At 48.7% G+C, this 131,247-nt stretch overlaps 7 protein-coding genes and 1 long non-coding RNA gene across 13 annotated transcripts; 5 read left to right on the forward strand and 3 right to left on the reverse strand.

The window, feature by feature from the left end:
- The first annotated feature begins 3,422 nt into the window (after nucleotides 1–3,422).
- On the forward strand, nucleotides 3,423–14,583 carry TAL1 (TAL bHLH transcription factor 1, erythroid differentiation factor). 3 transcript variants are annotated; one of them, XM_064665301.1, is made up of 6 exons: nucleotides 3,425–3,674; nucleotides 5,022–5,171; nucleotides 5,295–6,208; nucleotides 6,347–6,775; nucleotides 7,532–7,623; nucleotides 12,031–14,583. In XM_064665301.1, exons 3-6 carry the CDS (start codon nucleotides 6,198–6,200, stop codon nucleotides 12,447–12,449), a joined length of 951 nt encoding a protein of 316 aa, XP_064521371.1. In that variant the 5' UTR covers nucleotides 3,425–3,674; nucleotides 5,022–5,171; nucleotides 5,295–6,197; the 3' UTR covers nucleotides 12,450–14,583. The 3 variants fall into 3 exon arrangements, with proteins under 3 accessions (XP_064521370.1, XP_064521371.1, XP_064521372.1); XM_064665302.1 differs by lacking the exon at nucleotides 5,295–6,208 and having other exon boundaries at nucleotides 3,433–3,674; XM_064665300.1 differs by lacking the exons at nucleotides 5,022–5,171; nucleotides 5,295–6,208 and having other exon boundaries at nucleotides 3,423–3,674.
- Nucleotides 14,584–29,225: 14,642 nt separating this feature from the next.
- Nucleotides 29,226–36,477, forward strand: PDZK1IP1 (PDZK1 interacting protein 1). The gene is made up of 4 exons (XM_064665303.1): nucleotides 29,226–29,437; nucleotides 33,223–33,331; nucleotides 35,243–35,341; nucleotides 35,895–36,477. The coding sequence occupies exons 1-4, from the start codon at nucleotides 29,365–29,367 to the stop codon at nucleotides 35,965–35,967; spliced, it is 354 nt and encodes a 117-aa protein (XP_064521373.1). The 5' UTR covers nucleotides 29,226–29,364; the 3' UTR covers nucleotides 35,968–36,477.
- Nucleotides 35,892–39,479, reverse strand: LOC135419150 (uncharacterized). Of its 2 annotated transcripts, XR_010432850.1 has the most exons (3): nucleotides 38,628–39,479; nucleotides 38,403–38,520; nucleotides 35,892–38,256 (listed from the first exon to the last, which is right to left on the reverse strand). It is a non-coding gene; the product is annotated as an uncharacterized LOC135419150 (long non-coding RNA). The 2 variants fall into 2 exon arrangements; XR_010432849.1 differs by having other exon boundaries at nucleotides 38,403–39,479.
- Nucleotides 39,480–42,350: 2,871 nt separating this feature from the next.
- LOC135419152 (cytochrome P450 4B1-like) lies at nucleotides 42,351–50,109 on the reverse strand. Its single transcript, XM_064665305.1, has 12 exons — nucleotides 49,796–50,109; nucleotides 48,784–48,925; nucleotides 48,058–48,102; nucleotides 47,845–47,972; nucleotides 47,287–47,411; nucleotides 47,042–47,193; nucleotides 46,722–46,828; nucleotides 45,772–45,962; nucleotides 45,337–45,470; nucleotides 44,795–44,859; nucleotides 44,024–44,106; nucleotides 42,351–43,281 (listed from the first exon to the last, which is right to left on the reverse strand). Exons 1-12 carry the CDS (start codon nucleotides 49,979–49,981, stop codon nucleotides 43,113–43,115), a joined length of 1,527 nt encoding a protein of 508 aa, XP_064521375.1. The 5' UTR covers nucleotides 49,982–50,109; the 3' UTR covers nucleotides 42,351–43,112.
- A 7,641-nt stretch (nucleotides 50,110–57,750) lies between these two features.
- On the reverse strand, nucleotides 57,751–69,866 carry LOC135419151 (cytochrome P450 4B1-like). Its single transcript, XM_064665304.1, has 12 exons — nucleotides 69,444–69,866; nucleotides 65,354–65,498; nucleotides 64,639–64,683; nucleotides 64,019–64,146; nucleotides 62,409–62,533; nucleotides 62,140–62,291; nucleotides 61,465–61,571; nucleotides 60,734–60,924; nucleotides 60,110–60,243; nucleotides 59,415–59,479; nucleotides 59,141–59,223; nucleotides 57,751–58,498 (listed from the first exon to the last, which is right to left on the reverse strand). The coding sequence occupies exons 1-12, from the start codon at nucleotides 69,780–69,782 to the stop codon at nucleotides 58,330–58,332; spliced, it is 1,683 nt and encodes a 560-aa protein (XP_064521374.1). The 5' UTR covers nucleotides 69,783–69,866; the 3' UTR covers nucleotides 57,751–58,329.
- A 751-nt stretch (nucleotides 69,867–70,617) lies between these two features.
- Nucleotides 70,618–86,070, forward strand: EFCAB14 (EF-hand calcium binding domain 14). Of its 3 annotated transcripts, none has more exons than XM_064665307.1 (11): nucleotides 70,621–70,889; nucleotides 71,810–71,958; nucleotides 75,204–75,349; nucleotides 77,204–77,302; nucleotides 78,818–78,928; nucleotides 79,767–79,844; nucleotides 80,744–80,935; nucleotides 81,619–81,699; nucleotides 82,358–82,469; nucleotides 83,272–83,403; nucleotides 84,218–86,070. In XM_064665307.1, the coding sequence occupies exons 1-11, from the start codon at nucleotides 70,714–70,716 to the stop codon at nucleotides 84,391–84,393; spliced, it is 1,452 nt and encodes a 483-aa protein (XP_064521377.1). In that variant the 5' UTR covers nucleotides 70,621–70,713; the 3' UTR covers nucleotides 84,394–86,070. The 3 variants fall into 3 exon arrangements, with proteins under 3 accessions (XP_064521378.1, XP_064521377.1, XP_064521376.1); XM_064665306.1 differs by having other exon boundaries at nucleotides 70,623–70,889; nucleotides 79,764–79,844; XM_064665308.1 differs by lacking the exon at nucleotides 83,272–83,403 and having other exon boundaries at nucleotides 70,618–70,889; nucleotides 79,764–79,844.
- Nucleotides 86,071–87,817: 1,747 nt separating this feature from the next.
- Nucleotides 87,818–97,361, forward strand: ATPAF1 (ATP synthase mitochondrial F1 complex assembly factor 1). The gene is made up of 9 exons (XM_064665309.1): nucleotides 87,818–88,043; nucleotides 89,458–89,566; nucleotides 90,124–90,174; nucleotides 90,913–90,975; nucleotides 92,042–92,092; nucleotides 93,924–93,971; nucleotides 94,906–95,001; nucleotides 95,589–95,696; nucleotides 96,587–97,361. Exons 1-9 carry the CDS (start codon nucleotides 87,847–87,849, stop codon nucleotides 96,779–96,781), a joined length of 918 nt encoding a protein of 305 aa, XP_064521379.1. The 5' UTR covers nucleotides 87,818–87,846; the 3' UTR covers nucleotides 96,782–97,361.
- Nucleotides 97,362–102,111: 4,750 nt separating this feature from the next.
- On the forward strand, nucleotides 102,112–125,241 carry MOB3C (MOB kinase activator 3C). Its single transcript, XM_064665311.1, has 6 exons — nucleotides 102,112–102,276; nucleotides 102,896–102,954; nucleotides 103,428–103,598; nucleotides 109,955–110,454; nucleotides 119,578–119,780; nucleotides 122,894–125,241. Exons 4-6 carry the CDS (start codon nucleotides 110,037–110,039, stop codon nucleotides 122,921–122,923), a joined length of 651 nt encoding a protein of 216 aa, XP_064521381.1. The 5' UTR covers nucleotides 102,112–102,276; nucleotides 102,896–102,954; nucleotides 103,428–103,598; nucleotides 109,955–110,036; the 3' UTR covers nucleotides 122,924–125,241.
- The last annotated feature ends 6,006 nt before the right edge of the window (nucleotides 125,242–131,247 follow it).

Raw genomic sequence — 131,247 nt, forward strand, 5'->3', positions numbered from 1 at the left:
TTTTCCATAGCCTTCTGCTGATAATATTCTACAAGGTGAAAAAGTTGGTTATTTATTGTTTAACAGGTCCATTTCTGTTAAGACTCTGACTCTTGTTCAGTTTTCAGGTCTCATAGGCCTCTCTGGGGTCAGGATGTGTTGTCCCTGGTGCTGGAGCCCCGCCGGGTGCCCAGCGCTGGCTGTGACAGCTCTGCCCACCTTTGGCCAGTGCCTCTGAGGACGTGGCTTAGGATGCATGGCTGTGGTGTAACACAGCCCTGTGCTGACCTCCTGGTCCTGGGAATGAGACACCGGTGCTGGAAGTGGTGATTCACTCCCATTCCCACCGTTCCTGATGGGAGGGCAGTTCAGGATGGCGGTCGAGCCATGTGTTTTCTCCCTGCCTGTAGCACATCGATGTGCTCTAATGGGCGCTGGAACAAACTTTGTTTCAGTGATGACATTGTCTCAACAGCAGTTCAGGCTGTGGTGCTGACCTTGGCTTTCCTGCTCTGATTGTTAAACTAACGGTTAAAACAACCTCCTATAAAATCCTGGGCCTTTCCCAGTCAAATCTGAAGGACTGCAGTGTTAGTTCATGGTATGTTTGACTGGGCACTAATTGCTAATTAATTTATTACAGAATTGGGGTGAGATAAGCCATGTGCCATTTCAAAGCCAGTACAGAGAGAGGAAGGCAGCAGCTCCCTTTAAGCCATGTCAGAATTTCTCCTCTCACGCAGCCTCTTCCATCAACAAGAATATTTGCTTCCTTTCAGGAAAGGTGCTACTTTTGCTGTGCTGAAAAATAAAACCTTTCTCAGTCCCTGAATCTTCCCTGGATCAGGCATAAGCTTATTATCTGCCAGCACATTTTCTGCTGAATCAGTCAAAAAATAGTTAATGTTTTTGAACATTCCAGTGAGATGAATGAGGCAATTCATACCTCTGAGCTATTGTTGCAGGGTTTTGTTCTTTGTTTCCTATTGTAAAATGTCTGGAAACACAGGAAGATGACAGTTGTATTGCTTAATATTTTAAAGACTTTCTTCAAATGCTCGAGGGCTAGAAACAATTTGAAAACAAAAGCCAAACTACTTGCACACAGCTCAGGACAAGGGTGTGGTGTTATATTAAGTTACACAAATCATATAATCTTGGACAGCAACCTCTGAGCGAGCGAAACATTAATTTACTTGACCAAAGCAACAAAAAACCACCCTTCCCTAAAGCGGCATTTTTCTTTCATAGTGTGGTGCTGAGTAATTTCAAGATGTCTGAGTGTTTCTTTTTTTTTTTTTCCTGAAGCATCTACTGCAGTTTGAAGTAAAAAAACACATGGAAAGCCAGGTCTGGCTTTGTTAACTGGGCAATGGGGCCCAAATTCAAGCACTGGCTCACAAGGGAATGACATGGGGGTGGGGCAGCACAGTTTAAGATTTTATTGTTTTGGGTTTGGGGTGTTTTTTTATTTTTCTTCTGTGATTTCTAGCTATAATAAAAGATTTTTATAGTGCTTGATTAAAAGGTGTTTGTCCTCCTCGGAGCATCACTGACTGCTTTACTCTGTATCTTTTTGGTTCTCCCCACTCTGTTTGCAGGACTTGCTACCTCTTGTCTAGTGAAAGCGTGGTGAGGGGCCGGGAAGCCCACCCGAGGCAGGGCAGGGGCAGGGGCAGGGAAAGGTGCCACACGTGGGTCCCCTCAGGCTCGGGGTGGGACTGCCGTGCGGGCGGAGGTGGGTTGAGCTCGGCCACGGCTCCCATCGCAGCGGGGACCGGCACGGCTGGGAATGGCCCCGCAGCGGCCCTCGGTGCTCAGAAGATGCTCGGCTTCCTAATCTCCCCCGCCCAGCCCCGGCTGTTCTATCTTTAACGCTTCCTGTTGGTGAGAGGAGCCGGCTTGAAAATGGTCGTGTTTCCTGGCGGGAGGCACGGCGGGCTCTCCGGCGCGTCGTGACCGCCCCTGCCCCGCCGCCCCACTCACGCTGCCGGCATCGTGCGGGCTCCTGCCGGCCGGGACACGGCCCCGGCCCCGGCCGTGCCGCGGGGGGAGCTTGGGGAAACCTCTCCCACGGCCGCGTCCAGAGCGGGAGGCTGAGGGGAAGGAGTGAAAGGAAGAATAACAGCTCCGGCATTTCCCCCCTGCGGGAGGGTGTGCAGGTGGCGGGGAGACAATAGCGACCCCCGCACCCCAGCCCCGCCGCCGCCCCCGCCACGCACGGGCAGGTGCGGCCGGTCCGCACCGCCGCTTCTCCCCCGAGCCCCGCGCTCCGCTCAGGGCCGGGGGCCGCCACCTCGCCAAAACCCCGCAGCAGGGACCGGGGGGAGTCCCGGGAGGTGCTCAGCCCGGGCCCCCTCCTTCCCACCCCGCGCCGGGGGAGATTTCGTTGATTTTTTGTTCCCGCGCAGGCCGATCCCCGAGCTGTCGAAAAACCTCTCCCTTTAGGAGCCTTTAGGACCACTTTACCCGTGGGCGTCCGGAGGAAGGGGTCTGCAACCCTACAGTGGCCCCCCTCCTCCCCTCTTTCCATGCCGGGAACCTCTGGCATTTCGGGAAGGGTTTCACTCTTCCCACTGCCTTGCGACCCCCGCGCAGGGCACTGCGACCCCCGCACCTCCCGCCTCCCGTCCCTGGCAGCCGCTCCGGCTGCACGGCGGCTTTGGGAAGGCCCGGGAGTCCTCGTCCACCCGGGCTCGGAGACCCCCGCGGCCGGGCCGAGCCCCTTCCCCGACGGGGCGCGCAGACGGACCCGAGCCCCTCTGGCTGCCCCGCATTGCTACAGGGAGACCCAGGGCCCTGCCTCCCCTTCCCCAGATCCCTCTCCTCCAGGCTGCTCCGCTTACATCCCAAATTTCTCGAGGGCGAGAGGTGCCGGCTGGGTACCTGCTCTGCTCCCAGTCGCCAGCATCCCCCAGCCTCGCAAGGATACTGGGACTCCCCCCGCCCTAGCACGGGAGAGAATACGGGGAGCTCGTTCCAGTTCAGCCCTTTAGCAAAAACACACAGGACGGGGGGAGGAAGGCTGGGGATGGGGACACTTCTCTCCAAAACATCTCCTCTAGATGTGCTTTATTTACCTCCTCTCGTCCCAAAGCAGCACACACCCCTTCCCCCTCTCTCAGCATCTCCAACAATTTATTTTGGCTCATTAAATTTAATTAAGAACGGAGTAGGTGTTCCATATTTAATAATAATAAAAAAAAAGGGAGGGGGGGAAACAGGGGCATAATAACCTCCAAGAGGACTAAAATAAAGAATCACTATTCAGATGCGGGCAGCCACAGTGCAATTTTTTATTACTTTTTTTTTTTTTTTTTTTTTTTTGCAGTGTCTTTTTAAGAGCATCTAAGCACACACACATAAAAAGCTAGAAGGCATGCATTCCGGAGTTATTCCTATGCATATCCCTGCAATAATTTTCCGCTTTCCTTCGATAAAATTGCCAAATAATAATGAATCATTTCATAAATAATGGGTTTAGAAGCTTATCAGGGCAGGCGGGCCACTGCTGGGGTTTTATCTCTCTCGGCCACATTGCAGTAGTGTTCCGCTCTCCATACTAAATAGGAAACTGGACGTGATGTGGAATTAGAGCCTACCCAGCTGAAGCCACCCAACACTTACTACAAATATAGCCACGATGCGTAGGCCACAAAATGGCTCCACTCACTTTTCCCAATGAAAAGCAAATGGTGAGTAAAGAGGAATCGGCCCTGCAGCGAGCTGGGCGGTGCGGGCGGCGGGATGGGGTTTTGGGGGGCTCCGGCGGGCAGCGAGGGGGCTTTGGGGGGGGCTTCTACCCCATGTGAGAGGCAGGCGAGCAGGGAAAAAAAACACAAAACCTTTTTCCGCCGCTGGGTTTTAATCTTTTTTTTATTCTTTGATGCGGGATGGGTGAGGAGGAGAACGCGCTTTCCCCTTTGAAATTGTGGGGTGCGATACCCCCACCGCCCCGGGACCCCCGGGGACCGGCCGCGGGTGTGAAGCACCCACTGGGCCCAGGTCCCCCAGCTTCTCCCAAGGGAAAAACACCAGGACACGGCATGGCCGACGGCCAGAGTCTGACCGCTTCTACCCGGGAGGGGGGTCCCCCCATATCCCGCTCCCTCTCACCCCTTCGTTTTGGGGCGATTTCCCTACAAACGACCGGCGGGAGAGGTGCGCTTTCGGGCTGGAAATTTCCTGCCGATCGGCTGCTGGAAAACAAAAGGATTTTGCGGAGCAGAAACGAGCAGGCGGGGAATTATTACCCCCCCCCTCCGTTTCTCCAAACGAAACCACCCCAATTTAGGGCAAAATACCGCATATATCTGTGCGTGTTTATGTATTTCGTTTTTAACGAAAGCGGAGGGAGACGCCATCGGGATTTTTTTTTGTTGTTGTTGTTTGTTTGTTTTTTTTACAAAGAGATAAACCTTATTTTTCGTGATTTCGTTGGCGGGGGGGGAACCGGCCTCGCCTTCCTGTTGCTCGGCGGCGGAGAGCGGGCTCACCCCGCTGCCGGCCCGGTCCCGGCTGTCGCGGCTCCTCGGCCGGGAGCGCGCCTGGTAACCGGCCCCTTGAGGAATTTAATTTGCCCCTTTAGGAATTAAATTTTCCAGCCGGACGCGGGAGAAACGCCGTCGCCGCGGCCGCTTCGTGCGAGCCCACTGGGAGAAAAACAACCCCGTGTCCGGGCCCGTCTGGGATTTCCTCCCGGAGAGATCGGGCTTGCAATGTATCCAAAAAACCGCCCAATTCGCCCCAAACCTAGGGCCTTTTTTTTTTTCACGCCTTTTTTTTTTTTCTTGTTTATTTTTTTTTCCACGCCAGGCCGTGCCCGTCGCTAGTTGTGGCCCCTTGTGCGAGGCGGTGGCTCCCGGCGGCGGCGGGGGGGGACCCGGGGGTGGCCGCTGTCCCCTGTCACAGGGGCCGCCCCGGGGTGCTGTTCCCTCCTTCCCTCTCCCCTGCACCCTTCTCTCTGCACTGATCTTTGGCAATCCGGACCCACGAGATCCACCCTCTCCTCTTTTTCTCCCCCCCCCTTCTCTTCCTCCCAGGATTTAGCAGTTTTATCCCGATGCGGGTGTCCTTCCTCTCTGTAAAGTCGTAAGTACCTTGAGGTGGGAGGAGTAAATTCAGCCTGACACTGAGAGCGCTTTTGTTGAAACAGGAGAGACTTGCGGTGTCCCTACTTAAATATGACACATGTGAGTAATCTCTTCCTATACAATATCGGAATAGGCAATTAGATTTTTCTTTCTAAAGGGTTGGAGGGAAGGCAGGGAGCTTGTGCTTTATGTGGGGTGGCTGGGTTTTTTTTTATTTTTCAGAGAGATGGTGAGATATGGCAAAAAAAATGGGATTTCTCTCGCAATTCAGCCCATCAAAAACGGGAAAAAAATTACCCAAGGCAAAGGAGCGAGAAGGATGGGCGGCAGCTCCCTGCTCCGTGAAGCTCCCTATTTATATGGGGAAAAAATAAACCAACCAAACAAACAAACGAACAAAACATCTGAAAGCGAACGAGGGGATATGTGGGAGAAAAAACATGGCAATAATCTCCATATCGCTGCCTGCCCTCGGCGCGAGGTGCCCTGTCGCGACAGCATTCGTTCTATGGGAGAAGGGGGACAATGCCGTGTGCGTCCGCGGCCGGGCCCCTTCCTCCTTCCTGCTGTAGTGAATGCGCGGGGGGATTGGCTCCGTTAGGGGCTGGTTTAACCCCCTCTCCCCCAAAAAGTGGTTTCGGGTATATTTCGCTGTTTTACGAATAATAATAATAGTAAAAACTAGACATGGGAGGAAAAGGGGCCACTCTTGAGGCTGAGGCCGCTGCCGGCAGGCCGGGTCGCGGTCGGGCTGACTCCGCAGGTCGGCAAACACCGCAGGGGCCCCCGATGTGGAGAGAAGTACCCCGCAAAAAAGCGGGGGCGCGCACTGTACTTCCTCCGTTATTTGGCCGCATAATTTAACTCGGTGCGCCGGGCGCTGGCCGAGCCCTTCTCGCTGCACCGGGCGCCCCGACGGTGCCACCGCTCCGCGGGTACCGGGGGATGGGGGGTCGGGTCCGGTGGTGCGTCCTGCGGGACCGGGGCGCTGCGGGACGTCAAAAGTGCCGCACCGCTCCGCCAGGCTCCGTGACGTCACGGCAGGGCCGCTCCGTGACGTCACGGCCCCGCACGGCTCGGGCGGGGTGGACCCGCAGACCCCCCGGTGCCGCCAGCAAACTCTAAATGATTTTAGGGTGATTAGTAACTCCCCCCGTTCCTCACCGGCCAAGTCCGAGCCCCGAAGCGGCCACCCCCGTCGGGGCGGTACCTGCGGAGGGGTAAACCCCCCTCCCCAAAGCGGGGCCGCCCCTCACCGCTGCCTCTCTCCGCAGGACGATGGACAGGCCGCCCGCCCCGCCGCCCCCCAGTGACCCCCGCGATGCCCGCCCCCCCCGGCGGCACGACTCGGAAGCGGAGACCACGAGCGAGCCGGAGAGCAGCCGCGGGGGCATGGAGGCGCCGGCGGACCCCCAGCTGCTGCTCAACGGGGCGTCCAAGGAGGCGGGCCGGCCCTCCCCCGGGCCCCCCGCCGCCCCTGTGCCCGTCATCGAGCTGGTGCGCCGGGGGGGCTCCCTGGACATAAAAGACCGGGAGGCGGCGGGAGAGGCGATGCAGAGAGCGCCGGGTGCCGAGCCGTGCCGCGCCGCCGAGGCCGCCTGCGAGGCCCGCATGGTGCAGCTGAGCCCCCCCGCGCTCCCGCTGCAGCCCCACGGCAGGGCCATGCTCTACAACCTGGGCCAGCCGCTGGCCACCATCAACAGGTCCGTGTCTCCCCGAGGGGTGCCCCGCTCGAATGCGGTGCCGGGGAGGGAGGGAGGGAGGTGCGGGGAAGAGAGGGGAGCTGCAGCATCTCTTCTTCCGAGCGGGGCTCGGGGCTTAGTCATCGCGGGTTTGCATGCAACTTTGCAAAGGAAGAAAGGGAAAAGGGCAGAGAGGGGGGGAAAAAAAAAAAAAAAGAGGAAACGAAAAACTGTCATTCCTAGAAAAAAAAAAAAACCACAGTAGAAATGTCCCGGGCAGAGCAAGGGAGTCCGTCAGTAAACGGGCCAGAGCTGGTTTAGCTCCTCGGACTCTCTGTCCTCAGACGAGTCCCTCAAATAAGCGCAAGGGACAGCAAAGGCTCTGGCAGGGGCTGGGCAAGCCCGGGGGGGTGCGGGGACGGACCCGGTGCGGACCCGGCCCGGCTGGACGTTCGCGCCCGCCTGCGGGAGGGCACAAAGCCGCGGGGATGCGGGTGGGTTTTGCCTGGAGCCTCCAGCCCGGATATTCCAAGCTGCCCACATCCCCCTGCTCACGGGGGGCTGGCGTCCCTCGCTGCGTGTCCCCAGGCGGCCGCGTGTCGTGTCGCCTCACGACCCAGGGCTCGGCTTCGTGAGCCGTGAGCTCGCTCCGAGGTCACGGAGCAGCTCTGCTTCCCGCCGACCCCGAGCTGCCCCCGGACGCTGCCTCCCCCCACCGGGAGCCGGGGCGGGGGGATGCCGGAGTGTCCTCACGGCCTCTCTGCCTTTCGTTTGCAGCGGGTTTTTCGGCGAACCGGATTCCTTCTCCATGTACGGCAGCAACCGGGTGAAGCGGAGACCGTCTCCGTACGAGATGGAGATCACCGACGGTGAGAGCATTTCGCCCCTGCGCCAGGTCTTTAGGGGGGTCCCCTTCTGCTGAGGGGGACAAGTTGCTGGACGGTGCCATACTCTGGGATTAAACCCCCAAATAACAAATAACAAAAGGACTAAAGCCCCAAACCGTGAAATGCGAATAGGACGTCTAGGGAGTCAGGGTGGCTCTGCAGTAAGGTTCGGGATAGTGGAGCCCACACCCGTCCCCACTAACACCCAGCAGCGTGCTCGGTGGGTTTGACTTCACCCAGCGAAGCAGTTCAGTGTAATGGCTAATTACACCCCTCAGAGATCAAATCCGAAGGAGGACCCTAAATGTAAGTCTTTGTTGAAGTTCAGATCAGGGCCACTGCAGTGAGATGCTGTGTCTGTAAACCCTTTCAGCCAGGAGACATTCGCAATGCAGACCACAGCCTTGGGCGGAAAGGAAAAACTGCCTTTAAACTGCCTGGAAGCAAAGAGCTAACCCTGTGCTGAGGTCTGCAAGGGCGCAATGGGATTGCCTTTTGCATTTTAATTCAGTGTACATCCACACCTTGCTGCTGCCTGCCGTGGAGAAATATCCCGTGGCAGAGCGCGGGAGCAAATACGGCGGGTGACAGCCTGGTGTCTGAGCAGAGATCCCAGGCACGGGCATTCGTGTCGGAGCCGCGGGATAGTTTCAGAGAATGGAAAGGAGGGAGAAGGCAGTGCAGGATCCATTGCCTGCTCCCCGGCAGCCGGCGTGGGGTGCGGGATGCTGCGTGCAGGCGGCAGCGCTGCCCACGCAAAGGGGTGTTCGCAAGAACAATTTACACGTGGAAGGCCAACCCGTTCATCTGCGGAGTTAACAGCCCGTACACACGAGATCCATTGAAACGTGTTTTCTCTTTAGCAATTGTAAACACTGTGTTTCAATTGCTGGACAATTATTTTCCTTCTTTTTAGCTAGCTGTGCCTTCCACTCGGCTAATCTAAGATCAAATCCTAATCCACATCACTCTAAAACAATACAGCCCGAAATGACGGGCTCAGGGTATTATCTGCATTAATCAGTCTCTCTCTCCCCACTCTGTGCTCTCCTGGTCCTTTCAGACCGGAGTCCCGTGGGACAGGGGGATGTCACAGCCCTGGCACAAGAAGGGCTTTTTGTCTGGCTTTCAGTTCTGGGGCTTAATGGTTACGGTGAAAAGTCCATCAAATCACATTGTCCGACTAAAGCTTTTGACTTGCTATTTAATTAGGTGTTAAGGATTACAGACATACTTGGTTGCAGCCAAGTTTTTGGATATGTTCTTTGATTCAGGTGTACAGATTGGGCCCAATCCTGAAAGTTCTGGCTCATGTGAATTTCCAAGACGGGGCTCAACATTTTTTGGGGGGAGAAAAATATGTATCAGACGACGCCGTCTAAACAGGAGCAATTTGCAGGAATGTACATCCCATGCTGAGGCGTTTGTGTGGTCTGATGGGCTTTGCTTATTGCTCTGGTGGTCACCTGCCAGGTGACATCTGTGGCACACAGGAGCATCAGTCCTCAGAGTCCCCAGCCCTTGGGAGCTGCAGAAGGGCAGAAAAGTCTTGCCGGGCACTTGGTGTTTGGTTTGCTCTGTAAGGAAATGAGCGGAATTTTTTTGCAACTATTCATTTATCTATTTTGTGGAAAGTTTGTTGCATTTAATATCTTCTTTAAAAATAGCTATAAATGGAGATAAAAACGTGAAAAAGTATCAGTAAAAAAGTATATCCTGGAACTTTGGAAGCTCATCTTTTTATTAGTTTTCCTTAGATCTCTAATTACAATTTTAAAAGCATCAGTCAATCAACTGGAACAAAATCCAGGCAAAAATTCTCATCTGACTGCTTGAATTAATTATGAGGCAAATTTCTTTATAAGAAATAGATCTTCTATTATAACACAGCTATGGGGCATTTTAATTTTCTCCATTGCTTGACATGTTTTGGCCCAAACCTGACCTCTTTCCAAAAGATATTGTTAATTCAGTTCATGCAGGAATCAAGAATATGAGTGGTGTCAGAATTTCTGTTATATACTGGAGCTTGGTTTGGGTGCCCCTGGATGAAAATGGACAAGTCTTTTTTTTCTGATTTCTGACCTGTATATGAATAGATGCCTTTTAGTTGTCAACTTTCAGTGAACACAGACATATGTTTGAAGCCTGTGAAGACTGGAAGTCTCTCGAAGTGGTTTTGGGGTCTTTTTTTGTTTTGGTTTGGTTTTTAATAAACAATATCCAATGTGGGTTTTTTTCTTATAACCTAATGGGAGTATATGGGTTTTAAGCTGCTGCTTCTTCTGGATTCAAGGCTGGTTTCTTTATCTTTTCTGGAAAGAGCATTGAAGTGTTAAAATTGTTGTATTATTGTAGTGGGTTATAGCACATTCTTCAATGCCTTCTTAATAGTGCTTTTGAGGTCCCCTTGGTCCCCACCACAATCCTGTAGCACAGCAGACTGTGCACATCAGGGACAAGAGGCCTTCCCTTTCCATGAGCTCTTGCAAATTAATTCATACAAAGGGCATTATGTGCTGTTTAGGGGTCAATATTACCTTTATTAAAGCATCAGACTGGAATCTTAGAGGTCAGAGAAGATGTGTTTCTCATTTCTGTATCCCCCAGCTTATTCCAGAGGCTCTTTGTGATTTTGGAGGCCTCCCTGCTCCTGAGCATGCTGTAAGGAGAAGTGGCTGCTCACACTCTGGAGAAGGTGGCACCTTTAACCTGGCTGTTTGGGAATGTGTCTGCACACAAACCCTGCAGTGCAGGGTGTTCTGTGTGATGTGCTGGACTGAAGGGACTCAGTTTCCCCTGAAAGGAGTGAAGTGTGATGGTGTTTAATCAGCTGGAATGTGGGATTCCTCTTCTTGTGTTGTGGAGGGTGGAATCTGTCGAGGTGCAGCCTAGTAGCATGCTTCCAAAGTCACATTTGTTCAGCTGCTCTGTCACAGTCAGGGCAGCCAAGAGTTTTGCTAGGTAAGAATAATGATGTTTAAATGTCCCACAGGGTGCTGGTTTCGCTGGGTGATGGCAGACCTGTAGCTTAAACTGCTTCCCACAGCCAGGGACTTGCTCCCTCCAGAAGGGAGTAATTAGGCAAGTGTCTCAATGTGGGGAATACAAGGGAGAGACCGTGGGGATGGGGATTCCACAGTCCTTTGGGGTACAACTCACTGATGTGTTACCTGCAAGTCTTTGCTTCACATTCTGTGATGATTTTCATTTTATGTGATGCTTCCCACCCTTTGGGAGTTTCTGCCATGGTCAATCTCCCAGATTTCTATGAGATTGATGTGACCTTCCACTGTTGATGTCTCCTGGAGATGAGGATGGAAAGGCTGTAATAATAAAAGCATCTTATGGTAGTTTCCCCTTATGTGAACTGGTTTCCATGGACCCAAGGACCTGCAATCCTGATTTACAGAATTGTTGCTCCTGTAGCACAGTATATTTTGAGTAGATGTGCTTTTGGGTCCCTTCTAGCACAGAAGGAATGTTTTTCTCAAGGCAAGAGGAGTTACCCTGGTGATCTGAAAGGAGAATTGGTGTGTTTTGTGTGTCCATCCTGTGTAACATGCTCTGTCAGAAATACGGCTGTAAAATGTCAGGGGTTTAATTGGAATTCACACGTAATTAAACAATGTTTTCACTTCTCCAGTTAGTGTCAGAGGGAGTTTTTGCCCTGTGGCAGTGATACGTAGAGAGAGCAGGAGGCGCTCGGTTCAGCTGTGAAACTGTTTCATCCTCCCTCATGATCACCCTTCCAGCAAGGACGCTGCCTTCACTCTGTGGGTCACATTGCTACCTGTCCTCATTGCTATGGGGCGAATCCCACCATCCTGTTTCATACAAAACACCCAGAGGGCTGGTGGCAATCCTATGGTCTCTATCAGCACTGGATCCTGCCTGCAGCAGGGTGGGTCTCTGGATCTTAGAGTTGTCAAAGCCTCTGCTCGAGCCAATTTCCTCCTGTCTCGATGATGTGTCCTTTAGACACTTTTGCGATACAAAATAAAACTATCTAGTGAGATCAGCTTTCAATAGGACCGTTGTTGCTGAGTGACCCTTGTTGATGAGCTGAGATACCCTAAAAGCATAGCAGCCTTCTGTACACGTGTCATGGCTTAAGCCTTCCTCCTTGGAGAGGTAAATTTACACATCTGAGGAGACACCCAAAGAGATGCGATTCCATTTTTCCCTTCCACTGGATTCAACAGAAGTTATGGCTATCTCAGCTCATCATATCAGCTTCCAGTTAGCTGGAAACCCTTGTTTCACCGCCTTGCCGATGTCAGTCACCAGAATAAGTCAGTTAGTCAATTTGGGAAACAGTGACCTATTCAGCAAAGTAAACCTGACCTGTTATTCCCTGCTCCTAATTCTGTCTGGTTGGAATTCCAGGTCCTCACACGAAGGTGGTTCGCCGCATTTTTACCAACAGCCGGGAGAGGTGGAGACAGCAGAACGTCAACGGAGCCTTTGCAGAGCTCCGCAAGCTCATCCCCACCCACCCGCCCGACAAAAAACTGAGCAAGAACGAGATCTTGCGCCTGGCTATGAAGTACATCAACTTCCTGGCCAAGCTGCTCAACGACCAGGAGGAAGAAGGAAACCAAAGGGGCAAAGTGAACAAAGACTCTGGGATAGTCCAGGAAGACCTCCTGCAGGACATGTTGTCTCCTAACTCTAGCTGTGGAAGCTCTTTAGACGGAGCGGCGAGCCCGGACAGCTTCACGGAAGAGCACGAAACGCTGGACTCGAAGCACACGCGGAGCCTGCACCACGCCATCCTCCCCGTAGAAGGCAACGCGCAGCGGTGATGACCTTGGCACTGCTCCCGAAGCGCCGAGGGGGAGAGGCAAGGCCCGAGCGTGAGGATGCTGGAACTTGTGCTCGCGGGATCTGTGACTCTGCCTTTCCCCGAGAGCTCGGGCTCGGGCTCTCCCCAGCCCGGGGCGGAGCGGCCGGAACGTTGGCTGAGGAGAGACCAACCCAGATGGACGTTCAGTATTTAGGTACGTGATCGTACAAAGAAGAAAAGCATTGAAGTCATCTTCATTGTACATACTGCTCATGTCGTGACCCTGAGGAGGGGGAGGAGACGTGGCCAGCGCCTCTCCAGCATTTAGAGGGCTTTCAGACCGTTTGATGACCATTGCTTTTTAAACAGTCGCCTGGTTGAGGCATGAAACTCCTCTTTCACTGCTGGCAGAGGCCACTGATGCTTTCCTGCTCCACGTGGTGCTGGAGACTGCTGCATCATGCCAGTGCAGCACTTCTCCAGCCTGTGGCACACACAGCTGGTCTGAACAGGAGCTGGGGCCACGTGTTCCTGTTGTCCGAGAGCTTTTGTCTGTATCTTTTTAAAGAGGTGAAAAAATACCCTCAGCAAAAGAACTATTAAAAGGATTAAGACTATTTCTTTCTCTCTTCTTTTTTTCTTTTTTTTTTCTCTTTTTTTCTTCCCCTTTTCCTCCTTTCCCTTCTACCTAACTTTGAATTGTTTGGGGTTGTAGTATTTATGACGTGGGATTACTTCTGTTTAACACTGTCATGCAGTATCCATTGAATGAAAAGGTACATAGGTGTTTTCTGCCACCCTCCCAGTCCCTAATTCTTCTGCTGGTAACACTCAGCAGGTGAGCTCCAAGCCTGTTGTGGTCTACTAGAGCTTTCCCAGTGGTTTCTTAGGGCCAGAATTTCTCTCAAGAAAGATGAATTTTGGAATTGGTAAGGGAAAAAAATACTTGCTAGTGGAGTATCTCCTTGGACTGGAGGATTTTTATGATCAAAAAGCAACAAAAAGGCAAAAGGAGTCAGTGATGTATCAACAGTGTGCGTGTACATAGGAATATAAAAGGGTTTTAATGGTATGCTTTGAAGTTTTTGATTTTATTGTGTGAAAATGGTGGTGGTTCAGCTGTGCCAATGCCCACAGTATGGACCATAGTGCTGGATTTATTCTGACCTTAGGGAGGTCCTTACTGATGAGACTGAACTTTGCAGGGGAAGCACTAACAACAGTGGTGGGATTAGCCTCCATTCCCAAGTGCTCAGGTTGCTGCAAAGTTGATATTTGTGACTGAGATGGTCCTCTGATCCCTGCTGCCCCCCCGGGAGGGTGTTTGGGAAACAGAAGGACTGAGGACCAGGAAGCTGCTGCTGTGGGGGCTGGGAGCTGAGGACCATCCTGTGCTATCACCACATCAATCCCATCATTTCCCACCCACCCACCCATTGCCTGATGGGGCAATTGCCCCAAGTCCATCCTCTCCTTCTGCAGAGAAGGCACAGAAATCTCTACAATGCTACAGTAAAAAAAACTCCCAAAACCAACAAACCACACACAAACATCCTTTGGAAGGGGATAAATCTGTTTAAGTGGGGACACCTTCCACCTCACTTGTTTCTTCCCAAGGATGCTGAGGTACAAAGGAACACAGAGAATTTAAGTGGGTGTCTGCAAGCCCATCCAGGCTTATTTCAGAGCTCTGTCATTTCCATCCCTGCCGGGTTCTGATGCCTCTTTGTAAATAATAGTTAAGAGTCTGGCGTGTGGCTTGGCTTATTAGGTGGAATTAGTTGCCTGAGAAGGGATCCTGGCCCGTGTAAAGATTTCCAAGACCCCAAATCTTGGAAAGCACCAATCTCCCCCATCTTAAATTGGGGAAAAGGAGGAAAACTTCCTGGGTCTGTATTGTCCATGCATGGGTTTTTTTACTAGAAGGGGTTACCTGCAGGGCTGTGCCAGGGAAGAGGTGCTGGCAGGTGACAAAGTGACACTGAGGAAGAGGTTTGGGCTGGTACTGGTGCCAGGGGTAGGAAAGGCAAGCACTGGGGGCTGCCAGGGGACCCTCTGGGGAGAGAGGGAGAGAGCCATTCTTGGTCTCAAAATAACCCTTTACAACCTTTTTATTAAACTATTGCAAAACAAAAAAAACCAAACAAACAAAACCACCAACATCTAGAAATTCCTCATTCCGCACAAATTTATTATTTTTTGTTTAAATCTTTTTTGGTAGCTGAATAGTTGGGAAAATGGTACAACTTTGGCAGCACCCTCAAACACCCACACACACACACACACACGTGCCTGCTCGTAGCCCTTGGCAGAGCACACTGTAAGGTCTCCTGGGGTATGTACAGTTGTACTTAATTGTGATTTGAATGGTACATTTCCTCTGCCCACCTCTCCTCCTCTCTGCTTCGTCTCCCGCTGTGCGGACCATCATCCCCTGTTTCTGTCGGAAGCGGCGCTCTGGGGCAATGTTGTACCGTGTGAGTGAATTCCTGCCTTACGATTTTGGGTTTTTTTCAGCCCCCTCCCTTTCTCTGCCACGCTCCCTTTGGATTTCTGCATTTTTTCTGCAGAAATGAAGTAACCAGACCTGGTACCCTGAGTCTAAACCCTCTGTGGACGTGCTATTTAGAAAACACATTTGTTGTAATGTGTGTGTATATATAAATATATATATATAATGAATATATCAAGAATATTTCTAAATAAAGTTTTACAAAGCAGCCTCCATTTGCTGTCTGCCTCTGTCCCACCTCATCGCTTGAACCCATCATTACTTTAGTATTTCATTGCGGGATGAAGATGCCAGAGTGGCCCATTCCCAGCCACCAAAACTCATAATCAGGCAGTAAAAACCTTGCAAAAGGACGTATTATTTTTTTTTTCTTTGCTTGACTCGCACCGTCCAGCCTGGGCTGGGCTTCTTCGGAGAGAGCAGGCGGGAGGAAGAGCGCACGGGGCCGGCAGGAAGGAAGGCGGGCGATGAAGCAATGCCCCCGCCGCAGGCGAGCGTTACCAGCCCCCTTACCCCCAGCGCGCTATTTGCAGGTCCCCCAAAGGCTCCAGTGGCCTTTTCCCTCCTTTTGGCGAGGGCGAGTGTGCAAGGAAGGGGCTGCTGGGGGACCGTGCTACTTCCTTTGACAATTCGGCCATGATTTAATAGGCAGTGACTGCAATTCCTCTTTTTTTTTTTTTTTTTTTTTAAAAGTTATCACAGCCATGTGCACAAATACTTTTTAAAAAAATATAGCAGTAATTAGGGAGTGTTTACAGGCTAAGTAGTCCATTGAACATGTGTATGTTAATATATATATTATATATATAATATTAATTTTTATATATTATATATTATATACATTATATATATTATATATTTTATATATTTTATTTATATATATATATATATATATACACATAAAATGCCATGCTGCTGCTAGTGGTCAACACCATACCAATAGCACAGAGCAGATGACCAGGAATGGTAACTCAAGTATTTTTTTTGTCTTTAATTTCTATGAATTTCAGGCTCATTGCTTATTTAAACAGAGCCTTTTAGAGCACCCTCGGCTTTTTAGAAGCATCGCCCCAAGAAGTTTAGCTGCTAAAGCCTCCACCACAGCAGACAAGCAGACAACTATTTCTTTTAAAGTTTCTGGGTGTCGTTTCCCCCTGTGTGAAAGAGGGGACCCCGTTTCAACCTCCAGCCTGGGTGTGCAGGGAGCCCTGCCCAGGCACAGTCCCAGACTAGGGACATGGGGCACCCCTTGACAACCAGGCTGAGCAAAGCCCCTGCAGCCAGGACCGGGCTGGTTTCATCCCAGGCACTGGGACCAGGCACGGGGCAGGTGTGGAGCAGTGTGTGGCTGTTGGGTGTTTATCTGGAGCTGGGAGATCAGGGCTGCACAGCTGGTTTAACCCGTCTCGCCCTGCTGCCAGCCCAGCACGAGCTGATAGCTCAGCCACTGGTTATCTCTGCCTCCCACCTCCTGGTTCTCTCCCTCCCTCCTTCCATCACCAGGGCAATTCTGCTTCCACCTCCCCCTTCTGCTTTTTTTCTTCCTTCAGTTAAAACGTCCTTCATGGACACATGGCTTTTGCCACCAGCAAAAGGAAAAAACATCCTCCAGGTGAAGGTTTCAAACCACTCTGGGCACATATATAAGCTCCATAACCGACGGAAAGGGATGAGAGTTTGCCAGTGCCACCTGCTCCCTGGTGGGATGGCCAGTGTGCATCACTCCTGATTGACTCTGGTGGTGGGGAGACCGTGAGTGCTGCTGTGCTGGGACATTCTCCAGGTTCTGTCCCCATCTGGGTGTCTGGTGGCTTTATGTTGGCCATGCTGAGAAGAGTATCCTTCTTCCTGTATCTTCTTCTCCAGAGCATCTGGACCTTGCTGCTGCTCTGCCACCAAGATGCATATTTCACAGAAGGTAGCAGATATTCACCTGCCTTTGCATTTATTTTTAAAAGTAATTTTCAAAAGACCTTCTCATTCTCATCTTCTGGTGGAAAATTTAATTCATTTCTCATCAAATGGTAATTTCTTTCACAATCGTGTTGTGTTACAAATGGTGATGTGCGCTGCTCTGTGGATTCAAACACATGGGGGAAAACCCCCAACCCAACCTCTTTTTTTTCCTCTGTTCATGCAAAACAGAAAGGAAAGATGGGAAAAGCACCTTAGAGCCCTGTTTTCCATGGCACAGAGGGGATCAGCGCAGCAGGAGGGTGTTGTGGGTGGCATTGCCCTTGGCATTGCCACCATTTCTCACTGGTGGCACCACAAGGTGATGGGGGTTCTGGTCTGTAGTGCAGGAAACCTTTTGGCAAATAGTGATTTCTTTACAAGCTTGAAACAGGTGTGTTTAAGGGTATTTTTTGTTCACCCGTGTTTCTAATGTGTTGCAGGAACCCGGTGGCAGGTTCTCCGTGGCAGAAAATTTCCCTTGCCATTGTATGGATGACACCGGGGAATGAGAACAGAGAGGAAGTGGCTTTAGGATAAAATTGAAATAAATAAAAGAGAAGGTGCAAGGGATGTGCAAGAAACAAACAAAGAAACCCCCATAACCAACCAAAATTTGGGTAGATTTTATTTTCAAGCTTCTTTGTCCGGTTTTAGTTACAGCCTTTCTGGCAAAACCATGTTGAGGGCAGCCTGCACTGACTGCCCCGCCTGGGAACACTGCTGAAGCCAGGAGCAAGGACCTGCTTCATTAAGGGCATTCCCACATAATTGAATTAAATATGCTCACAGGAACGACAGGACCCAAACATTCCCACCCTGGCAACCGATGAGAAAGCTTCTCCTCTTCGCTACGACAGGCCAGTGACAACAGGAGGGAGTAATTTATGGCTCTCTGGGACTGCTCGATATGCTCTTCATCCCGGGGCTCATCCCTGACATTCCCACTGCCGCACAAAGGCTGCAGCCGGCCAGTGATGCCCAGGGGACACCACACTGTCACACGCAGCAAGGAGATGAGCAGCAAGCAGGATCCCCTTTCTCCTCCCACCTCTGCTCTTTCTCTCTGGTCCTCCTGCCTCTCCATTCACTTTTATTCTCACTCTTTTTTTTTCTTTTTTTTTTTTTTTTTCAGTTTCCATCCCAAAATTGGTCCCGGGTGGTGCGGGGAGAGCCCCACAGCTCATCAGGGCTGGGGGTGGGTGGGGAAGGATGAGGGTGCCCTGAGGCTGCAGGGGCTCGGGAGGACGGACCTGCACCACTGACGGGGGGTCCAGCAGGCACCGTCAAACTTGTCCCCCCGGTAGACATTCCTTTTCCCCTGATCTTGAAGCTATTCTCAGCCGCCCCAGTGACCTTTCCGGGGAACAATTTACTATTGTGTTATGGTAAAGCCTAGCCTCTATTTTTGCACTCTGTTTTGCTGATGCGGGCACGGAGCGAGACGGGAATCCAGCAGGAAATGGGAGGGAGTGTCTGGATCACAGTTAAGACTGCCCCGGCACTTTGATGTGCCGGGGCCGAACCCGCCCGGCAGCACGTGGTTGGGCCGGGGACTTTGCTCCCTGCCTATCCCTCCGGTAAATCCTGGATGACACCAGCTTAATCTGACCGTGCCAAGGTGGGAATGGGTCCTGCAGCAAAGGGTTTTTGGCAAAGAGGCCGGCAAAGCCGCGGTGGCACCGTGCTCCTCGGTGCATGCACGGTGCAAAATGACAGGCAGGTTTCTGCTGGCATTGTGTTGCTAAAGGAATGCTGGAAACAAGGGGAGGAGGTGACTGGGTTGGAAGAAGTTTGAGGACTTGCCCAAAGGTGTCCGGGAAAGCCATGACAGAGCATCCTGGATTGCATCATATGAAATGAGCTGGCTGACAGCTGGAGGAGGTGGCAGGTGTGAGGTGTCATCAAGCCGTGGTCCTTCCTGATGTGGGACCCAGAGCCGGGCTTGGGAGGAGTGAATGGCTCCAAAAATGCTGAGCATCACAGCCTAGAGTGGCCAGAGGAGCATGGCTGCCTGGATGACCTGTTCACCCTTTGAGGATGGGAACAACCTCAGAGGGGCCAAAACCCAGGGAAGGGAAGGGAGCAGGACCAGCCCTATCCTACAGCTGTCCTGCTTCCGCCATCATCACCATCCACATCACAGTCTCCGGGGCAGGAATAGCACTCTGCTACCCCAAGGCTTGCCCAGACCCCACAGAAACCAAAGACAGGGCCCTCTTTCATGTCTAAAGGGTCCAGCCACCACCTCATCTGCTTCCCATCCAAGGATCCCTGGGAGGGGGTGGGAGCAAGGGAATGCTTTACAGCAGCTGTCACATCTCCAGAGCACTTTGCTTGCTGTGATATATCCCTTCACACACTACTGGAGCTGAAGTAAAACATATCAACACTGTCCCAGTCGTGCGTCTTGCAACTATCCAGCATCACAGCATTGCTCCTCTGAGCATCCAGTCTGCTCCATCCCAAGGAATGGCATTAAAATGGGAGCAGGGGGCTGGTGGGGGTGGCCTGGAAGGTAGATGGAGACTGTTAGCAGTGTGCCATTATGGATGCTGTGTGTGGGAAGCTGCTGCTTGGGGTGGGGAAGGCTCTGTGTTTGTTGGTGAACTGGTGCCCTGTGAATACTGGGCTAGGGGGAAGGCAAGGAACAGGCCTGGATGAGGCTCCAATGTGGAACATCACTGAGGTGTGTTAGCAGTGACACATCAGTACTTGTATGACAAGGAGTCACAAACACACTCACATTCCACAAACACCTGACAGGGGAGTGTGCACACTAATTGCTCACAGATGCACGGCCCATGTGCTATTTATTACAGGTGTGATGGGGCACAAACACACTCACGAATGCACACACTCATTTTTGCAGGTCCCACACCTGTGGCCATGTCCATGGATGCACCAGTCCTAAACACACGTTTGGATGGATGTGGACATGCAGTCCTGCATGTGTCTTCAAGTCACCCAAGCCCATGACATGCTCACACACATGTTCTCTGTCCCTTACACGCTGCCCTGCTGGTTGTCCCCACCAGACAAAACACCAGGGTGGTTTTGCTTTTGGCTGCATCAGCAGAAATCACTCCCAAGCTGCTCTCTTGCCTCATCCAAGCAAACCCTGAGCTGCTTTATCCTTTCTTCTGGGTCAAATAGCACCAAACCATCCACAGCAGGTACCATGGGTGTTCTTAGGGTTACGGGAAGGCTGAACCAGCCCAGCAGTGGCAGCCGTTGCTCCTATCTCAGCTGTCTGCCCGTTCCTAGGGCCACCCACCCTCCAGCTGTCTCCGTCCTGCTCTGAGCTGCCCCCTCTATCGCTGCGTGCAGGCGCCGGGGACTGGGGACGCGGTCCTACATCCACACCCCGCAACGGGACAGGCAGAGGGGCGGCGTGAGCGGGAGCCTGTCTGTCCCCTCCAGAGGGGACACTGTCCCCACGCTGACAATGCCAACACCACCGCTCTGCCCGCCCGTCCGCCCTGCAGCGGGAGCTCGCACTCGACGCCTCCACAGTGCCGGGGGTGCCAGAGGGGCTGTCCCAGCGGGGCTGTTCCCGGTGGGGTCCCACCAGAGCCCCTCACCCCGCCCGGGTGGCGCCTTCTGCGAACAGGTCTGGGGGAACCCCCGCTCGCAGACAGACGGCACATCGGACAGACCGCAGCAACTGCGCCTCCCGCCCAGCGGCGGGGCCGACACGGGGCCGGAGCTGCCCTGCTCCCGCCGCTCCGCCCGCGGCCGCCAGAGGGACCGCAGCGCCGGCAGTGAGGGCTTGGGGGATCTTGGTGTCTTCCAAATAAAGTGTGTAAAGGCTGTCCTTTCCCCTCTTCCTTTCCCTTTTCCTTTCCCTTTTCCCCTTTTCTTTCTTTTTCTCTTCCTCTCCTCTCCTCTCCACTCCGCTCCGCTCCTTCCCTCCCCTCCCTCTCCTTCTTCTCTCCTCTCCCTCTCCTTCCCTTTCCCCACTCTTCCACCCTCTACAGGTCTTCCTGGAGTTACCACAGACTGACAACCATTATGTTAAACCCACTATATTTGAACACTGCAGTTATTTTCCTGTAGAATTCTGTACTTTGGGGTGGAAAGGTAAAGAGAAAGTTTAGAAGAGCTGGTGTTCCCCACAGCTCAGCCGGGCTCTGGAGGTCTTAGTCCTCTGGTCCCCACTCCCTGGAATGTGGGGGCACTGGGTTCTGTGCCTGTGGTCACCGGCTCCTTGTTGGCTCTGCCAGCAAAGCACAGGCTGCTGAGTCTCCTGGGATTTCAGTAGAGATGAGGTGACCCTGGGAAGACTCACACTTCCCAGTGGGGGCTCCAGTGGCTGTGCCAATGCCCTGCTATTTATTGAGTTCTAATTAATGTCCCTCCCAGTCCTGGAAACAGCCTCTCCTCCTCAGTCCCAGGCAAAGGCATCTCTCAGGAGTGTTCACCTTTTGTCCTCAAAACCTGTTCAGGGCTGGATCCAAGTGCAGCCTGTTCTCAGCTGCTGCGGCACAACAGCACAGTTTGGCATTGTTCAGCCTTTTCCTATCAATCCCATCCCTCCCACAGGAGCCCTGGATCCCTGCCCCCATCTCATAGTACTCAACTTGGTCACAGTAGCATCCTGGTGGGGCTGGCAGACTCCAAGGCTTCAGAAATGGATTAAGGTTCCCGAAAAGCTCCCCTAACATCAATATACTCCCAGAAATGCCTCTTTCAGCCCTTGGACTCACACGAAATCCCTCTGGCCTTTCCATGTCCCTCCCATTCCTTTTCCCAGCAACAGAAGCCGCTGCTCAGAGGAGAAGGTGACGTGACTTTTCCCATCTCCTCCGTTACCTGCATCTGTTTGCTTGGGTAGCAGCCAGAAAAGTGACTTCATGCATTCAATCTTTTCTTCCTGCCCTTTATTTTTCATTTTATTTTTCTACCAGACCAACATTCTCGCCTGTTGCAGAATCGAGGAGGAAGCATCCAGGCCAAAATCGCGCCCCTCTGTTATGGTAATCGCGGCTGCCGCCCGGCAGATGCAGCTCGCTGAAATAATAAGGCTTTTTAACAGGCTCAGAGAAGGAGAGGGGAGCTTTTGTTTGGCACTTGCCGGGGTTGGAGTACACTTGTAAAGCAACAACTGGAGCTTGTTGAAAAGAAGTGGAGGTTATTAGACTCATTTCACTCGCTGCCGATGGCCCTGTTATTTTTTTTCCCCCTGCATATTCCAGGCAAAACCTCTGGCGCTGAGAAGGAAGAGGAGAGAGATGACACCTGAAAATGTGCTGCTCTTGCTGATGAGCATGGAAATAGATAGGGCTGGTGCCTGTTGGCGGAGCTCTATAGGTTGAACCACAGGGTTCAAGGATGCTGAGGCTGATCTCCTGTATTGGGAATACTCCTCACTCTGCCCAGGGCCCCTCCTCTGCCCCAGTAAGGCTGTGAGGCTGGAGAAGGAAAACACCTTCCTCAGATGGTGCTGAGCAGGGGTGCCCTATTGAAATCAGGCTCTTATCTACCCATTGGGGGCCTAGATGGCCATGCAGGGCTGTCTTCCTCATGGGACATGGCATTTCCTGATGCTCCTCTGCCTTCTAGGAGTCTGAGTGCGGCCTGATGCAAGACAGCAAAGCTAAGAAAACTCAAGGGCACATTTCACTGTGCTTGGAGCTATCAAAACACAGAGCTTGTCACAGCAAAGGTGGTCCAGGATTTGTCAGGGCTTGAACAGCAATGGGTTGCTGATGAGGATGAACAAAAATTCAAGTAAGTGCAGAAACTGGGGTGACACAAAACCTCATCCTTGGGGGTTATAATCCCATTTTGAAGTTTTGTAGTTTTGGGTGGGAGAATAACAGAATTTAGATCTGGGGTTTTTATTTTCCCCCCAGGTAAGTGGGGACAAGAAAATGATTAGATGGGTTGTAATTCTGTTTGTGCAACCCTCTACCTACCTATCTAGCCCTCTGTCTCAATGCATCTCTCACCAGCCCTATCTTTGCTCTGAAAAACAACAGCTATCCCCTTCAGAAGCCAGGAATAAAATCAATACATTCCCTCTCCAATTCAGGTAGCTGTCCATAAATCTTCCCAGCTTCAGATTGGTCTCCTAGGACTCCCAGCTCAGTTGGGAACCTATTTAATCAGCTGAGATGATCAGCGCTGTTTGTTGCCGAAGGGCCCTTTGAACTCTTTGTCTCCTCGTTGAATGATGCTCTCATCCCCTGAGGATTTAGCCAGACTGTCCCACTCTGTGTGACAAGTCTCAGGTTAATAATGCCAGACACTGGCAGTGCCCACAGAAGCCTGACTTCAAGCCCAGGCTGCTGGGAAGAGTCACAGCCCCTCTGCCAAGCCCTTATCGCCCCATCTTCCTGTGGCCCCTCACTTGGCTTGCTGCAAAGCTCCATAAACACACACTGGCATGAAGAACATCCAGCCTGGTGCCAGGGGAAGAGAATTATAGCTCCTTTTGGGGAGGCTTGGCAAGGGCTGGAGAGGGTATGTGAAATCACAGCCCCCCTATCCTGGGGCTGCTGACTTGGTTTGTAGCATATTTTAGTGCATTTCATGTTTTAGCTGGTTGGGAATCAGTCCCATGCAGTACCTTTCCTGAGGGACTTCTGGAAGAGGTTTTCCAAACTGGTCCGGCCCTTGGGAAAACGGGACTCAGCATCACTCAGGGTCTGGGCTTCGGGAAACAAATCCAGAGCTGCTCCAAAGCAGCAGGAGTCTTGGATCAGTTTTCAACCAGGGAAATACTGAAGTGTCACCTTCAACAGCCAGGATTCTCTTCTAGGCTGTTTTGAAGTTGTGCTGGAGGTGGCTGCCACCCCAACAGCCTCCAAGCAACCCAACCTGGTGAGATCCAGCCAGGTCCTCACCTTGTCTCCATCCAGCTCTGGCCCAAGGGGTCAGTGTTTCTTCTTCCAAAGGCTTCTACACTCCATAAATCACAACTTAGCGTGGACCACCATCAAGACAGGCAAAGTAACCTAATCTGTCAGCACATTAGGGTGTTGGAAAACAGTAATCCAAGAAGGAAACACATTATCTGGCCTTGTTACTTTACAAAGTAATTTAAATTAATTTTTCCCTAGAGTGGTTAGGGAGCACTGCAACTTGCCCTTGTCTATTCTCTCCGGCTAATGAAGCTTTACCAGCGACTGCTCGTGAATTCCTATTAAGACCTCATCTTAGAGGTTACAGGGCAAAGCAATTTCTGCTCCTGGGAAAAATGCCTATGAATTTGTAATTGTAAGTCCATGTTTGATAGGGATTAGCATCTGAAAGGGGTAGAGTGGTGGGTAGCAGAGAAAACATTATTTCAATTAGCAGAAGAAAAGCAACTTAACATCTGATTATAGTTTACACTTTTAATTTTCTCCTATTCTGGCATCTGAGGTAATTATTTCCTGAAACTATCTGCCCCCACTAAGCCAGCCACCTTTTCCTTCTCCTCCTCTTGGCCATCTTGGTTGAGATTCACATGGAAATGGTTGATGAGTTGGGTTTTTTCCTTTCGCTTCTTCTCTCCCAATTCACTGAATTTGGGAACAGTGACAAGGATGGTGTATCAAACCATGCTGAAATGGGACATGATATTTCTCTTCATGCCAAGGAGGTGAAAGATGAGGAGGATGAGGCTTTACTCCACAGCCAGGCTCATGGCCAGCAGCTTGACATGGTGCTGGTGCCTGACTCTCCCAGGCAGAGCCCCAACGCCTAAAGATTCTCTCTGTGTTCAGAAATTACTTCCAATTCCCTGTTTTCCTCCCACCCCTTGGCTTTGGCCCTTGCTCTAAGCTGTGCTCCATCTATTTTTTTCTTGCTTCTTGGCTTGCTGTTTCCTAGTGACAATGCAATCAGTTTTTGGGTGGGAGATTCCTCATGAGGAGGCTTGTTGTTATTTAAGGAAGATCATGAAATCCATCCTTAATGAAAGGACAGGAGAAAACCCTTCCACCAAGTTACACTGAAGCCTGAGATTATCATTTTTATGGGCTTCCAATCTTTCCTGCCTCATGTCTTATCAGCAAATGCAGCTGGAGGCTTCAAAAACCCTCCCAGCTTGCTGCTGATTTTATGGGATGAAGATTAGAGATGATCGGATAGCAAATTATTCATTCCATTCGGTATCTCTGGGCAGGAGGGAATATCCAGAGCGAAGTCAGCTCCGTTTTCCCTTTCTGAGCATCATATTGGGATCCTGCCTATCTGCAGTGGTACTTTCCCCCACACTCAGAGATGACTAGGGGTGCAATATGCCCTCTGGACAGACGGGAAAGCCGAGGGGGAATCACGGATGCAGGCTCACCCCCCGACAATAAGGCACAGCAGAGGCAGGAGGATTTTCTTCTCATTTCCGTGATTTTTAGTTTGAGTCCTCCCAGCCCAGGGCAAGGTGGGAAAGATCAGGGAGGTGTTTTTTCAGCCTAATTTTCCAGGGCTGTGGGTCCTGAAGCTGACGTGAATGTGCTGTCAGAGCTCCTGTCAGGGACAGAGGACTAGGGAGCTCAGACAGGACAAGGGACAGAGGAGAGAGGCCATTGCTGCCCTTGGATGTATGGAGCTGCAGCATCAGGCACAGACAGTGCAGGGTGTGAGTGTTGCCCAGAGATCCATGCCAAAATCAACTGACGTAAAAAATATCATCCAGAAGGTCCCATGAAATACTCATGGGCCACAGTGAAGCTACTGAGCAGATCTTTAGGGAAAAAGAAGGGCACACCTGGAGCCCAATTCTGGTGACACGTCTGTGTCCCATCACACACAGGTTCTGGGTACCAGCTCCCAGAGAGTGCCCTGACAGGTGAGGTCCTGGCTGACCCCACTGGAGCATCCAGGCTGCCTGGGAGGAGAAGGGGAAAATACACATTCTCCTGAAAGGAGGGACCAAGAGGGATCATGGCCACCACTACGTCTCCCTGCTGTTTATTCAAGGCTTGTGATCAGCATCAGCCCTCGGGGACACACAAATGGAGTAACAAAATGTCTAATAAAATGCCAAGAGGTGTTTTTTTCTTGACCCTGTGCATGTGTTCAGAAGAGGAGCAAACAGTCCAGCTGAACCCTGTGTAGTGTGGGGAGGATGAGGCTGGCATGGGGTGATTCCCTTTTGCCCTATCATTGAAACCTGGAGTTTTCAACAGCACATAAATAAGAAAATATGTCGCAGCTTAAAGGCATTTTTAAAGACAAGTTGGGTACAGAGCGGTGATGGAAGAAGACAAGCTGAGCAGGATCTGCCTTTTTCTGCTGCCTTTTATCCACACTGGCACACCAGGCCAAGAAAATGCCCTTTTCACAGTGGTTGTAGCTCCTAGTTCTCTCCTGGCAGCATCCATACTGGGCAGGATTTGAAAGACAAGTGTCAACGGGAAATGAGAGAATTCTGGCAGGAGCAAGGAATGTTTGTTTTTGATGGCAAATGTCAAAAGAAACAAGCAATTAAAAATTGGGTCTGTGAGGTTTTTTTATTTGCTTGTGTCGAGGGTTTTTTGTTTGGGGTTTTTTGATGTTTTTTAGCAGCTATTGAAATGTAACAAATTTATAATTACTTTTTTTTTCCCTAGGAAAAATACAATCTCTTCTTTAGGGGATGTTCAGAGTTGCTCTCATAGATTTTTTTTTTTATTTTTGTGGCTCTGTCTGAGAGAGGGGGAGGAAATGGAGAAGATGAAGGAGGGAAGGAAGGAGGGAGGAAGGAAGGAAGTGAAGGAGAAAGACAAACAATTTCCATTAAAACACAGTCTCACAACATTTTTCAAAGAGGAACTGGCATCTGTGCTTTGAAATGTATCACCCAGGAATATTGCTCTGATCAAATGTTACTTTCTCCTAAAAATTATGTATCTTTTAGAGGAAATAACCCCCAATATTTGGAGGATATCCTGAAATTCCAATCCCTGCTTTTAGCAAGATCTGTTGTACAGGCAACTGCTCATATGGGTCCCCGAGAGAGAACTGTTCTGGCTCTGGCTGTGGCTCCACTTGGGTTTGACTGAATGCTGCCAAGGTGATTTGCCCCTCTGTGCCTCAGTTTCCCTCGCCTGTAAAATGGACCTGTAGGGCTTTGACTCACCATGGCTGGGTGATGCTGAAGGCTTAAATGAGAGACACAGCAAGATTTCCAGCACGCTGCTGCAGAAACACAGAGCTACTTGCCGCTGCAGGTCCCAGGCCAGGGCCAGAATGACAAAAGGAGGAGCTGGTTGGCAAATTATTTGTCGAAATTTCAGACTTTGCCCTTGCAACAAGGCTGCTGCTGTTACAGTGACTTGCTCCTTCTCATTCCCCCAGGCCAGACCCAGGGATATGCAACCAAGCAGGTGCCCTGGGAGCTTTCTCCACAAAGGCACATACCTTTCTAATAGCTGCCCTGGGCTAAACATGCATTGGAGCACAGAGGGGCTTTGAGATAAGCACAGGAGTGATTCCCTGGCCTCATCAGCAAGCCCCAAACGATTAAATAATTGAATATTCTTGAATTTCATATAGATGTGGGAATGTGCAATTGATAATGTGTTGCTTGCTCCTCAGGAAGGAGCCGAGAGCAAGATCCCTGCCTGGAAGTCACAGCAGCCCTGCCTTCAGCTCAGGGTCTGGTCTGTCACGTCCTGTCACCCCAACACACTGTAGCATACAGGCAGATCCTTGAGGCATCCTTGTCTTTGAAATGTCAGCCCAGGGTCCCTGGAGCTAAACTGGGCAGAGCCCTGGTATGATAAGACTGGAGTACACACGGAGGAGAAGGAACCTCATGAGCCACCTGCCACAGCTCCAGGCATGACTGAGGGGGGGATGGCAACAGCAGAATGTCTCAGACCTTGAATTTCCCAAGGGCAGCAGCAGGACTGGCTTCTCGAGGACTTCTGATCTGCTGATAAAGCCTTCTGCTCTGAACAGCTCGGGTGGTTTTGCTGGGAGTTTGCTGAGAGACAAGCCACAGGCAGGCAGCAAAGATGGCAAACTCTGCATGCTTTCCCAGATAATGTGGAAGCAAGTAATGGGGAACCCAAAGTTCACTCTCACTTTTACTTCTTCAGAAGACGTTCCTTTTCCTCTGTAACATGATCAGATTGCTTTTACTGGGCCTTATTATGGGTCAGCCCCTGTTGTGACACTTCCTTGCCCAGTGTAGCAGGAAAGTCCCTGACCCACAGGGTTCACAAGCAAGAATTAGTGGGGTTGGGAATGGGATTATCCAGCATTGCAGGTGGGCACCTATCTGGTCATGGAAAGGAATTTGGGAAAGAATTGGGAACTGTCCTTCAATCTTGGACAGCTCTAGTCAGCTCTGGTTTGTTTTCAGGATAAATGACATTATTCTAAATACAGGGGAAAGAGGAGGGATGAAGGAGGGCAGTCCTGCACTGGTATTGTATTCCTGAGGTATGTATTCCTGAGAATGCTGCACATTCCCGAGCATGGGTCACATGTGGGCTCCCATGGCAGGATCCAGCACCCAGGTAGGGTCCCTGGAGGGGAGATCACCAGACTCAGAGGCCAGGAGTTCATATGCTGCGAGGGGGATGCTCAGTCTGGGCTTGCAGAGATGCTGACACACCACAAGAAGAACGATGACTAAACCCCCGGCTCACAGTTTTATAATTTCTGTCAGGAGTAAGGGAAGTTTCTCAGCCCTGAATCCAAATAGCTTTTATTCTTCCATGGGCTGGGTTTGCCAGCCATCCAAACCTGGCATGGGCTGGGAAACTGCTTAACTCAGGACCTGCAATGTTCCCCATCCTGTAGCATCTGCACAGCTGATGTGAAGGGTGAGCCTTGCTGTCTGCTGCAGGTCTTTGGGTGTTTCTGCCTCTTCTGGTGTCAAGAAATTTTGGAGACAGCCCTGAAGACTCAATAAAGTGAAGGCTGTGTTTCTTCCTTTTAATAGTCTCACAACTAAACAAGATGTAAGAAGTGGGAGGCAGTAGCAGGGACTGAGTCTGGTTTATTAAGTTGATGTTTTAAAGTCACAAATACGTTTTGCCGGGTTGTTAGTGACACTTGCTGAAAAGAAAAGAGCAAGGAAATGAGTGGGAGTGCCACAGGGTGGGAAGGGTTGTCAAAGCTGGGGCATCACTGGACTTCCCCCTACTCTCCTCCTGTGGGGACGGGGACCTCGGGGACACCACACTCCCCAAACACCGCAGCTTCACTGGGGAAGAATTTTACCCATCTGGATGTCGCTTTTTGCTCCTGGGCTCATGCAAATATTTTGTGCCTGAGTTCCTTTCCACGCCCTGCCTAAGGGGACTGTCAGGTTCAAGTCACCGTGCCCCAAATTCCCCGCCAGCTCCCGCGGGAGAAAGCAAGAGGCACCTCCTTCCGCCCCTTCCCGCAGCAGGATTTGAATAAGCAGGTGAGAGCATCGGCCTCCCTCGTTAATGCGTTTGATAATTGACCTAGCGCTCATTCCTGTGGGAGGGCGGTGTGTCCAAGTGCAGCACCCGGCTGCTCCTCCGCACCCCGGGAGCCCCCGGCCCTGCCAGCCACCATGCCTGCTCGCTGCCTCCTCCTCCTCCTCCTGGGACTGCTCCTGGAGCTGGAGCCTGCCTTCTGCCAGGAAGGTAAGTGCAGGCAGCTGTCTGATATCCCGGGGAAACTGAGGCAGGGGAAAGGCAGGAGGGTGCACCGAGCCCCAGGCAAGTGGGAACTGCTTGGTGGGGGACAAGGGACAACTGTGGAAGAGCCTCTTGGGAACAGAAAATACATCCCAGCTCCTGCCTAAGCTTTAGCTCTGGCTGCACATCGGGATGGGTGGGTGTCCCGGGGGTTGGAAGGTCTTACCGGGGCTGGAGCATGAAAACTTTCTGCCTGTTTTGCCGAAGGCTGAAACTGCCACCTGAGGCTTATCTTACCTGCTTATGTGGAGATAAAGCAGCTCTGATTTACCTCTCGCAGGACTGTGCACCGAGATGAGTAATCTGTTTTCTTAAAGGCTTTTTTTTTCTTCTCTCTCACTCTCGTCCTTGGGCAAGTGCTGTGCTGGGTCGCTCCCTGAGCTCGCAGATTCTCCTGTTAATCTGTAATTTTGATCATTGCTGAGGAGAGAGAGCAAATATTTTCCTCTGCAAATTACCCTCCTGTTCTCTTCCAAAAAACTTCATAGAGAAACTTACTATGGCGAGGGCATTATTTTTAGGAGATTTGTTGAAGGGCTTGTCTAATCCTAGAAATAATGAGGAGTAATTAAAACTCATCTGGTGTTGGCAAAGTCCTGGAAAATTCCCTCCTCCCTTCTCCTTCTGAAGCCCCAGCCCTGACCACTCTTCCTGTGCTTGTTTACCAACTTGCTGAGGATTTAACAGCCTGGGGTCTCCGCTGTCAGCAGGATTGAAAGTTTTGCTGTTGCTTAGAAGGAGTGCAGAAAAAGAAACCCTTTAATGAGGATTCAGAGCCTGGCACAGCTTCCTCAGAGGGTGGAAAAGATAGGGGCCAGCCAATGTCTTCCAAGCACTCAGGAAAGATGTATCAAAAATCTTTTTCAATTTTGCTGTTGAGCACGGAAATGAAGTTACAAAAAGTGTACAGGCTTATTTTAGCATTGGCACTTCCCTTGGTCTGGTTTGTAGCTGCAGATGTGTGGATACAGGACCTTGGCTTACAGGATCTCGTTGGTGAGGGAAAACCCCATCATTGACGTGGGGTGAAACCGAGAGGAGGTGGCAGAGCCTGAGGGACAGGCTGTCCCAGGAGGGGCATCCCTCATAAAGCATTTTTCCAGGAACACAATTCTGTTTCCACAGGTGAGACTCATCCCTTCAGCCATCCCTCCTGGTGTGCTTGATGGGGCTCCAGCCAGGCAGTGCCCCCCCAGGGCTGGGACGCCCATAGTCACACCTGGAGTAGATCCTATCAAGCTCTTGCCTCTACATGGTTCCCATTCCTCCTTTCTTATGCACATGTAAGTTCCCCAAGTGGGATTTCAGCCCAATGTGGAGGCATTTGCCATTCCCCTACCACCCTCCTGTCCCCTTGCAGCCAGGACCTACATGGTCTCTCAAAGCCAGAACGCCTTGATTTTGGTTTGGTGTTTTTCCTTTTGGCTTTGGATGCTCTGAAATCTGCTGGAAACAGCTGTCTGAGCGAGGTTTCGCCTGCAAAAACATCCAGTACCTCCTGAGCACAGTCGCTCCAAGGAAATTTCCTACCACTCATCTTCTCCCCCCCCCTTGCTGGAAGATCACGAGAACCAAATTTGGCACTTTCAGTCACCACTGACTTCATTCCCCGGTTGACCTTGAACTCCCTTAACCCCAGCAGAAACATCACGGAGGGCTGGACGTGACCACCCCCTCCTAGGCTTAGGCTGGAAACCCTGACTCCGACAGGAAAAATAAACTACAACTAATAAATAAATGTGGCCAACAGCCAAGGGCAGAGTGAGGGAGGACACAGAGTGAGACAAAGCTCAGGCGGGAGGCAATAGGTGTGTTCGGGGCTACACTCCCAGGGCTGGTGGGCAGCAGGGGCAGGAGCATCCTTGCCCACCAGGCAGGGCAGGAGGGGACCAAACCCTGTTCTTCCCAACACCACCACCCCCTGGTGCCATCCCCCCCTCCCCGGTTAACACCACCGCAGCCTGCTGATACAAACACGCTGATACAAGAGGGAATTTCCGTCTGAATTCCTCCTGCTTCAGTTTTGGCCCTGGGACCTTGCAGTAAACATGTCTCTGCGGGGAGAGGGGGCTGAGAGATGCTGTTTGGGGCTGCTCTCACAGCCCCTTGCCCAGAAGTGCCAGTGCTTTCCAGGCTGGTACTGCTGGCGAGTCAAGCGGCCAGGCTGATTTCACTTCCAAGAGGAAAAAAGAGCCTTGTTTTGTGTTGTTGGTTTGGTTTTTCTGGTTTGGTGGCGGGTTTTTTTTATTAAAAGTCTCTTGCAGTAAACACTGGAGGCCTCACCAAAGGACAGCCCTCTTCCCGAAAATCAGAGGAAGGAGAGGAGAGCTGTTAGCAGCAGAGCCAGTGTGAAGCTGGTTACAGATGAGGAGTTCGCACGTGTGGAGCACACAGTCCACTTTTATTGCTGCTAGTAAAGATCATTTTTCTGTTTATAGCAGAGATTTGTCTCCTGTGAGGCAGATGAAGTGTTCAGCTAGTGTAAAGTTCCTGAGTGAGACTGAAGAACCAATTGCTCGTCCAGGGGCAGCTCAGCCTTGCAGGCGTCAGTGGCCAGGTCTGGGTCTGAGTGTTGTGGGGCTGATGCCAGAGCTGGCAGGTGTAGCATCCTCCACCTACCCCATGTGCCCATGCAGAGAGACCTCTCTAATGTGCAAGGGTTGGCATTTTGATCAGCAGATGAGGAAAAGCTGTACCTGAATAAATAGTAATTAAATCCCGAAGGGATGTGTCTGCATGGACAAGGTGTTATTTGGTGCTGATATGACAGTGCTTAAGGATGGGTTTGACTACAGGATGGGTTTGACTAAAGGATGGGTTTGACTACACCTGAATGTTCCAAAAGCCAGTGGGAGGCAAGGAGCAGTCATCCCAGCAAGGACTGGGAAAAGGTTTCCTCTTCTCGCTACCCTGCCCTCACATTCTTCCCACATCCAGGAATGCATGTCACAGCCTTCTCACTCATGGCTGGATCCCTGTGTAGGTCTGGATAGAGGAAAACGAACCTGTGAGTCCACCCCATCTGTGAGGGGAGAGGGGACATCCTGGTCAGCTCCCAGCTCCCCCCCCTCCCAACCCCCATGCTGCTTGGCCCCCACCAGCCCTGCCTGGCCTCTGCACTGAGGTTGTTGCTCTGAATGCATCAGCCTTCAGTTTCCTGTCATAAATCAGTTTGCTGCTCTGGAAACTTTTGGATGGTGCATTTTACTGAAATCCACAGTGACAACTGTTTGCTGTGAGAGTGGTAACCAAATTTTACCTTGTCCCTGGTACAGGGTCCTTATTTTACCAGTCAGTATTTGGAAAATATCCTGGGAATTATGTCTGTGGTATCTAGGGATGGAGAACAAATAGTTTGCTGAAAGTCCTCTGCCTTCTCCTTGGCAAACATTCTCCTTTCCTCCCTTCTTCTATGTCCCCTGGCCCTTTTTTCCCCCATCACAGAGTCACCAGCACCCCACAGCACATGTATATGTGTATGTATTTGTATATGGGGCCCCAAAGCTGCAAGGCACCACACTCCACATGCAAAGGCCAGTGAAACCACTGTTATTTGTGCTTTATTTTATTGCTATCACCCAGGTAAACTTGCCTGAATTGACAGCAACATGTTCTGCTTGGCTTTGTAGGACCAAGCTCTTGCCTGGATGCTGCTGAAGCTGAATGGGAGAAACTCAGCAGATAAATTCTGAGGATGAATTTCTAACTTGTGTCCTCTTCTTTTCCTGTAGCCCGGGGCAGCCTCCAGCCGTGGTCACAGGGTGTCATCGCAGTGGTCGTGTTTCTAGTGCTGGTGGCCATCGCCTTCGTGGTCAACAGGTTCTGGTGTAAGAAGAAAGCGTAAGTGTGGGAGGTTGCCAGTGCTGGGCTTAGCTGCCTGGGCACGTGTCACTTCCAGCAGCCTCCATCCTTGTGCCAGGGCTGGGAACACTGTGATCGCTGTGCTGGGAGCTGGGCAGGGAGAGCAAAGACTCCCTGTCCTCATCTCTCCGTCCTCTTCTCCCTGTCCTGGTCTCTGCGCCTTGTTACTTATTGCCAGGTGTGAGCTTGCACTGTACAAATGCTACCATGAGAAAGTGCTGTGCTGGGAACGAGAAGGCAGCAGCATTGTGGCTGGTTTACGGAGGCACATGTTCAGGGAACTGGCCTGAGCCTGGTTTTCTATGGTTTTGTGGGTGCAGTTCCCATGTGCCTTATATCTGTGGGATAATAAGCTCAAAGCAGCTTTGTTTGCAAAGCAGACAGATCCAAGTTGTCAGAATGCACTGAGAGGAGCTGGGAGAAGGGGGAGGTATCCAAGCCATAGCAGAGCTCTCAACCTGGAGCCCATGGCACAGACAAATGAGGTGACCTTACCCATCAGAAGGCGGCTCTGTGGGACAGGTTACCTCTTGTCCACTGCTGGCCAAGCAAAGCCACAGGCTGCTGCTCCTGCTCAGCCAAGCAAGGCCAACTGGCGAAGTTGCAGTAACCTGATCTTGAATCTGAGCCCAAAGCCGACAGGGAATGAAGCCTGTTTCCCAGTTCCTCTGCACTGGCACTGTCTCTTTGGGCTTTCCACCCGAAGGTGCTGGAGTCTTCTTGTACTTGTGCATTCCTGCAGCCTCTCCAGGCTGAGGAGGGGGAGAGCTGGGGTGTATCCTGATGCACAGCAGGTCAGCTTCATCCCCAGATGTATTTAAGGGGGGTCCCTTTAGGATGCATTCAGGGCCAATGCATAATGCAATGAGTGTATACCTATATCTAAACGGTCTGATTTGCCAGAACTAGAGGTCTTTGTTTCCCAAAGAGGAACCTTTGTCCTCCAACTGAAGGAACTCCCAGCTCATGGAGCGGGAGGCAGGGATGGTGTTTCCCACCGCTGCCCGTGCCTGGCTGCCTCTTCCCAGCCCAGAGACAGAGGATGCTGTGAAGGGCTTGAGGGGGGATGGCACCCTGATTTAATTAATCTGGCCTCTCTTCAGCAGAGCGGGCAGTGAGGCTCGGCTGCCTGGCACCCTGCCAGCTCTGCGCTGTCACTGTGACAGCAGCTATCAGCTCAAGCTGCTGCTTGTTTATGCCAGTCTGTTCCTTGGAGAAGCCTCTGAAATCGCCCTGGAGGAGTCAGGGATGTGCTTGCAGGGCGGACCTGCACCCACCCTCCGCAGATAACCCCCCTGGCACCATCTGGGCTACGGGCTTGCTCCAGAGCTGAGCTTCTAGATTCTGGCTGAGGTCAAATGCTCCATCCCTGCCCAATGGTTCGTTCTGCAAGTGATCCAGACTCACACCTGAGAGAAAGCAGCTCTGCTTTGCTCACACAGACGTGCACACCTACAGCCCAGCCAGGGCTGCAGCACCAGCAGGGCCTTGACTGTTCCATCTGTGTCAGTTGGGATCTGTAGGGGACTATTTTGCAATAGACTACATAGAAGTAGACTGGAAAAACCAGTTAGTGGGAGAAAACAATCCCACGTATTGACAATGAGTCTTGCTGAGTGCCAGCCCGGTGCTGGGAGTCCCAGCTCCAGAGGCAGGGGCTGGCGCTTGGCGTCTGGGCGCAGCCTCTGCAAACCAGCAGTGAAGGTGTTTGTCCTCGCCCTTGTCCTGCTGGGATAGGGGCTGAGTTGTGTGTCCAAGGCCAGGATCACATTCTTGTTGTCTCTGTAGTGTCAGATCAGTCCCTTCCTCTTGCCATCACCACTGGGAGGCTGCTCCCCATCACAGGCTCCTTCATTGTCCTATCTCAGATTCTCCCTTCTCTCCCTCCAGGGAAAATGCCGAGACCGTGGTGACTGTAGAGGACAAGCAGGATCCTGTCGTGTCCAATGGCCATGAAGGGAGATACATATCTGCTGCAGCTGACTTCAGGTGAAGGACTTTCTCAGACCTCCTCCCCATGGCTCCCAGCTCTGTTCTGTCCCCCTGGGGACAGCTCAGACATGCAGAGCCACAGTCTCTCCCACTCAGGGCCTTACATGTCCCATGCACCTGGGTCTGGGGACTTTTATCATCCAGAGGTTAAGCAGAAGGCAGGGAAAGGGAGTATCCCAGTATCCCCTCCTCCCTCGTCTCTCCCTGTCCCTGCAGTTGAGCCCTATGATCCATCCACCACCTTGCAACCTGCTACACCACATTTTTCTTATGCTACATCACACCTTTCCTACAGAGGAAGCCACCAAAAGTGGCCACAAGTCACCACGTAGATGTTGACTGTCAAAACAGACCTTGCCAAAAATTAAGAGGGATTCCCACCCTGCTCTTGGCTTCCTTCCTGGCAGGGTGACCCCTCCTGTCCTCCCCACCTCCCCCATCAATCAGTGCACAGCTGGCACCAGCGAGGTCAGGATTCTCAGGGGTGGCTTTGGGGAGGACGGTCTTACTGGGGGTGAGCTCAGCATTGTGCTTCTCCCTCCCTGTGCAGGTGCAAAGAGAACCAGCACGCCTACGAGAACACGGTGGAGCCCGAGGAGAAGGTGATCACCACTGCCATGTAGCAGGCACCCAACCAGCCACCCTCCTTCCTCCTCTCAATTGGCTTCACACGATCGCGATGGGCGTTTTCACAGAGACCCTCTGCGCTGGCACCCCCTGTGTGTGATGGGTCCCCGACCTCCCCATGGCACCACCATCTCCTGATCTTTCCACACCTGTGGGACATGCTCTTCTGCCTCGGGGACTGGTGTCCCTGTGGGCATTGGTCCCCAGGAGAGGTCTGGAGGTGTCAGCTCTCCTGCCTGGTGGTCACCCCACCTCCTTGGCAAGTTTGATGTCCCAAGTCCCAGGAGGGTGTTGACCTGCTTATTACACAGAGGGGCTCCTGCTGGGTGCCTGGGATCTCCCTGCACCCCCAGCTGCCTTACGGGGAGTTGCTGATGGAAAACCTGCTCTTTTCTCCCCAGTTCACCCTCCTTTTTACAACCTGCATGAAACATTTTAATGTCAGAACAAACCTTCTCCTCTGTACATATCTCCCCTGTGAGCAATAAAGAGAATTGTTGCCCCTATGACAGCAGAGAGGGTCGTTTTGCTAATCAGCCAAAGGACTTTCTGGCATGTCACAGCTCTCCCAGCCCTCAGGCAGTTGGGAAAATGAAGGACATCATGGAATGCTCAGCATTTGGACCACGCCAAGGCTGCAAAGGGTGGCTGAGCATCATTCACCATTTGCTGGGTGGGGAAATTGAGGCACGACACCAATCCAGCACTTCCCAGTGCTGCTTAATGGGCGAAAGGCAGCACTCCCTGAATCCCACTGACCACAACATACAGACCTACAGCCAGCTGGGGGCCATTCCCAGGGCTGGAGGCTGTGAATGGCAATCACTTATCCTTGCTGCCAGGAAGTGGCTGGAGTGCTCTGGGCAGTGCTGGCTATCCCAGGGCAACTGGCCATAGTGCAACCTGCTCCTGCCAGGCTGTTCATTAACCAGGGTCCATCTTCTGCTGTGGTGGGAGCAGTGCCAGGGCCGCCATGGGAGCAACAAGCACTTCTAAGCCGTGGCATTTGAAGCTTGAAAAGAGCTCTGATGCCTTGGCCATGCCTGGAACATGAGTTACTCAAGTGGCATTCAGAGTCTTCTTCTTGACAATTTATGAAAGGGCGAAGGGACTCTGAAATCAAGGGCAGCCCAGCTGAAGCAGGACTGGGAGGGATGGGGTGGGAGGTTTATAAGAGGGGTGCTTTTGGCAGCCCCCGGTTTTGAGGGGAGCAGGGTGTTTTTAGGACTGTGCACTTCTTGCAGGGGAAGCTGCCAATGTCCGATCAGGTGGTGACACAAAAATTCAGGCAGGAGCCTTCCAGTAACAGACCCACCTTGAAAGGCCTTTCCCCTAGAGACTCAGGTAGGTGAGTGTTTTGAAAATGCCCTCAAAGACTTAGAGTTGAGAAATCACAGCTCCAGTTGAGAAATTGCATGGGAGTAGAAGAAAACAGGCAGAAGGGTTAGAGGGGTCAGGCCCTCAGATTTGGAGGCACGATGGCTGCACCCCCAGCATCATGTCAGAACTGTTCCCTGCTACTACCTTCCCTTAGACAGCTGGAGTCCGAGCCAGCCCCAGGCTGGGTCTTGCACCTCCCCACTCATGCCCCTGTGGATGCTGCTCCCCCGACTTTTCTCTTGTAGGTGCCAGGTGTCATGTGGTTTTGGAAAAAACAAGCTTCCCAGAGTTCAGGGGTAGTGCTGTGCTCAGCAGGGTTTAAGGATTAGCCAGTACATGTTCCTGTGGCATCAGCACTTGGGCTGGGGGTGTGGTGAGAGGAGGGGAACCCATTAATTTTTTACCTCTCAGTTGCAAAAGGAGTTAGCAATGATATCCTTATAATGAGTAACAGCAGGAGCTTTTTCCATGCCCTGTGCACACCCTCAATATGTGATGGATGCTTGAGCTGCTCACCCTGCAGTGCCTGGATGCGGATTTGGAGTGGAGGTGTGCTCAGGACTCAGTTGGTCTCAGTGTCCCTTTCCCCATGGATCCCTGCCATGGCTGTGGGTCCAAGCAAGGAAAAGGGTGGGGCTTTACTGCTGGACGTTTTGGGCTAGTCCAGGAGCCTCAGTGCTTGGTCTTATCACAGCCAGTACCCATTCAGAGTTCACTTTCCAGGGGAAAACATCTCAAGCAAGAGCCAGGGATGCCTCCTCAGTGGTATACCTCACCTCTGTACTGTCCGTGGTGCTGTCCTGCCTCAGTTTCCCTTGTCCATGAAGCACAAGCCGAGGCTGACTGAGTGAAGCTGCCTTCCCTTGAGCTGTGCAGCCGCCTCGCAGATGCTTCTCGGTGTGATCCTAAAAAGAACAAAAGGGAGCGAGCATCAATGAAATTTATTGTTGGAAAATCTTAATTAGATTTTAAGCCCCAAAGGGAGAAAAGTGAGGTATTATCTGACACAGCTAATGAGTGTTAAGGGTCCATTGTTATATTTCTTGTTTACCTTTCTGTACTGGCTGATACAGCCCGGATCCTCGCCTGTACTGCCATAATTAGGATATCTCATCTCTTGCTGATAGGGTCGGGATGCTCTTTAAAGCACAATGCTGTCTCATCCCTCCCTGGAAGGATGAGCGTGATTGGGATGACAACTTCTGGCATGCCAGTGCTCGTGCCTTCCATGCCAGCCCTGGGAGCTCGGGAATGTCCTCCAGAGTTGGGGCTGTACCTGACAGTCCCCAGGTGATGGGCACCTCCCCCAGCCTCTGTGACCTCTCTGAAGGGGCCTGACACAACTTGCCTGGGGCCAAATCCTCCCCAACACCTCTCTCCATGCAGCATGGGGGAGTGACCATGTCCTTCACAGTGACATCATGGGTGCTCCATCCTACCCCTCACTCCATAATGCCATTATCTCTGAAGCTTGGGCTTCAGGAAAACATCCAGGTTTGGGTTCTGCTGCAGACAGGACCATCTCCTTTTGGGCAGAAGACATTCAGGGTGGGTTTTTTGCCTTACCACCTTGTTACAAGATGTATCACAGCTTTTCTTTGACACCTAGGAGGATGCAGCTCATCTCTTGGACCCGCAAATAATGGGGCATCTTGTTAAAATCCGCCTTTGCTCTGATGCTTTCCTGATCTCTCCTGAGTCCCTTTAACTGTGAGGGTTTAAGATTCTGTTTCTGTTCCAGCTGCAACCACAACCCCGGAGCAGTTTGGGCAGGTGGACAACTGCCGTGTAAATTATTGAAAGGTAGTTTAATTAAAGGCTTGCTGTATTCAGATAAACCACTGCCGGAAGAGCCACCAGCTCCTGCCCTGGACCCAAACAGTGTAGCCTGGGGTTTATGTCCTGGCAGTGGGCACCTTGGCACCCAAGAGATGTGATTTGGACCTCCAGAAACAAAAAGGGAGCCCATCCCACCATTGCTGTCCTTAGGGTGGGGAAGAAGCTCAGCCACCCAGGTGGGAGCTGGGAGCGCAGCAGGGAGGGGTGGCTGTGTGTGGGCAAGGGGGCTGCAAAATTTTTGGTCTCGATTCAAGCCACTGAAAGCCAGAAGTAAAATACCATCCATTGTTGGTTTGTACACCCGTAGTAGCCAAACAAACATCCCCGGAGCCTCTCCTTATCACTTTATTACACCTGCTAGAGTGAATAGATTAAAGAGGATGGGGGAGGGGGGAGAAAGCTGAAGAATCCAGCAGAAAAACTGGGTTTTGGGATTGTTAATTATTCTCTGGGGTCTCTAATCTTTAACTGGCAAACAGCATCACTAACTGTCTTAAAGCCCCTCCTGGAACATCGTGATAATAAGCCATCTGCATGAAGGCACCCCGTTATCTGCCCTCCTCCAGCCGCCTGTGACATGGCTGGAGTGGGAGATAATGAATGTGTGGTGTGTAATAATGACACGTCATTCATGATTATCGGCCTGATACCCAACCTTTTAGCTCCATTGTTTGTGTTTCAAAAAAAAAAAAAAAAGAAGGAAAAAAAAAAGAGAAAATAAAAAGGAGAAGGGAAATAAGAAAAGGGGGAAATTTTGGTGCTATGGGCTATCCCGGGGTCCCTGAAGTGTCTCCCTGCCAAAGAGGTTGGCTCTCGTAGCATCTCCCAGAGGGTTTGTTGGTACCCTGGAAGGACTCGCCCGTGGATTGGCGGCTGCTGTAGCCATGGTGACGGAGGAGAGAGCTGAGACAGCGCAGAAATGTCACTGCCTGGCAGGGAGACATTTGGGGCAAATGTGCAGGCGATTACATCTGTGTCAGTGGCTGCTGCCCGGCTCCTCGCACAACTCCTTTGCTGCTCTCAAAACAGTTTGGCGGTAGCTTGGCAGAGGAGGTTATCTTGTACACGCTGCTGTCCAGAAACTGCCAGCATCTGAAGGTGGGGGGATGCTTGTGTTGATCAGTTTGACCCAGCCAAGCTGAAAAGTGAAAGAATTTTCTCCTGGTTGCTCCTGTATTAGGGCTCCTTGATGCATCAGTGCTGTGAGACCTTCCCCCAAAAGCTTTGGTTCTTCAAACTGCAAACCTGGGTTAAGCACAGTTCTTAGTGGTAAGGGATTTTAAAGTGTTTGGCTCAGGTTACCTCAATTATTGTCATAACTGCCTGGAACAACAATCCATTATTTGCATCAAAAAATGTCGGCAGTTTCTCGTCTCTTTCCCAAGCAAATTTGCAAGAGCAATTTCCCTGGAGAAGGTCTCCACTTGCAGTGATTGTGGTTTAGTCATTTATAACAATCAGGAGGACTCTTGGAAATCAAATGAGCAGCCTTGGTCAAGGCTGGTCACAGGGTGATGGCCTCAAAACACAGGCCCCCTGTACAGACCCAGGGGTGGGCAGCAGCTGGGAGTCCTCTTCAGACCTAATTTACCCTGCTCTGGCCTTATCCCCCCACATCCAAACCAGAAGATGCTGTAGTGACATCTTCAAGTGCCACCCAGTTTCCTTTGCAAATCACCACCAAGGAGACTGGGATGGGTCTTTGTGGCCAAGTGCTCCAAAAGCTCATTTCTTGGACCACCTGCTGGAGAGTAGATGAGCAGAGCTATGAGGTGGCTTGCCTGTTCCCAGGTGGGTGGCTGAAATGCCTGACAAACAGGACTTTTCAGTAATGAAAAGGTGTATCAAACTGCTGCCCTCCAAAGGCCTTGCTGTGCTGGAACAGGAGAGGAAGAGTCTGACCTGTTAGACCAGCCTGAGTCCACCGGAGGTGCAAGTGTGGTGGCACCAGCACCTACACAACCTGCATCCAGTCTCTTCCTGGGAGTAAGGTAAGAAGGGGTGGGCTAGGAGAAGAGGAACTTGGTCTCCGGATGCCTTGCAAAATAAATGCAAGCTGCACCTTGCTGGTTAATCCCAGCATCCCTGTCCCAGACAGCCAAAACAAAGGTCTGAGGAGAGTTTTGTTTCCCAAACTGAGGATTGAGCAGGCAGCAGAGATGGGGAGCAGGGATGCTGCAGGAGTTTAGTCAGATGGGCAGATGCTCAGATTTGGCTGTCCTGAGCTGCCCAGAGAGACAGAGAGATGGACAGACGTGCTTTGGATACATTAGTGCCTGCAGGGATTTGGTGATGCCACTGCTGTGGGTGAAAGCCGAACAGCCTTGTCTGTCCCTGTAGCGTGGCTGTCTGTCACTCTGAGCCTCAGTTTCCCCTGACGACCTCTGGGTTCTGAGGCACTCTCAGTGACAAACCTTCCCTGAGCTGTGCGTGGGTAACACCATCACTCCGGGACTGTGCCGGAGCAGTGCCTGCCCGGCTGCCCTGCACGGCTGAGGGTGGGGATGGGGACGGGGGTATCCCCAGGGATAGGGCACATCAACTGCCTTGCTGGGCCTGGCCATGCTCCCTGCCCAGCCCAGGGGGGTTTTACCAGGGACCAGGGAGGACTTTTTCCGGGTCTCCCACTGCCACCTAGTGATCCATTTCACGCCCGCAGCTCATCCAGATGGTCCACCTTGGCTAGTGCTTGGGGAAAGGCTCCCTGTGCCCTGAAAACATGCCTAATCCCAGGGGCAGTGCTCACCTTCATCCCTTGGACAGGTCACTCATGTACTGAGTGGTCAGCTCTCAGCCTCTGCAGAAAAGGTTTTGAGGCAGACTCATGCTTCATCTTGGGACTTATTTTGTTTTGCAAGCTGATTTTGTTCTTACCACCAGCATTTCTGTGTGTGTGGTGTGTATTTGTGTTTTGCTTTGTCTGACCACAGATTCATTTCAGTTGTTTCCTTACCATGGAAACTCCTAGAGTCAAAGGTGAGGGCTTGTTGATGTATTTTGCAGGAGGTGTGGAAACAGGCTCCTCAGGCTCATTAGGGGGAAAACAGTGCTTGTGGCTTGAAACACTCACAGGGCTGCAACCTTGGGCACAGCCTTGGCTCTGGCCTGCTGGGGATCCCCCTGTACCCTGTAACCCCCAAATGCAAAGGAAGCCAAAGTCATGCTTGGAGAGCACCCTCACAAAGCTTTATTCTTGTTTCATAGATGAGACCAAGGCTGATCACACGTTGTTTTCAGTGGGGTGAGTGCTTTCTCCAGGTTAGCTGGTGTCATGTCTCTGGGCTGGCTTCCTGAGCACCCTCAACTCAAGAAAGTTCAGTGCTGGGGCAGAAAGAAACCACGGGCCTTCATCTCCATAATGGTGGGCACAGAGCCAGCCGCAAAATGGGAATAATTTGGAGGGCAGTGCATGGGGATGCAGCGAGGCTGCCAGGAGGAGCCCTCCTGCCCTGGCACACCCAGGCTGGAGGCAGGGGAAGGATTCTGTGCTGGGGCAGCGCCCAGGCTTTAAACATCCATGCAAACCATGCCAGCATTGTTCACTGCCAAGCCCATCCTGGAGACTGACAATGGAACAAATCCACAGATGAGTGACAGAAGTCCCGCCAGGCAGTGTGTGAGGGCAGGTTGGAGGTCAGAAGATGATCAGGACATGGAGGATGCCCACGGAGGTGAAGGCTGAGCCACAGCCACTCTGTGAAACCCTTTTTGCAGTGCTGCTCCCCCTGTAAGGAGGGAACTTGGATCTGCTGGTTTTGGTGTTTGTTTGAGGGGGCTCGGTGTGCCCCCTGGACAGCAACAGTGGGGGGCTAATGTGGGAGAGATCCAATGTGGCCAGCGTGGATCTCCTTCCCCACTTAAGCCTCTGGGTGGAGTGACATTTGAGAGAGCTCTTGCCCACCTGCCATGGTACCCCGTGGGATCAGGGAATCTTCTTCAAATGCAGGTGTATCCCGTTGCTGGACCTGAGGACAAGCTGTGGTACCATAATGGGAAGCTTGGATGGGTCTGGGCAGAGCTCGAAGCGGAGCAGGGTCAAGGCCAGCGCCACCTTCATCTCATTCATGGCAAACTGCTGCCCAATGCAGTTCCTGGGGAGAGGATGACAAATGCTCTGACTGCTGCCTTTGGCCCTGACTGCCCCCAAACTGGGCTCAGCCCATGTGTGAGCTGGGGCACATCGAGCTGCTGTGAGAATGACACCACAGCTCATCTAGGGGTCCCCTGATGCCACACCAAAATGTACCCAGCTCTGTGGTGGGGTATTCCTAATTTTTATCAATAAGCATTGAAAAAAGATATGAGATTGAGAGAACATGGGCTTATTTCACTAGAAAGTGCAGCCTGGATCCAGGTAAAAGTCCAGACACCTCAGAAAATTATTTTTGGCTCGATGTGGTGATCCTCTTGTGAATTACTGATACCTCAGTATCCTACATCTGCCTACTGATACAGCATGGGAACCACAGAGACTTGGACCCAGCTTCATTTTGAGGTGCACTGGGATTTACACCTAAAAAAGGGAACCTGTGTTCCCAATGCAGGCAGCAGAAAATGTAAACATGTCCACAAAGCCACAAGAAAAGTGTGTGAAAGCCTACAGTGACAACAGAGCTTAGGGTGTTGGAAATGCTCTGGAGCTGATGGAGCAAGGAAATCCTCTTACAGGAGATTCTGTAATGGGAGATCCTGTTATGGAAAGCCTGTTTGAGTTGGCCAAGCCAACTTGGCTCATGGAGACTGAGGGAAGATTAGCTTCAGGAGCTTGGCTCTGAGCTAGGTCTCCCATGCAAGGCAGCCTAATGGGAAGGAGAGGGATGAAGGATCTCCCACCTGGGTCCAGCAGAGAAAGGCATGAAAGCGTGGGAGTGCCTCTGTGCTGAGTTCTCTGGAGAAAACCTCAGGGGATCATAGATCTGTGGGAGCAACAAAGACCACTCAGTCAGTGTTTGGTCTGATATGAGAAGCACCAGGTTCTTCCCTGGCCCCCAGGTTAGGGCTGGATGTTGTCCCTGCCCTTCCTGGGGGAACTGTAGTTAACAGACATCTCTCTACAAAGCCGCTGAGTGGATCTCCCCCTTGGAGATATCCAGGTTACCCACTACAGTGTCCAAGATGCCTGCAGGTGTTTTCCCATCTGGGGCAGCAATGATAAAGACTCCCTTTGTTCCAGAGATGCCTGATCCTTGCTTTCCAGACAGCCACTGGAGGGAGGCAGCTGCACACCCTCCTTCAAGTTTTCCAGTTATTTCTTGAAGCCTCAAAAATATCAGCTTCAAATCACACACTGCCTGGAGGGTTTGACACTTCTCATATCAATCTGAGGTCTAAGACTATCCAGGGTAGCTGAAAGCAGTTTGAGTGTCTCTATGTCCCCATGCATGCAGGGAGACTATTCAACATCTTTCTCCAGCGCTTTGTCATGTTTAAAGCCTTTGGAGAGTTTGGTAACTTGACTGAACTTTGCAGTTGGACATGGACTCTTGGAATGAGAAGGGAAAAAAAAAACACATAGCAGGGAGGCATAGGCTGAACAAGGCACAAGTGGAATGGATATCTGGGCTCAGACATCATCTTCTCTTTCTTGTTACAAAGGTGAAATACCTCAGGGTTCTCCCAGACATCCCGGTTCCTGTGAATAGCAAATATGTTCAGTCCAACCTGGCAGCCTGTAAAAGAAAAATGAGAAAAAGCTCATGACACCTCAAGGTGAAGATGCAGGAAAGGTGGTTTTGGGATGGTCTCTCTCCCTAGGCTCTGCAGGGGCTGTTGCAGGAGATCTGGCAGTGATGATGCCTAACCTGTCCAGGCAGGTCACCTGGTGAAATCCTCACATGGACAAAACAGTGACCTCAGAGCTGGGCTCCATTTTTTGTATCAGTGTATCACTTTTACTTCGCCAGCAACAACACTCTACAAGTCCCCTGTGAGCTCTGTGAACACCCCAGTGCCCTGGAGCATGTCCTTGGACTCTCTCTGGTCATCCTTTCCAGGCTCATGTGGTGGCAAGCTGTGGTAGCCCCACACAGCCCTTTGGAGAGAGAAGAGAGGCTGGAAGACCCACCATCCCCTCCACACAGCAGCATGAACAAGGAAGCCCCACTTGGCACAGACAGGAGCATGAAGGATGAACAAACTCAACAGACCTGCTGGCAGGCTGCGTCCATCAGAAAATGTGATGGGTTTAGAGAGCTGTCGGGACACAGTAGGAACCGGTGGGAACAGGCGCAAGCTCTCTTTGATGCACATCGTGGTGTAGGTCATCTTCCCCAGGTCCTCCCTGAAAGCAAACTTGCTGAGGGTGAACTAGATCCCTTTGTCTACTTCACTGATGAAGATATTAAACAGTACTGCCCCAGTATGGACCCCTAAGTATATCACTTGTCACTGATCTACATCTGGACACTGAACTGTTGACCACCATCCTCTGGATGTCACCTTCCAACCAATTCCTAAACCACTGAACAGTCCACCTATCAAATCCATCTCTCTCCAATTTAGAGAGAAGGATGTTGTGGGGGACCATGTCAAAGGGTAAGAGAAAAGAGTTCAAGGTAAATGAATAAGATGTCCTAGCTCACCACTCAATGGTGTCTCGGTCTCCCAGGATCCCCTGGATCTCCTCCCTGCAGCGTTGCTGGTACTCTGGATGTAATGACATGCAGTAGAAGAGCCAGGAGATCCCACTGGCTGTGGTATCATGACCCTCAAACATGAACGTGTCGACCTCGGCACGCAGGTCCTCATCGGACAGTCCAACTCCATTTGCATCCTAATAAAGAGGAGAGCGTATCATTCCTAAGCACACAGGCCTTTTATTTTCATACCCAAAGGATTTGCATGGTTTGATGTCACTTATGTTTCCCTGTACATCAGGAAGTCATCAGAAAATGTATCCAATATATGTGAGATTGCCAACTCTGTAGTCAACAGGGCGGCAGAGTTGGGCTCTGGTGGGAGACAAGTTCCCAGCCCATCAGAAAGACACCCTTTTGATCCCCTACCAATGGTCCCAGTCACATTTTTCAGTAGTTTGGTTTGGTTGACTTTTTTTCAGACTGAGACATGAAAGAAAGCAGCAGCTCCAGAAAGACAGGGTGAGCAAAGTGTATCTCCCTCCTGAACAACAAATGGCAGCTTCTCTCCAGAGTATCTGAAGACATCTGTGAAAGTAAAACTACCAAAGGTAATAAAGAAAATATCTTGACAGGACTACAGACAAGATGCTCTCCTTGTAACCTTTCCAAAGACCTCATTCCTCTCTGGTTTCTGAGAGGTCTCTTCTTTTAAACTATTAGTGTGCTCGATGGAAATGATCAAGGAAGAGGAAAGTCTGCCCAAGGTATTTATGCTCGCTCACTGCATTTCACACATTTGTGTTTCCTTCCCTTTCCATCCACATTTCCCTGAGCTAGGAAAGCTGGATTAGGAAAGCTGTTGCCAGGAATCTCAGCCAGGGCCTGGGTGCTTCCCTGCTGATGCATCCTCAGTGTGTTCTTTATCATTCGATGCAACCATTTCAAACATTCACCTTGCTACAAAGAAGAATGTCCAGAAAATCCAGGTGCTTCTTCTTCAGGATCTTGTCAAGGTTCTCCTCACTGGAGAGCAACATCTTTCTTTCTTTTATTACCTTATCTGCAGAGAAGAGTGCCTCACTTAGTTGCCACTCGAGAGACCTCATGTACCTGACCCCTTGGTCAGCAGCTTGGACTCTGTTTAATGTGTAACCCTCTGGCCAGTGCCTGTTGCAACCCCCCTCTGAGCCACTCCAGGCACAAGTGGAGGAGTGGTTCAGCTGGGAAGAAAGGGAGAGAAACAGAGAGATTGGGGAGAAAGGGGGAGAAATACCTGTGTGGGCATGGGCCAGCTTGCAGGCGTCCTGAAACTCACGGCCTTTGCGAGTCAAGTTGTAGAAGACATCCTTGAAGGAAAAAGTCAGGATTCTTTGGCTCAGGAGATAGCTCAGGTCAAAAACAGCTTTAATGTAGTAGTGTGAGTTGCTGTAATGAGGCCAAGGTTAAAGCTGGAGTTAGCAATGTGAGGGGGAAACAGGAGTACTTGCTTTCCCAGGATTTGAAAGTTCAGGCACCGACCTCTGAGTCTGACAGTCGGAATTAAAGCTGAAGGCACATTTCATGATGCTGTCTAGTGTCATCAAACTGACGTCTTGAAAGAGCTCCACTGACTTCCTCTCTGTGCTCTTCTTCTCCCATTTATCCTAGAGGTGGAGACAGGGGTAAGGAGGGATAGGATACCATCTATAATCAGGTCATATATTCCTGTCCCTCTTCCCAGATCCACACTGCTAATCACTTTCTTTTCTGCAAGCAGAGGCCCTCATTCACTATGTATTCTATGAATCCAATCAAACTCTTCTGTACATTTCTTTTTCTAGGTTTACCTCTACTGGGCTAGGAAAGGATATTCTAGCTGTGGTTGGTTTCATTGGGGGGGAAAAAAAAAAAAGAAAGAATAAGTGCAATGTCCAAAGGAAGGTAAGAGGAACAATTTCAGAGCTTTATAACTACCCCAAAAGTTCAATGAAACTCTAGGCACTGAGTGCAGTCTCTTTCCCTCACTCATTCCCAGATCTGATTATTTGCACCATTGCACAGCTGAAAGGTAAAAGTAGCAGGAGTGGGAATTCTTACCAGCATCACTTTGACCGAGTCCGACATCAGGGTCACATAAGATTTCAGCACATCGTAATGAAAGGCTGGGGTGAGCATCTTCCGGTGCTGGAACCATTTGGTTCCATCCAAGACCAACAGCCCCTCCCCTGAAGGCACAAACAGAGAAGGTTCAGCCAGCTCCTCCAGGCTCTGATCATGGTTCTGGCAGCCTTACTACTGCTTTTGACTTACCAATCCAGGGAAGCAGGAATTTGTAGGGTACAGTGGCCTTGGGATCTGTAAAACAAAGCAGATACCAAAAATGTATGAATGCCTAATGAATTCAAAAAAGAAAATTCAGGATAAATTGACATTAGATTTTGCTCTCTAAATCACAAGATAGAATTAATCTCATTTCAATATGTAAAATACTCTGCCACTAGAGGTAGAGTTTAAAAGTGACCATCTACCAATATGATCTCAGTGGACTTGAAAAAATAGAGAAAGGAAGAACAATAAATGTGTGTGGAAAGGAACTGACCATGGCAAATCCTACAGTTGAGAGCAATGGATGGGAGTTACTGGAGATGCCCATGTGTGTACCTCTCACAGGAATCATGCTCCAGAGAAGGGAACAGAGGAGAAGACTTGAGGTGTTTTCTCAGATCCATTGCCATGCCAGCTCACCCGTATTACTGGGTTTACTGGGAAGCACAAGCATAGTGGTGGCAGATCCCATAGAAGGCAGTAAGACCAATGACAGTGGAGACAAGGTATGGAAGGAACAGGCACCTGGTCACTGTTCTGCACAAGAATACAAATTGCTCCATGAAACCTGGGTCAGGCTGAGAGTTTGTGAAGAGGAGCTAAAGAGGAATTGCAATAGCTGTGAAGGAAGCCAGCAGAGGGGATGACTCCAGGCAAGTTTCCCATGATTTTTTTTGGTAGGACTTCTCAAAACCAGATGTAGAGACTTACCTGTTCGGCCAAGTATGCTTTTGGCATATTCAGGATGGTGGACAATTAGAGCAGGCAGGACTGGTCCAAACCATCTGGGAAAGGCATAGGGGTATTCTTCTCCCCACGACACTAGTTGATGTAATATTTTTTCAGGATATATCTACAATGAATGAAAATTAAGCAGGGACTGAATAAAGGCAGAAAAAGAGCATGCCAGGGAGAGCAGAGCTTGAATTTGCCCTGTCATGGAAAGCACAGGCAAGACATCCTCTCTTGGGAAATGAAGCAAGAGTGGGCGGACTTGCCACACAGGGGCTTTTACACTGCAGGTGAAGGAGAGGATGGGCATTGCAAAGGGACTGTGCACAAGTGGCAAAGCTGCTTGAGCCGCCACTTCCCTGCAGCACAAGACAACTCCATGGAGAGTTCCTAGCTGGGGCCAGCTGCAGTTGATCCACCTTAGGACAGCCTGGGCTTGGAGCAGCTTGATGTTGCTGGGAGCTGCAGCTGGCATGGGCAATACCAAGACACCTGGTGGACAGGTCAGGAGGACCAAGGGTGTTACACCCCTGTTCTCTGATTTCAGCAGTGCAAGGTGGGCATGCAGTGTGGAAGCAAAATATCTTCACTATAGAGCAATGAAAATGGCTGCATTAAAATGCCCTGCTTTTGTGGCCATGTCTTCTTCAGTGGCTGTAGGGGGAGACACTCTTATTGCTAGAAGGTTTAATGTAGAAGAGAGACATTCAGTGGTTGCTCATATTTATGTAACTTCATGAAAATCCAAGAAATTGCCTAACTCTATGTTTAAGCACATGATCAAATACAGCATGGCTCTGTTTTTTCCCAAATGATGCACATCTCATATCCAGGTAACCTTTCCTCCTGCCCTGCAGAAGTCTTGGCACTCCCTGTGCAGAGGGAGTAGGGGACACCCCCCCCCCCCCCATCCAGTGCTTCTTATCCTGACTGATATCTTGCACAGTCTTTGGGACAAACCCACCCTGACCAAGCCCATCTCACTCCTTACCAGGTGATTGTGGCCATAGAGCCAGTGTTTCGGGGGGCCAGGGAATGCCTCCAGAGCTTTGACGAGTTTCTTCCTCTCCTGGTAGAACTGGACCACCTTCAGCAGCACAAAGATTACCCCAAGCACCACAGACAGCTGCAGGACGACAGCAGAAGGTCTGGCTACGTTGTCCAACAGAGACACCATGCTGGTCTGGGGTGGCTGACACTGCCTTCTCCTGCCTCTTTTCTTCTGCTTCTCTCACGCCTTCACCTGACAGGGAGCTCGGTGCAGGTAAAAACCCTCTCCCTCCTCCTCTGCTGGAGCTGAGCCTGGTGAAGAGGAGCTGACAGCAATTTATAGCAGCAGAAACATCACAGTAAACAATGCGTCAGCTCGGCCGGCAGCCCGATTGCTGCTGCTCCCACTCACCCTTTGACCTGCTTCCTGCAACCTATCTCTGCAACCTGTGGATAACAATCTGTACACATTCCCTACTTTCTTTTAAGTCCCATACACCCCAGCAGCACTGTCACACACTCAGTCCTCCGTGCCCAGGTGGATGAAGGCAGAGGAGGGAGGAGGTGAGGGGCAGCCAGGCTGGGGCTCTAGCTGAGCTCCGTGCTCTCCGCAGGCAGTTCAGGCATGGAAGCCATTCATCCACCCATGTGAAGTGAGGAACACACAGGCCACCTCTTCCCAAAGAGTGGGGTGGGTGGATTCATCCACCTTCTCCTGTAACAGCAGTGCTCTGAGTGACTGCAGCATCACCCAGCTCTGCCAGGCTGTAATCAAGACAACAGATATAACCCCAACAGCACACAAGGGACCTGACCCTGTTCCCCAAGAGCTCCTACCATAGACAAGCCAGGAGACAAAACTGATGTCCAGAAGAATTACCACAGTCAGTAGATGAGACAAGGAGAGGAAGAGCTGCAGAGCAGTAAAATGATTGAAACTAGCTTGAGAGCACATCTAACCTGATGGGAAGGTGTGATGGTAAGAACATGTTTCCTCTGCAGTCCTGGTGATTCCTCATTCCTCTGTCCACATGGCATCTCACCATCCTCCAAAGAAGGCTCTGCATCACCACATTTACCTCTCTAATGCAGTGCTTTTTTGGGCTCAGGTAGGACCCTTCTAGCAACCCCTGAGCAGATCCTGCTGGTTACCTGAGCTCACATTCCATAAGCACAGAAGCCTGGAATGGCAATGCAGAGTTCGTGGAGAACTTGGGCTGGAAGCCTGCTGTGTGAGGGTGACTTCCAGGCATATTGCATTTTTATGTTGGGATATTGCAAGGATCAAGTGAGTTAGTTGCTGAGACTGATAATCTGATAGGCTACTACATAGGGGCTGCTGAATTTTGTGAGTGGTTCTCTTCAATGCAATACATCTCTGAGACAAAGGACTTCTAATGTTTGGGTACTTTCCTTTAGTTTTTAATCTAAAATATGCCATGTCCAACTGAAACCAATGTTTTCTTCTTGGAGAGTAATTTTATTGAAAAAGCTACAGTTTTTCTCATGTTCATTGTTCAGATATATCATTTTTACAGTGGCAGAGACATGGAGATCATTGTCTGAAGCAAACCTGCACAGCCCCACTGAAAATATATAAACCTGTTAGACAGAAGGAATATATGAACAAACGTTGCAAGACCCACTGTCTGGGAATTGCCTGACTCCACAAAAGCATGTCATAGTGGAGTGACTTTTACCTCAGCTGGCTCATGGCCTATTCATGAATTAATGATTGCAAAGACAAAGCTGTAGTTGTAGGCAGTACCATTCATACTTTGGCCTCGGGGAGATTTAAAGTGTCTGGTTGCTGTGAACCCATGTGACCGGTTGTTGTCCACTCCTTCTGCATGCTGGTAGGGTAGTAGAAGACTGCTCTAGAAACATACTTTTCTCTTGAAAGACATCAACTGTAAGATCTACTCTTAGTCTGTTCCTGGGCTGCAAATATCCTTTTGTTAGTCTGCCAGTGTTGTCTGCACAGTAAGATTTTTTGGCACTTTTCTAGAAACAGTAGTTGTGTAAGTTCCTCAGCTGGGATAAGGTGACCCACTCAACACCACAGCTGTCCACATGGCATGGAGTGTGCACTGAAAAGAGTATTACAGCAGCTGAAGACCTCTTGGGTGCTTTGGTTGCTTGAGCCCTGTTCTAACACTGTTCTTCAGCTGCACAATGTGACTTTCCCCTGGACTGGACTCATGTAACATATATTAAGATGGTGTCTCTGGTTCTTCAGACTGGGAAAAGAGGAAAGGGGATATATTCTCTGTCTGCCATTATTCATCCTGCTTTCTCCCCATCACTTACTGACACACTCCTTTTATTGCCTTGGAGAAGGTCTCTGGCAGGCATTACCCTGAGCAGCATTAGCTTTTCACACACTTGGCCATCTTCATGAAAGTCGGTGTATCTCATTATGCTGAGCCAGCTGGATCCGTGCAAAAGTTCAGAGGAGAGTTAAAGGTTGATCTTTAGGAGGCAGAAGCCTGCAATCTTCCAGGTTAGGCATTTCTTAGGGAAGGCTTTGGGTGTAGCCAGAGCATGAGGGACCCAGTTTGCCATTTACAACTTTACACTCCTGAGCAGGAGCATCCGAGTCCAGGGACCTCATGGCCATGGAAGGTGTAGCAGATACATTTAGGACACATCTAGTACATCTAGCTCTTCCTTTTATCCTTCACCTGTCCTGCAGCACAGCGATTAGGGGGTTTCCACCAGAAGAGGAGGCAGCACAGGCTCGTTGGCCAGCCGGCTGCAAAGTGAGTGGGTTGCAGCCCATTGGGAGGCTCCTGCTGATGCTTCTCACCTACCCGAGGAGAAGGATGAACATGCAGCACAAGGAGCCACTCGTGGGCTGTCTGAATCAGATCCATGGCTCTGCAAGCTGCCTTCAAAATGTGGGGCTGACCTAAATAAGCTGGGCAAGTGAAGAGTGTGAGGAGAGCAATGTTACTGAGAGTTTGGACAAGTCTGATGTGCTCTTGGGGTTAACTCTGAAGTCAGGTTGAAGGGCCATGTGCTGAGACAGCTCATTCCCCATCTCCAGTGCATCATGGACTCTGACCTGAAGCTGTCCCCCCTCCAGGCTCTTTTTCCTCTCAACCATCTCTAAAATGGCCCAAACCAGCCATCCTCTTGTCTGGCCTTGCCTGGGTCTATGGAAGGGAGGGAGGAGATGGAGAACTCCGTGGGGCTGAGACCATTGGAAGGTGGAACTGCTGCTGTGGGTCTCTCATGTGAAGATCTGCAGCACACTCATAAATCCAATTATATAGTTGGGTGCCTTACAAGGTCTACATAAGGAAAACAGGAAGGTCTGAGGGTTGAGCCTTTGGTTAGTGTCAGTGAAGCATGACCTGTGACACTTATTCAATTACCAGACTGACTGATCTGAGTCTGGCTGGCACCTTTCAGCAATCAGTTACAAAATAATCCATAAATACCCCAAAACCCACAGGTGGAGGGGCCAGGTCAGTGAATGGATTTGCTGGAGCAGGCACATATTCAAACTTTTATAGCAACACATAAATTCTCAGTGGTGACAAAGTCCCTGTACAGTGGGTTTGACCATGGATTACTGAGCAGGGTCAATTTTTACTGAACTGGCTCCCTCATAGTTATAAAATAACCAGAAACAACTGTTGAGCGTGGAGCCAAGTTATATGGGTTGTCTTGAAGGTCAAGTGAGATGTCAAGCACTGAGATGATATGGAGGGAACACGGATCAGAGTGGCTGAACCCACATTTATGGGAATTTGGAGCAAGAATCTGTGCTTGGGTGAAAGCAAAACTGAGTGCTTAATCCAGCCTCCAGCCTCTGCATTCTATGTTTCATTGGTGGAGGGGATAGAAAAGCCTTTTTCATGTATTTCAGAGGTCTCCTGGGGGAGATAACTCAGAAGTTTTTGCAGAAGAAGAAACCTCTGTGAGAAGTTCAAATGGGAAAGTGAAGTGACTGCAGAGCTGCAAGTGGAGAAAAGCAAAAGGGGACAGCACTGGTTTGGTCATGGTAAGGGCTTGGGACAAGGCCAGAACAATCTGTTAGCACCAGGAGAATCTAGAGCCCTGTTGCTTCCCAGAGTCCAGAAAGTAGAGGACTCCAAAAGAAGATCTCAGCATGAAAAAGCAGGTGCAAGGGTCTTCTAACAGCCAGAGGAGTCTGGGGCTGCTGGCAGGGTGAACAGAGGTGTGGCTTGACCTTCTGGACATTTTAGGCTGGTGAAAATGCTGTTGGGTGTTAAAGGACACTTGGAATGTTGTCAAACATTTGCAAAGAGCCTCTGAGGGGGATGGCTCGATGATGTGGGTGTCCATCTGATGGCAGTGGGGCCATGACAGGCCAGGCCATCAACATAAAAAAAAACCTCATTACACTGTAGAATTTCTATCCCATATCTCAACCATGGACACAGCAGGCTGTGGAAGTTGCTTTCTGAGTCTTGGGAATTTCTCCACCTACTTTAGACACTGAAAGAGAAGAAGGAGAAGATCTTCCTCACAGTTTTAACTCATACTGTTGATATCCATTGCAGAAGACCTGATTTATTGAGAAGGTGAAATTCAGGTGGCAAATGGGTACTGTGCCCCAGAGCATGACCTTCAGCAGCTGCTTTCCCTGTTTGTGCCTGTGTTTATTCGGATAGGAAGAAGAGTCCAGGCCCATCTGTCCCTGTGTGTTCCTGCAGCACTTAGTGCTGACAGATGAAATGTAGCTGTAATGCCAGAAAAAAAAAAAAAAAAACAACATTTCAAGCTTCCAAACACATGATAGATGAGAAAATCATGGCAAGAGCCCAGCAAGTGTTGCAGGGTAATGCAAGCTGCCTGGATCCCATCTGACCACATATGTCTTGAGGATGAATGTATATCTGGAAGCATTTAATACAGCTGTCTAAAAAATATGTTGAAATACTTATTTAATTTACAGGCTGCTTCCAGCGTAAAATCCCAGTGGGGTTTAGATGGAAATTGCTGGTACCATCTGATAATGAACTTGCCTGGAGAGTGGCATGCCTCCTGTGCAGGGACTGAATTCCTGGCGGTGTGAGCCAGCTGCTCTCCCTGATGGCTTTGCTGCTTCCATCATGCCCAGCAGCATCGGGGGAAGTGCCACTGGCAGACTGTGATGGACAGGCACCTTCACGTGACCAGGATGTGGCTGCACAGTGATGATGGCAGTCTGCAGGGGAAAGGAATAACTGCTGGAGTAGGTGGCATCTTTGCTCTGCCACTGTTGAAAGACCAAGCTGCTGCAATGAGAAAAATCCAAGATGTTTTTAACCGAAACAAAGACTTATCCCATTGCACCCCACACAGCCCCTGTCATGAGTTCTCCTTAAATTAGTTATCTGAAGGTCTGAATCAGGCGGTCCAAGATCAGCCATCGTCTCTGTAATTACCCTTTCTGCAGGAAGTAGGGAAGGATTAAAGAATGAGGCAACCTCTCTGCAGCTAGTCCTTGACTGCCTTTATTGCTCTGAGCGATACATCCCATGTGAGCAGGTCTTTTTATTACTACCATGTCTCTAATATCTAGGATGGAAAGGGTAGTTTGTGGGAAGCGCTCTCAGGAATCACATTCTGGGGAGATCTGGCTTGCTCTGGCACTGGGACACAGTAGCTCCAGAATCCCTGTTGCAGTCTCAGCCAGCTCTCCAGCTCAGAAGCAGAGCAGCCATGGCAGATGTGTGATGCAGGATGTGAGATGACACAGGATGCAGAATGCAGGATGCAGGATACGAGATATGGGGTGTGGGATGCAGAGATGTGGGATGATGCAGTATGCAGGATGTGGGATGTGGGATGCAGGATGTAGGATGCAGGGTGTGGGATGCAGGCTAGCTGGCCTACCATGCAGAGCTGGCCTGGCATGCAGTGCTGACCCACGTGGCTTGGGAAAATTGGGAGCTGGGCTGCCATGTGTGTTGTTATTTAGAAGAGTGTGCCTTAGAGGGTGTTAGCACCAAAGAGAGCTCTGTGAGCAGATTTTATGTCGGGTTTGGGTATGTGGTTGCAGAGGGAACCAGGTTCTGCTCCCTTCTCCTGAGAAGAAGCCACAAGCACAACACAGAGAGAGCGACGAGAATGCTGCAGAGCACCTTTGCTTTTCCTCTTCAGACATGAAGAGGCAGATTTTTAGTGAATCCTAAAAGTCACAAGGGGGACAATGACTGAACAGGGTGAAGATGGGAGAAGTCAGGCTTTTCCATCCCACAGCCAGAAACATTCACATGTTGAATGATCCAGCTGGGAAAGCAGCAGTGCAGCTTTTCCTGTATCCCTGATTCAGTCCACTCCCAAAAACCAGACCAGAGGTACCCTGCCTGAGCTCTGCACCTGACCAATTGCCTTCTTTGGGCATTTGGATTATGCAACAAAAACAGTGACCAGCTCTTAAAACCTCTGAAAATGCAAATTCCCCAGGTAACCAATGTCAGGACTTAAGAAGCCTTAGACAGTGCTCTATACTATGTAATCTGTATCTACCTAAATTTAATTTAGCAGCTGCCATTTATCTACATGTGGACTCTTCTGCCAACTTCCCCTAGCTTGACCCCCTTTAACCTACACCCTTTCAGTGGGTATACTATGATTTCAGCCTTTGCTCTTGCTTATTGAATGCTCTTGCTTTAATGTTTCACATTTGAATGCCAAGGTCCACTTCTCTTTAGATGATATTTTTTTCAAATATTACCTTTAAAATAAAATTATATACAATACAGAGATTTATGTAATTTGCTTCCAGGGATTTCAGTTATTTTGATTAAAATTTTTCTCATTTTGCACTTTAGATTATGTAATCTTGAAGTAAATGCTGTTGCCTTTATACTTAAATCTCTAAACATGGTTGAAGGACACTGTCTCATTTCATCTAGTGAAAGAGAAGCAAGTGAAAAATTTTTGAGAAATATTTGTGTTTATGTATCCAAGTACGATGTTTGCTTTGATTGCAACAGTAAGATATTATTGATTCATATTACCTTTTCAGTTTCTATACCTACAGAATACCCTTTGGAGAGATTGCTGCCTTTCAGTCATTTCCTCTCTTGGTTTTGTGCAATGCCTGTGCCTGTTCTTGTCCTTATGGACTCACATCCCATTTACTGCAGCAGTTTTTCAATTTATCAAGATAATTTTGTATCCTGATATGGCCCTCCAAAGAGCTTGTAGTGTCTCGCAGTTTTATAACATTTCACGTTTTAATAAGCATATTCTATCTTTCTCCATTGCAAGGATAATTCTGATTTCAACTCAAGAGCTGCACCTCGTGTCTGAAGAGGGAACAGGCAGCAGGAGCACGCAGCTGTTTTCCTGAGCTGCCCCAGCAGCACATCCCTGCAAATCCAGCATCTGCAGATGAGAGCTGTGTGAACTCAGCTGCTGTCTTACTGCACAGCAGCCTGCTCACAGTGCTGGAACCGCAGCTGACATCTCTGGGATGATAACTGCAACAGCAGCATTTGGGATTTCACAGTTTTTTGTGTGATCATTCATCATGGCTAGGCTTTGTGAATGAAGATTTGGGAAGGCTCTATCCACATTTGTTACAGGTTTTTGTGTGATATTCTACCCCTATCTACAGTAGTGATTCCCGCAGAGGCAGAAGGCTCTCTGGTGTCCTCCAGTCTACCTCAAGCATGCAAGTCTCCTAAATTTATTAGCTTAAAAAAATAAAAAATTACTAAAAAAGGGGGAGGGGGAACCCTTTCTAACTATCTGAACTTTAACTGAAGATTTCTTATTGGACTCCTGTTAAGGAATTGCCCATGGAAGGAGGTGCTGTGTTGGCTGTGACCAGAGACCCACGGGCAGTTGACTGGCCTGGCTGGACACCTCCAGGGTGATCTCTTGCTAGTCATGAGCTTTCTCCCTATCTCCCATTTCTAAAGGCATTTTACATTGGATTTGTGATGAAGCAGGCAAGCATCAGCAATATAAAAAACACAGCTGCTGTTGCAGGAAAAATTATTGGTTTATTAAGACAAAAACTACAGAATATTTTGCAGTTTGGGCAGAATTTCAGAGCCCAAACTGGAATCAGTGCTTTCGGTAAAATAGAGACACATTGAGTGTGAGAAGTGAAACAGAGGTCTGCCATGGGCTGTCCCTGCTGCAGGAGAGGAGGGCTGACCTCTAGGCACTGAGGAAGGTGCTGATGACGGAACAGGGCTGGAAATGGTCACGGATTTGGACAGGACACGAGCGTGAAGGCAGGATTTGTTAAGAAGGAAGCTGGTGGGACCTGCAGACGTTCCCAGGCCAGGTCAGCCCTTATGGTAGGGCAAGGGGACAGACAGCATGACCATGCCTGGCTGCTCTGAGATCAGTGCTCTGGAGCAGATGGCAGTGGGTCTGTGCAGTGTCATCCCAGCTACCTTAACCCAGCCTGGAAAGGGCTTTCAGCTGGTGGAAGAAGCCCAGAAATCAAGAACCCTCATTTCCAAATCCTGCCCTGCACTTTTGCCCCAGAGAAACCTTGTCCTGCCATCTGCTTGGTCCCTCCCTCTGGTAAAGGCAGGATGTTTTCCAGCGTCAGTGGATTTTCTTTAGATACAGGTGAATCCCATTCTTGGAGCGAAGAGTGATCCGAGTTATTTTGACGGGAGGATTGGCAGGGTCAGGCAAGAGCTCGAAGCGGAGCAGGGTCAGAGCCAGCGCCACCTTCATCTCGTTCATGGCGAACTGCTGCCCGATGCAGTTCCTGTGGTAGAACAGCAGCTCAGCCAACTCCACCTCAGTGCTGGGCACACCAAACCCCTGGGGCCAATCCCAGACCCCTCACACAACCTTCTTCCCCTCTGCAGCTCAAGGAGAGCCCAGGCAGTGTTTTGGGTAACGAAAGCAGGGGTATGGGGTGAGTAGGAGGAATCTAGGGAAGCAATGGGAGCTCAGGAATCTGTGTTCAATGAGCATGGAGCAGGAGGGAGATGGGGAAGCCAAACGAGGCCAGCAGGGATGAGGTGGTGGGTCTCCAAGCAGGAAGGGTCTGCAATGTGTTTATCTTGGCAGGCTGAGCACAGGGCAAAGGGAAGGACTGGGAGAAGGGGGAATCAAACTGTGGGAGAGTGGGATGGGGCCTCTGCATCAAGAAGGAGAGCAGATGAGCTCAGAAAGCTGCAAGCTCCCCACACGATACCAGCAGGATGCTCCACAGCTTTGGGATGCAATTCTCTGTCCCCAAAAGGGGCATGGCAGTGTTGCCTTCCCATTTTGCCTGCTGATATCAGAACCCCTCTGCAGCACAAATGCTTGTTGTCTGCTCGTGAACTGTTTAACGCTGCAGGGCCAGGACTTCAGGTGGTGGTCTCTGCCCACTACTCCTTCAGTGCTCAATTCACTTTACCTCATTCCAGCAGAAAAAGGCAGAAAGGCATGGGAATGCCTGCCAGAGACATTCTCTGGGGAAAACCGGGAAGGGTCAAACACCTGAAAATGAAGAATATGCAGCAAGAAAAAGCGATTATTTAAGGAACACAGTACTGACTGGTATCTTCAGAATTGTGACACTTCTTAGTTTCTGAAGAACCTCTTGGAAAGAGAATTCTGCTCTGAAGGGACATGGGAAGACGTACAGCACAAAGGGGAAAAATTATGAGAAGGGTAAAAAAAAGGCTCACCAAAGGATCTTTCCATATTGCAGGGTTCCTGTGAATGAGGTAAATGCTTATTGCAGCAACGGTGCCTGTAAAGCAATCAAGGAGGAGAAAAGGGCTCACCGACAAAGAAACTAAAGGGAAGGTTGCAGCATGCTCGCCCAAAGGTCTGTCTAAATCATTGTGGTCTTATCTGTCAACTGGAAACCTATTTTGTCATTGTATCAGAGAAAACTAAACATTGTACCAGAGAAAACTAAACATTGTATCAGAGAAAACAAAGCAGCCAACCAGTAGAAATGAGGAAGGCACCAGCAGCATAGGCACATTGTTCCCCTAGTTGTGCCAAATCAGAGAAACAAAACAGCAGCACAGGACAATTCCTGCATGCAACTTGGCATGGGACCAGTCCCTCTCCCCCTGCACCATTTGCCAAGAGGTAAACCATGAGCTTGTGCTCGGCCAGGAAGAGAAGGGGCTTGGCACAGACACGGCTGCCCTACAGTGATGGTGGCAGGAAGGACATCACGGGGATGCTGCTGTACAGCCCAGACCTCAGTCTAACAACAGGATGCCAACATCTGCACGGCCCTGTCTGAACATCTGTGCCTGCGAGGCCCACAGAGGCAGGACTGTCACCTTTGCTCTGCCACAGGAAGCGAGGATGCAGCTGATGTCTGAGAATGCAATTTTGTGAAGTGGGAATGGGATTTACGGACCTTCTGGCAAGGTGTTTCCATCAGGGAAGGTGATGGGTTTGCTGAGCTGCCGGGCCACACCGGGCACTGGGGGGTAAATGCGAAGGCTCTCCTTGATGCACATGGTGCTGTAAGTCATCTTGCTCAGGTCCTCCCTGTTGGGGCAGAGGCAGGCTGAGCCCCACACTCCCCCCGCTGCCCCGCCCTGGGAGGCCCCTTGTCCCAACCCTCTGAGCAGATCCCCTGGCAACAGACAGGGTGTACAGGGGGACCCACAACATCCAACCAGAGGCTGCTGCAAGCTGGGGATGCCAGGACACCTCTGAACAACCTTAACAACCTCTGAACAAACTCAAGTGCAAAGTGACAGTGAAAGGTGAAAAGCCGTGACTATGATGCTCTGTGGCGAGAAAACAAGAGAGAGCAAAGAGCAGTGCTGGTTGCCCAGGACTTGGTATGGCATCCAGAATGCCCCTCCTAGTGTGGCAGATTTAGCTGAAAGATGCAGTATCTGCTCCATCCTGTGGAGCCCCTGTGCATGCAGCAACCTTTAGCACCCCAGCTTCTGAGCTTTGAAGATATTGCTCGCTTAGAAATGGCAGTGATAGGAAAAAAGTTACCAGCTGAGGAAATGTGCAACTTTACCACTGAATTGTCTGCCGGTCCCCCAGGATGCCCTGGATCTCCTCCCGACACCGTGCCTGGTGCTCAGGGTGTAATGCCAGGCAGTAGAAGAGCCAGGAGATCCCACTGGCTGTGGTATCATGGCCCTCAAACATGAATGTGTCCACCTCGGCACGCAGGTCCTCGTTGGACAGTCCAGTTCCATTCTCATCCTAACAGAGCAGAGACACTCTCAGTGTCCCATATATATAAGATTTATATATATTACATATATAATACTTAGATTATATATATTATAGTGACACACACATGTATTATATATATATATATATGTAATACATAAATATATAAACATATATATGTATATATATAAAAAAATGTCCCAGAGGGACTATTATATTCTTTCAGCTGTTGCAAAGGGGTATGATGATGCCCATGGGATACATATAAATGAAACCAGTGTCTGTTTGCACTGAGTTCAGGGCCCCTTTCCCTTCGCTTATGAATCTCTTTATCCTCCCACATTAAACTACAAAATCTCTCTGCATGCTGTATTCCTGAAAAGATGCTACCAACATTTCAGTGATGGAAAATTGGATCACCTTGGCCCCTCCTCAACTGGGCAGGACTGGATTAATTTTTTTAATGGTTTGTGCCATCCTGAGGGTCTCTGGTGGTTTGTGGCACTCCTGTAAAGACTGATTGGCTTTTGCACCCTGTGCCATGCCACACACACTCTCCTCATCACTCACTTTGGCACACAGCAGAATGTCCAGGAAGTCCAAATGTCTCTTCTTCTGGATCTTTTCAAATTCCCGTTCATCTTTTAGGGATTCCTTTCTCTCGCGGATCACCTTGTCTGGGGGAGAAAAAGTTAAAGGTTCAGCAGGGAAGGAGATGCCAAGCTGCAAAATCATCCTTCAAATGCAAAGCTCACCCAAGGGGGTGACCACTGCTCAGCTCACGATGCATTTAACATGTGCTTCTGCATCCCAGGCAGTTCAGCATTTTCAGCAGCATGGCAACAAATGCCATGCACATGGCCATCCTTTCCTGCAAACTTCTTTGCCCACCACAGCCTATTTTACACACCCTTCACGCATTAAAGCCACACCTGGCTTGGAAAAGAAAATCATTCCTTGTGTCCGTGTTGCCTGCAGTGCCCATCCCTTGTCTCATCAGTCTCTGCTCATTTAGCAGGAGTGTTCCCAGAGGGGAATTCCTCTGTTACTCCAGTTTAATAACTCAGGAGCTGTGAGACCTCCTTGCTTCATGCCTAGATCAGACCACTGCTCCAACCTGATGGATCCCAGACCTTAACCTCTGGCCAGGATCACTGCATGGGCAAGGAAGTAATTTAATTGCCTCTGGTCAGCCATCACTTACCCAGCTTGAAAGCTTTGGGAGAGGATGAAGGCAGGGAGTACCTGTGTGGTCATGAGCGATCCGGCAGGCCTTCCTGAACCGAAATCCCTGGGGGCTGAGCCAGTAAATGATGTCATTGTGGTAGGGGAAGATGCGGAGGCGTCGATCCACCATGTAGCAGAGGTCGTAAACAGCCTGGATGTAGGTGTTTTCCCTGGGGAGAGGGGAATGGTGGATGCTTGTAAATTTGAGAGCGCTGTGACAAGGAGTTTGCCCATTTCCCTTCTGAGCTGCAAACTTCCTGCCAGGGTTTGGGGCAGCCAGCACTGACCTGTTGGTCTGGCAGTTGCTGTGAAAACTGAAGGCACATTTCATGATGCTATCGAGAGCCATCAGGCTGACATGCTCAAAGAGCTCCACTGATTTTCCATCTGTGATCAGCTTTTCCCATTTATCCTAAGGCACAAAGGAGACAGAAGTGAGAAGGCAAGGGTCAGTTCTGCATGATCTGCAGTCATACTCTAGTTAAATGAGTGCTCAGATAGGGATACATCTCAGAAAAATGGGGAAAAAAAAGAAGTGGATCTCTTAGCTGCCATCAAAATCCTGGAGAAGAGAAGGCAAGAGTGGGATGGTTAATACAATATGTGCCTCAGGCAACTGCTATTGTTGGATCAGGGGAGTGGTGAGTGCTGGTACACCCTACCCTGGGGCAAGGGCACCATGGAGAAACCCAGGCCAGATGCATTTCTGGGTGATGGGGTGTGCTACCAAAGTCTTTCTTAGGATGTAGTGTGTTTTCTGCACAAGAGCAGCATATGTTGGCACTGGGCTTCACTGGGCCTGTTCTCAAGCACACGAGTTTGGTGCTCAAGATGCAAACTTTGGACCAAGGTTTTTTCCTCTATCATACAATCCCTCTGCCACTGTGTTTTTCCAGCATATAACATTGGAGCTCTTGCTCAACTCTTTCCATAGGAGATCCCTAGGGAAACTATAAATAGTGTCTCTCTTGCCCGGCAGACATGAGGTGATGTTGAATCCTCTGTCCTTTCCTGGCTGTAAGGAACCAATGGACTCAAAAGCTGAGAAAGGGAGGAGAGGGAGAAGCACAGTCAGATCTGACCCCCCACAGCATGAAACCAGGCTTATACGGACAGATGCACGTCCGAAGCACATACAACGATTGCCACCTGGTGGCACAGGCTCCCACAACAGGCACTTCCACACTGCAAGGAATTCTGAACTCTCGGGCACTTGTGTGCATTGTGGAAGATCTCCTGGCTCCTGGCCAGGATCCATTTGATGCTGGGGAGGCTGCAGTGAGGGAGGCAAAAAAGAAGGAATAGATGCAGCACCCAGACTCCTGCTAGCTCACGTGTACAAAGACTGGTGCCCTTTGCCTGTAATTCCTACTGGTTTCCATTGTGTCCAGCACCAATGGATGGAAGAACAGTGCAGTTTCACTGTGTATGAGGCAATGCAGGGATTGCAATCCAGTCATGATTACATTGACAAGAAATAATACCCTTTAATTTTGGTGACAGCATACCTCTGCTCCAACTTTCATATTTTCAGGATTTATTATGAACATTCATTTACTTCAATTCCTCATTTACAAAAAACACCTTAAAAGAAGTTGCAGCTGGGACTGAGACCATGCACAGTTTGAGGATGGCAGTAACGTTAATCCTCAAATCTCAGCCACAGATCCCAAGGCAGTACCAGAGACATTGCTACTGTAGAGAGGCTCAACCTGCCCATTCCTTCCAACTCATGGGCAGGGATTTGTGGCAACTCAGAAAGACTGACAGTCAGGGCACAGTGTGTCCTTACAAATACCAGGTAAAGAAAACCCTCCTCCAGCATTTACCTGCTAACCAGTCATGATCAGGGAAAAGAAAACAGGGCAGAGAGAGGAGCATCAGACGTGAGTCCTACCAGCATCACGTTAGTAGACTCTGCCATCAGGGCCACGTACGGTTTCAAGACGTCGTAATGAAACCCTGGAGTCAGGAGTTTTCGATGTTGGTGCCATTTTGGCCCATGTAAGACCAGCAACCCGTTCCCTGGGGAAACACAGGCAAGGCATGTTTTGCTGGGCACAAGCAGGCTGCTTTCACCTGCCTGCAGACACAGCCCTGGCCTGCAAAGAGCACGATTAAATTTGCTGTCTGAGCTGTTGCCATCAGCTCCAGGGTTGCCAGAGCTGAGCAATGCCCTGCTCACCAAAATTATACAGTGCTGCCTCTGAAAAGAAACACCAACACTGCTGGAGCAGAGAAGTTCAGTCCTCTACTGAATCTAAGCTTCTCCCATCACCACCCTTTGCTATCTATGGACATGTAAGTGGTTCTCATTTGTACATATTGGCTATGCCTGAACTTTCCTTCCCTGAAAATAAAGAAATAGCACTACTTAGCACCTTTTCCAATAAATGTAATAATTTCAGGGAGCTTTTGGCTATAACTCCGTTAAGGAACAAGCACAGTGCTATTTATAACATATTTCTGACTAACCTCAAAATCATTCCTGGTAGGCAAAGCCCTGGAAATACATACCAATCCATGGGATAAGGTGTTTATAGCTGATGTTATCCTTGGGATCTGTAAAAAAAAAAAAAATAAAGAGAAAATGGTAAACATTTCAGTAGCATCAACCCACAGATTTCCACCTGAAAGCTCCCTCTGGGCTCTCACTTTTGCTTGGGTATGAAGCAAAATTGGTGGCATCCCTGCAGAACTCATCAGTATTTCACCACAAAACAAGTCTGTCTATGCCAGCTGCAATAAACACATATAAAAGCAGATGCTCACACCAGAAAAAAACCAGAATATTGGTAATCCAAAGTCTGTGCAGGGTGATAAATTATTAACCCTCCCAGAGAGCACTTTTGTGACGTGCACTATTGAGACATGTTGTCTCAATGCACTAAAGATACTTCTCTGCAGTAGGAGCCAGGACTCTGAGGTGAGAAAAAAGCTCCCATGTGTCTTCTTCTTGCTGGGGTCAGGCACCAAATGGATAACTTTTCAAGGAGCACTTGAGGAAGTGTGATTTCCCAGCAGTGGATTTGGAGGGTCCATGATCAGCCCTGCAGCCCTGTGCTGAAGCACCCAGGGCAAGGCATGAAGGAGGAGTATCTCTCCATGCCAGTAGATGATTTCTGCAAGAAAACCTCTTTGTGAAACCCTGCCTTGCTGTGAATTTTGGGGCTGGCATGGGAAATATGCAGGCTGTGGTTGCTGCTCCACAGCTGAATGCATCATCACTCACCTCCTCTGCCCAGCAGAACCTTGGCGTAGTCGGGATTGCTGACAACCAGGAATGCCGAGAAGCTCCCAAACCACACAGGGTGAGCAGGTTGGTACTTCCATGCCCAGATCTCTGCCTTTTCCAGCACCTCTTCCTCCTTGAGAAACTAATTGTGGAGAAGTAAAAACAGAACGAATACATAGATTTAGAGGGAAAAAAAATAAACAATCTTCCAATACACTGTCTTAAAAGTTCAAGGTCTTTCTGATCACAAAACCAGATAAAGGGGAACAAGGTGTTGTTCCTCTGAGTTTGCAGAACATGAGAAGTAGAGATGCTTGTTACTTTTAAAGCTCATATAAAATAATTCTTCTTGACCCTAACACAGAGAACATCCTTAGGCACAGTGGTGGTGCCTATCAGCCCACGTATATTATCTGCTCTTTTTCCATGGTCACCCCAAAGAAGACTCAGATTTGCCCCAGACAGCATCTGCATTTTGTGGTGGGCAAATACATTCTCACTTGCACATGGCTGAGCAATTAGCACCCTGCAGCTGTGATAAAATACAGCAGCACTTCTAAAGCAGCAAACAGCATCACTGCTGTGTCTGCCCAGTGCAGCAATGCCTCCTGACTGGGAAACCCAGGCCACAGCTTCCTCCAGCCATTTAGGTGGAGAAGGCGGCCAATGTCCAAGAAAAATCCAACAGAATGAGTTCAAAGTCACTTACAGAGTATACAGACAAGGGAACGCTGGTTAATAACTTTAGATTAAGCATTATTGATTTCCAGGAGTTGAATTTATAGGTGATGAAGAGCCAGTGCTCCCAGAAAGATTTATCTCCAGTCTTGGAAGCTGCAATCTGAGGAGTGACATGAGCACCAGCATTCATATCAGTAGCACTGGAAAGTTCACTCAAAAGTGATCACCACTTTATTGCTTTTACAGCCTGTGTTGTTGTATATTAAATGAGCGATAGATAAAGAACAAGGGGAAAGATCAGTGGAAAGATCCACAGTCACAGGCAGATTAAAAAAATCACAGAGACAAAGCCATGTAAGAATTCTTTTTGCTTTGAGCAGAAACTACTCTGGGCCAATATGCAGGGGGAAGGATTTTGGAAAGCTGACGCAGCTGCTACTGCTTTGACTTGAAGCCTAAAGATTAATTAAATAAGCGTACTCGTGCAGAAATCAGCCTCAAAGTCACCCTATTGACTGAATCAAGTGAATATTTGCTCAGTCGCTTTGGTGCTGAGTTAGCTCAGCTCAGCTTTTAATCTGGCTGGTGTTTCTCAACCCGGGACATGGACTGTACTCCAGTGATCACCCACATCAAATAATCAGTCACATGTGGCTTGTCTTGGAAAGGATACTCAGGAGTGCCGGGGTCTCTGCCAGGGCACTGCACAGGCTGTGTGGGGGCACATCCAGATTCGTGCTCTAAGGTTAAGCTTCCTCATGAGCTGGGGGGGTCCCTGCAGTACATCCTGTGTGTCTCCCACGTTCAGCAGAATGATGAACCACATCCAGTTATCATTTATGACACGAGGCTCACCTTCAGTTTCTTTAGCTCAAGTTCAAGATTTTGAACTTAATAAAGAGAACCATCAATTTCTCTGGTTGTGGGGATCAAGTCTGGGATAAAAGAAGGCAGCCCTGCCCAGCACCCACCCCTTCAGTAATGCCAGCAGAAGCAAGGCTTGGCAAGGTGCCTTTAGGTGAGCAATGCTTAAACATGTAAAAGTCCCTTTGACAGGGCTGCTTGTGTTTCCTCCCATCATGAATCACAGAAAGCATAAATGGAAGTGACTTGGGAGATGCTGAGCAAGTCTTGCTGGCAGAAGTCCTAGTTCTAGAAGTCTTTCCATCCAACTTTGTGTTTGGAGCAGTGGCCTCAGTGTGTGCTGTAAAGAACCATCCCTGTGCTGGCAGAGAGTGGAGTGGGTTTATCTGAGAGGAGAGGTTACCTCCAAGGTGCGTGACCTGCTGCACCAAGCACTCCTGGAGCAGAGGGTGTAAAGTCCTGGAAGCTGCAGAGGAACAGGAATGGAAAGCTCCTGCTTCCTAATCAGGGCTTCAGATATCAGGCTCTGCATGAAAGACCATCACTTCTTCCTCCCTTTTAAGCTTGAAAAGTATAACCTCCACTTGTGTCCAAGGAAGAGAGATAATTGCCTGATCTCATGCTGAAATGCAAGTTTTGAAATGGATCCAACAATAAAAGCATCTGGGAAGAGGTTTAAAAGCACTTTTAATGGCTATGCACTGATAGCAAGTGAAAGAGAAAACACAGGAGCTGAAATCTGAGCACAAAGCTGCACTGTGCACAGCCAGAACCGGGCTGGCATCTCCCCACAGGGCACAAGTGGGCTACTGAGGGACTGACAACCCCCTGCTCTCCTCTAACTTCCCACTAACCCTGACCAGGGAAAGTCAGTTTGTCCAGCTCACAGCTGGCAGTCTGGGTTTTAGTTAAGTTGTGCTTCTGCAGTGAGACTGAACAGGTCTGCACAACCTCTCCTGATATTTTAATGTCATTTCTATTGTGTGGTTTGGATAAGCAAAGGCTAATACTGTTTCAAAGCAGAAAATGCTTTAAAAAAAAGTCATGCAATCCCAGGAGATCCACCCAATCCATGACTAACATATTTGAGATTCTGAACTGACTTGAATCAAAACTGTCAAATAATCGCTTAAATCAACAGAACAGGAAATGTCAGTGCTCTCCCTGAGTACAGCTCACAGGTCCTCCTCTGAGGTGCATGCAAACTTTGTATTCAGCATGTGCCCAGAGCACTGCCAGTTTCCTTCCTGGCTCATTGAACTGTTGGACTCTGGGGAATTCAGCAGCATTTAATCAACAAATTACTAAATTCACAAAAGAGAAATTCTTCAAAAAATACTGAGGTAAAGGTTGAGCCGTGAACAACCTGGCCATGATGGGAGCAAGCAGGCAGCACAAATGGTTATATCCACTTCTAGGATAAATAGTCACAACTAACAAACATTATTTAATTGCAGTTTTAAAGTCTAACTGGCAGTGTAACAAAGCCCTGAACTGGCCCATCTTCATGTTTACATTGCCAAAAGACTGACTGTTCCGTCCAGCATGGCAAAACTGGGGCTGCCATGGCGTGGGGACAAGCACCAGGAGGTCTCCTCCTGATTTTCCAGATACTTTTCAGTATCTGGGAGTGAGTCACTCACTCAGGTATTTAATGAGCCACAGATTTGGCCAGGGCAGGACATCAGCAGAGTCCAGCAGAAGTCAGGCTGATTTTAAGCCGCCTTTAGCATGTATGGAAAAGCCTTTTGCATCAAGCAAGTTCAGCTACTCCTCATGAAGCTGCCAATGAGTTTTGGCAATCTGTTTGTCAAGGCAGACAGGTGATCTATGTTAGCAAGTCGTCCATGCCACCAGTACCCAGAACAAGGCTCGCCTATGTATGTGGATTTAATTAGTAATGACTTAAATGCAACCTTAACAGGATCGATGGCCCCTCTGCTGGATGCAATACCCAGGATGTGTTTTGGGGCTTAAACGTGACTTACAGCGACCAATGCCCTGTCTGGCTCACCTGGCTGTGAGGCCGATGGAAGCTGCCAAGGGACAGAAGGTGCCTCTGGATGCCGGGAGCAGCGTGCATCTGCTCAGCATCGCAGCAGCTCGGCGCCGCAGGGACAGCTGCAGCGGCCCTGCCCTGGCTTTCAGAGGAGCAGAGAGGTGACAGTGCAGCCTGCCCCGGGACACAGCAATGCAGCTCTGCTGCCTCCAGCACCAACGCCAGGTCACACCCCGGGATGAACTTGCCCTCGCCACACTGTATTACCGCTTTCTTTGCCTACGAGCCAGCCACCACCCCTTTTCACCGTGCAACCTGCAGCAGCCTGTGTGAGCCGCGCTCTCTAAGCATCGCAGGCGGAGAAAGCAGTTTGAATGGCTGATAAAAGGGATGCCCATCTCCCACTCACATCCGGACTGGGAGAAGCAATTCTCCCAGACCGCAGGGACAAGTCCCACCAGCATCCCCCCCACCTAACCCTCGGGGAGACTGCTCCCCGCACTCCTCCTTCCCGCCGGCAGCGCAGCCCCGGCTCTGCCCCACCTCGTGGACGTGGCCGAAGAGCCAGTGTGTCGGGTGCCCGGGGAAAGGGGCCAGCGCCCGGAGCAGCTCCCGCCGCCGGTGGTACAGCTGGATGGCCTTCAGCAGCACGCAGGTCAGGCAGAACACCGCGGCCAGGTGCAGCACCCTGGAGACATCCACGCCCAGCCACAGGAGCTTCATCGCCGCTCTGAGAGCCGCCGCCGCCGCTGCCTCCCGTGTCCCCACGGCCCCGGCGGCGCCAGCCAATGCGGGGCGGAGAGGCAGGTCCAGAGTCCGAGCGGCTGCCAAATCACGGCAGCGCTTGTTGGGAGGGGAGGCAAGGCAAAGCAAAGGGAGCATCCCGCGGGAACGCCGCCACACCGGCTGGGAAGGGCTGCCCTCCCTGATGCCTCGCCGCTGGCACCGGCTCGCTCCTGGCTGGGAATGTGGGCTGAGGAGAGAGGAAAAGACCATACCCTGGGATTTTTCCCCCCGAGGTCTTCATCACATCTTCCTGTCTCAGAAGGTTTCACCTTTACCGCCATCCATTCCCATCCCTCCCTGTCTCTCTCCCCGCTGCCGGCGCTGTGGAGCCGCATCCCAGAGCCGAACGGGACAGCATCTGCCCCGCAGGGAAAGCAGTGAATCGGCCACCGGGCCGGTCTGGCGATGCCTTGTGTAAGCCGGGGCACCGTGGAAGCTTTGGTACGGCTTTGGCACGGCTTTGGCACGGCTGTGTGGCAGGCGGAGGGCAGGCAGCTGCCGGGCAACGCCGCTTCCCCGCCACCGCTAACTCCGGCGGCAACGGCCCCGCCGAGCCTGGGGGGGCGAGGGGACGGACCGGAACCGCTGCGGGCGGCACCAGCCGGGTGTCCATCCCCAGCCCGGTGTCCGTCCCCAGCCCGGTGTCCGCCCCCGCCCCTCCTCGCCGCCCCTTCACCACTCGTCCCACCCGCCGGGGGCGGTACTCGAACCCGCGGCCCTCCGCGCTCCGCGGCGCCGAGCGGGGCGGTCCCGGGGCGGCCAGTGGGAGCGCGCCTTGCTGGCAGGCGGCGGCGGCGGCGGGGCCGGAGCGGCCATGGCGCGGGCGGGGCGGGCGGCGGCCGCGGGGCCGGGCGAGCCGCCGCGGGGCCGGCGGGGGAGCAACAGCCGCGGCCCCGCGGAGCGCCTGTAGCCGCCGCCGGGCCGCAGGCTGGCGAGCCGGGGCGCGCTGGCGGCGGCGGCGGCGGAGGGGGAGAAGGAGGAGGGAGGCGGGAGCCAGCCGCCGGCCGCGCCGCCGCCCCACAAGAGGATGAAGAAGCGGAAGGAGCTGAACGCCCTCATCGGCCTGGCCGCCGACGGCCGCAGGAAGAAGCCCGCCAAGAAGGGCTCGGGACACCGGCTGCTGCGCACCGAGCCGCCCGCCTCCGACTCCGAGTCCAGCTCCGAGGAGGACGAGTTCGCGGGGGCGCGGGGCCGCTGCGGAAAGTGAGTCCCGGGGGGGCGCGGGGTCCCCGGCCCGGCCCGGCCCGGCCCGGTCCTGCTCCGGGCGGAGCTGGAGCAGCTGCGGTGCCCTCAGCGGGTCGGGTTCGCAGCTGGGGGTAGAGGGGGTGGGTGAGAGGCTGCCGGGGAACATCTGGAGCTGCACTGAGTGTGTCCGGCCCGACAGGTCGCCTGGCTGGGGGATAGAAGTATCATCGAATCACAGAATGCCCTGGGTTGGAAGGGAACTTAAAGATCATCCGGTTCCAGCCCCTGCCATGGGCAGGGACACCTTCCACTAAACCATCCTCTGGCTGTTTTCCTCTTTTCTGTCGAGTCCTTAGAGCAGCTCGGTATCAGGCGCTGATGTTGTTGAGCGCAGTTCCCCGTGTGTGTTCGGCACGTGTGGCACAGCCCTGCGAGCTGGCGCAGTGCTGCTTTTCTCAATTTTTGCCAATAAATAAGCTTCTCAGTTAAATGACAGCATTAATAATGGGCCCCTAAGAACACCTGAAAGTAGGCATATCACAGAGCAACTTGGGCTTTCACAATTTGGAACGCTCTAGAAGATATTACTTGCTGTAACATTATGGTAATACCCTGTCTTGAAGCGTGTTTTCCAAGCTGTCAAGCAGATGTGCCTAGCATAAGTTTATGTGAGCAGAGCAGGAAATTTTAGTAAGGGAAACCTGACAGCTGCTTTTAAATATGCTAGATGTGCCTCCTGAGGATAAACTGAACAGAGAGTAACCACCCTGACCTCACTTTATAGCCTTATTTATTCCTGGAAATGCTCTTTTTTAGCTCTTGTCAGCCCGAATGTGTGCTGTTACAACTCTGTCCCTCACTTTGCTAGAACAGCATTTAAAATAAAACTTCTCTAGGTACTGTTGTGTATTCACAGCCTGTTACTTTGTTTCATGCAGGGGAGATTACCTACGATGCTGCAAGTTCTGTTACCCATTATGTGCGTTCGTCATTCTTGCCGCTTGTGTGGTAGCGTGTGTTGGCTTAGTCTGGATGCAGGTGGCTCTCAAGGAGGATCTGGATGCAATAAAGGAGAAGTTTCGAACTAGTAAGTATAAATGTAACCACTCTTTCACATTTTCTTTGGGCAGTATGAAGAGCTTTAATTGCTCCGTCAAAGTCTGAAAGTACTGAGTAGATAAACTGCCTCTGAGCCAAGAACACTTGGAGGTTTGGCAAATCTGAGGTGAATGTTATATATTCTTGCCTGCTCTGTATCTTCTGAGGAACAGGGACCCTGGACTAGGTGGGCCTGTAGTTGCTTGTACATACATTTCTAAAATTCCTGACTTCAGTCTTAGGAGTGCTCTCTGCCAAAGAAAGACCCTATTAAAAAAGTTCTGAGCAGCCCTGTCAAAGCAATCTAGGGAATTATGAAAAAAAAAATTAAAAAAAAATTAAGTCCGGAACGTTTCTAAAATCCTCTGATGCTTGCTATGGTGTTACTGCAGTTTGAATGTTGCTTTGATACTGTGTTTTCTCTCTGTATCCTCTGAATGTTTTTCTTGCTGGCATTGACCTGTTCTTGTACAACTTTTACATCAGGTTGCATTTGCTTTGCAGTTACATCATGTTTAGTACTTTGAAGTATGGAGTTAATGTGAGGTGTTTTTTCTCTTAGGTCTCAGTTTATCCCTGTCCATGTAAGATTTCAATAGAATAACTTCTGTAGTGCTGAGGTGTAAGAAATGGTGAGATTGGCACCTAAAGTGTGCTCTTGGTTCTCTGTACCTCACCTCTGGGCATAAGATATGTTTTGGTGCCTCATTTTAGTGGTGTTTAAAATCCTATATATATCAAAAAACACAAGGATAAGCTAAGGAGCTGTAAGAATGGAGCAGAAGAGAGTGAAGCTTTAAGCATTCAGATAGTCTCTGGCTGCTTCAGGAAAGCCAGATAGCTGTGTTTTACCTGAGAAGCACCACTGTTGCTGTGAGTTTTGTGCCATAGCTTTGGTCTTCATCTCAGAGTTTAAGTGCCCAGGACACGAGAATGATCTTATAAGGCTGGTGAAATCAGTTCCAAAATTAGGAGGCTGCTCAGGCTGGAGGTAATCAAAGGGTTTGTTTTGCTTGTGGTAAAAGAGATGTTGAGGTGTGTGCAGAAATTTTTTGTTGTTGGTATTTAGGTCTTCCTGTTCAGGTGTGTAACTGCTGTGAGGTGGGGAGTTGTCTGCCAAGGTGGAACAGGCTGGCTGGGTGTGAGAGAAAGAACTGATGATAGATATGCTTTTATGTTAACTGATACTGAACTCTGAAAGTTATCTGTAATTCCTGTCCACCAGTTATGGAGGATACCTTCAGCTCCAGGTGCTGCCTTGTGGCTGTGAGTGTACCCTCAGCTCTGCAGTAGCTGTTCTGTGTTCTGGGTCAGCCAGCTCTTCGTGGGCTGCTCTGCTTTGAGGGTGTGCTGGCAGTAAAAGTTTTTCACGAGGACAACGTTTGTTGGCTTTGGTGTAGCTGAGTTTCATCATTCCTGTTTTACACAGACCCCTTTGTTAAAGCAGCTGTTCTCTCTGAGCAGATTGTCTGGCAGTTACAGATGGGCTTGTTTTCTTCTTAATAGCTCTGACAGAAAAGCTGTATATTTAATACTATGTCTGGTGATGAACATGTCAGATTTCCTTGCCACTGTAATAGCATGCCTAGAAGTTGGATGGGAGCCTCATAATGAGGCACAGCATTTAAAAACAACAAAAAAGCAGACAGCAAGAACAACCTGGTTCCAAAAGGCAGCACTGTGCATTGGTAAGATGTGTGGGTGAACAGAAACAAAGGCATGTGATCCATGTGTCCTACAGCAAGTTTGGAAAAGGAACGTTCCTCCTCTGAATCTTCATCCAGGTTTTTTTTCTCCCCGTAAGAGTGGATTCCTGTGGTGATATTTGCTATGTTCTGCCATCCTTTGCACAAACTGAGTGCAGTGTGAGTGCTTTTTAAAAACAAGACATCTTTGCATCCGGTGTGTTTGGAATAGGAGGAAGTCATGTGGTGTCTCCCTTTGCTTGTTAGTAATGATGCTGAGAACATGTGGTACTTCCTAGCACTGCAAAAAACTGTGGAGTCTCACTGTACACAGTGAGAGTGGCAAAACAGAAAATAATTTGTCTACAAGAGCCTCTGAAATATCTGTTCAGTGTGAACTGCTTGTGTCAAGTGCACAATTAGCTCTCAGTCTGTTTTGGCTAAAATACACTTTCCAAGGTCTTATTTAACTGGAAGTGTTATTTCGATCTTTGGTGATCCGATTCCTCTGAACTCAGAAAGTACTTTTAGAACTTGCTTCAAGAGGAGTGAAGTCATTTTTTTGAAGGTGCACAGCTTTCTAGTTGTGTGTGTTTGGGCATGCACTCCACAGGCTTCCCCTTTTGACTGGATGGGTCACACATGGAAATTCGTTCTGGGAGCTGCCAGCCACATACCACGTAGGTCCCACTGCTCCTGGCAGGCTGTTCTGGTGGCAGTTTGCTGTGGAGCCTTCCAGTGCTGCCTTACAGGGTGGAGGTGTGGATTTTGGGGAACTCTCATCTCCTTCTCAAAACCTTTGCTTATTTGTTTCTCGGACAGGGGGATTTAGGGTTGCCTAATAGAGCTTACAGCTAAACAGCTTAGTCACTGCAGATCTGGAAGGGCTGCATTTCTGAGGCTCCCTTGAACTGCTCTAAGCTGCACTGAGTTTCCCCCTTCCTGTGGTATTAACTGCAGTAATAACTGACTTTATTTCCAAGGACCTTGTTTACTGATTTGTTTACCAACAGGCATTAGTGTATAAGATTATACCTTACTTTTTCAGTTGTCTCTCTGTCAGACAGAGCAACTGTAATCACGTTAATCTCTTTGGAATTTACTTCATCATCATCAGCCCCTTTGCAGGCTTGGAAAGGGCACTGAGGTTCATTTCACCTGCCTCCTTTGCTCTGGGACTGTGGGCAGTTCTTATTTGCAGGCCCATTACTATTTCATGCTCCCCTGTGAAGGTAATGCAAAATAACTGCACTAAATAAAGACCTGCTGAGGGCTGCCAAAATGACAGTACTGTGCAAAGTGTTAAATTTAGTACAGTCTCTCTGGGTTCTCTCTGCAGATATTGGTACTCTTAAAACAAAAAAGAGCTGTCACTCTGAACGTCACTGAATCCTGAATTGGCAATAAACCCATATATAGACCCTTATTACCTTCTTTCACTGCTGTAGATGTTGCTGTTTGTGATTTGTTTTCTGCCTTTCAACACTGTTTACCCAGACATCTTGTTTTGTTTTTTAAACATATTTAATTATTTTTTCATTTTTTCTAGTGGAATCTAATCAAAAGACATCATTCCAAGAAATTCCTAAACTGAACGAAGATCTGGTGCAGAACCAAAAGCAGCTAGAACAAATTGAGACTGGAGAACTGGGGCTGAATAAAATTTGGATAAATATCACAGAGATCAGTAAACAGGTGAGAGGGATCAGTACTTGCTTGTAGAAAATAATAAAATATTCCTTTCAATTTTTTTTTCCAGAAATTAATTTTAAGTGCAGTGCTGAGGTTTTATCTACAGTCTACTGTGACCTTATGCTAAATTTCTGCTTTTAAAGTTAAAATAGAGTGTAAATCTCATTATTACACAAGCAGAAAACAGCCTGAGCATCCAGCTGGGCTGGAGACTGATCACAAAGAGGAGAAATTGCGTAACTGGTGCAAAAACTTGAGGCAGAATTTAAACCTCAGAACTGTGCAGTTCTTAATTTTCCTGCCAAATAGTTGTGATGTTTACAATGAGAGATTTGACATTTCCAATTTCTGAGAGTGTTTTGTAAGAGTTACCTGGCTCAGTGCAAGCTCCTGTTGCTACAAGTGAAGAAGTGGTGAATATAAAATCTGCTGACACACACTGAGACTCTGAGCTGGTGTAAATCTTGGCACTGTTGACACTGCTAGAACTAAGCCACTTACCAGTGAGCTATTTCCTTAATAGAGCTGCTCTATTAACTCACCCTTCAAATGAAGCATCCAGCAAGGCTCTTCCTGAAATTTTTGCCCCGGAGGGTAAAAGTTCAGAGCTGCTCACAGTGAATGGTGTCAGGAGGTGTGTGTGGGGAACCCTCCTTGACACGGGTGCTCTGGGTTTAATTTTTAGGAGTCCTGAGGTGCCTGCTCAGATTGGTTTTTCTTCAGTCCTGTGTGGTGGTGAAGTGCTTAATAAATGTATCTGAAAACTTGATTTGCTTTCTTTGGCATCTGATAGTCTGCTTTATCCTTCATGGGACTTTTAAAATGCTCTTATCTGCACCTGGATGTTAAAGATACTTGCACATGGTTCTTGCAGGCCCTCAGGTTACTTCAGGGTCTGGTTCAGTCTGAGCCAGATCTTTTGGGGTTCAGAATTTAGTTGCTGGGTTTTTTTCCATGAATTGTTGGGATGTGCTGCTGGGAATAATCTCAGCCAATATTTACAGCTGTGGAACTAGAGTCTGCATGCCAGCTGATCTACATTGACCTACTGCAAAATTAAAATCTTTCTCATTTCCTCAGCTTGCGAAACAACTGTTTTTTTTTTAACCAGAAGAAAGTGGATTTTATCCACTCCACCTTTGTGTTGTCAAGCGTGAGAAGAAATTATTTCTCTTCATCTTGACTGCTGATTGCTACAAATTGATCTTGAAGTGAGAGCATTAGTGATGAATGACTAGCATGCGCTTTTTAATTTATTTGACAACCTCCAGATTGGAATGAATAAGTAATCATGAAGATGCATTGAATAACTTGCTGTCAGGGACAATCAGGTGACAGAAACTGAGCTAACCTGCTGTGCATAGGTTGCCACTGGTCCCCTTCTGCAGCAGAAAGTTTGGGTGATCTGTGCAACTTCTTTGCCCATCACTCGACTAGAGAAGTTGCGTGGCTTCGCTGGGTTTTGCCGGGCAGGTTTGGTTGCTAAATACAAAAGTGGATGACTGTTTCCTCCATGTAAGGATTTCTTGCACAATCTTTAAGTCTTTCTTGGGCAACAGCCTTTCTCTAAGAGGACGAATGTAAAATTGGCAGAGGGTACCTTACTGAAAAGAAAGGGCTTCTATGGCTTTCATTCAGCTTAAAAAAAAATTAAATAAAAACTTGCTCCTTTGCGAGAAGCAGAATATTTTAGTGTAACCTAGGCAGGATTTCTAGAGAGAGGGGTGTTTCGTGTGTGTGCATATATATTTTTGTATTACTTTTATGTTTTAATGTTACACATTAGGTCACTAGTATTGGGGAAGGTCAGAATCAGGATTATGTTGCCTAACTCTAAGTATTCCTTTTTGGTTTTAGGTATCACTATTGACCTCAACAGTAAATCATCTCAAAAACAACATAAAGTCTGCTGCTGATCTGATTTCTCTTCCTCTCACAGTAGAGAAACTTCAGAAGGTAAGCACTGTAAATGTAGCTATCACTAAATGCATTCTGTTTTGCTGATCTGCAGCTGGGCTCCTGGGGACAGCAGTGACAGCAGGAGCTACCTGATTTGCATGCAAAGAATATTTGCTTCCCTTGTCCTTAAAATTTGACTTCATATACTTGATATTGTATGGTCCTGTGATAATATATGGCAGGTAAAAAATTTGAAGGCCTTATTTATCCCCTTTGGAGATGCATTTGTTTGTATTATGTTGTCACATCTTTACCTTGGAGCTGATCTTTCTGTTTACTTCAAGTTGCTAATCTTAATATCGTTTAAGACACATGGAAGTGTCTGTCTGCAGTTTTATAACTGTTTACCAATAGGTTGTTTGTTTAGCTTTTTTAATTGGAAAATAAAATGGATTGCTCTCTGTTAATGCAATGTCTTACCATGTGCCTTAGCTGAGCATTCTTTACCAAGAACTGTCCTGTTTATTTTGGTATAAAGAATGGCTTGTTGATACTTGCCAGGTCTTCCATGGCAGTTCTATTTATTTAGCAATAAACATTTATATTTGGCTAAGGCCTAATGTGAGCTTTGTGGCATTATGGGTTTCCATGTCTCGTTTCCTATCCCTACAAAATTAATGTGTAATCAACAAGCTAGTGATATGCAAAACAATTAAGTGTGGTTTGGCTGATTGGGCTGCCAGGATTTCTTTTTTTTCTGGGAGGAGTACAAAGCTATTTCTTAAGCTTCTTACTTGCTGGTACAGACATGCTGGGTGTTCATTGTGTCCTAACAGAAGTAAGTCTTAAGACTTGTTGTATCAGCAATAGTGTGGCCAGCGGGACCAGGGCAGTGATTGTCCCCCTGTACTCAGCATTGGTGAGGCCAAATCTCAAATCCTTTGTCCAGTTCTGGGCCTCTCATTACCAAGAAAGACATTGAGGTGCTGGAGTGTGTCCAGAGAAGGGCAACAGAGCTGGTGAAGGGTCTGGAGCACGTCTGGCGAGGAGCAGCTGAGGGAGCTGGGGGGGCTCAACCTGGAGAAAAGAAGGCTCAGGGGGGAGTTTTCTGCTCTCTACAATTACCTGAAAGGAGGTTGCAGCAAGGTGGTGGTGGAGGGGTCTCTTCCCCCAAGGAAGAAGTGATAGGACAAGAGGAAATGGCCTCAAGCTGTGTCAGGGGAGATTTAAATTGGATAATGGGAAAAATTTTTTCACCAAAAGGGTTGTCAAACATTGAAACGTTGCATTGAGTCACCACCCCTGGAGGTATTGAGAGTGCATGGGTAGGAACTCGGAGACGTGGTTTAGTGGCAGCGCTGGTTCAATGGTTGGACTCAAGAGGTCATTTCCAACCGAAGTGATTTGCAGTTTTGAGTGCAAAGAAAGTTCTTAATTCTTCAAGCTCACGTGCATATTTTTGTGGCAGTCTGCCTGCGGTTTCACTAACAGAACATTGTGTTTAGCAGATTGGAATTTTGGGACAGTGCAGTTTGAGGAAGGCTGAGATTTCTGTCATCTTCTTTATTGCAGACTGTAGCGACCATAGGTAGCACTCTTACCAGTGTGGCTCACGATGTTGAAAATATACAGACAGCTATTGAAGAATACAAGAAATCCATAGAAATACTCCAGAATGATGTGGTAAGAAAAATGTACTGATTTAACACTGTTTTAATGGTTACCTGACTAATACGAAGAAAGCTAAAGAACTGTGTGGAGTTCTCCTTAAGCCTTCAAAATACTTTTGAGGTTTCAGTAGGTTGGCACATTAATTAGCTAATCTTCTAATCCCTGCGTGTCATCTATTATATGGTACCAAGGATGTTATTTCTTTGTAGCCAGAATTTTTGTTCCCTACTGCACTTCTTATCCTGCATATTTTTGCTTCCTACTCCTCGGATGTGGAGCCTTGGAAACTTTGCAGAGTACTGCTTATGATAACTGCACTGTTATAGGCTTGAGGATGGTCAGAAAATTGAGATAGAGTTTTTTGTTTGAATTAAGGATGCATATACATCTGAAATTACTGACTGTCCTTACCAAAAACTACTTGCTGTATTTATACTGACCTCTCACTGGGGGTTAAACTGAGCCAATAATTACAGATTTTCAGCTAAACTGCAATACAGCCTTACTGTAATTCTTCCAGACAAAATCTAAATTAGACACATAATAAAGCTTGATTCAGTCACTGGGTTCTACAAAAACATTGCAGATATGGCAGCGTGTATGGCAGAAAATGTGCATCATAATACTTCATTAAATGGAGAAGAGCTAATTAGGAGTGCTTAATAAAAATAAATTTGGACCTTATGTGTTTGAAAGAGAAAACTCTTATTAGCCTAGTTAAAATACTGCATGCACAACAGACATGAATGACTGTAATTGTAGCAGAACATCCTTAGCAACAGTCTGCCAGTTATTAACAGCTTATTTATAGGCATTTGGTAATGTAATTTTCTGCTTCTTTCCTTAGAAGGAATTAAAACAGATACCTTCACTTCCCTCCACTGTTGTGCCAAGGACTGAGAGAAACCAGACAGAAAATTGCAAAAAGGTATTTTTTCCCCTTGCATAAGGAATTTTGATACAAGTGTCATGCATATGTCACTTACCTGTGTGTTTCACAGTGCTGTAATCTGCAAAATGTATGGTTTTTATCAAGCAATACAAATAGCATTCTTCAAAACAAAGCATAAGATCATTTTCCTGTAGTTTGTTCCTGTGTATGTGCAAACAGGAAAGTGCCCTGGTCTAAGAGTAATTTTTTTTTTTTTTTTGTATTCTGACTGGGTGAGTAGTAAAAAGACTGAAACTGATATCTGACAAAATGTAGGTGTACTTTGCTAATGTAAATGGAAATGAGTTAAAGGCTCATGGAGTGGGTTTTATGGCAGGTACTTGCTAATCTGAGCAAATTTGGGAGTGGCATGAGTCACCCTCAATGTAATGAGGTGTGGAAAGTAGTAATTCATCAACAAAAAAAAAAGTTTAATGTGTGGGCGTTTAGCTGAATGGGTTGGAAGGGAATAACTGCACTTGCTTACATTTAACACAGTCAATATCTTCCTCAAAAATTAATCTCCTGTATAAATATGCCCAGTACATGTTTTCTGGGGCAAGACAGTTGGTGTGCTTACAGAGCTTGACCTGGAAAATGAGATGAATAGGCTTTCTGTGTCCACTGGCACAGCTGAAGTGATTACATTAGCAACAAAGAGGTTGCTAGGGAAGAAGTTTGCAACCCCGGGGAAGGTTGCAACCTGAGGAGGAATCTCGGTTTCAAGCTTTGCAAGTCGGAGTAACTTTCTGGAAACTTCCAGCTGGATGTTTTCATCGGTGTGGGTGGAGAGCCAGCCCTGCAGTCTGCCCGGCTAAACTGGGTCAGTCGTGTTGGTAATAGCAGGAGTGCTGCCGAGGCTGAGTAAACTGACACGTGCTGGGTTTATATTTCAGGAAAGCCAGGCACTGCATGCAGCTCTGGAAGAGCTAAATAACACCGTGGTGGTGTACCGAAAGTTGAATGACATCAGGCTTCTAAATGTGGATTCAGCCATTGGCAACCTCAGCCGGAAGGTTACGCTGTTGGAAAACTCTCCCCTCGTTGTGAATAATCTGGACAAAAGAGAGAACTTGTCTACCAGTGTGGTAAGTATTTGATGGCTGAGGTAGTTTTTTAATACCTTCCTTACACTACAGACATGGCTTTTCAGACCTAACTAAAGAAAATGTCAGAATGAGACCTGAGATACTGAGGATTTCGTTAGGAAAGGCTGGAATTCATTCTGTATTTCTGAACAGATAACCAACATTAAGAGTATCTCTGAAGCAGTATCTCGTTTCTTCCCTGCAGATTCTACAGAAAAATGCCCAAAACACTGTGACATTTAAGACTTGGGTGATTGCTTTATGGAGCAGGAATCACAAACTGAACTATGTTTTAGGAATCACTTTGGCACAGGTCTGTTAAGACCACTCAGGAGCCAGGTGGGATTCTGCATTGTTCAACAGTACTTAAATTCTAAAAACAAACAAACAAACAAAACAACAACAACAAAAACACCTAGATATGTTCATAAATTCTTCCACTGCCTTCTCTATACCTTACTGGGGCCAGTCAGTGAGAATATGTTCTGTATATTTAGCAATAAAGGAAGGTGCTGATGTTGCTGTGGTAAATTACATAACCCATTTTTATAACTTCATGTTTATTCTAGCAGGTATCTGCCCTGGTTTTTTCCTGCTTCGTGCCTGCCAAATTTGAAGGAAATAAGCTCTATGTAGAAAACAAAAAGCACATGAATAAACTCTGCTCTGTTCTTTTTCTGCAGGGGAATGATGCAACTACCTCTCTAAAAGTGGAAAATGAAGATCAACTAGATAGTGAAACTCAGTCAAATACAGAACTGAAGGTAAAGTAAGCAAATACAAATTACACTGGATTAGTAGAGCATGTAATTGTCTTTCTAATCATGTTTGAAATGAACCTTAATTGAGCAAAGGTCTGGAAACAGTCTGCTCTGATCAAGTTTTTTAAAAGTCCAGACTAGGAGAGCTTACCCAGCCCCTTTTGGGGACAGGAAGCCAACTGAATAAAAGTTGCAGTAGTTTAAAGTCTTGCCATTCTGACTACATGTGGGACAGCACAGCAGAGCTGCTGTAGTGTCCTTCCATGCAGCTGAGAGAATTTTGAGACATTCAATTCATATATAAATGTTCACTCCAAGTATGTTTGACTGTTTCATATTGTGGTTTTTCAGTGTCTTGTCCATTTCTATAGGGAATATAGGAACTAAATGTCAGATTCTTTTGAAATTGGTGTCTGCAAAATAGTCTGTTTTTCAGGTTGAGGTACTGATTCTGTTGTATGTGAGTTTATTCCTATCATATTTCCATTGATTTTGTTTGTTTGTTTGTTTTTGTTTTAAAATCTTGTTTATTATTTTAAACTTGATCAGCCTGGATCAGTGACTCAAAATTGCTTGCATATTTTAAATTACTACCTTTCCTGATCATCTGCCTCTATTGAAGGGGTATTTTTTAAGATTTTTTTTTCCTCTATATATGTAGGAAGCAGGAACTAGAGATTCTCAGGTATCAAAACTAAGAGAGAAGCTTCAGCTGATCAGTGCTCTCACAGGCAAGCCAGAAAATGACAGACCCATTGAGACAACAAAGAATGGTAAGAATATCTTGTAGTTGTACTTCCCTGTGTAACTCAAAGGATAACTAATGAAGGTGGATAATTTAGACCATTCCTTAAGATTTTGATGAAGGTTATTTTAGTTAAAGTGGTACAGAAAATTGTATATGACTCCAGAAGCTTGAAGGTGATTTTCCATATGTATGGCAGGACTCACATCAGTAGCTTGTGTTTGAAGGCATGCAGCAATTAACTTGGAGAACTTTGCACCCAGTAACACTTGGGTTTGCTTTTTGAAAATCTAAGTGTAACATAGAGGAAAGGTCTGTGTCTCTGCTGACTTCAGTTCTGCATTTCTGCTGTATACATCCAGGTAGTGCTGAACATCAGATTTTAAATACTCCGTTACAATAGAACTGTGCTGCTTGCTCATTCCAGGCAGGAGCTTGAAAGTTTAGACCTTGCTATTGGGGAATATTTATATTGATAAGATGAAAACAACTCAGGGGAGCAGATGTAATTTGCTTAATAAAGCTTCCTCAGCACCCTCAGAGTGGGAAGCAGAAAACACTTCAAGTCATTCTTTGTATGGGAGTTTACAGATACATATCTCCTAGTACAGAATGAAAGATTAAGGCTGTGTCCTAAATTTCTTCTTTCAGTTATTGGTAAAAGAGGACAACACTTCTGTATTCTGAAATAATTTTGCAGCATTCCTATCCCATACAGCATCTGTGATGCAAAAAAAATATATAAATTCAGTTTTATTGGGTTTTTGTTTGGTTTTGCTAACTGTAATTCTGTGGAATTAGTAAGACTAATAGAAATTGTTTTGTAACAGTTGAAAGTAGTCCAAGTACTACAGCAAAGCCCACAGACCTTTCGAGGCTGACTTCAAGGTCAGCTGGTGACAACACAGAGAGTAATGGGCAGCTGAGCCATCTGTCCTTACCAGGAATTTCCAGCATCAAAGGTATGTCCTTTCTAGGCTGACCTTTTTTTCTGAGTATTTCATATAAATGTTTAGGAGGCGATAAGTATAAGCGTTCTGGGAAAAGTGAGGTCAATTTTTAAAGCTTGAGAACTATGGGTTTTAATAAAAAAGTAATTAAGAAAACCCCAACAAAATAACTGAAAGGAAAGAGTAGCATGTAAAAGGAAAGAAAATGAGATTTAAGCAGGAGTGTGCATTATAAGTGAATTATAATTGTTTTGAGTACGATGGGGAGAGAAGTCAAGGGCAGAGTTGGTGTGCTTGAAGGAAAAAGAAGTAGATGTGAATGTGTGTGTTCTGGGTCTTTTTTTTCTTTTCTCTGTTTATTTTTTTAAGAGAACACTGCCTGATCAGATGAATGGTTTCTGGATCTTGCTGTTCAGTCTCTTCAGCTACTGAAAGGGCAACTCTTTGCATCACGAAGTGAATAGACACTTTTCCCTTTATATCATCTGCACTGTTGGTATAGCAACAGTCATTCAGAGCTTGCTTTTGAGGAGGATAACTGCATCTGTATGCACTTAGTGGTTGTAAAATGGGCTGCTAGCTGTTGCCAGAAATAGGGATTACTTTTTTTCAGATTTAGTGTAATTTAATCCAGAAATGTTCATGCTTTTTTCTCCTAAACTGTTACCAACAGCTTGTGACAACACAGGAGGCAAACTCCACACTCAGGGATGCTGTACTTAATTACTGGGTAGTGAGACAGAGTGCTGTAAAACTGGGAAAGCAGCTTAAAGGATATTCCTGTGTACTTAAAGGAGCTACTTCTCAATCCTTGTTCTCTTTGCAGATCTTCAGAATTTGTTTGAAAAAGCACCTGAAGCTGCTGATGGGAAACTCTCATACGAAGATCTTCAAAAGTTGCTTGGCTCCACAGCCCAGGAGTCACAGAGCTTTAAGAAATTTGACACAGATGGAGATGAGAAATACACACTAAAAGAACTGAGATTAGCATTAGGTGTATAGGATCTATATTTAGAAATTTGATATTGGTGGATGTTACTGTAGCTAAAGGAAGCTACAGGACATGAAAAACTATGTCTGCACTTTCCCAGTGTTTTACTGATCTTTGGAGCTAAATTACTGTACACATTGCCACCTCTTTTTTTCTCTTGCATTTATTGAAAAGAAATTTACAAGTTTATATGTCTATAGGACATAATATTGGGACTGTGTTAAAATCCAGAAAATTCCCAAACTTGGAAACATTTTCCTCTCATTCTTTCCTTTCCAAAGGAGTTCTTGGTTTTAATTTAAAATGTGTACATACTAAAATAAAACTATGGTTTTATATTTCACTGAAATTTGCCTTAAATTAGAGAGCTGCACTTTATGTAGAGCAGAAGAAAATCCGTCTTGTAAAGATGGGCTGCTTCTGCTTGTAAATATTTGAGATAGAGTAAATTATGCATATTTAAGGGGAAGTTTGTGTCAGGGGCTGTGTTGGTAGTAAGTGGTTTATAATGAGAGACTGAGCCTGAAATGGGTGGTTAAGAGCTTCAGCTGAGTTTCTGATTTTGACTAAGTAAATCCATGAATGAGTTTGGCCTCAGTCAGAGGAAAGCAGGAGGGGTAAGTCATGCCCATCGATAGCAGGATGTATTTTTAAAGGGAAGAGCTGAAAGTGTTTTTATATCAAAGCCTACAGGAGCAATTAACTTGCCAAGTGCTTGGGTTTTCACTTCAGCATTCTTTAAGCTTTGCTGTGCTGCATCCAGATTATATTTTGTGAGATGAGCCTGCCTATTTATTTTTTTTAATGAACATATTGAATAGCTTTATCAGATGCTTAAGAGGTAAAAGCCTACAGTTGCAGCCTGCTGAGTAGCTCCTGAAGAATTCGTGCTTCGGCAGTGCACTGCTACACTCCAGGGTGTGGAGCAGGTGGGAAGGCCCAGAGTAGATTTGTGAGCTGTTTCCTGACTATTGGGACCGTGGTCACTTCTTGGTACCTTTATTTTTTTGTGTCCTTGCCAACAGAAGGATGTAAAAAGCAGGGTAGGCACATGCAATGGCATTGTCATTCTGTACTGAGACCTGGTTTGTAAGTGAGAATTCCTTACTGCAGAGGAACTTAAAGGTCTGTTTGTAGTAGTGGATCTAAACACAGAGTATATTTGTAACCTTCTGGAACATAGAAAAATGACTTTTGAAGAGGGGATTCTCACTTGCCGGCTGTATCAGAGCCAAATTGGGTGATTTTGCTCACAAATATCACTGATCTTGTTTTTTGCATGATTAGTGAAGCTGCCCGCCTTGCTGAAACATCAGTTTATGCGGAAGTTGGTTTGCAGTTGTTGACTTTTATATAACTTTAGACTGGATGTTTTATCAATAATTGTATTCTGGAAGTATGAATCAGCAAAGGAATGTACAAAATGGAACCCTGTTATCCATTTCCTCGGCTTCTTTCACTGTTGCTCTTCTATCCTGTTTGGGTAATGCTGATGTCACCCAATACCAAAATGCTTTTGATGTGACGTTTGAAAATGCAGTATTTAAAAACAAAACAAAACCAACCAACCTTGGCTTTAGAGAGGGCAAGAAGCAAACACTCACTTCTTGCTGCTTCCCACGCCCTTTTATACACTACTGTGTAATTCCTTAACCAAATAATAAAAAAAAAAAGGCAATAAAATTTAACCATTCTGATATTTTATTTGTACATACTGTATCATAGCCATATGCCAGAGTTTGCAAAGTATTTTTGGAAGTTTTATTTGTATGAAATTTAACTTACCTTAAAATTTAAGGGATTACGCTACTGCCACGTGACTCTACTAGTATTTTGTTTTGTTGCGGTCTGCTTTACTTTCAGAAGGCTCTTCAACAGCAGTGATGAGACCTGTCAGCTAGACATGATGTGTGCTGTTCCACTGCCCGTGTCCTCTGCCTGTGCCCAGGGAGCCAAGCTGGGACACACTGCCCGGGGGTGCTCCTTAACTTGCATGGCGAGAGCGTACTCGATTGCTACTTGCTACTTGCTGTAGGGTGGACTTGTGCTATCAATTAGACAAAATTGATCATCCCCGAGTACCGTGGTCGCTTTCGTGCTGCAAGCCGGGAGCACCGGTGCCATCCCTGCGAGGTTTCAGCTACGCCACCACTCTCCATCCCGCGTGCTTCTCAAAGCCTTGATGCCGGGTGCTGGCAGGGGCTCCTCTCCCCGTGTTTGTTCACGCTGCACATGGTAGAGGGCACAAAAGTCAGGAGTGTAGTCAATACGCTTGTCCGGATCAGCTCCCTGCTGTAACTCGTGCCTGCTGCTGGTGCGGTACCAGAGGGGCGGCCGAAAGCTCTGGGGCAGCACGTCCTAGAAAAAACAGCGATGTCTGAAATCAGAAGAAATGAAGCGGTGAGAGCGAGAACAGCGCGATGCACTGCTGAGACTCGCTGTCGCACTGCGCTTCCCGGGTTTGTTTTCGGGCTGTGTTTGTGGTTTTGGGTGACCCCCGCGTACCCTCCCCTGTGCTTACCCACCCTGCGGGGCTTAGGCTCTGCTTTGCCATGTTTTCATGGCTGGGCTTTGCGAACGAAGATTTGGGAAGGGATCTACCCACGTTTGTTGCAAGCACGTTGGTGGCTGAAAAGGCCAATACGAGACAGGCATGTCCGGTTGCAAAAGGCACAGCAGAAAGACTCCTTAGATGGTGTATTCTGCAAGGCATGATTCTTTCTGCGTTGCCTTTTCTCCTCAAGGGTGATCCTGCGTGCTTTCTCAAAGGCATCAGCAGCGTTATAGATGGTGTGTCTCCAGGCCTTCTGACTGGAGGCCAGAGTAGACCAGTTATGGTGATCAATATGGCCAAGGCTGAGATGTTGTTTCAGGGAGTCCTTGTATCTTCTCTTTGGGGCTCCTCTCTTGCGGCAGCCGGTGGCAAGTTCACTATAAAGCAGGATCTTAGGGAGGCAGTGGTCCTTCATCCTGGAGACGTGCCCTGCCCATCACAGCTGTGTTCTCAGTAACATGGCCTCAATGCTTGTGACTGCTGCTTGTTCTAGAACAGATGTATTGGTCACATAATCTGACCAGTGGATGTTTAGGATTGAATGGAGACAGCGTTGATGGAAGCGTTCTAGGAGACGCAGGTGGTGGCGGTAGATGACCTATGATTCGGATCCATATAAGAGAGTAGACAGTACCATGGCTTTGTAAACACTGATCTTTGTACTTTTCTTCAGGTATTTATTTCGCCAAACTCTTTTATGAAGCTTTCCGAAAGCACTGTATGCCTTTGCTAACCTGTTGTCTATCTCGCCGTCAATCTTACCATCCGAGGAGATGTACCGGGACTTTTAATCGACGCCAATAAAAGCTCACTCCCAGCCTGCGGCCGCGGCCGGTTCCCGGCGGGGCGGGGCGGGCTGTGGGCGGCCGGCGAGGCGGGCGCAGCGCGGGGCGGGGCGGGCGGAGCGGCCATGGCGGGGCCGCTGGCCCAGGGCTGGGGGCTCGGGGCGGCCCTGAGGAGCCGCGCCGCGCTCCGGCCGCTCGGGCTGCTGGCACCGCCGGCTCGGGGGGTGCTGGGGCCGGGAGCGGGATCGGGATCGGGAGAGGCGGGGCTGGAGGAGAACCCCTTCTACGGGAAGTACCGCCACAAGATCCAGGAGCTGCGGAGGTGCGGGGGGGGGAGGCGGTGCTGAGGGAGGGAGGGAAGGGGGCAGCGGGAAGGTGGGTGGGGGAGCTCCTTTGTGGGCGAAGGGGGTGCTGAGGGAGCTGGTTTTTTAAAAGAGGGAGGTCCTTATATTTTAGAGCTGCGCCCTCATGCGGAACTTGGTTAGTGTAGGCCTACGGCTGCCTCGAAGTTCACGTGTGGTTGGCACCGAGTCAGTCAGTGTCATTCTGGGGGAGGAGGAAAAGGGAGGTCAGCGGTGGGGTTGTCCCGGTGTCAGGAGTGTCCTACGGTGGGACATTAAAATCTGGGGGCGGGGCTCCAACATCCTGGAGGTCCCCCCCGAATCCGGAGGTCTTCCCTAAGGGTGGGGGAACCCCCAAAATTTGGGGGAGGAAAAGGGAGATTAACAGTGAGCTTGTCTCACTGTCCTGAATATCCCATGGTGGGGCATTAAAAACTGGGGGGGGGGTCTGACATCTGAGGGGCTCCTCCCAAAGTCTGTGGAGTCTCCCCAATATCCTGGGTATCTCCTAAGTGTAAGGGAACCCCAAATGTTGGGCGGGGCACCCCAAAATGAGGGGGGGATAGAGGGGAATTGCCAGTGTTGGGGATGTTGTTCATACCCAGGTGGTCTGCTGATGTGCTCAGCTTGGTAATAGGTAGTTTTGCTAAGAAAAAAAAAAAATCAGAATTTTAAGTTAAGAACATGAATCAAATACCACAGTAAGCATTTTAAAAGGCCGAATGATGTTCATCACCCAGCACTGCTTTCCACCTTTGGGAACCATTGGAGCAGGCAAAGAGTATTCCAGCTTCTAGTCTTCTGTCATACTGTAAAGGAAGATTTGAACAGAAAATTAGTAGGTAGAAGCTGGTCTTATTTTGGGTGCAAGTCCATCTGTTGGAAAGCCGCCATTTGGAACAGCCTGTAGAAGAATCATGGGTTTGAATTATCCTGATATAGGTGGGTTGCCTTACTTAGCAACAAAAATAAAGGAAGCAAAAGACTTCATAGACTCAATCATAGAACTGTGGAATGGTTTAGGTTGGAAGGGACCTTAGAGATCACCCAGTTCCAACCCCCCTGCCATGGGCAGGGACACCTCCCACCGGACCAGGTTGCTCAGAGCCCCATCCAACGTGGCCTTGTTGGAATCCAGTGCCAAAAACTGAAATCCAAAGCCTTGGGTTGTAGGAGATTCAGCAGATACACTGTGCAACAGCTTAGACAGTTTCTTAACACTGCAGTGATTGTCCCTGTTTATTGTCATAGTTGAAAACTGAAATGTTTTAGTCATATGAATTTTTGTCCAGTTATGCTCCAAGGAGTTGGACTTGGATGACCCTTATGGGTCCATTCCATCTCAAGATGTTCTATGGTTCCACTGTACTGTTAATGGTCCCTTTTCCAATTCAGATCCAGTCCAGATGTGTTTGAATCCCGTATGGAAAAAAGAAGTGAAGTGAAAAAGCAGCCTGTGGGATATTCCAAACAAGGAGAATTTATCAGATGCATGGAAGAAAAGGCAAGGCCAATTTTCTTTGTAAATCACATACATTAAAGCTATAAAGTTATTTATATGGGCTCAGCATAATGTTACAAACTTGCAGTGCTCCAGTTCGTAGGAGCCCTGGAATTTCACCGTGTGGTGGCTGAAAGTATTGTTCTGTATTCCAGTGTATTATTTTGCTGTATTTTAGACTGTAAATTCCCTGCTGATGTCTTGATTAAGTGTTTAATTAGTTCCAGATCAGTTTGACCAGATGGATTGACACAATCTTGCATTTATCATTTTTTAGTGAATGCAAAAAAACTGTGAAATAATATTGGATCCAAAAATGCCTAATAGTTTGCTTTTAACTGATCCTTTCTGGCCTTGGCATTCATAATTAACATTAAGTTATTTATTTCACTTAATCAGTCATTTATTTTATTAAAAATACACCGCAGCAATCTTCAAATATCTTAAACTTGAGCTCCCACTCAGGAGATTTTTGTCAGCAGCCATGTTATGACTGGCAGGGAAGGCAAATAAATTATATTAAGGCATTAGCTATAAAACTAAAGAATGTTTTCTTGTAGGCAGAAGGCTTGGGCACTAAGACATCAAAGGGAGGATTCACAAAGGATAAGGTAAGAGAAACAAACCTAAGTGTTAGAAGGGGACATTGTGGCAAATCAAGGATGTAGATTAACTTGTATTGCCACAATCAGATCTTCAGCCAAGAGCTCTTTGACATAAATCTTGTGTTCCTTATGCTCCATTTGAGTGTAAGATTTCAATTTATTATTGGGATCGTGTTCAATCTTAAAACTCCTGGCACTCTGGGTTTTTATTAACCTGGTTTTTATTAGCCTGTCCTTTCTCTATGACACCCTGGAAGTTCCTGCTAATTGGGAGACCTGTTCTGAACAGTAAATGGAAAGGGTTAAGCTGCTTTTACATCATGGAAATACATTTCCAATGATCAGCCAGCCCAGGGACAAGAGAATGGTTTTATTCTCTTTCACACTCTTGTGAAACGCACAGTCTGCGTGTAAATCTGCCAAAAAGCATCTGTTTGAGATGGCTGAAGGTAAAAGGATGCAGCTCCTCTTGCAGCCTCAGTAGAGCCCTGCACAACTGGAGCAAAGCTTGTGCTGTGTCCTGAAAAAATGTGTCCTGCCTCAATGTGTGAATCCACTTCATGCTGTGTTGCTGCTGATGTTTTACTAGTTTATTTGGCAATTAAGAGGACTAGGTCACACTGGAAGTTGAATTAAGTTCCTCTAGTTTGATTTTGTTCACTGTAGATGCATCCATTAATTCTGCATTCTTACATGATTCAGAGAACTGGCATCATGGCAAATTCTTTATGCTTTCTCTTGCAGACACTCGACTCAATTCTTAATGTTGAGATGGTGAAAGAAAAATCAGCAGAGGAGATAAAACAGGTGATGGATTTAAATGGATTTAAATGGAATAAGGTTTGCCTCACATCTGTGCTTACATGTAATCTACATGTAAGGATGGAAATTTTTACTTAGACTGAAAAATAAAACACAGCTGTGGATGTGTGTTTATAAAAAGCATATTCACATGCATATCAATAGAAGAAGATAAAGTTTTATCCATCTAGCTAAGTTGTCCTAGGGTGTACCTACCTGATAAATAATACATCTGTAATATATCTGGACTTGAGTCAAAAAAATCTGTCACTTGGGAGCCTGTGTACTCAAACTAGAGTTGGTTAGGGTAAGGAGGAGCAGGGTGGGTCTATCTGTTTGAAGAGCAGTGTAAGTGAAATTATCCTCCCTAATACCTGCTTGGCTTTGTAGTGTATTCCCTTTTATCTAGTTAATAGTCACGTCTGTTGCATGTTTCTGATATGGCTTGGGTTAGATCTCATACTTTCTTTCCCCTGTTTCTGTTTCACTGACTAAAAATTTTGCTGACAATTCTCATGAGTTGTGTAGGACTGGGGAAGAGCAACTGAAAAAGTCCTGAACTCTGGACTTTTACCTGTGCTTGTTTGTTTATTAGGAACTATGAGTTTCTCTATAGGTGTTGCCATCCTGCTGTGGTGGAGAAAAAAGATTGTCAACACGGAAGAGCATTATGCAAAGACTTGTCTTCTGTTGAAAATGTTTTGTATGTTCTTTATTAAAAAACAAAACAAAACCAAACCACCAGCACCAAAAAAAACCACCTCTCAAACCCTCTGGAAATCATTAGTGTGATATTTGAGAATAATGTAAGAAGCACTTCTGAAGGCTAATACATCTTGAGCCACCTCTGAGCCCACTGATGATTTCTGTTACCTGGTTGAAATTTGTCATTTGGTACAAGTACTCTGCAACCTTTGGAGGAGTGTGTTGCCTTAGCAAGAAAGTCAGTCAGGCTTGACTGAAAAAATGACTTCTCAAAGTGCTTACAAAGGTTAGTTGACATTCTAAAGCATTTAATATTACTTTTAGATTCTGGATTTTAACTGTATCTCATCATCTTGGTTTCCTACAGATTTGGAATCAGTATTTTTCTGCAAAAGATACAGTTTATGCTGTTATTCCCGTAAGTAGTTCCCCTGTAGTTTGGCATTTGAAAAGCCAGCATGCAAAGCTTTCCTTTCCAACTGTGATTCTGTTGCTTTTAAAAGCAATCGTTGAAGGAAAATGAGGTTTCAAGAACAAACTTTCTTTCTGGGCTGAGTAATCTTACCACCCCAAACAGAGTCTTTTGTTTCCAAAAATGCATATCCCTTTTTTTTTGTCATTTGGAGGAGTCTCAATAAATCAAGTACTTTTTTCTGCATACCTGGCTTGAATTTCCAGGCATTATTTTATTATGAGCATCCAATACTCTTCACAGGGCCCTCGTGTCTATATAGGTAGCATTTGTATTTTTAGAGTTACTTAATTTTTTCTCAGAGTTGCTTGTTCCTTTCCCCTCTTCCCTGCAGCACAAACAGCTGACTCAAGGTTAATATGGCAGTTCTAGAGCCCTTGGCTGGTAACTTGCATGTGGACAATCACGTGTGGCTTTCTTTCATACATTCACAATTATTGGCAGCACTGTCTTTCATTGAGATTGCATGGTGTTTCCTGTGATAAGATCATATTTCTTATTCTTGATAACTTTACCAGATGTTAATTGGTCTTAGCCTGTGTTAGGGTGAAGGAGGGTTTTTTTTTTCCGCTTTTGGGATTTCTTTTTATTCTTTTCTTCAGAGTCATTCTGTGATCGCCATCTCTTAAATCTGCCTTTTCACAGCTGTGCACAAGTTGTGTGTTCCCTGAGTTCTTGAAACCTCATTTAGATCTGGGCTCTGATTTGCAATTGTATTTGGCCCTTTGAGCTGCAACCGCGGTCAGTGGGAGGCTGTATCCTAAATGTATGATGTGCTGTATGCTCTGAAAATGGCAGTGTGGGATTTCAAGACAAGCAGCTCTGGGTTTCAGTTTTCCCAACGTGTGGATGTTGTGAAAATAGTTTGACTTGCCCATTTACTGTAGCAGAGGGCCAAAGCCAGCGATTCCAGTTAAGATGATGTAGGTCTTTCATTAGTGGGGCTGGGGCTGGCACTGTTCTTTGGTGCACTGCTTTAAGAGAAGCTTGCAAACTTTTTAAGGCTTCAATGCAAACCAGATCCCAGGCACATTAGGAAGCAGTTCATGGTGTCATGGGGGAAAAAAAAAAACCCTTTGTCTTTTGCCAGAAGCTTTTTGTTGGCTGGAAGAAAGGCCTTTCATAATTTCTCCAGTGCTCTGAAGTACACACAGAGGAATTGCTTGTTGATGAATGGCATATGTTTTCTTTCCTGAGCACCTTAGAGTAGGTATTAATATATAGTGCTGGGAAGCAAAAGATTTTGGGGAACACAGAGAACATATGAATGAGACTTCCAGGTTTCATCAGGGCTGACCAAACATGCTTGTGGTTTTAATATAAAAAAGAACTAAGTATATTATTTGAGTGAATATCTTGGCTGCATTTTTACACTGAAGAACAGATGACTGTGATGTAAAATCCACAACTCGGATGTGCTGGGATATGTTGTCTTGCTCAGCTGCTGACACTATGTGATGCAGTGGAGCAATTACTGGGAGAGGATGTAATGTAAGCCTGAGGCATGGGGCCCCTACCTCCAAGGAATAAAGCTTTGGATCCAAGGAGTTTGCTGCTGCATCTTAGGGACAGCATTGTGAAAATGGGATGCCAATGACATCTTAGGTAACTAAGAACCAAACACAGTTTTCCATGCGCTCGTCGTTAGCTGTTCCCACAGTGTGGGACCTCCTCCAGATGGAAGTTGTACCTGCAGAGGTTAATGAGGTGATTTTGAACAACTCTGCACCCACGTTTGTGTTGTGAAAATTGAATTTCTCTTTCTCCTTCCCCAAAGGCAGAGAAGTTTGATTTAATGTGGAAGAGAGCCCAGAAATGTCCATCGGTACGTATGGCAGCGACTCGCAGTGCGTGGTTGTGTAGCTGCAATGTGGTGCTTCTCCTCTCCAAAGCCAAAGTCATAAACTTTTGACCCTCACGTATCCTGATACTTATTGTATCAGTGCAATTAGTAAAACCCAGGTGTTCAAATACTTGTCTTAGTGTTCAGATAAAGCAATGGCCATTCATATGTATTAAACACTTTGATCTAGATAGAAGAGATGTAGGGTTGAGGAAATGGGAGCACAGAATCTCCCAGGGAATGGAGACTTTACTGGGTTGATGGATTAGCCCCATATATTTCACTTGCCAAGAGCAAGATCAAATATATCTGGCTTCCCGAGCTACTTGGAGATTGGAAAGTTATTTATAGCCTTAAGTGCATTTCTGTACAGTGCACTGGCATTTAGTCAGGTAACCTGCATGTTTTTCTGCTCCCATGTTGTCCTTTCCCTTGGTGTGGGAAAATGAGCAAGTCTGTAGCCTATGGAGCCCAGCAGGCTGTGAATCTCCAGAGGGAAAATGCTTGCTGCCTGTTCTGGAACAGCTGGTGAAATTACAGGATTAAATACTCTGAATGTTCGTTACCTTCCGTTTGACCATTTCTGGTGTTAATTTTCTAGGCAGGAACAAAAAGGTCAGAGTTTGAATGTTCTCCAGTGTCCTTTCCTTTCCTTTGTGTGTCTCGTAAAATACTGTTAAAAATATATGCCAACATCTTTGCTAATGAAATAACACCGATAAGGTAATTCTGGTTTATTGTCTGCTTTGAAGTTTGGTTCTTGTTGTCCCCCCTCCTGGTGGGGCAAAGAAACCCTTTTTTCTGTTGTGGTTCTCTCCATAAAACATTAATGCTGGAGGCCAGTGTGACACAGGCATCATTTTGTTCTGTGACAGGGAAAATTGGTTTGGTTTTTTATTTTATCATTTCTTTGCAGTTTCTCTATGCTTTGCCAAGAAAAGAAGGTTATGAGTTCTTTGTGGGGCAATGGTCAGGAACAGAATTACATTTTACTTCCCTAATAAACGTTCAGGTGAGTGTTTGAAATAAAAAGTCCAGAATTGGCTTAAGATCCAGAAATATACAATATCAGCATTTTGCAATACATGGTGTTTGCTAAATAGTTTAACCAACAGGTTATCTAGCTTAACTGGAACAGAATTATCATTAAAAAAATGCCATTAGTTATGAGTTAATGAGTAAATTAATCACAGGTAAATTAGTGAAGTTATGGGTATTAAGTGTCTCTAATCTAAATGAGAATGAGGCAGAAGTTCAGTAGTCTCAAAATAGAAGCAAGAGCCAAACTTTTTAGAACTGTTTGTGCAAGCTGCTTAAAATAGCAGTAGATGCTGTAAGATGAAATATCTTTCTCAAAGTTGTGGGTTCTTTTAAATGCAAAATGGTCTTCAGTCAAGAAAAAAACCCTGATCTAATTCTGCAAATCCCTTGTTTTCTGTAAATACCAGGAATAATGAACTTTTAATTCGAACTGACCCTTAAGCCCTGAAAACTGCCTCTGTGGCAGTTAATGCTCAAAGGTTTGTAATCAAGCACCCAAATCTGCAGTAGAGCTGAAGTTCTTTATGGGATACTGACAGGTTTCTTTCTCTCCTTCAGACCCAAGGTGAAACAGCTCCAAGCCAGTTGGTCTTGTATCACTATCCCGAGCTGCAGAAGGAAAAAGGGATAGTACTGATGACAGCAGAAATGGACTCCAAATTCTTGGTAAGAGAAGTCTGTTCATTGCCCGCCTTCATTTTATGCTGCAACTCCTCCTACAGTTTTGAACTGAAACCAAATTATAGTGAAGTCTTTGAAAGACCCTTTGCCAAAGAATGGTCTTGCTAAACTTTTTTAACCTAATCTGCTTAATGTTAGGGAAAGCTAGAAGGGAATCATCAGTCTTTGGTGATTTCAGCTCATGCATTCCCTTTCTTTTAGTTTGGGTATTATAGTTTATTGTTGTAAAAAAGGAAAAAAAGCTTCTGTTTTTCACCTGTCAACAAATTAAAACAGTGTTTTGAAGGTTAATACTATATTTGTCAAAGCAGGAGACCTCCAGAGCTGTGTGTTTGGTTTCTGTGTGCCTGTGTTCTCTGTGTGGGTGCACAGTTAATTGCATATCTGTACTAGCACAGGGCCTGGACTGATGACAGTGGGGATTTTAGTGGTGGAACAAGATAACTAAAATATCCCACCTCTAACTGACCTACTTACACCTGTTCGGAAATGGTGAGCAGAGTCGTTGGTAATGCTTTTGCCCTGTTGTAGCTCAGAGTAAACAATCAATCTTTGCAAGTAGGTCAGCTGTAAGAGGGGAAAGATGAGGACTTGGTGCATCTCCAGTGCCTTAGAGTGGGCAGGGATGAGAAAAGACATATTTGACCTCTGAGGTGCACACACAGCAGGGGAGTGGTTAAAACACACAGTGCTAAAGTGTGTAAGTAGGGCAGGAACAAGAGGGAGGTGGTTTGCTGAGATTTTCTAAAGAAAGGTGGCTTGGAATTGAGCCATCTGATGTGTAGGACTGTGGCTTTTCAACTGCTGAAGTGTTTTTCAACGGGACACTTAAATCCCACCATGGATGGTAACAGGTCCTTTGTTTTCACTCGCAGGTGGTGCACCAAGCCCAGTGCTTGGCCAACCAGGCACAGCTCTTCTATGCCACCGATCGTTCCGAGACCTACGAATTAGTGGAGACCTTCAACCACAGATCTAGTGAATTTAAATACATGTCAGTTATAGCAGAGCTTGAGCAAAGTGGACTTGGAAGGGAACTGAGACCTGGTCAGGTTTCTGACAAGTCGTAGAGCCTGAGCTGCGGGTGAAGTGAGCCAGCAGCAGGCAGGAGGGGGTCCTGCATGGGGTGCTCCTGTCTTCTTTGTTTTGCAAATTGGATTTGGCTACAGAAGGGATCTGGAGACATCCTGGGAATGTGACAGTCCAGCCTGTCTGGCACTGATGCAAGATGAGGACTTGGGCCACTTGAATGACAGTAACTAACTGCCAGAATGGAGCCCTGTACTTCAGTGTAACTTTATCAGAAAGAGCCATTTTCCCCATCCTGTAACTTCTGCTGCCTGCTGGATTTTTGAAATCTGAAATAAAGCGACAAAAAGGGAACTATGTAACAGGCTGTACTGACATCAGGAAAGAGATGACAACCAGTGTTTCTTCTCAGTAAATGCATTTTAAGTGCCCTCCACCATTATAATTGCATGGTCCAGTGCTTTTTAATCTGTGTGGAATTTATACGAGCTTGTCCATCAAGAAGAAAGAATAGGAGCAATGGTGTAAAACAGATACCTCTTTGTTTCTTTGTGAGGTTTCTTACACAGATGTATACTGTGGTCTGAGTTTTTCTCAGGATTAAAAAACAGAGTGACTATATTTGTTCTAGGAATTTTGTGCTTCTTAATTGATATATTAATTGGATCCTGTTGCTATGTTTCTGTCTTTGACATGCTATTCCTGGGTAGTATGATGATAGGAACAGGGGTTTATTTTTTTGTATATTTTTAATAGGGCAGAGGAATTATGGCCTGTTTTACAGAGTTAACTTTTCTAAGACTGGCATCTAGTCAGCCAGCTCCACAAATGGTATTTGAAGGGGCAGAAAATAGCTCTTGTTCCCATTTCAGGAAAGGCACTCTCTGTAATAAAAGCAAGATGGACTGGAATAGTGACAGAGAGCCACCAACCATGAGCAACAGCTCATGAAAAAAATGTGTTAGCATGAATACGGGGAGCTGCTTTAGCACAGCAGTGTTGGTAAGAGCCTGGCTTTACAGACTGTAGCAGGTTTGGGGTTTTAAACCTGCCTTCAACAAAAGAATCCCAAACCATTCGTGCTTTGAGCTTTTCTTGTTTTCATTCCCATCAGAGGCAATCAGCACGTCTGTGGACAAAGACGTAGTGCAGCAGTGGGACATGCAGCCTGTGTGTGCATTACCAGCACTGCACAGGGAGAGGAGTAAACACAGGACAGCCAGGAGCTTCCCAGGAGCAATGCTGAAATACTTCCCATGTCTGCATCAAATCCCTGGCACTAACTTGCCTGTAGCACTAATTATTATGTCCAGGCCACACTGCATCCTGTCAACCTGCTGGGGCTGGCAAGCATTCCCTTCTTTGCCAAAGAAAAGGAGGCAAGAAAGGCATGCAGCTTGTCTTTCTGTTTTTTGGGCAGGGCTTGTGTCAGATTTTCTGTGTTACCCTTAGCCACGACCTGATAGGGAGGTGTGATTAGTTACAAAGGTTTCCTACACCGTTTGCTAGTGTAGTTGTAGGATCCTGTTGCTGTAATACTCGTCATTCTATCCTTTCTCAGCCCATTCTTTGGACTACATGACCTTTAAAAGGTCCCTTCCAACCCAAACCATTCTCTAATTCTCTGATGTGAACACTTCAGTTAAGCACTAAATGTAGACAGTGTGTTTTATTGTTGGGAGTTTGTTTTAGCAGCGACTTGTATACATTGGGTGTGAAGCTCCTGTCCATCCAGGGAATTATCGGATGTTTTTAGAAGAGGCACTACAAGCTGCAGAGTGGATACAGACCCCCGGGGCTGGCTGTGGCTTTGTGCAAACCAGCAGCTGTGCCAGATTTAAGCCACTAAAAACTCACACAGAATTTGTAAGATTTGATGCACTTAGGATCTGTGTTGAGCCTAAGGGCTGGTGAAAAAATAACACTCTCCAGTAGAGAAGGTAACTGTGGGAATCATGTGCCATACAGCCACTAGAGGGAAGGTTTGTCTCCTTATTCTAAGCTCTGGGCACACACACACAGCTTGCCTGAGCCTGCTGCTCAGCTTTGTGAACTCTGAGTGAGTTTTGTGCTGAAAACCATGTGGATGGCCAGGCTGCTCCTGTATGGTCAATAACATGATGGGCTGCACTGAGTTACGCCAGTGGTTCTGCTAGTCCAGTGTCCTCAATCCTACCTGAGCTGTCCTGGGGAGAGCAAACATCCTGCAATAATTTTCCAGGTTGCTTTACTGATTTCCAGTCATTCATGGGCCAGGGTCTTCCCAAGCTGGATGCATCTTGTTATTAGTAGCCCTCAAGTGGACATGTTCATAGAGGAGAAGCCCAAGCCTCCTGGTGGCCCTGTGTAAAGTTCAGCCCCTCCATCATCTTGCAACAAGGACTCCATGGCTGAACCACATGCTGTAGGAGCCACCTCAGTGCTGGCTGTGGTCTGCCTCCAGCTGGAGGAGAGCCCAGGGCTAGGATGTGGCAGGAATTCCTGCTAGAAGTAGTGGAGCAAGTTTTGCAGCCAGAGGCTCTTTGTTATCAGCGTCTCAAACCCCCTGGCTTGCCCACCCACCCCTATCGCCCTGGGGAGGTGTACCCCCATGTCAGCAGGGAACCCAGAGCCTGTCCTGTCTCCAGGGAGACACCCTGGCTTGGGGAAGGCAACAGTCACAGCAATCAAGGAAGTGCAGATTGAAGGATGATATTCTTACCCTCACTTAAAACGCTGACTCCAGTGCTTTTCATCTGTGCCTGGCCTTAGAAAACGGCAGGACTCCAGTGCCCTCTGATCTGCAGCTGAACAAGTTCTCACTCTCTGTCTCTGAGTTTGTGCAGGACATGGTGGAGCAGGGACGGGAACTGACTGTTCCCGACACTGTGTAGCTGAGTTGAACTTTTCTGGGCACGTCTTTTGCCTCTCTGGGAATAACCAGAGCAAACCCCTCGCTCCCTTTGCTTTGTCTTGTGGTCTGCACAGGCATGCAGTGTCTTCAAACCCTGCCTGGGAACAGGCACCTCCCTGGCTGCTGATGGGGCGCTGTGCTGATGGGGTGTGTGCCGTGCTGGGCATCGTGTAGCCAGGAAGATCCCAGCCCAGTGCCACGGCTGGTGGGGGGCTGGCAGGGGGCTCACTGTGCCCACCCTCTCCCCCCAGCACTGCCATGTCCTGCCATGTGAAGCTGCATTGCTAACTTGGGCCTCTTCCTGTGACCCTCCATGAGGTCCGATGGAGCCGCCCAGTGCTCCGGGCTTGCTTCCATCCCTGCTTCCTTCCCCCTGATAAATTCAGCCATGCACCTGCCTTCAGGAGTGGGACCAACTTCCCCCTCTTCCTTCCTCCAGGACAATCAAATGCCCTCTTCACAATAACACATCCCTCCTGCCCCAAACCTGCCCCTCGGACCTTTTCCTTTCTCCCAAGTGACTCCAGCCTCCCTCTCCACAGCTGGGCCCCCGGGTGGCTCTGGGACCGTGGGCTCTCTGTTCTGTGAGGTTTCCAAAACTTCAGGCGAGGGGGTCACTCCCTGAGCAGGATATGCTGCTCACCCCCATGGACTTGTGAGGCTGCAGCTGACGTAACTCCAGCCCTCCTGCTGTTCTCCTGGCCCCTCTCCTTTGGCTCCAGACCACTGAGGGTGGGAGGACCCCATCTTGCCTCTAAGTATTTTGGCTCCATCTCGCCTGGATGCAAATCCTGGCCATGAGCTGCCTTCGGGATATTTGTTATTTGGCCAAGCCCCCTCACTTTTGGCTTTCTGCCCATTTTTTGCTGGGATTTCAGTTGAAAGTTTCCTCCTGGCTTGGCATTGGCTGTTGGGAGTTACATCTGCTCGGCAGACCTCTGCCTCCTGCTCACAAGGTCTGAGGGCATTTTGTGGTTTCCTGCATCCCTTGGGGAGGGGTGCAGACACTGGTGACTGCCAGCTCCCCGTGATGGAGGGCAGCAACACTGCCCAGCCCTTGCTGGGACATGGGGTGGCTGTGATGTGCAAGCAGGGAGTATCCAGCATCGGGGATGAAAAACAGTTTCCCTGAACATGCTGGAGGCAGGAACGGGGCTGGTTTGACAGTGGCCAGGAAGAGTCTGTTGGGCTACTTGCGCCAGATCCTGATTTTAGGGGTGTTATTTCGACCTGAGACTATCTGCAATGATTGTGAGAGATTCACTCGTGAGCAGGGCAAGGCTGAAGTGGAAAAGGCTCAGCCCACAGTTCCTGGGGTAGATGTACATAAAGAGCTGAGCTTTGGGGTTATGGCTGCTGTACTGAATTAGCTGCTGCTGGTGGTGGTCGAAGCAGCCCGACAGATGAATTTGACAGCTCGTGCTTCCCTCCTGCCCCAGGAGCGAGCAGGGCACTTCGCCTCAAAGTTTTACCTTTTCTGCAGAAACATGCTGGCATGTGTGAGAAGCCTCAGCCATCTCAGACTGTAGTGGATGTCAAGCACAGGTGAATCCTGTATGCCCTTGGTGTGCCTTTCTGCCGTCATCTGGTTCAGGACCTGCCCTTCAGCCACGTCCCAAATGAGTACAGGCAGGAAAGCAAAGGGCTTATGGGGTGTGCAAGCTCCAATTCCCTCTGGCTTCAGCTGAAAGTGATCCGCTGGTGGCTGCTGCCCAATGACATAGCCCTTACATTGTCTTCTTTACTTCTAATAAGATGCTGCTGCAGGTGCCAAAGAGTTTCTATTGCACCTGCACCAAACCACCTGCACAGAGAGAGGGAGGAAAGGCGACCAGCTGCCTTGCAGGGCCTGGGCTGAGCCAAGTTCCCTCGTGTCTGTCTGGTCTGGGAGACTGCTGTGTAATTTCATTTTTAAAGACTGCCTCTGAACATTGTGCCTTAAGTGCAAACCCTGCAGCTGAGAAGCCCTGTTATGGGGAGTCTGGATCCTGCAGAGATGCACCCCACAGGCCGCATGGGGTCGGGAGGTAAATCCACAGCCAAAGCACTACAGGATGTCAGGCAGGGTTCAGGGAGTCAAACCCTCATCCTAAACCCTCCTGCTTCATACAAACGTGCCCAGCAGCCAGATCCTCCCACCATCTCAGGCTGCTGGGCTTGTGGTTTCCTTTCTCACACTCCTGCTCCTGACTCCACCTTGCCCTGCACCCCACTCCCCAGCCCACCCCATCGCCTGCAAACGCTTGGCTGAACCTGAGTTTTACACACATTTAAGCAAAACCTAGAAACATTTCCCTCACTAGAACTGTCCCGGTGCCAAACAATTCGCGGACGTTCCAGCAAGGCCAGCATCTCATCTCACCGCGGCTGAGCCCGGCTCATCCCCTGGGAAGGACACATCACCATGCCAGGAAGGGGGCCGTGAATGTCCAGGGCTGTGCTCTGCCTCCCACCCCGCAGCAACACCCATAAGTGTTGCACCCCCACCCAAAGCAGATCCCGGCCCTTGCCGGGCTCATCCCACGCTGGCTGGCCGCTCCTCTCGGCGCCGAGCGTGCTGGCGCAGGCTTGCCTTTGCTGAGCAGGATTTAAATACCGCGACGCGCTTTAGAGCTCACCCCACCTCCGAGAGAGAGACAGAAAGTAAGTGCTGTGTGTGGAGAAAGTTTTTCTGTTTTTTTTTCTTTCCCCTATCTCCCCGGCTTTTCTATTTTGGATGGTGTCCAGGTTGACCTGGCGTGGAAACCTCTGGCTGGTTTTTGTGTGTGTGCAGATGAGGAAGGATGAAGGGAGAGGGATTGGAAAGATTGGGGCGGGGGGGGGGACACAACAGGATTTTATCTCCTTTCCCCCAGCACACTGCTCTCCCGTGAAAGCTGGGAGCCAGCCAGCGGCATGGGACCGCACGCCAAACAGGATCTCAGCATCCAGGAATGGTGCGGGGGTGTGGGTGTGGGTCTGAGTGCCCACCCACGCTCGGTGAGCGTGCGAGCCCACCGCGGCGGCTGGGGGGGCCGGCAGGCCGGCTTCCAAGCGGGTTATCCAGAGACAGCTGGAGCTGCCGGCAGGGTCAGGATGTGACATCACTGACCGGAGAAAAACCCTCGGTCCCCGCGTTTCTCTAACGAAACCCCAGTGAGCGCCGGAGCGCGGCGGCTCTCCCTGCTGCGGCGATCCCCGAACCGCCGGCAGTCCCCAAAGTAGAGCCTGGCTTGGAGTTTTGTCTTTTTAATTTTTTTTAATTTTTTTTTTTTCCCCCGAGTATGAGCAGAAAGTGCAGTGGAGGGATTTGAGACTGGAAACAGGAGTGCCGGCGATGAGGTGAGTCCTGGGGCTGGAAAAAGACAGCACCGCACCCCCGAGGATGCTCCTGAGGTGCTTTTAAGCGCAGGTTCGGCAAGACCTGGGTTGGCGTTAGCCGGGGAAGGAGCGATCCTTCTACCAGCTAGAGCACAGACGCCTGCAGGAAGGAGTCTTTTCCCCTTCCTCTGTTGTGTCCCAGCTCAGCAGCGAGTAAATACAAGGCAGCCTGTTTCGGGGATGCCGGGCAGGGATTCGTGCCAATGGCTGGCGGTGTGCAGGGAAAGGGGGTCCCGCAGGGGAAGGGGGACGGGCAAGGGAAAGCAACACACGGTGTGGGCAGACACCCAATTCCCGAGTGGGACAGTCCCGGCAGGGACTTTGCCGGTGGCGGAGGGAAGGCGGAAAGTTGTGGGCGGGGGAACTGGCGGAGAGCAAGCAGTGGAGATGGGTTTTCAGCAGCTGGATTATCTCTTTTCGTCTTCTTCCCTGAGCTCGAAGGCCCGGAACTCCCAGTGTTTGGAATTACGACTCTGACAACGGAGTAATCACCCCTGGGACTGAACCAGAGCTGTCGGACACCACTGAGGTCATTGGACACCTCTTTACAGGGCTCCCAGCAAACCACTGGTAGCAGCAGCAAGATCTCAACCCCCAGGAATGAGGTACCCCCAAAAACCCCCCAGCCCCACTGGGTATCATGCCTGAAATGAACTGGACATGCTGCCTCTAACCTGGAGAGATGGTGCTTTGCTTTTCTGCTTGGAGGTGTCTTGTGTGACTCAGGAAAAACTTTTGGGTGCCTTTGGGCTGTGGTCCTCGGGGAGCTGCTGCTTTCCTGGTGGTGTGGCAGGGAGGCAGGGCAAGAGGACAGAGCAGGGGGACAGCAGGGAGAGCTGGGGGGCAAGCCAGGGGGCGTGCAGTCCCATTCCTGGAAGCCATCTGGGTCTGTTTTGCACTGAGCTGGGGATTTCCGAGCACCATGTGATTCGGGGGAAGCACCAGCACGGCTTCCTGCCGGCAGCTGCCCCTAGGTGGAGTGCAGGGGGCTGAGTCCTGATGCTCTGGAGGTGGGTGCTCGAGGATGCTCTCATGGGTCTCGGCAGCTACAGGAGAGTTTGCAGAAAAAGGGTTTGGCAGCAGGGAGATGCTGCTGAGAGCCCAAGGCTCCTCTGAAGTTCCCCCAGCCTGCGTGCTAGGCCTTAATCCCCATCCCGGCATCTTGTCTTGGCTCGTTTCCTGGAATTTTCCATCGTTTGGGTTATATTTGGCATCGGCAGCCAATAACCCCATTTCTCATGGACAGCCCAGCTGGGGCTTGGCTCCAGCAGGAAGCATAGAGGGAGCAGGGCCAGCACCCCAAGACTGTGCTCCCCAGCATCTCCTTCTGCAGCCCACCTTCCTTAGATGATTAAAAGGCTGGAAAGGCTGGAAAAGAGGGGATACACTCCCTTTCCTGGAAGAACCATGCACCCACAGCCCCTGCCTGGGTGGCTGCAGTTCCAGGGTTGCTCAGGGAAAGCAGCCTTGGTCTTTAGGGCATGAATCCACCAAGAAGCAGCCCTGGTTGCAAAGATCCTCTAGGATAGGCTGAAGACCAAACTGTACCTGGATTTGTCTGGGGCTTGAGGGAAAGCCTGGAGACAGGGTTGGAAGGGAAGCCTGGAGACAGGGCTGCTGAGTCCACAGCCAGGCACTGATGCTTCCCAGAGCAGTGAAAAGCCGATGTGTCCCAGGACCAGCTGGTTTCTGGGCAGACTGTCCATCTGGAGGCTGGCTGGCTCTGGACTCTGGCACATGATGGCTGAGCTGATGCTGTCCTGTTCCTCCCCCTAGGATGGGGCTGGATGGGACTTTTATGCTGCTGTGGTGGGGAGAAGGGAATCCCCTAAAGCAGAGAAGCGGCAGACATCTGGGAGCCCCAAACACAAGATCCTCCCAGGGAAGCCCAAGGGGGACGTGCAGAGCTGGTGGTATTTAACCTACACTTTGCTCTAGGGTGCCTGGAACTGGACGGATCTGCGCTCTCCCTGCTCGGCCTCTTCCCAAAGCAGTGGGAGCTGGAGTCTCCCTGTGACTGTCTGCAGTGCTGGACCCCTTGTTGTGCTCCCCAGCTGTCACATGAGGGTTGGAATGTGCTGCTAACACGGCCGCCTGTGGCTTCCAGGCAGATGCTTGTGCAAGTGTGTAACTGTCTCGGGATGGATCCAGGAAGGATGCGCTGGGCACTGGAGCCCTGGGAGGTGCTGGTGTGGAGCTTCCCTCTCTCCTTATCCTTCACGATCATTAGTGCTGTTCAGAGGCGCTTGCAAAGCACTTTTTCCCCCCCTGAAGCCTTTGTTTTGGCAGCCCTTTATATAAAGGGAGCCTGGGGAGGGAGATCAGTTTTAAAATTGGGGAAACAGAGGCAGGGAGCGTGGGACCATCGCTGTGACCACCATCCTGGAGTCTGGCAGTGTGTCTGACTGATCCTTCCTGCTGGGTTTCTGACTAAAGCTTATTTGGGGTCAAAAGCGGAGGTTTTCTTTGGTGACCTTGCCTCGAGCCCACAGGACTGGGGGGAGAGGAAGCTCCCCTCCAGCTGCCCTGCCTGCTCTCCCCTTTTGTTTTGCCAGTTTCTAAACAGACCTTTCAGAGTTGTTTTTAATTTACAACAAAGCCTTTGCCTTGCCATGTTCCTCTTTGGTTTTCAAATGAGAAGGGAAAGAAGGAGAGAAAGAAAGAAGAAAAGAAAGAAAGAAAGAGCTTAAATAAAAAAACCGAAAACAACCATCAAATCTGAAATTAGCAGCTTAGTCTGACCCAGAACTTACATCGCTTCCATCCAGTTCATTTCCTTTCATCTCTAGACTTGCCAGCAGTCTAGGAAATCAGTTTTTCACGTGTCTCTGCCTGCTACCTCCCCAGCAGCAGCTCTGCCGTGTCCTTGCAGAGCTTCATCCTGTGCTCATTTGGTTCTTGCTAAACCCAACTGAGTTTTGCTTCTGCTGCTGGTGGTGAAACCAGGGGCAGGACTGAAGTCAGCAGCTTTCATGGCTAGGGGTGGGATGGATTTTGTGGCCACTCAGCCGGGTTTGTAGCCAGCCCTCTGCAAAGCCAAGGCTATTTTGGGAGCACGGGGGTGAGCACCACGTACTCCGTGGTGTGGATGTCCCATGGGAACTGTTTGTCTCTTTCTACCCAGCAGCTTCTCTCATCCTCTTCCAACTGTCCTTTGTGGGGGCGCAGGGTGATGGCAGGGAAGGTCTCCAGCTCCAGAGCCACCTGCTTTGCTCCTTGTCTGCTCCCAGGAGTGGGATGAAATTTGATTTGGGGGTCTGCAGATGCTTCAGAAAGGGATGTGTGAGCCCCTGGGGTGCCAGTACCACCTCATGATGGGAACTGCAGCGTGGGGAAGGGGGGGTTGCAGCCTTTGCCAAGGCTCCTCTAGGAAAAGCTCTGATTTTGCATGTGGGAACTGAAGGCAGAGACCTGCAGGCTGCTGCTCTGGCACTGTCCCAGGCCCTGCCAGGGCTGGCGGCGGGATCTGTACGGTCATGTCGTAGGAAGCTGCTGTCTAAGCTTGTTGAATGGCAGCTCGTCCTTCAGAATTCCCAAATTAGGCAGTGCAAGCAGCAGTTTGGACTTGGATGGGTCTCCTGTCCCACCCCAAGCCCCAGTGGACGACAGCCTGATTTCCAGGAACACGACAGCTCTGAACATCAGGCTCAGCTGAACTCTGCATACAGCTAAACCTTGGAAGATCTCCCACTTTCCATCTCTTTAAATGGATCTGCCCCAGCTACTTGGGGGGTGATGGAAGATGGAAGAGCACCAGCCAGGTCAGATGCATAAAGGTGGACACTGGGAAAATCTGGTCTTGCATTCACTGCTGAGGCCCTTTTCCCACAGCTGGGATTTCATGCCCTGGTCGTGTCCACTGTTGCTCCCATCTTTCCCTGCACATCAATCGCTCTAAGCAGTGAACAAATCTGTCCTTTGGCTCAGTGCCTCTCTCTGCTTCTTCGAGTCATAAATCCCAGGATGTATTTTTGGCTTTGTGTTAAATATAATTTCTGGGGAACATTTTTCTCCATCAAAGACTGACAAGGTCTTTTAATGACTTGGTAATTTGGTGGTGGTGCTAACAAGGATCCTGAAAGCAAAACTGCTGCCTGTAGAGCAGAGAGGCTGTAGTGCTGTGCTGGCATCCCACGGGCTCAGGGACAGGTCTCTGAGTACTTGGGCAGCAACAGGTTTTGCTTTTCCATTCCCAGGAGTCTCCAACAGATGCATGGTAGGAAAACAGCTGGCAGATATTTGGCAGGTTTGTCGTTCTCTTTTTTTTAGCTGGTGTTTTATTCAGATGGTGCCGAATCACGAAGCACATTCCTGCCTGTCTGATGAATGAGAGCAGCATGCAGGATAACACAGAGATCCAGCTGTGGATGATGCAGGAATGCAGTTGTGGATGAGTTACAGGTCTGGCTTCAGGAGATGAGGTGTTTATTTCCCAGTTAGTGGCTCAATATTTGCAGAGGTCTGGCAGTGTGAGACGCTGAAGGAGAACTGATTTCACTGCTGTTGGCCCCTGGGAGTGACACATTTAATGGGATGTCATCTGCCGGGGTGGCTGCTCACCACCCTGGAACAGCCCAGTCTCTGCAGGGAAGAGCCTGCAAACAGCAATAGCTTCTGGAGCAGAGCAAATGGAGCTGAGGCCAGCAGAAATGGTGACATGGAGAAATGTCTTTTGGCACTGTGTGCCCTGCTGAAATTCCAGGGAAACCTGACTGCAGGGCCAGGCACTGCTCAGCCTCATCATGCCTACTTCCATATGGAGCCTGCTGGGTGCCTCATCCCAAGGGTATCCTGGCACTTCCTGCATTACTGGATTAGGATCCCCATTGCAGTAGTTATATATAAATATATATGTATGTATGTATGTATACATGCATATTTTAGAAACTGTTATGCATTAGCAAACTCCTCAGAGGGCTTTTTTTAGAGGTGTTATCAACAGGATGTGCCTTGAATATGTGGAATCCAGGAAGCCCTGGAGAAGGGCTTTTCTTTACAGTCTCACTGTGCCCAGAGTCCCCTGGCCTCCATTGGGATCCATCAGGGCTACAGTACCACAGACCCCTTCCCTTGGGACAGGGAGGAGCCATGACAGGATGCCAGCTCCCTCCATCGCTTGGCATTTTGGAGAGATCGTGCTTTTTTTTTTGAAGTGGGGAACAAGCTCTTTGACATGGTTGGAGCCAGTTGCTTGGAGCAAGGGAAGCAAAAGCATCCAAGAAACATCCCCCAGTCATTGCCCTTGGGCAACAAATGAGGACGACAGGGATGGAGCTAAAAAAATCCCACCCAGCCACATGAGATAGGGAAGGTCTGCAGATACCCTGGTATTAAAGTCATACTGTATAACATTGTGTGATGGCTGTGACCCCCTCTGTGGGGCAGAAAGCACCTAAAACTTACATTTTCAGGTCTGGTTGTACCTGGGTACAGCACAGGGTTTGATGGTGGGGTTGGATGCCACTGTGCTGTGAGCTACGCAACAGTGGCAAAGCTCCAGCTCCAGTGTGTGGGAAAGGCTGTGGTTAGTGTTAGTTAGAATGGCACTTGTGCTGGGGTTCCCACCCACGCCAGGGCTTGCACCCAGCCAGGGGTTTCCCCTTGCTGCCACATGCTGGCTACGGTGCAGAAATCCCTGCCAGGCAGATCCTGCTGACATTTGGGATGATCACTAGGTCCTGCTGGCTCTGAGTGATGACCCCAGGGGTGAGCGGTAGGGGGAGCAGAGGGTTTCACTTGTCAGATGTTTAACTGCTCTCTGCTGGGCAAAATAGGATCTCCCTGGGGCTCAGGACTGAGTTTAGGAAACAAAGTTTATATAGCAAGTTTTTGGCTAAAGTTGTCGTTTTAAAGATGAATGTGCATCCAAGGTTTGCACCATTCCCTCCTGCTTGTGACTTTGGGTCAGTCACTTCCCTTTTCCATGAACCTTTTCCTTCCTTTTTCTTAACTGCTTCTCCATCTCCTCCCATCAGGGGGAGGCTGTTGGAGGACTTTCTCTTCCCTAAGCCTCAGCAAAGCATTTAGCACAGGGGGACCTTGTTCTCACATTACGACCGCTGGCGATGAGCGCAGGTAACGAAATGCACGGGATTTCCACTGGAGCTCCAGGGAGGAAAAGGAAAATACCGCAGCCCTCGTCTGTGCTGCTAATCTCGGGCAGGAAGGGGTGAGCTCAGCACTCTGCCGAGCCCTGACTTCCAGATCGAGTCACCCGGAGCTGATGCTCCGGCACTCCGAGGGCTGGCTGTGTGCATTGTGTGCACGCCTGGAGGGGCGGCCGCATCCTGGCACGTTGTTCTGCTGCGCCGGGCTGCGCTTCCCTTCTTCGGATGTGGGTTTTGTTCTTTAGGACAAACACACGGGGCAGAACAACAAAAGTAATCCCCCCCTTTTCCCATTCATCTCGGCACTGGGGCTGTGTGAACCAGCAGACGGCTGCGGTCGCAGCGCAGTCCCCGGGGCCTCACTCGCCAGCCGCTGTGGCAGGGTCAGGGGTGAGCACTGAGAAATCCCTGGGAAAGAGATGCTTCCCCTTTGCCAGAAAGAGGAAAGGGCCACCAGGTTGGAACAACCTGAGCTGGTGAACTCTGCTGATGTCGTGGCTCTTGCTTTATTGCAGCAGGTATTGGTGAAAGCCAGGAGGTGAGGGGCTGGCTGAAGCTTGGTGAGCTCCTGGGGTGCTCAGGAGGGAGGAAGGGCTCTGTCTGCCATCACTCCTTGCACGGGGCACATGTGGCAGTGCTCACACTTTCCAGTGCCGGGAGCTGCTCTGTGAGGGGACAACAGCTGCTCCAGATCACCCTACTGGGTGTGGAGGGGCCAGAAGCTCACCTCAAATCTCTGTTCCCATGTGCTGCCAGAGCAGCAAGGCCAGCTGGTGTGAACTCAACCCTGTGAGTGTGCCCACACATGCTGCTGGCTTCATATGTGACCCAAATGTGACTCTTTCTCCTTCCAGAAACCTCCAGCTGTGAAGACCCCAGCCTTGGGCTTCATGTTGCACTGAGCCTCTGCCCTCGCCCTGGCAGGCCCTGCCCACCATGGCTTTGTGTCTCAAGCAAGTCTTCAACAAAGACAAAACGTTTCGTCCCCGAAAAAAGTTCGAGCCTGGCACCCAACGCTTTGAGCTGTACAAGAAAGCCCAGGCCTCCCTCAAGTCCGGGCTGGACCTGAAAGCAGTGGTGCAGCTGCCTCCTGGCGAGAGCATCAATGACTGGATCGCTGTGCACGTGGTGGACTTCTTCAACCGCATCAACCTCATCTACGGCACCATGTCGGAGTACTGCACAGAGAGGAGCTGCCCCATCATGTCTGGGGGGCTCAAGTACGAGTACAGGTGGCAGGACGATAGCAAATACAAGAAGCCAACCAAGCTATCGGCTCCGCAGTACATGTGCATGCTGATGGACTGGATCGAGATGCTCATCAACAACGAGGACATCTTCCCCACCAGGATAGGTGAGTGTGCTCTGGTTCTTTGCAGGAAGGTGGGGGTTTTAACTGGTGCGGGTTCCCAAGCTGCTGGTGCACCTCAGGGCTGGTCTTGCTGGACTTTGCGATCCCAAGTATCGTGGCCTTTCCTGTTCCAGGTGTTACACAGGGTCTGTCCCACACCATTTTGCCGCAAATTGAGCTCATCAGGGGTTTCTCATCCTGATGCTAGGGGATGTGGAACACAATGTTCTCCTTTTCTGTGCTTGAACTTTTCCAAGTATTCTGTGGTTGTGAGAAATGAAGGCTGGTAGGTCGTCAGCTTCCTTGCCTGTCCTCAAGGAGCTGAGCTGCAGGGCTGGGTAGAGGTGGTCATCACATCCCTGCTCTTCTCTCAACTAACCAAATCAATTTCTTGTTTCCCACATGGGTTCATGGTCCCAAGGTCTAGCCTTTGTCTGACCTTGCTGCTTCACTCCTCAGCCCTTTCCATCTCAGCCCTGATTATACCTCACATCTTGCTGTGTAGCTGAGGCATCACTTGAGCAGAGATATGCCTGTCCCCAGGACGATCCGGCCTTTCCACTGCCAAGGCCCAGGGTGTACAATATAGCCCTTCGAAAAGTTTGGCCTTGGGAGCTTGCAGCAGCTGCCAAAGGCAACACAGCTTACAAACTAAGCCCCCTGCTGCTGATCTGCAATGCTCAGCACCTGCCAAGGCCGATATTAGCTGCTACCTAACTGCTTTTTTGTCATTTGGGGAGATGAGTTCGAGGGTTGGAGATGATGCCTTGGCTGGTGGGGCTTCCAGAGCCTCAGGTCATGCCTTGGAGTGGTTGTTTTACAGGTGGAACATGAAGCTACTTCAATGTAAAGAAGTATTTAAGGTGCTCGGGGGGGAGAGGCAAGGCTTTGCAAGTCTGCTTGACCTTTTTTGGTTTGCCAAGCAGCACAGCTGACAGAGCTGTGTGAAATCAGTGCAGTTTAGGACCAGGATTTTCATTAACATGCAGGGAAACACTGAAGAAAATGGTCTGTGTGGGATTACTGGCATTACTCACTGTTGTAGCCCCATTTGGCTGTGCTGTACATATAATTGTGTGTCTTTTTCGGGGAAGTCTCTGGCCCTTGGGGGCTGAGAGGGGTTGTGGGTCTCTGCAAGGAAGAGGGGAGGCAGTGCCTGCAGCCTGGTTGTGCCAAACTATTTTGGCCCTGCGATGGGATCACCCCCCAGGCCCCTGATCTGACCTGGCTGCTCTGGCTTTGCCAGAGGGGTTAGGGTGGAACAACTCTCCTCCTGGGGGTTTCTTTTTCTTTCCTTGAAGCCAAAACCTGCAGGCACTCGCTGCCTTCTTCCCCTTGCTGGTGGTCTGGCGCTGTCAGGGTAGCGCAGTGCTGGATCCTTGTGCCAGAGGACAGGCAGATAGGATGACTTTGGGGTGCCTGGGGGAATCAGCCCGTTGCATTCACCAGGGACATTCACTGTGCCATGGAGGCATCTCTCCCTCACGGGCTCCTTGGTGTCCACACATTCCAGAGGAGGGTGGAAGTGTGGCTGGCTGACAGTGTCAGTGCAGGATGCTCCGAGCCAGCAGCCCCAGCTCTGCTGAGGACAACAAAAGTCCCCTTTAATTCTGGCTTGCTGCTGCCAAGGGGTGAGACAGCAGCCACAGGGAGCAGGCAAGGTCTCCCCCTTCCCAGTTTGTCCCCGAGGAAAAGATCTGCACACCGTTAAAAGCAGAGGCACAGATATGGATTGACCCGGTCCAGTTTCATGCCTTTCTGGTGGGATTTGGGATGGGATGCTGCTTGAAAGCTGCTCTGGGGAATGAGGGTTTACATGGAGTCTTAACACTGCAGAAAGCAGGCAGCCATAGGAAGGACATTGCAGCACCTTTTGCTCTCCCATGTCTCCCTCTGAGGTGCAAAAGCCCAATGCAGTCATGGCCCTGCAGTTTGCACCCCATTTCTGGCACTTCTCCCTCCAAGGTGTAACACATCCTAGTGTGGGGTGGGATGGCTGGTGCCTCTGGTTTCCACTTCTTTTTTCATTTCAGTGTGGAGACAGTTCTGTATCAGATCCAGGCTAGCTGCAGGTGATCATGGGGCAAATCCATTTTTTTTCTCTTCTAACATTGTTCCTGGGGTCCCTCTTCCAAGCCCTTTAGTTGTGGGGACCCTTGTGTCCCCTGAGTGACTTCAGTCCTCTTGCTGGCACGTCCTTGTGGTTCTGGCCTCACACATGCAAGAGAGAACTCAGGCTGAGGTTGCACTCTAAAGCACTGTTGGGGGGGCAGGGGGAGGAGGGAGCCGGTGGTACTTTGTCATCAGTGCATCCCCAATTAACTGCCTTTCACTGGCCTGCTTTGTGTGCTGGGTAATTGCTTGGCAGCTCTGGCATTTCAGAAGATGGAGGTGTTTGGCTGAAGGGAAATGTCACATCTGCCTGCTCCTGAGGGGCTGCTCCTCATTGTCACTCGGGATGATGGAGGAGGCTGGGCAGGGTGTGGGACTCAGGGACAGCGGCCAGAGTGACCAAATGTTGATGCTCAGCCTCTCTCCTAAAGAGCCAGAAACGAGGGAAAAGATCCAGGACAAGGGAAGGCGAAAAGATCCAGGACAAGGGAAGGCAGAGAGAGGACACAGAGGAGATGTGAGCTGTTTTAAGGAGGCGACTGGAGTTTGATGTGGAGAAATTATAAATGTCATGCTTTGGAGTTATGGTGAGAAATTAGCAGGAGAGATGGGATTTAGCATGAAGGTTTGTTTCAGTCCTGCTTGTGCTGGAGAGGTCCGTGGGCACAGCTGACCACCATCTGAGCAGGGTGTTTCCTGAGCTGAGAAAGCATCTCAGCTTTCCCTCCTGGCCCCTCTTTGCCATGTGCAATAAAGCTGTCCCAGCACAAAGATTTCCCTGGCTAGGGGCACCTGACCGCAGACAAAACAGACTTTTCTTTTTACTAAGTTTGTTTATTTTAGAAACAAAAGTGTTCCCCAAACTTGCTAATGTTGCCTGAGGCTAACCTCAGCATCCTTCTGCATCCAAGAGCTACAAAGCCGGAAGCAGCACATGATTCAGCAGGGCCTGCTCACAGCTGTCCTGACAGCTATGGTATTTCATGGGTCAGAGGGGGGAAATCCTTCACCCCAGGGTGAGAGGCTCAGCTGGAAAGGAGCAGAGATGGTTCACTGGCTTGTGGGCTCACAGGGTCCTTTGGCATCACAGCAGAGACCTTGGCTGGGGTAAATGGTCACAGCTCCAGTGACCAGAGCAGAGCTGGGCACCACTAAAGCATCTGCTCCTTCAGCAGCGTCAGAGGTGCGAGGGGAGCAGAGTGACCCAAATTAAAAACACCTTGGGTTTAGCCAAGCTGTGTGTCTCAGAGCTTGTGCCAGCTCTGCAGTGAGGCCAGAGGGACAGATGACATCCTAAAAGGCAGGAAGGGAGCCCAACACCAGCGGACAGCTTGTGACCTGGCAGACTTAACCAGCAGGACTGCAGCCCTCGGATGGCATCAGTAGAAAATCCCTATGGTGGGGATTATTAATGGGTCTGGGGGTGCTGTCAAGCACCCTGCATACCACAGCAAGAGTTGGAGAGATACTATACCTTCCCCATCCCCAGGGAAATCCACCTGCAGGGCTCCATCCCACTCTGTAATCCTTTCTCTGGAGTGGAAATCTCTTTGTCAGACAGTTAAGATGAGACAAATGCCTGCATGGGGTGAGCTATGCCAACCTGATGGCTATAAATCTACAGCAGCAGCTTTTCCAGATGATCTGCATCAGTTTGTGTGTGCTAGTGCTTTGTTTCCACTCTTCCAACCAATGTGGCTGTCCTGAAAAATACATTTAAATGGAGAATAAGCATTGTTACCATTCAGGGAGAAGAATAAATGATTCTACAGGTGTACTTTTACCAGCTGGTAAAACTATATCAGCAGATTTATTCAGTGAGTGGCCACATGAACAAATTACCACCTGGAAAATATCATCTCCTCCCTGCAATTGTTCTGCCCTGTGGTGCCTGGTTTTAGGGAGCTGCTGCTGGGCAGCAGCGTGCTGGGGAGGAGGGTTGGCTGGATGGGGTTTCCAGGGCCCGTGGCAGCTGGCTGTGTCTGCACCAGTCAGCCCAGCATGAGGCTGCTGGTTGCACAAGGCCAGGTGTCCCACATCAGCACTGTCGTGGCTGCTGAAACCCCTCTGTTCTTAAATGAGTGCAGACGCAGGGTTTGGACCAGATCCAGCGCCGGAAACACCCTGTGATCTCTGCCAGATTTGCCTGCGGCTCTACAGAGCATCAGTCACAGGAGATTTTGGAACAGTTCTTGGAAAGCTTTTCAGAACTCAAGCTCTGCCATTCAAGCACGGTCCCAAAACAATTATAAAAAACCAGAGAAAACTTGGTGCGAAATTATCTGATACTTTCTCGCCATAACAACAGGAGAAAAATGTTCAGAACTCAGCTAATTATTGGTGTTATCTCTGCTGGCTATTTTTTACACAATTTGTCTTTTTTTTTTTTGGTGCTATTTTCTTCCAAAATTAACACCACAGCAGCTTGCAGCTGCTATCATGACATTAGTTTTAAATGGGGTTTTAAAGACTTATTTTTAGGAAAAATGAATCACCAAACACCACGGTGGCCAAAATGAAATTGAGAAATAACAACAATTCATCACGAAGTTCACTGAATTACTGCATTTGCAGAGGAAAAAAAATACAATTGCCAAGAAGCAAAATAGCTTCCCGGTACTGATTCATCATGAAAAAATTAAATTGGCACAAGTGTTAGGGATGGGAGATGGCAGGAAAGATCCAAGAGCCATTGGCAGTCCCTTACCATAAGCACAGGCAACTTGTTACCTCTCATTTCATTTCCTTTTACACATGGTCCCACATGGTTTCCTTATGTTTTGAAGCAATCAGCACAGAGTGGGAAAAACAGATTTCTTGGAGCTTTAAATCATATCTTGGGATTTTCAAGCAAAACATCCAAGAAAAACTGAAGGTGCTAATTCATTTCAGGGCTGTGAGTCATGCTGCATGGAGTGAAATTGTACCTGCTGTACTTACAGCTTTTGCCCTGGCTTAGAGCAGAGGTAAAGTTCTCCTTTTTCCTCTGCTGTGGATGGCTGCTTTGCTCCACTCCTCCTGGGATTGGGCTGTTTCTGCCCTGGGACAGGAGTTGCTCCCAGCTGTCTGGTCTGTGTGCAGTGTCAGGGTAGCACATGCCTGGGATCACGGGTGGAAGGGAAGAGCTGACCTTGTCTATAAATCTTTTTCCTGACATTTGAGCAAGTTCACGTTGCATCCTGTGGTCACCTCCTCATCACTCATAGAACCACAGAATCATTAAGGTTGGAAAAGACCTCTAGGATCATTGAGTCCAGCTGTTAACCCGGCACTGTGATCGCCACTAAACCATATCCCATATCCACATGCCTTTTGAACACTTCCAGAGGTGGTGATTCCACCACTTCCCTGGGCAGTCTATTCCAATGCCTGACAACCCTTTCAGTGAAGAAATTTTTCCTAATATCTAAACTAAACATCATGCAAGAGGAGTCAGAGGGTGGCCACCGCCTGCCAGACTGGGAGGTTGCTGCTGCTTTCTCCAAGGCTGCTGGATGGTGAGCAGCAGTGAATTAAATGTAAAGGTAGCTTTAAGGCTTTTAAATCAGCAGTGGTGGGTTTTGTGGTGTTCTGCTATCCCCCTGAGGCAGCTGAGACCAGCATCAATTGGATGAACTGGGATGGTGCTGCTGGGTCCCCAAAGGTGTGTAGGACTAGGGAGGGTGAAGCCAAGCTAAGCAGCATCACCCTGTCGGAGTGGTTTGTCAAAACTTGAGGCTCCATCCTGGCTTTGCCCTGGCCTGCCATACGTCTGCTGACAGGACCTCTCAGCCATGCAGAGTCAGTCCCACCAGCCTCATCCCTCTGTCTCACCAATCTACTGCTCTCGCTCTGTGCTGTGATGGTGTCGTGATGTGAATGACAATGAGCTGCTCATTTTGGAGTGAAACATCTGCAAGGGCAGGATAGGTGCGTGGCCAGTGCTGAGATCCCTGTCCCAGGCCTTTCCCCTTGCTGGTCTGTGCTGGCTGCAGTGCATGCCTGGCTGCAGGGAGGAGGCACAGCCTGCCCTCACTGTGTCCCCTCACGTGCTGGAGAGGATGTCACATGCATTGTCTGCTGGACATCCTCTGTGCCAGCAGCTGTGACCCCGAGCGAGCCGTGTGTATGCTGGGTCTTTCTGCTGCTCTCCCCGAATTGTTCACATGCAGCCTTTACTGGAGAGCCCTTTTCTTTCAGCTCTGGGCAAGGGGATGGGGAATTTCTCCAGCTCGTTGCCAGCATGGCCAGTGCCTGCTGGGGCTGCAGTGGGTTGCTTTCCAAGTCACTGGAAACCAGCAGTGAGGCACGGCTGCTGCTGGCAGAGGCAACTTGCTTATCAGATATCCGCCCTGCTTCCTTCCCGCAGGGAAGGGCTTTGATCAGCTGGCACAGAGCCCCGTGCCAGATGCAGGGTCCAGTCAAGCATCCATAGCCTGTATCGAGGGTCCTGGCACAGGAGACATAGACGTGGCTGCAGCACGGGGAGAGGAAGCGGGACCCGACGGCCCAGGGCTGTGCCTCCCTAGGCAGATGTGTGAGTGAGAGGGTTGTTGCAGGGAGAAAGAGTCAGAGCCAGACCTGAGTGACCCCTGGTCCCAAAGGACCATAGCTGGCGCTGTCATGACATGGTAGGGTGAGGGGTGACCTGCAGAAGTCCATTAGTAACAGGCAGCCACCACTGCAGCCTGGCCATGTCTGGAGGGGATGGCCACACACTGACACCTGGTGATGGACACAAAGAAGGGCAGCCCAGCTTCACCTCCCGGGAGCTTCTGATGCTGCTGGTTCATGTGAATCACAGTGGGAGGGTAGCCCATAAATGTCCTTGGAGGTCCTGGCAGCTTAAGGGTATCTTTCCACACATCACTAGGTATAGGAGCTCAGCAGCTCCCATAGTTGCTCACAGCCATGAGATTTGAATTAGATGACCTTTAAAGATCCCTTCCAACCCAAACTATGCTTTGATTCTATGATTTACGCTAAATCTCAGTTCCCTGATGGAAAAGCTGCTTTTGGAAAACCTGGAATGTAGCTGGAGGTGTCTCTCAGCTGCAGGTATGTCCATGAAGACTTGCTGGTGACTGATGTATAGGACAAGATGGTTCCTGGCTAACCTCAGGACCAAAGCCATGGAAAGCTACATGTCACCATCTGCCAGCTCTGGAGGTGGCTCATATGACAGCAGTGTCTGAACCATGGCCCTATCAGCTCTGGCAGCCTGAGATCCTTTGACCCACTGTCCACTCTCCAATCTTATTTCCTTCTCAGCTCAGGACTGGGTTGTTCAGAACAGTGTGTATTCCCCAGCCAGGGCTGAGCAATTTGTGTTCATCAGAAATTATTTGCCGTAACAAACTTTTCTTTATTAAAAAAAAAAAATGTTTCTTGACCAGTTCTTCAAAGCTGGTCTGCAGGGGCCACCCTAATGGCATATCTGAGTCTCCACCTGGGTGATTACAGCTTTTATTTGCTCAGCAAATTCTCACTCAGTGCAAAAAGCTCAAATGAAGCCATTGATAAAGCACCATGTCTATCCTGGCTGCAGGGGAACCAGGAGATCTCTCTCTGATCCCTGCCTGTATCAGTCTAGCAGGAAAGGAGAGCTCTGCAGCCAAGGGTGCAGGGCAGAAGCAAGTCTCCAGTACCATCTCTAAGGTGTTGGCATGGGCACAGCCTGGTTGTGCTTTGCCAGCTGTGAACACCTTTCCCAGAAAGTCCTAATGGGATCTGTTAGAGCTGTGTTTGCCACCTACGGAGGAGAAGGGCACAGCGCTGCTGCTGGGAAACAAAACCGCCAGGAGCCTTTGGGAAAAAGTGTTTTAATTGCCTTGCAAGGCTGATGAGAAAGATTCAAAGATAAAATTACCCTTTTTAATTTTTTAGCTGGGAGATTTGCTGATGCATCTCCCGGTGCAAAATTTGTGAGCTGGCCATGGTTGAGCAGAGTTTGTTTGAAAAGATTTTTCAGAGGTTATGTGCTGCATTAATGAGAAGCTATGGGAGGAGGCTGGTACAACCGTGGGAAGGAGGTTTTTATTTTGTTCTTTGCATATTTGCATTGAATTGCTCTGGGGGGAGGAAGAAGCTTTAGGAAAACAAATTCCAGTTGTTTCATTTTCGTCCTCACACAAAAAAAGAGAATGTTTAGGATTTCAAAGCCACGTATCCTTTAGAGATTTACCACACAGTTACTGGCACTGATGGTATCACAGCCCTGAGATTTTCACTGTGGTAGCAGTGCATTTTGACAGGGATATAAATGTCCCACAGTGTGTCTTTGTCTGGAACAAAGCTAAAAGTATAGAGCAGTGCATGGTGGGTCCCATTCTTGACCATCCTGGGAGGTCATCTCAGGAGGGTGCATCATACAGGTGCAGTGAAATCACAACCCAAACATCATTAAGATGGGTGGTTTTCTTCTTGATTTAATGAGACATTTTATTGAAACGAGGATCAGGAAAAAAGCTAGAAACCCCACCCATTTCTGTTGATGCATCAGAAGTGACATTTGAGGGTGTGGGGAGGAAGAAAAAGAGTGTGAAACGTGCTTTTGGTTCAGAGGAACAGGGAAGGTATCTTTTCTTCTGGGAGGTGGTTTGGCTTTGTTCGTGGACAAAGTAGAGACCGACGACAGCCCTTCCCTCCAGGAAAGAAACCCCAACTTATCCTGTACCTGCACAGGCTTGTAGGGGAAAGGCAGGGAGAGAGGGCAGGATCTTCTGCCAGATTGCTCTGGGTTGAGCCAGATGTGAAAATCTGTGGCCTCTTCCAATGGGTAATAAAACTTTCTCTCCTAGGGCAGCTCCCCAAATCCTCAGCCCATGCCTGTGTGAAATTGTTTGTTGGGCAATGAGGGAATATGTGGGAAGAGTTAGATGGAACATTGCCCCAGTGTAGCTGTCACTCTTGACATTAGCCAAGGGAGTCCTTCTTGTCATCCATGACTGCCTGTCAAATGTGACAGTAACATTTAAATGCTAACTGTTTTCTTGGAAATTGTCAAATGGCTTCCAATCTGCTTCTGCTTTTCAGGTGTTCCCTTCCCCAAGCAATTCCAGCAAGTTTGCACCAAGATCCTCACCCGCCTCTTCCGTGTCTTTGTCCATGTCTATATCCACCACTTTGACAGCATCATCAACATGGGTGCTGAGGCTCATGTCAACACCTGCTACAAGCACTTTTACTACTTCATCAGGGAGTTCAGCCTCATTGACCACCGGGAGCTGGAGCCTTTGGTAAGGATACCCCAGGGATGGGGAGTTGGAGGGTGAGTGGCATGGGCTGAACACAGCACTGGTAGGTTCAGGTGGGGGCAGGACTCTGAGCATGCAGTCACCCTCTCTGGACTCTTTCAGCCACCCTACCTCAGAAACATAGTCATGTTTTCTGTCCTGTAACCGTCAGCCTTAGTGCTCTAAGAGAGAACTTCTCAGCAACACCAAGGAAAACCTTTGCCCTTGGAAAACCCTCCTTAAACTTTGCTTCTGCTGTGATGTCTATGAATGGCTCTTCAGTACCCTCAGGGCCACCCCAGTGTAGTGTCCCTCCATACTGAATTGGCAGCTCTGATGCAATTTGCACATCAAAGTATTTCCAGCCAGTTGTGTCCACATGGCTTTCAGGGGTCAGGTTTGAGCCAAAGCCTCCTTTCCACAGTCTTGAGTTTTCCTTTTAGCAGCCCAAGGTCCCTGCCTGAGATCCCAGCATGAATTACAATGAGGCTGCAGGGAAGGCAAGCCCCAGTAGGACAGGCAGCTTCAGACAACAGCTATCAAGGCCAAACTTGAGAGGCCTCACTGAAGCTGCCAGTTTCCCTGCAGCTCCCCTTGGGAAGCAATTAGCCAGGCAGAGTGACAGTCCTTGAAAACAGCAGGACTGGTGGGAAGCAGAGACCAGACAGCCTGGGCACATAAACTAGAAAAAAACCATAGTTTTGTAAGACATGCAAGTGTGTACCAGGCAAGGTTGAGTATAGCGTGACCTAGAGAGGATGTGCTGCAGTGGGGACAAGAATTATTAGGAAACTCTGTAGTTATCATGGTGTGATAAGGGCTGGGTTGCAGTAAAGGCTGTATCCAGTAGCAGACAGTCAGGGAAGACCAAGAGGGTCTAATCCCAGAAAGAGCTAAGAAACATCGCAGGATGAGCTGCCTGTTTAGGATCTGGATGTGGGAGAGACGCCCCTGCCCCTGAATGCCAAGCACTTTACTCCTCTGCATTCATTTGTCCCAGTCAATTGGCTGCCTGTCTGCTCTGATCATGATTTCAGGGGATGGAGACATTATGATCTAATCAGGGGAGATTTGAATGACAACAGTATCTGCTTTAATTATTTTGTAGAATTTGATTGTGACATTTATTACACAATGGCCCTCAGCTCCAGAAAATGGCAGCTCAGCATCAGTCTGTCCTCTGTTCCTCACCAGTGCTCCTCATGACAAAGTTCTTCAGCACTGATAAACATCCCATAATTGTGTCATCCCCTTGGACTGATGCTTGCTAATGTAAATAATTAGCACCTAATAGCCAAAGCAGAGGCTGACATTGCTAAATAGGCTTTCAATGCCAGTGACTCACACCCAGCATGAGATAACTGATGGGTCTGGATGAATCTAAGATGAACAGATTTTTTTCCCCCCGTGATGCAACTAGGGTTAAACTACAAGGAAATGAGACATATTTGCCTCTGGTCTATCTTTGTCTCATTGCCTGGCATACAAGCTTCAAGCAGACCCAACCACAGGATTGGGAGGAAGGACCATGTCCTTGGGAGGAGGAAGGACCTCCTTCCCTCAGGCATTGAGTTGCTGTAGGTGTGTATGAGAGTGTCCTGCAACCAGACTGCCTCATGAGTCCAGACAGCTGTCCTAACCTTGCATTTGCATGGCTGGAGTTAGTCCCCATGAAACCATGACAGAGGAGACTCCTGTCTGCAGAGGTGTCTGTTCCCTGCATGTGATTATGGAAGGCCTCCAGGCATGTGGGGAGAGCACATCTGGAGCATGACAGCAGGTCTGAGTCCTGTATTATGGTTGGAGCATTGCTGACGTGGAATGCTTCTGAGGAAATCTACTGACATGGAAATCTACAGTCTGCAGATTTAGGAGTAAGAAAAAAAAAACAAAGCAGCACGTCCTTAGCCAGAAGATTCACTGTTAGGCCAAAATAGCTTGGAAAAAATTACAGAGGTGAAGGAGTTCTCGGTTTCTAAGCCTTCCTCTGGCTGAATCTCCTTTTGCTGTTTCAATTTCCCTTTTGTCAAGCTTCTTTGGGATGTGATTTCTTAGCAAATCTTGGGAACTGAGAAGGAGATCTTTTTTACAGTCAGAACTAGCGAAAGGCAGTGATTCCCTCTCTTTAACGAATCAGTAGACATGGGGGCAGAGAGAAACCGTGCACTTGCCTCCCTGACAAGGGCAGGATGGTGCTGGGCTGCAGCACTGGCAGGAGTCCAGCTGGTTACACACTAAGGCAGAGCTGTGGGGTCATCCCACTTTCTTTGTTCTTCTTTTTTCAGAGTTGCATTCTTCCTTCTCCACAGACCAGTCCTACTTCAGATCTATTTTGGGAGTATATTTTCGTGTGAAAACTTTCCTCTGGGGTGCACGAGGGGATCTGTGTGCACGTGCAAATTCACAAACCATGAATCTGATGAGCCAGAATCACACTTTCCTTGCTGCTGCAATGTATGTGATTTAGAAACTATTAGTTGAGCTCCTTAAGGCAAGGACAAATAACATCTTCCACCAGCTGAAAGCTGGACACCTTCCTAATGCAGCTGGCATGATGCCATTCTGGCTGAAGAAAACAGTCTCTTAGCCTAAACAGAGCTTGGTCTGACTGGAGGTTTCCTGTGGCCTCTGTTATTAGCACTCATTTGCATTGCAGTGTGACTGTGGGATCCCTTGCCAAAACCACAGGTCCTCTGAGTGAGTTGTGGTCAGCTCCCAGAGCAAGAACTGGGAACAGCTCCCTGTCCTGCCTCCCTAGGCAGCTGCAAAGAGAGGCTCTGAGAGGCATCACCTTGTCTGGCTGCTCCACGGCTGAGCAGGGCCTGCACCTTTCAATGTCTCAGCCAAAGCTCTTTCCTTGGACTGCTCTCAAAGCCAGAGCACAGCTAAAACAACCTTGTGGCACAGAGACCAAGGAGGATGCCAGGATGGAGCTGCTGAGGCAGAGCAGTTCCCAGGAGGGCTGGCATGGGAAAGAGAGAAACGCTTCCTGAGACTCCCACAGTTGCTTCCTTGGGTTGGTTTTGGACACCTACCAAACTGCCTGACACATCATGCTGCTCAAACCTGTCTTTTGCACTTACCGTTTCTTTTCTTTCTCTCCCCCTTCAATGCAGAAAGAAATGACAGAACGAATTTGCCACTGAAGTATTCTGGCAGGCGAACTCGGCTGGCTCATTCCGAGTCCAACGGGACAGGACACCCTGTGGTGGGAGACCCACTCCCAAGGACTTGCTCTGGGCATTCCAAATCAATGAACTATGAACACTGCAGAAGAGCCTCTTCAGGCCAGGGCCAAATCCTAAGTTTTCCAAGAACCTCTGGACAGGCTTTTCCTTTAATAGATCCCAGTCTCTGTTGCATGGTTCCTGGTTCGGAAAGCCGCTGACTTCCTGGAGAAGGAGGCACGTTTGGTTCACTTTTGCACACTCTGGTTTCTAAGACTCAATCCCATGTCCAATATCAAACTTTCAGCGACGTTTCCTCTTGTTTTGCCCTCCGCTACATCAATCACCAAATATTAAAGTAGCAACTCCTGCCCTGTGAGCAGGTGTAACCTTGGCTACCACATAATGCCTTGTTACCTTTCCCACATGCAGTGGGTTTGTGATGACACCTGAGATCAGCCCTGCAGAGCTGGTGACATTTCATCCCAGCTGCCTTCACGTGGTTAGTTGTCGATGTACTGTTTTTAACCATGAGCTGTGAATGTCTCTCCTTCTGCCCTAATTCATGCTTTACCATTTTTCCTTTCAAGGGATTTTTCATATTTGGAAGAGGGGACTTCATGATGTTCTAGGATGCATCCAACATTGCTTGGACTAATGGCTGGGTAGCTCCATGACCGAGGAGGTGAATGAGGTCACTTTTCAGTGTGATCAGCACAGTTTACATGAGAAAGTCTCAGAAAATGGTGGAAAGAAACTATTGCCAGAAAACAACATTTTCAACACGTCAGCATTTCCTGATATGTTGTCTTGGCTCAAGATCAGCAGATGCTGGCTGTTGAAATTGTTGCTTTTCCATTATCCAACCTTACAGCAGGTGGAGAAGGACTTTAAGAAACATCTCATCTACTCTGTTCTTGAGGCCCCCTTCCAAACCAATATTATCCTGTGATTCTTAAACCTCTTTGACCTTCTGAAAGCATACCATTGCTACCTAGTCTGTGCCATTACTGCCCTGAAAAGTATGTGTCAAAATTTCTTCCCCTTCTGCTTGCAGTGCCTGATAACTAATGTTGTGTTCCCTGTGCCATTTCTCTTTTGACAAAAGTAGCTTTATTTTTCTTTTTTACTGTTTTGGGGAAGTTAAAATCAATTTGTCTGAGCCACAGAATTGTTACATTTGTGTTTCCTGCTCTTTTTTTGGGAAAGTTTTGTATCCAAAATACACAGATGATATTTATAACCTGGGGTTTGCCCATTTTTGGGGGAGGGAGGGGACATGCCTAGAAAATGTAAATATTTAGGCCAACATTACAGTGCACAAGTGAATTTTTAGTGCTCAAAGCATTTACTTTTTTGTGAAAATCTATTTTTTTTAAATCTTGTGTACCAGAGGTATATTTTTACATAGAAATAAAACAGATCAAAATGGACATGAAACCATCTGATACACCATTCCAATATTTTCTGTGTAAAATAATCAAAGTCCAAACATATTTGTTCTGTTATTAATTAAAGAAACGTTAATAAGCCTGGCATATTTCATATTTCTTCTCTGATTCATCTGCAGTAAGACAGGCATCATGAAAAAGCACCCAGGATAACCTGAAGAGTGGTTTTCCCCTGAGAGTTGCAGCACTGATGGATCTCAATGCCGTGCTGAGACCTCAGTTTACAACTCAGGAAGCAGCTTGGCAGAGGCCAGTGTTGCTGGTCAGCATCCTCCCCTTGCAGACTTTTCACCAGAATCCCACCTGAAGGTATTTTTCCAGGGATACTTGGTGGTGAGTTTTACTCACTACTTTTGGCAAAGGTGTGTGGGTCCTGGGATCCGTGTTCCTGCCTCTTCATATAAATCAGAACCATGGGCACAAATTGCTCGTGGAGCAGAGGCAAGAGACAACAACAGCTCTGTTGGGAAGTTCTGCCTTCTTGAGGAGGGAGGCCTGTCTGTTCTCAAAGCACAGCACCCTCTGGGAGCTGATAAGGTTGGGAATTATGGAGAAGCTGCCTCAGCAGTGGGGTCTGAGGGATGAACTGATAGCAGCCTACAACTACTTCAAGGTGAGGTACAAAGATGACAAAGTCAATCTCTTCTCAACAGTGGAAGATGGTGATACAGTGAGCAACAGCCACAGTTTGTAGCTTGGGAGATTCAAATTGGACAGTGGAAAACAAAATCCACGGGAATAGTGCTGTCAGTGAACAGTTACCCAGAGAGAAAGCATTAACCTTCCTTGGTTAAAGAAGACTTGGTGTAAATAATTTCCATAAATAAATAAAGCACAGAAGCCTGCTTTGATTTTTGTCCTCCACTTCTCCTGCAGCAATGAATTCCACCAGGTAATTATGCACTATGCCTTATGAAAGGGGAGTGTACTTTTAACCCATGCCTGAGGATTTCAGCCCTGCTGCTTTGTGAGTGTTTCCTGTTTACCTCCTCCACACCATGGAGCTCCTATAGATTCCTCGTGGAAGAGAAAACACTATTTTTTTTCAAGATCACCTCACAGGCTCATCTCAAGTACCAATTTAAAAAGAATTTCAAAGGTCTTTTTTTTTGTTGTTTTCTTTTTCATCCCCCCCCCATTTTCTTTTTAACCTGATTTACCCAAGGAAATAAAGCTCATGATTGTGCTGTGACAACTGTATCTTTAGTATTTCTGGAAGCAGTTTAGAAAGGGGAGACAGGGAGAACATTCACTGCCAGAGAGGTCTTTCTGTCTCTCTCCAAGACACTGAGCTATTCCCCAGGTCCTCATCCATCTGAGTGCCTCCCAGCCTGGAGAGTTTAATGCTTGAGCACAGCAGAGATGTTTATGAAGCAGAAAGCGCTGACAGAAGTATCTGAGTCAAACTTCTTTTAGGAGTCTGAAGTGTGCCTGTGAGGCTCCAACATCCCCAGAGCTTCAACAAACATCCCTGAGCAATTTGAAAGCAGGCAGGAACACTGAGATGCATTAAATATGCACATATCACTTGTTAGCCCCAGCTTCTCAAATGATTCATCTGTTCAGCTGGCTGCCAGGTGCCTGGGACTCATCTGTCTCTATGCAAAATTCCTTGGCTCTTCTGATGAAAGGGAGATGATGTGCTACTGCCAGGATTTTGTTTTTCTTCTCTGCAGCCACCCATTTTCTTTGGGACTGAACAAAAGGTTGTGGCGCTGGTCACCGGGTCAGATAGAGGCTGGCATGGGACGGACACTGTGCTATGCAATATCTGCAGATGTTGGGAGAATTTAGGAATAGCTTTGGATGGGAGAAAAAGGGCTTTGAGGAACAAAGTGCCACAGTGAAGGAAAAATGAGAGGAGTTAGGCTCACCCAGTAAGCACATTGCCTTTGGCCAGGCATGGGCAGGGCTCAGGGCTGACCTACCCTGGCAAGAGACCCACTGGCAGCCCAGTGGGGTTGGGCCATGGGGTGGTGATGGGGGTTTGCTGGTCTGAGTGGTGACTCCTGGGTTTAAACTTGTCCATGTTAAGGCTGGATAGTCCTGGGTGAATGCTCACGGTAACCATGACATGATCTGGTTGAGACAGACCTTCTGTCTTGGTAAAAGCTTGTAAAAAGGAGACAATTAGAAGCTGTTGTTTCCAAGGGACCAAAATCTGTACATGCTGGTTACACTCAGGATCAGAAAGGAATGAGATGAGTTAATAACACTAGGTTAGGTTAATAACACTAATAACACTACAACATTCCTTGATTTTTTTTTTTTTTTTGAAGGTGGGCTAACATTTAAAAGACTTTTTTGACTAAAGGTAAGAGTGTTTCTCTTGAATGTATACAGCTTTTACTTTCTGGGGGCTGATGGCTGTGCTAACACAGCCTGGTCAGCCAGATTCCCTCATGCAGGTCAGGGAAGGATAAATGACTCATAAATGTCAAGAAAACCTCCAAGCAAGAGTGTGGCATTCAGGTCCCTGTTGAAAAGAGACCCTGAGTCAGAGCTGAAATGCCAGCGGTGTGTGTGGGACTGCTGCGTGTGTGCATGAAGGAAAAACAGAGCACCAGGAAATGAGGTTTTTTACACTAGAGTTGCTTTCTATAGAGGTGGCTGTGAGGGAAATAAAAGCATGGCCTGCCTGCAAATTTCTTGAAGGTTTCAGTGGAACACAATCCATTCATCTCCAATGAGGCACTTCACTTTGATGCTTTGGAGATGCTCACGATGTCGTCTGCTACTGACATCCATGGGGAAGGACTCACTGCCTGTGTAATCACTGCTGGCCACACTTTTATTGCCCTGGCATCTCCAGTCTCTTCCAATGTCTGAGCTCACTCAACCTTTCTCCAGCTGGGCCAGCCACAGGTTCTTCGGCAGCAACAAGGATAACTGGGATAGCACTGTTCAGATGATACCCGTGGGATACTAAGGGAGTACAGCAGCCTCACAATTGCTGCTTCTGTAAAGTATTCGGCACTTGTTCTCACATATCATGTGTTTTGGTGAAAACTTGAAGGAATTTTGGGACTTTGTAGGAACCCTGGATTGTAGGGCTTCTCTTGCAGAACAGTTATGTCCAGGTGCTGGCTGCTGGGCACAGGTTGCTCCATATTCAGCAAGTGGTGGTATGCATTCAGCATCATCCTGCCAGGAACAATAATTGTGGGGGCGTGAAAGAGGATCCATATTTTCAGGATTCTTCAACTTGTGTGACTCTTCAGCCTGTTTTGGAAGGAGAAGGTTCACCACCATTTGGGTAATCCTCCAGCAGCAATTTTATTATTAACTTTAATGAAGCTGTAGCACACGGGGTTTGCCATACTGGGGCAGACCTCTTTGTTATAATTTCATATTTATTATCCACTAGGCCAGTTACCAACTGCTTTGGGCTATGCTCTAATGACAGAGCGAGGTATGCATTTTACCATCCGTTCATGTGGTTGTCAGGTGAGCATATGTGAGAGCTGGCAGTCTCAGGGCAAACTGCTGTAGACACCCTGGGCTGGAGGGCAGGACCAGCACTGCACTCATGATCTCCCTCCCTTGGGGACAGTCCTACTCATCTTGCAGATTCAGGCAGTGCCAGAATTCTCCACTCTTACGTGCACCCTGGGGAATAAGAACTAAGATTTACACAAGGTCTCAGTCCCAGCCTGGTTGAAACAGCAGGGAAGATGTGCTGGTTCTGGTAGATGCATATAGGTGGAGATAATGTTACAGAAGGTCTTGTTTTCTAATGCTGTGGGAAATGTTCTGCTGGTTTGGTGACTGTGCTCATTTCTGAGGACTTGTTTTCCTTTCAGTCCTTGGATTGCTCCTGGAACTCATAACTGGCTTCCTTAGGAACATAGATAATATTTTGTTTGTGCTGGAAGCAGCAGCCCCAGCATCTCATCTAAGTCTTTCTTGCTTGACTTTGCAACCTGCTCGATATTACTGCTCTCTGATGCAAAAATAAACATCTAAGTAGATCAGGAATGCAGTGAAATGAAACTGGGATTCTGCATTTGAAAATGTCGCCACTCAGAGGGAAAATCATCTTCCCACTTTTGTTTGTAGCAGTTACAACAATTTTCTCCCCAAGACACCCTTTTTGTGCTATAATTTCCAAATTCATTACAACTCAGAGACACTTATGTCTGTAACTTACGATCTTGTAACCAGCCCATAGCAATAGGAGGATTAAAGAATTCTCTTCTCCTGCACAAGCGCATGAGGAAAGACTCTGAGAGCCTCCCTCTTCTGTTCTGATCACTTGTACAGCAACATCTCTCATGTCTGAGGAACCCAATTGGGTAGGATGAAGATATCAACCCTCTCTTGTCAGATGGACTTCCTGAAGTGTTGCCCATCCCCAAGACTTTTATCCATGTACAAATACTGCCTAAACCTCTAGACAGCTCAGATAGATGTAGCGTGCACAGTGTCATAGGATAAAACTGCAGCATCCAGAACTTTGGCCAAAGAGGTTACTCATCTGAGTAATATCCCCAGGAACCCAAGGGCATGAGACAGCTTTGCCCTGTTCATTCTAATAAGAATATATCATCCAAACACCATGTGTAAACATCACCAGATCTCACATCTGTTGTCCAGTGAGGAACTGTTGAGGATGAAATGCAGTCTGGACTGGTAGAAGTCACTGCTGCTGCTGAGAAGCTGTTTGGGGTATATGGGGCAGTTCAGGGGTGCACAGTAACAGCCTCTAGCGATCAGCTTGCACAGTGGACACAAGCATTTTTCTGCTTGTTTGCAGAAGGTTTGGTTTGTGGGTCTCCAGAAGGCCACATGTTTTCCAGGTCCCGTGTTACCCAGGCTCTCCATTAAACAGAGTCAGTCCAGGATCTCTGTCCCAGTGGGCAGTGGGATGGCACTGTGTGAAGGTGCAAGTACTCCTCATGGATTTGGCTACAGGAAAAGCAGCTTTCAGCCTGTATTCACATCCACATGGAAAATTTTAATGTCCATTTTGAGAATTTTTCCCTGTCCCCTACTCTGAACAGCTTTGCCAGACAGAACATTGAAACATGGTCTCTAGGGGTAGAGATATCCCATGCTACTGATAATGAATCATAAGGTTTTCTGCAAGAAACAGTGCTTTATCTCTTTTTTTGGCTATTTTTTAGGGCATGGACTGGGGGTGGAAAAGGGACATTCACAAAAGAATGACACAGATGCTTGATCCTGGAAAATGTGATTGCATAAGCCTCTCTCTGGGTTTAATTGCCTAAATTTTCAGAGAAACTGAGCCTGTACAAATTCCTTGAACAACAGAGGGAACAGGACATGCTGTGTGTCCTGAAAAGCAGACTAGATTGCAGGTGCTTAAATATAGATTCAGGTGCTTGGCTGTGGGCAGATAAGAGCAGAATAATTCTAGCCAAGGCTTGAAATAATTTCAGTAGTAAAACAGAGGCCAAAGTACTGTGATCCATTTGTGACACTGCTAAATCAAAACTGGCTTTGGTAATTACTTCTTATTTTTCCTAATGGCCAGGACAGATGGCTCCTTCTCTTCTCTGCTGCACGGGTAAAAAGCAGACAAGTACTTGCAAAGCTATTAAAAAATAAAAGTAAAAGTCATGTGGAAGAATTACTTATTGTAGTTAATAAACCAATTATACTGTTTGAGGAGGTGCTTTCTTCTTCATTTTTCATGGGACTGAAATATTAGCATAAACATTTCCTGGAAATACCATGCCTATTCTACTAAAAACTACAAAATGAAGAACAAAATACTTTTTTTTCTCCCCTCCTGCTCTATAACAGACTAGATTGAAACAAGATTTGCCCTCTGGTTAAGTGGGTTAAGCTGCCCTCTGTGCAGCTGGGTTATCTTGCAAGTAACAAAAGGGACAGAAAAACAACAACTCAAGTGTATACACCTTGCTTTGAGAACAGAGCTTGCTTTGACAGGCAGAAGATGCTGTGCTGTGTAAGAGCCATTTAACCAAGTGGAGAAAGGTGATTCAAGGACCAATGGGTGGGAATTAAAAATCATGATGAATTCAATTTGAAAACACTCTACCAGAGCTTGGGATGACCTCCCCTGAACTGATACAGGCCTAGATGTTGAGAGTCTGAATGTGGTGGCATGGATTTGAGCTACTCTTGCAGTCTACCCTTTACTTCTATTCAAGTGGAACAGAAGAAGGGAAGATGTGCAGGCATAAGTCTTGAACCCTTCAAGGATAAAAGGTTTTGATGTGTTGTGGAAACAGGTGGTCAGGTAGTGGAGCACAAAGACTACTAATGCCCTCCCTGAGGGGAGAGGGAAACAGGAGTGTCCTCGACCTCGATGGGCTACCAGAGATTGATGTGGGGAACAGCTGCTGGGAGGGGTTTTGCTGTGGGGAAATATTCACCTGGGCTTGCACCTTGTTGGACATCAGAGCACTGCACCAACACACACACAAGTGCATCCCTAGGAAACCAGGCTTCAGTGTTTCTGCTGTTTATACTGCTGCCAAGCTGGTGGAGAGAACAAAGCATGCTTTAATCCTGGGAAAGGATACCACAAAGATACCACTGATTTTCATCCTGTTCTGTGACCTGTGTGCTTCAGCTGTCTCTGCTTCTGAGCACTTCCTTTGAACCCAAGTGAGGAATGGGCAGCTCTCAAACTGGGGTGCATCTTCCTGGCCCATTGGCAGAGAAGGCAGCAAGAGCAGGTAGCATGTGTCTTAACTTGCCTTAGATTTGCTGAGCTCGTGGCTTTGAGAGTTGTGGATACTAAGCCGCATGTCCAGACAGAAACTATACAGTGCTGGGATGCTCATGGGTTAAAGCTGTAATTCACCAACTAAGCTGAAGTTTGTGTTTCAACTTGAGCCAGTTACACAAGAGCCAACA

The sequence above is a fragment of the Pseudopipra pipra genome, chromosome 9, assembly GCF_036250125.1.
Source record: "Pseudopipra pipra isolate bDixPip1 chromosome 9, bDixPip1.hap1, whole genome shotgun sequence".
NCBI lineage: Eukaryota > Metazoa > Chordata > Aves > Passeriformes > Pipridae > Pseudopipra > Pseudopipra pipra.

What these genes read in the sequence shown, in the direction of transcription:
- TAL1 (XM_064665300.1), top strand. An exon ending in CCGCTGGCCACCATCAACAG is followed by an intron (nt 6,776 to 7,531) that starts GTCCGTGTCTCC and finishes TTTCGTTTGCAG; the next exon opens with CGGGTTTTTCGGCGAACCGG. An exon ending in CGAGATGGAGATCACCGACG is followed by an intron (nt 7,624 to 12,030) that starts GTGAGAGCATTT and finishes TTGGAATTCCAG; the next exon opens with GTCCTCACACGAAGGTGGTT.
- EFCAB14 (XM_064665306.1), top strand. Translation starts at nt 70,714, where the DNA reads ATGAAGAAGCGGAAGGAGCTGAACGCCCTCATCGGCCTGGCCGCCGAC. An exon ending in TCACAGAGATCAGTAAACAG is followed by an intron (nt 75,350 to 77,203) that starts GTGAGAGGGATC and finishes TTTTGGTTTTAG; the next exon opens with GTATCACTATTGACCTCAAC. An exon ending in CAGTAGAGAAACTTCAGAAG is followed by an intron (nt 77,303 to 78,817) that starts GTAAGCACTGTA and finishes TCTTTATTGCAG; the next exon opens with ACTGTAGCGACCATAGGTAG.
- PDZK1IP1 (XM_064665303.1), top strand. Translation starts at nt 29,365, where the DNA reads ATGCCTGCTCGCTGCCTCCTCCTCCTCCTCCTGGGACTGCTCCTGGAG. An exon ending in GCCTGCCTTCTGCCAGGAAG is followed by an intron (nt 29,438 to 33,222) that starts GTAAGTGCAGGC and finishes CTTTTCCTGTAG; the next exon opens with CCCGGGGCAGCCTCCAGCCG. An exon ending in TCTGCTGCAGCTGACTTCAG is followed by an intron (nt 35,342 to 35,894) that starts GTGAAGGACTTT and finishes CTCCCTGTGCAG; the next exon opens with GTGCAAAGAGAACCAGCACG.
- ATPAF1 (XM_064665309.1), top strand. Translation starts at nt 87,847, where the DNA reads ATGGCGGGGCCGCTGGCCCAGGGCTGGGGGCTCGGGGCGGCCCTGAGG. An exon ending in TCAGATGCATGGAAGAAAAG is followed by an intron (nt 89,567 to 90,123) that starts GCAAGGCCAATT and finishes GTTTTCTTGTAG; the next exon opens with GCAGAAGGCTTGGGCACTAA. An exon ending in CAGTTTATGCTGTTATTCCC is followed by an intron (nt 92,093 to 93,923) that starts GTAAGTAGTTCC and finishes CCTTCCCCAAAG; the next exon opens with GCAGAGAAGTTTGATTTAAT.
- LOC135419151 (XM_064665304.1), bottom strand. Translation starts at nt 69,782, where the DNA reads ATGCTCCCTTTGCTTTGCCTTGCCTCCCCTCCCAACAAGCGCTGCCGT. An exon ending in TCTTCGGCCACGTCCACGAG is followed by an intron (nt 65,499 to 69,443) that starts GTGGGGCAGAGC and finishes CTCCACAATTAG; the next exon opens with TTTCTCAAGGAGGAAGAGGT. An exon ending in TGGAAACACCTTGCCAGAAG is followed by an intron (nt 59,480 to 60,109) that starts GTCCGTAAATCC and finishes ATTGCTTTACAG; the next exon opens with GCACCGTTGCTGCAATAAGC.
- MOB3C (XM_064665311.1), top strand. Translation starts at nt 110,037, where the DNA reads ATGGCTTTGTGTCTCAAGCAAGTCTTCAACAAAGACAAAACGTTTCGT. An exon ending in CATCTTCCCCACCAGGATAG is followed by an intron (nt 110,455 to 119,577) that starts GTGAGTGTGCTC and finishes TCTGCTTTTCAG; the next exon opens with GTGTTCCCTTCCCCAAGCAA. An exon ending in ACCGGGAGCTGGAGCCTTTG is followed by an intron (nt 119,781 to 122,893) that starts GTAAGGATACCC and finishes CCTTCAATGCAG; the next exon opens with AAAGAAATGACAGAACGAAT.
- LOC135419152 (XM_064665305.1), bottom strand. Translation starts at nt 49,981, where the DNA reads ATGGTGTCTCTGTTGGACAACGTAGCCAGACCTTCTGCTGTCGTCCTG. An exon ending in AAGCATACTTGGCCGAACAG is followed by an intron (nt 48,103 to 48,783) that starts GTAAGTCTCTAC and finishes TTTGTTTTACAG; the next exon opens with ATCCCAAGGCCACTGTACCC. An exon ending in TCCGACTGTCAGACTCAGAG is followed by an intron (nt 47,194 to 47,286) that starts GTCGGTGCCTGA and finishes GCCTCATTACAG; the next exon opens with CAACTCACACTACTACATTA.